Raw genomic sequence first — 144,179 nt, 5'->3', positions numbered from 1 at the left:
GGGTGTATGGAGTGCTCAAAAGGTGTGGGGATTTTGATTTAAGCACTCGTTTTCACTTCCTTGTAGTGAGGTGGTGGATAGTATTCTGCACGAGGTTTGGAAAATAAGGGAAATGGAGAGGGGACGGATGGATGCTGCGAGCTGGTGTAGACTTTGGCGGGGGCTGAGACCTCCCTAAGCGGTAGATAACACCTGCAATCTCTCCATTCTTGGCTATCTATCCTGTTTTATCACTATTAGATTTTGTGGAAACACTTTTTTTTTTTTAGTAAGGTTTACATACATTTAAAGTTTGCTTTCATTACCTGACAGTAAAGGATGTGTGGGTGGTACTATAGATTGGTGGCGGGGTTGTGGTAATGAAAAGTATTGTGCAAGGGTTAGCATGTTTCTCTCGTGGAAGTTTTTGATTTGTTTTGTGTTTTTTGTCTTTTTTATATTTGTGAAGTGGTGTATTAGTTGTTTTGTGATGGGATTGTAGTAGAATTGGGTGTGTAAAGTTTTTGTTCATAGTGGTCCTTTTTACCCTTTAGATAATGTACTTAATCTATTTTATCTTGGACAAAGTGATATTGGATTTATTTTTGTTGCAATTTTTTAATAAAAACATCAACCCTTGAAAATCTGCAGCTACTTATTCAAAATGCTATCTGTGCCCACTTTGCCACCTGATTGCATGCCCAAAACAGCATTGGGCCAGGCAAAAGACAGATGTTTTATATGTAACTGACCACCCTGTGTCGATTCCCACTGTCAAATTGCTGGCCCAACGGCATTTAACCCTTGCAAATCTGCAGATACTTATTCAAAATGCTATCTGTGCCCACTTTGCCACCTGATTGCATACCCAAAACAGCGTTGGGCCAGGCAAAAGGCAGATGTTTTATATGTAACTGACCACCCTGTGTTGATTCCCACTGTCAAATTGCTGGCCCAACGGCATTTAACCCTTGCAAATCTGCAGATACTTATTCAAAATGATAAAATATGGTGACTTTGCCCACTTTGCCCCCTGATTTAATGCCCATAACCTTGTTGGGTGAGGCGATATACTAATACATTTTGTATAAGGGACCCCCCTGTAGTGTTAATTTGATGTGAAATCAGTGATCCAAATTGATTTAATCCTTTAAAAATAAGCTTTTCTGAACAAGAAGCTGGAGCATGAATTAGAAACGAATAAGAAGCTGGCCGAATAAGAAGCTAACTTCAGCCTCGTTTTTAAAAGATTCATTTTAAAATCTTGAGACTGTTCCTGAAATCACTGACACTTAAAAACCATTAAAGAACTAAGATTTTACTTACAAATGAAAAACAATTGGTTATTACTTTAAAGTTAATTGTTACTTGCTTACTGCACTATTTTCCATTGCTCCATGTGACATAATTCTGTATGTTCTACAGATAAACATGACATGAATAAAACAAACTGCACTCCATCTATATAGACACCTGCAAGTGATCAGCTGCCTGTGTCAGGCGCATTTCCTATGAACCAGCCCCGCCGCACACACCCCTGTAAACTGACGGCTCTGTGACCATCTTTGGTAACAGACTGAAAGGCACTAGCTATGATATGTCATCCTGCTGCCAACGTCACGGCTTGATCTTCGGGTTCCCCATGACAACGCAGTCCACGTCCAGTTGTTCTAAGGCGGACCCATCCGCCATATTTAATGTGGTCAACATAGACATTATTTCTGAGAGTTGGGCTAGGGGTTCCTCCTTGTCCAAATTATGTGTTGTGAGTAAGATTATCTGTCCGGAATATGACCAATCATTTACATAACCAATAAATAGTAACTGTTTCTCGTAGTATTTATCAGAATGACACAGTGGGAAAGACGGTGAGTGACATGTTCAGTATTAGCCCTATCACAGGGCCACGGCCAATAGCTAATGCATTCTAACAGTTTTAAAATCATAGGAGCAGCATTGTGAATTTCCGTGGCACGCCCGTCTAAAGCCCCACCCTCTGGCTATTTCGCGGAAGTGATTTCCCGCGGCGCATGCTGGGAGGTGACTGCCGGAAGTGGGGCAGAGAGATAGTAGCAGCAGCAGCAGTAGCGGAGGTGAGCAGGGTGGGGCAGGTGTGGTAACCGGTAAGGGAGCGGGCTCGGAGTGCACAGCGTGTACGTAGGGGACATGGCAAGTGTATGGCTTCATGTGGTGCAAATGCACGACTGTGACTTGAATGTAATGAGGCTGGTGTCACCTGTCCATGTCACCTGTATGTCTTATGAGTTTAACTCCTCACCCAGGGGCTGGCTTGGGTAACCGGCGGTGAAGAATCCCACCCCCTCTCTCCCCCGGGCTGGTTGCATAGTAGACCTTTGTCAGTTCACTTGGCTACCTGCGGTTTTTTCCCTTTAAAATATTCCTTATAGGCTTCAGAGTCTCGCCCCACCTGGGCTAAAATTCATACCCCATAGATTCGCATTGCAAACTCGTTTTCTATTTATTTGGGTGGGGGACATGTGCAGAATTGTCACGTATTGTGCAGACTTTATGATATTGGGGGACAGGAAGCATATTGCATATAGATGGCATAAATGCAGTGTAACAGTGCATACTGCTTAGGTGTCCTGTTGCAGTTGTATGATCATATGACTTACAATTGGCTAAATCCCTGATTGTATTTTATTTTGAGGGTTATAAGAATTAAGTGATTCTTGCAGTCATGGAATGTGTCTGTATCTGCTCAGACATGTTTAGTTCCTGTTGATGTAAGGCTGCCTGCAATACTTCAGTCTTGAGGGAGACAACTCTTCCTCATTCTTGTGGTGGCTGTTAGGAGGCCACACTTCTATTTGTGTAATATAAATATATATTATTATACTAAAGAAACTATAATCATTGTCCTTATGAAAACGAGCGGGTTTTTTTTGGTTTTGGTTTTTTAATTTACCAATGTATTTAATGAATGTGTTACATTTTTATTTACAATTGATTGTTATGGATTCACTAGTGTCCTAGCTTTTCACTATCCATTTCTCTATTGTTTCTCAAAGTTGTAAAATTATGGCTGACCTCCAGAGTCTAGTTGATCGCCTGGAGAAAGCTGTTGGAAAGCTGGAGGGTTTTGCAGGAGGCTCAGGGGCTGGTGCATGCTCTGAAGGTGAGAAGAATCTTTTAACTTTTCAGGCATAGTGTGCATCTGTAGGTAACTGCATAAATTGCATCTGTTTAATGAAATAATTTTTTAAATTTGTTTTTATAGGCACAGCACAGTTTGTGCAGACCTATGACTCGCTCATCGGCGGACCTGTAGGAGAATTTCTGAAAAGTAGTAAAGCAATTGGTGGAGATCTTGAGAAGCAGGTGAGTAACAGGTTGTCAGCTGTCACTTTAATTTCTTGATATGCAAACTGTAATGGCATATATTTGACTAAATTACATGGTTTCATACATCAGAGCGGACCATCAACATTTTTGTGATCTATTTGACACATTTGTGTATCAAAAGGAAATGTATAGCAGTTGCATTGCAGATAACAAACTAAGGGCTTCATGTCTCTGCTCTATTTTGTTCTCAAAACATTGAATGGCATTCAAGTGCAAGCTGCACTTTTATTGGGGATCATTGAAGCATACAGAGACTGACCCCAAATTTCTAATAACAGACCATGGATGGCAGTAAATGCATGTTGTATACATGGTTAATGATCTTGCGTGTGTATTCTAACCCTGTTCTTCATAGGAATCTGATCCCTATTGAAAATGCAGTTTTAGCTCCATTTATGCATAGTAAAAAATAATAGCTCAGGCTCATTCAGCTTTTTGAAGTTGAGTAATCTGAAAAATAACCAGTAGGTAAAAATGGCTTCCGATCGGTACACAAGCTGATTCAAACCACCCACAATTCTGCCCATTAGTCCTCTGCATTGCTTTCAGATGAATATGAAAGCTGGGCTCTCACTAGCGTATTACCCATTACACGCAGAAACCTCTGGAAGGGGGAGCCATCCAATGTGGAATACCAGATGTGGAGATGAAGTAGTTACTTTGAGAAAAAAATAATTAGCTAGGAAAATAAAGTACAGAAGCTACCTCTTATTTTCTGTCAAGGTATTGGATCTATTCCAATAAGTTCAAACTGTATGTTCGCTTGTAGGATAAGCTGGGAGGTGGTTTTTGTGGAGATATGTTCAAACTAGAAAAATACTTTTCTTGGCTGTGGATTAACACTTCTGTGTTTTTTTTCCCAGGCTGAGCTGCTGCTTGTTGGCATAAACTTGCAGCGTGACATTTTGGTTAAAGCATCACAGTTTCAGCAGCCAGGAGAGGTGGGTTAATTTGACGTATTGTTACCTTGTCACACACACACACACACACACACACACACACACACACACACACACACACACACACACACTATTCCTTCCAAAACCTGTGTTCTCCACTCTTGCAAATATTGTCCTTACTTTCCATTCACTACCTGTCTTGTGATATACAATTTGTGTCAATGTAAGGGGCAAGTATTAAAACAGGAAAATTTGAATCTGTTTTATGCTCCATACAGAAAGAGCTCACTGCTCTCCTTGCACCTCTGTCTGGCCAAATTCAGACTGTCCAACAATTTAGAGAGCAGAATCGAGGAAGCAAACTGTTCAATCATCTTTCAGCACTAAGCGAGAGTGTTCCTGCCCTTGGATGGGTAGCAGTGGTAAGTTATGTTGGTGGTTCTTTGTTTTATTCTGAGATTGTGCACTGATCGAGTATTTTGTAGTTGGGGTAAGTTCAGAGCTGCCAACAGTTAATTGTAGAGAGGAAAAATGTGTGTATGTGACATTAGTGATGGTATTGTACTACTTCAAGCATTAAAATCAGGGATTGCAAATTCCATCTATTGCAATACATGTTAAGCTGACCAACTAACGCCAAAGTCTTCCCATTGTGGAAAGTCTTACACTAAATATAAGCCTGAATTCAATCAGAAAAAACATACCTATTTTAGTGTGTCATACAAATAATTAAGGATGACTGGTAGCTGAATGAGATTGTGCTGTTCTGAGCATGCAAATAGATGAGTTTATCACCATTAAACCTCTTTCATACATGGTTTTTGTAGGCACCCAAACCTGGTCCCTTTGTGAAGGACTTCACTGATGCAGCAATGTTTTATACCAACAGGGTGCTGAAGGAATATAAAGATGTGTAAGTTGTTAAAGGCAATGTTTACATCTAACAGATACAAAGGGTCACACTTGTTGATACTGCCCCCTGCTTATCATTTTTTCCTGCATTGTCTACCTGACACTGACATGATTGAAATACACAAACAAAAAGCTTTGTTAATCTTGCTACATTTTGTAGCAAGCTGTAGCTAAATGTCTCAAAATTTGCTATGACGTGGTGAATGTATTTATCAGATTAGGCTGAATGCAGATTGGCAGTTTGGATTCACCCATAGTATGTTTGTTTTTTGTTGGAGGGGGGGAGGTGGGTACTGCTTACCTTTTCCATGTGACACCCATGTACTATTATCGATTGTTATGAAGCCTGTGTGTATCAGCTGACCTCTCTTCTTGGGAGACTTTGATCCTTTTCTGTGTAACTATCCAGCACTGTACAAAACACCACCAGCAAATTGAAGCCATCTGTATGCAATTTACCTTTAAGTAAGACTACATATGGTGTCAGGCTGTTAGTGATTCCTATGGTGGGTACATCTGATGTCTATCATGTCTTTCATGGCAGAGATAAAAAACACGTAGACTGGGTCCGTGCATATCTGAACATCTGGACAGAGCTGCAGGCCTATATAAAGGAGCATCATACAACAGGCCTGAGTTGGAGAAAGACTGTAAGTTTACTGGTTACTATCCTTTACTTTGTCAAAGAACAGGGAGCTGAGCAGACCCTCTCATGGGTTATGTTTTGTAAAAAATTTTCTGTTTGACATTTAGGGTCCAAAGGCTGGAGGTTCCATTTCTGCACCATGTGCTCCTCCTGTCCCCAAGGCAGGACCACCCCCACCTCCTCCTGGTGGACCACCTCCACCGTCAGCTCCTGCATCTAATGCAGGTGATGACTCTGTGTCTCGTTCCCAGCTGTTTGCACAACTCAACCAGGGAGCGAATATCACCAAAGGTAAGACAAGCAGGGAATAATTGTTCAGGGTGAAGTAAGGCAACAACAAGGAAATGTTTAACAGAGTGCAGACATAGAATGATGGCTCCAGAAATAATTGTACGACATGGGTGTACATAAGTAGGAAAAGTCTCCAGTTGTCACTATTTATTTTTTTAGCCCTTTAAATAAACTTTCACTAATAAGTAAGCTGCACATGAATAACCCCCAGCAACTTAAATAGTATTTAATGTAAAATTAAAAGCCTTCACAGTGGTAAATTTGTAGGAAGGAGCAAATTAATCTTTCCTAATGCATAAAAAGCCTGCATGAAGTTTTTTTTTTTTTTATTGTTATTGCATTTGGTGCTACTTGAGAGTCGAAGGACAAAGTTTGCTCTGTATTTTATGATCAGCCTTATTGGTCATAAAGAATACTTGCATGCTTGCACACAGCTTGTTGAAATTGAGTGATATGAAATATAGCAGTCATAAATATTTGTTGTACTTTTTCAATTGTGATCTAGCACTGAAACATGTCTCTGATGATATGAAGACTCATAAAAATCCTGTTCTGAAAGCCCCAAGTGGTCCGATCCGAAGTGGACCTAAACCTTTCACTAGCCCAAAACCAACTAGTTCTTCTGCACCTAAACCCGCTCCCAAGAAGGAACCAGCAGTTCTAGAATTGGAGGGCAAGAAATGGAGAGTGGTAAGTGTGCACTGTCAGGGTTAATCAAGGGTAGTTTACTGGTAGTACACATAATAAATCCTAGCATTATTTGTGACTCTGTAGGGGCTATTGATGGAACTTAGCTGAGGGCCAAATAACAGTATGGCTCTCCAGCTTAGTCACGTGGGTGGGCAATTGCACAATATTGCAGCATGTGTGGCGAGATTTAGGGTGATGACATACAGAGATAGTCATCCAATCTGAAAGGCTTTAAGCGGCTATATAAAAATAGTTTTTCAGTGTTGGTGAAAAACAATAAATTACAAGGTTTTGCTTAACCGAATCATTTGGAAAAGTGATTGGCTTGTAAAACTTTGAAGTTTTATGTATGTTGCAATTTAGTTGAATATTGTTCAATTCCCCAAATCTAAATAGTGTTAACTGGTTGAGTGTCCATATAATATGTTCTGTATGTCCTATGACAAAACTGTTCGATCACTGACCAAATTGTTCACCCAGAAATAGAAATCTGTGTGTAAAGCAAGTTAAACACCTTATTTTCTGCAACAGGAGAACTATGAGAATGCATCCAGTCTGGAGATCAGTGACACTGAACTCAAGCAAGTGGTTTATATTTACAAGTGTGTGAACAGCACCTTGCAGATCAAGGGCAAGATCAATTCCATCACTGTAGGTGAGCAAGCAAAGGGTGTAAGCAAGATACTATTAACCAATATAACTTGGAGATCTACAAGTGGTATAATATTGCACAATAGTGCTGGTTATGACAAATCATATTGCGATCATATCTCTGCAGATAACTGCAAGAAACTTGGCTTGGTGTTTGAAGATGCTGTAGGCATTGTGGAAATCATTAATTCTCGTGATGTTAAAGTGCAGGTGGGTTACTTGATATTTTCTGCCTTGTCCACTCTGTTATGCTGACTATCTTCACCTATTCTCCTCTGCTGCTCTCTGACCAGACTGTTGACCAACCTTTTTTGCCAACCTTTTTTGCTTTATAAACTCTCCTATTCATTGATCACCCACCCCATCCTAAGTTAACTTCAACTCATGTTTCACCTGCCCCATCCACCCACTTCATCTGTTTGTTCCATGGCCTCTTGTATGTGGGCTCTCTTCCTCCTGTCCTCGTGGAAAGGTTTCTGTACATTCTGCTGTCTTCTGCTGTAACTACTATTGTCTCATTGATGTAGTTGTTCTCTTGCTTTTCTAAGTATTTGTATGATGTAACTGGTCTACTTGTTTTATGTGTTGCTGACTCTACAGTGCTGTGAAATCTCTGGCACCTTATAAAGATTATTTAAATGGCATGTAAACTGTAAATGTTATCACTTAAAGTGGGGCTAATTACAACAGATTGCCCTATTGGCTTTATGAAGATTGTCATGGAATGCCTTCATTTCTAAATAATTTTCTGTGTAAACTGCTGTTGAGTCTGTGAATGATGACATATTTCAAGTATTTAGTTTTAGTTCCACTCTACAGTAAACAATATCCGAGTTAAAAGAAGAGCTTAACTATTTTGCATTGATATGGGTGAAGTTGGGTTTTCCACATAGAGAATAGATCTGCATATAAAATGTCCATATTTTCCATAACTGTATAACTGCTCAAGTATGTTCCATTGCATGCTTTTAGTGTAAGGTGTTTCTACAACTTTATTTTTATGGAATTACAAACTATTTTACCATTCTCTCCTGATTTTAGGTGTTGGGTAAAGTGCCAACAATATCTATTAATAAGACTGATGGTTGCCATGTTTACTTAAGCAAGGACAGCATTAAGTGTGAGATCATCAGTGCCAAATCCTCAGAGATGAATATTTTGGTCCCAGGTAGCGGAGGAGAATTTGTAAGTATAGGAGGTTTTTTGTTTTGTGGGGTTTTTTTTACACTCTTCTTTGCTATTTTTTGTTTGAAATTTATTCCTTATTCTGTATAGTTAAAAACTAAATGAAACAAAATTAAAGTTTGTTTTAAAACATTTGTTTTTAAATTCTGACTCACTGAGAAATTACCCGTTCTGTTAATACTGTTTTTGTTTTCTACTTCCTATATGTTCCTCCTAATGGAGTAGCTGCTTGGGAATCTCTGAATTTGTAATATCTGTCTCATTGCAGAGTGAGTTTCCAGTGCCAGAGCAGTTCAAGACTGTTTGGAATGGCCAGAAGTTGGTGACCACTGTGACTGAGATTGCTGGGTAGATGCAATGATCTGCCTACGGTGACATGGGCTGGACACCATGTCCTCTACAGCCCTCTGTGTTCTCTCTGCTGCTTCTCTCTTGAGGATTGCTCTAGCTGTAGAGTAGAGACCTGATCCTCACAGCTCTATGCTGATACATGTCCGACTGTACCACACCTAATTAGTGCCAGAAGTTAACTGAGAGTTGCTTATGCTAATCTGTTTTCCCACCCTTCCTATGCCAATTGAAAAGGGGGAGCGCAGACTGTTTCCTAAACACAATCTGGGGTAGTGGCTGTATGATTAGTAAAATGTTAATTGGACCAAAGTATAACTGGGTAGTGAGCACTTTCTTTAATTCCATGCACACAGGGAATAGCACAGCTCTCATCCATTGAATATTGGCTTTTTCTTTTCAGCACTTCCAGGGTTTACTTTTTATATCTTCAGAAATATGCAATTGTTTTCCTAATCTCTAAATTACTCTTCCTGCCTTGTCACTCCTGTACTGATCCATAAACTAATAATGCCAATGTGTACCGAACATTTCTAATGTGTTGTCAGCAGGTTCTGTTCTAATAAGGGAACAGGAGCAGTCCCTGCATAGACTGTGGAAAGAGTTTACAAATCAAGCATTTTATTAAAAATTCAAAGTTAAGTAAAACAAACGGTGTCTAATTTTTGTAAAGTTATCACAATGTATCAATAAAATGCATAAGATATCATGATCTGTACCATGGAGGTTGGTTTACTCCTTTTATATGGTATATTACTGGTTTACTTGGAAGCTGTAGTTATAAAGGCTTGTACTCATGGCCTGTTGTAGAGATGACCCAAACTGCTGTGAAATAAGGCAGTGTGTTTCCTAGTCCCCACCCACACAGCTCACAACATTGAATTTGGTCACCCCAGTTCTCTTCATAGACTAAATGCAGAATGGCAAAATTAAATCCAAATGTGAGGCATTGCCATAACTCTGGAAAATTACTTGTTCCACCACAAAATTTTATTTGTTCAAAAGTTGGCTCTTTAGTAGGATGCATCGCCTTGTGCTCTATTCACTGGTTCTCAGAACAGTCTTTTAAATATGCAGAAAACTTGTCTATACTAACTGCATGCACCCAGATTTGTTCTGGTTTTCAATCATGCAGTGAGTATAGAGTCATAGTGCTCCATCTATCTATTGAGTTCCAGAGAACACTGCAAGCTAATGTACAGGTACCTGAGTACATAAAAGTGGATGGCCAAAAAGGGACATTTTGATTATATTTTCTCCTATTACAATTGGGTCTTAAAAGAGAAACCATATGGCCAATCTTCTTAGTAATTTTAACTCTAGCATTCTGGATACAAAGATTATATATATATATATATATATAATTAATCTCACAATAATAAAGTAGGGGTGTCACTAAGGGAAAGAGAACCTGTTTTACAGTAACTTCATTTATTAGAAGCAGTCCATTGTTGCAAGAGCAGTTGCCATTACTAGTGGCTAGTCATAGTACATATCAGTGCAATTTGCAGGAGTGCCTTTTTCCAAGAAACTAGCATCAGCAAGATTAACTTTAATGGAGGAAGGGGAGGATGTTATCATTGAACCACTGCTCTGAAAACTGCAGGTGATCACCATCTGCAGCCAAGAACACCAGCTTGCCAGACTTGTCCATTTCTCTCAAACCCAAGCGATCCTAAGGATGAGATGGAATACTATCTTCAATAAAGCACAAGCAGTTCCTTTATCCTTATTTAAATATTTACAAGAGGATGCCTTTTAGAGTTAGGAGTTCTTAATCGGAGACACAACTCAACCTTATATATTTAGTAAAAGTAAATGGCTCACACTTGAAAGCAGTAATCCCAAATAGCAAGTACTGTAAGGATGCATGACTAGTAATTTTTCATTTTTGTAGCAGTTTTACAAATTCTCCTTTAAGGGCAGACAAGTATGACTTCTAGTCATGGCAGTGGATTTTACAGTGCTCAGAAGCATTCAAAAGCCTCAGCATGATGTATTTGGCAATGCAACTGGTTGCTATAGTAGTAACATTACTGCAGAATTCTATATCAATAGCTTGAAGAAATAAAGGAAAAATAGTAATTACTAGAATTCTTATAGCTTGCTACAGTTATTGGTTAAAGATAAATCAATTTTTTTCATGAAATTGCTGCTTGAACTAACATGTTGTGATGCTGATTAAGACATTTTCTTGCCCTATATAAAATGTATAATGTCTGCCCACAATTTATCACCATGCTGCCTTATGTAAAGGGAAGTATGACAACTGCAGACTGAAGCCCATGATATCTGAAGATTCATGGGAAAGATTGGCAACAATAAAATGCTTAAAAAAAAAAAAGTTGTTTCAAATACACCTACACAAAGTTGCTGCTGCGACAAATGAGGGTTAAAACAAAGTGAGTAGGTCAAGGCTTCCTCTGTTAGTCAATGATGTAAAAACTAGTGCGAAACTGACAATTGTACCCACCCCCCTTTTTTTTTTTTGTTTAATTACCTCGGCATACAAAACACTTTCTTGCAATGTGACAGTCTCTTTGCTTTGTCCAGGTCTGTAGAAACCAAACCACTAAAGGAAGGAAATAGATGTGAAAATCCTAAATGTGTGCTTGAGAACAAACTTTGCTAAGAAAGTTGAAAATGTACTAACTTCTGAGTCAGCAGGATCCACCATGGAGTCTTTGAGAAATTTCACCATAACAAACTTATTCAGGGCTTGAAGATTGCGTTTATAAGTCTCATTTACACTCTAAAGCCAAGACAAAAGTAAAGTAGTTGAGGAAAGAGTAGCTGACAGAGTAAAACCAGATTTGGTTAAAGGATCACCAGCTTCCAAAAATGTTTGTTTAAAGGGAAATAACACTTTATAAGAAGATTTTGTACTCGAGTCAATTTCTCTGTAGCCATTTAAAGAACACTGCTCTATACTGGTTATAGATGATGCTGGAGTGAGAACTGTAACTTGTTTCACCTCTAGTTCTTTCCCCCCTCAATAATATTATTTATGAACAAAGCCCACAGAATAGGACTGAAATAACCAGTTAAGACACTCAACTTTATAACGGAGTCGTGGTAACAAAAAAATAGTCTGACCGCAATGTCCCCCAAATGGATTGAGAGAAACTGATTTTGTTAGAGTGCAAAAATCCTCTAGTCTCATTCATCCTATTAGTGGGACACTGCTTAACCATGGAAGCGTGCCAAAGCAGGCCCTAGGGGAGAGTATGTTCAGAAACAGGTGTGCGCAAATCTTTTTCAGCCAAAGCCAGCAATGAAACATTGCAATGTTACAAATGTAAAAAATAATTGAGCTGCTGCTCAGCAGCTTGACTGAAAGGTGCTCTACTCCATATGTCTTAAAGTCAAAATTGAAGGATGGGGGAAGAGCTAAAAGTAAAACACGTTTTAGTGCCTACTCCAGCACCCTTTGTCCCCCATGATTAAGCAGTGTCCAACAAATAGGATGAACAAAAAAAAATATTTATAAAAAGAACATACCCACCTCTAATACCCGATTCAGGACCAGGTTACATTAGTAAACCAACTCAGCAGAATTATGTAACAGAATGTGAGCCAACAGTAATGGCACTAGGAATTTCAGGTTATGATGCCAGCTTACTGACTGAAGTAGTTAATGATCATGGGGGAGGGGGGATTGCCGAACATAGTGCTCCATTGTGGCCTGCACTGCAGTTCCTCCAGATTAAGCAAGTCTTAAGGGAAGAACAAACACTAACCGGATGCAGGACATTGGCAAGAATTTATTGAAAGTGAAATCCATAACATCTTATATAGTTACTTTTTGTTTTCAAGATGCACCATCTATGTGTTGCTGCAATTTAAAACTTTAGGTTACATTTTAAACACTTTTCACACTGCATACTGAACACGCCTATGGTCCTACAAACATAATATGTTTCAAATTTGCTGTATGTATTGGCTAGTCGGTGTCTCAAGTCCCCAGTGTAGAAATGTTAAATAAGTAAACTCCACAAGAGGTGGTGCCATCTATTAAAGCTGCACTACCATGTAGTATAGGGATCATTCAAAAAGTAGTCGTTTTTAACCAGGATTCTGGCCTCCCCCACTACCACTTGAAAATTGTGAGAAACTCGATATTCACTCAGTGCAGTGGGTCAAAGGAAAATGCTGTCAATACTAAAATCCAGAGGCACTAAATAATGGTTGCAAATGTATCACTATCCACTGTAAAAAATAAAAAAAGGTTTACAAAACAAGAAAAACAAGGCAACTGGAAAGAAGTCATTGGAAAATTCCTATTTTCGCACCAAGAAAGGAAGGTCTTCTAGGTCCTCTTTGATAATTCTTTCCCAAAACAGGTTTCCAGGCTCTAATCACCCAGTCGCCACACCATTAAAGCCAGTTGCCAAATCCTTCTGAGAATGACTTACCCCAAAAGTCTTGGCCAGTCTGGTGCTACCACAGTATCTGGACTCCTTTTTTTTTATATTGTTGAGAATTTACAGCAGCATTGATACTGGGGGAAACTGATAAATCAGCTGAAAATCCCACGGGACCGTCTTGGAGACTACAAACAATGCCTGCGGGTCCCTGGTCTCGAGCAGTACAGCAACAGCTTGTGGGTCAACCGGGACATCATCATGTTGATGTGCCTCTGTCCAAAATCTACTGGAATATGTCTGGGTTGAGGGTTCACTCTCCTGGATGCAGGTTGTGTCAGAGTGAATTTATTTCCCCCCCAAGTGCAGTTGTCACTGAATTAGAGCATTTAGCACCGCCCCTTTGACACTGATCTACAGCTTAGCCTCGGCCAGGTAGCACAGACCCTAAAAAGGGCAATGAAGAATTACAGTCCCACAGGCTGGCATTTATCCTCACAATAGTTCATATCTATAAGGCAAAATGACAGCCCCTGTTGAGATTGTCAACCCTCAACAAGTAGAGGAGCGAGTAACGCATTCTCGGAGACAGAGAGAAATGTTGCGTGGACAGATGATAGTAAGATATATCCAATTTCAAGAGTGGGACAAGTCTTACAAAGCTTGAGAATCTCTTTTAACTCCTCTACATAGTACACAGTGTATCCAGTGAATGCTGGTATATTTTGCACCTCTGCACTATACATAGGATTGCATTTAAAAGCAAATTTAATTCACTCAATTTAACATACTACTGATTTATACAGCACTGATACAAATACACAGTCAGCCTACAAACCTTGGGACACTCACATATGACAATTGTATTAAAAAATTACTCTCCCTAATCTTGGACAATACAAGCTATTGAGGACTTAAACACCACATTATGGAGATTCAGTAACCCTCTATCAAAATCTTCTCAGCGAGGGATCATATAAACATTATTTCGACACATATAAATAGCCAAATCGCACTAACTGGGTATGCAGATGCAAGGCTGAACAACTCCAGTCACATTGATGCCCCCAGGCAAATGGATTTTTTTTTGTACAAATTTGCTTTAGTATATCAACTTGAGAAACCATGATTACCTTTAAGCACAACATACATGGTGTTGTTACAGTTGGTCAGTTTGAGAATTTAGGGCCAAATTGCATGATCATTGTACCCTATGTGGATATAACAGTCATAATTGCATCTCAATATGTCAGATAAATAGCTCAAAGATGACTCAGACGTGCGTGTATCATTCAACCCAGAAGTACAGATGCCATTAATAATCTTATTGCAGATTTGTAAGTCACCACAGTGCTCTGCAATGCCGTACAGTAGGGAAAACAGACATACAAGGTACACAAAGTAAACGCACGCAGACATGAAAACAAAGGGAATATAGGACCCTGCTCATTAGAGAGCTTACATTCTAAGTGGAAGAGGGCATAGCTGAAAAGAGGAGCAAATGTGGCTCAGAGTGGAGATTGGGACAGTTGTGAGGGTGCATTAGTGTGACTAATATCATTCAAAGTAATAAAATGTAAATGTCTGGAAACATCTAGACCACTTTAACATGACCAATTATTTGTGTGGTAAAATCTGATCACTGATCTGTTTTATTGGCAGTCAACTTGAATAGCTGGATCACAATTTTCTTGCAACCTATAAGCTTATTTATTTTTTAATTATATTGTTGTTTTGAAAGTAAAGAGAATTTTGAGCAATCACAACAAATAAAAAATAAAAACCAATCTCCAAGTGGACTGTTAGCGAAATTAAGTTTTTACAGATAAGAAATTGCCAACTCAGGAGAAGCTCCACCCACAATACTTTGTCCCACATATGCTGCCTGAACTTGAGTGTAAGTCGTTCGTATTACTGCCACACAGCGCTGGACCATGGCCCTATATGTGTGGAGATTGTATGTTCTCCCTGTGATTGCATGGTATCCTGGTTTCCTCCCACACAGCAGAAAAACATACTGAAAGGGTTAATTGGCTTACAATAAAAAATTACCCATGTGTTTTAGTGTGAGAGACTATAGTAGGGAATTTAGTCTAAGCTCCAATGAGGCAGGGACACAGATGGGAAGGATTCCATAAAATAGTAGGTGAGCACATCCAACATGGCTGCCTCACACGCTACAAAATATAAAGTGCTTTGTGACCTATAGTTGACACTCTTAAGAATCACCTTTTATTCCAGATTCAGTCCACATGCCTGGCCCAGGAAATAGTCAGCATTCCTACCAGGAATGACATTTGTTTATTAAAGTGCCACTCCTAATTCTTCTTTCAGTGCAGTCTCTGCATACAGGATACTTAAAGTGTTTGAAGATTGTTTTGTTCACTCACCCGCTCCTGGTTGAGGTCTGCCAGGAATATGCTGCAATTTCTGTATTGTTCCTCATTGAGTGGGTCATGCCAGTACTCTGCCTGCACCAAGCTAAAGAGGACACAGAAGACTTCAAGACAAGTGCATTTAGCATGACATATATTAGGTTGTCAAATAAAAAAAGGACAAATATTTACTTTGAAGTAAATTTCTATATATTTTTTTCTTCCGGCACAAGCTTTCATATCAAAATAGTAACTAGCTGTGGAATATTATCATTAGTTCTATTATTTTCTTCACTAATATTACAGGGCCCATTAAATTGCAATTTTGTTCACTTTACTACAGTATTCCACCCTCTGTTTGTACTTACTGTTCCTGCACAGCTTTGGTGTAAGCCCCAACATTCAATGTTTCTCTAATCCAGTCACAAATGTGTGAGCTTTCTCCAGGACACCGAGGCAAACCATATACACCTAAACATAAGATACAGCCACAAGGAAAAATGATAAGCTTCCTCGCAAGACTAGAACGGATTATAAAGTTTCACTCCGAAGATACAGAATCCTGAATATTTGTAATTTTCAACAGTAACAAATGCGGTCTAAGGGATCATTGATCAGTATAGCATGCAAAGAAAGTATGTGTGGTCCACACACATAAGGTCCATGTACAAAACAAAACCGTTCCATTTTTGGGGGTATATTTACTAAACTGCGGGTTTGAAAAAGTGGGGATGTTGCCTATAGCAACCAATCGGATTCTAGCTTTCATTTATTTAGTACTTTCTACAAAATGACAGCTAGAATCTGATTGGTTGCTATAGGCAACATCTCCACTTTTTCAAACCCGCTGTTTGTTAATACCAAGGGCTAGATTTACTAATCTGAGAGCGTGTAATATTGGGATCAAACATCCCAGTGATTACAACCATTTTTGATGCAAATTACCTGCATCACCTAATTTAAATGCACTGAATCAAGATGGATTCACTGAAATAGGTATTAAGTTACACAGCTATCAAAGCTTAATCTGTAGGGTACTTCATGGTTTCTTTTGATAATATAATATAGTTACCACCATTTTTTGGTGAAGGTCTTGTCCTACGTAGGCCAGAGAGAATCTAAACATATGAAATTAGGACATCCGCACCATGGGCCTGATGCAGGGCTGAACTTGTGCCAGTTTGAATAGTGTAAATTACATAAATTTGTACTGCGCATGCCCACAAGGAGCACACATATATGCGTCAGTGCACTTGCTAGCATCTAACACTTGCGCTTCCTTCTGACTGGAAAGGCGGAACGGGCAAATGTGGTCCAATGCAGACCCGCAGGTGTGTAGGTGTGTGTAGGTGTGTGTGTGTGTGTGTGTGTGTGTGTGTGTTGAAGGCTAGTGCAAAGATCCATGCTGATAATGATGATTATCGGCACAAACCTTTGAAATCAGCAAAACAAAAAAAAGTGTTAAATATTAAAAAAAAAAAACAGCCCCACTAAAAAATGTTGCCAGTACCAGCGCTAACAGCCTAGGCTGGTAGAAGCAAAATCAGGGAAACAAACAGTGCGAGCTCTCTGAAAAAGCCACTATCAGCACTAGACTATGACATGCTGGGCTTACTACACTATAACAGGAAAACCCACAGCATGGGGTCCCACATCATAATGTCAACCAGTCCCAACCGTTCAGCATGGTGGTCAATTGCTTCTAGGGATTTCCCTCCTCTAGAAGAAAACAGCCCTGTGCTAAAAGTAGTAGGGCTCCTCCCAAACACTCCCAGGGCAATGGGTGTGAGGCAATAAAGTATAACTGGTTAAATAAGCATTTTTTTGTATGCTGGTGCACTACAGGTCCTAGCAATTCCTGGCATGCCTTAACTGTTTGGGTATGCTGGAGTATGCAGAACTACAATCACCAGCATGGTCTGGTACAAACACACAAACAAACACCATGACAAAAGTTAAAACTCCCTCACACACACCCTCGTTTACCCTCTTTATTTCTTACCTAACTAGTTTGGGCTTTTTCCATATGAATTGCCAGTCCTACCAAACATCTGCAGCAACGATATGCTCAGCAAAACGATAGGCCTGCTGCTGTCAAAGCAGCTTCGCTTTGATTGGTGAAAGAATGGGAAAGCCTCTCCCACATGAGGACCAGCCACTGCTAACCAATACAGAGAGGCTTTTCCATGCTCTGACCAATCAGTGAGAAGCAGCTCTGTATTTATTAGAGTCTGACAGGCAGTGGGTGTGTCATTATCCTTGAGAGCAGGTCATCATTGCTCAGGATGATTGTTTGTTTTACCATATGGATTGCCAAGCTTCAAGAAGGAAGAAGATCCTCATGAAGGATTTAGGTAAGAAATAAAGTGGTGAGCAAGGGAGTTTTTATTTTTAATAAAGTACCTGTGTCACGATGTCTGTGTGTTTATTTAACAATATTTTACTACATTATATTACCATATTTTCAAAGATTTGTAATTGGCACTAAATAAGTCACATCTTACGGCTGTAGGCCAAAAAATCCCATGCAAATTAATTCTGTAAATTGTGAATCATAGTTTTGTAATTTACATGTTACAAAACATTTTTCTATAGATTTTGTGTATGCCATTTTAGGAGTAACTCAGCAGTTGGGTACCTGCAAAGGACTACTGACAAACTGTTATTTATTTTATATATATATATATATATATATGGGAGTGGACACACTACCTTGGTGTTGTCCTCCAATTGAGATGAGATTCTTCATGGGTGGGGAGGGACATTTCTGAGCAACAGCTCTCCTATAAGTAAACATGAAAGTGGTTTGGTCATCACAGGGCAATTTAGAAGTAACATATTATCTACAAAATTGGCTACATATGCTCACATCCTTTGTTTGCCCTTATTGCCTAACGAGTGGATTTGTGTCACATTAATCTATACACAGGATGGCTAAATTGCATAGATAAGTAGGGAGTCCCATCACACACATATAAAGATTACAGTCAATATGTAATTGTGCTTGTATCAATCTGTCTAGAAAAGACAATCAGATGTTTATTGCTTTAGCGAAATGCTGGTGGAAGCAAAGGCAGATGTTTTGGTTTGATGCACTTTAGCCTAAAAGAAACCACTAAAAAAAAAAAAAAAAAAAAGTTTTTTCCATCTTTAGATATTACTTACAAGAACTGCCCGCCCTGGGAGAAGCCCATGCTATTGTAGCCCTGCTGGAGATTGGGATCTTTCGCTAGCTGCTCACAAACAAGATCCACTTGCTTATTCACATTGAGGAAAAAGCTGTTCTCCATGTCCTGAGGAGAAACAAGAAAGCATGTTTTTTTGGAGTATACATAAACTTTTTGTAAAGTGATAATCAAACCTTTGTGGAACAAACCATTTAGTCCACAGCCAGATTGGTTATATAAATGCATTGTATATATAGTGCGCATTAAAAGAATTTTGATTTATGTATTTAATGTAAAATAAAAATAGATTTTTATTAATGATTATACTGCTAAAAGTTGTTCATAATTTATAATTTAGTGTGTGTGTGTGTGTGTGTCTGATCTTTACGGAACAGACACTTGGGCATATACTACAGTTTATTGTGTGTATCTACATACAGCAATTAACAGTTAGGCAGAGTGTACTTATACCCAGATTCAAACTGAAATGGTATCTCGAGATACATTTGGATTTGAATACGGTTGGTACTGCACACTAGTTCTGTGCCTTTTTTTTTATTTATTTTTTTAAAAACACTGTTTATGAGTACATCGCATACAAAAGATGGCAACAACAAAATGTGAACATCGCAGATATGGTTATATACAGACAGATAAAGGGCAAGTCATTTCATGTGTCAGGTAGAGTCTTTGATGGTTGCGCCCTAAGAGCGCATGTACAGAGAATTAGATCAGGTATCTGATGGTCACTAGCAGCGATGTATGTTTTATCACGTATCAGGGGGAGAGAGATAAGGGGAGGGATAGAAGGAAAGAGGGGGACAAGAGGGTTGGGATACAAAGAGGGGGAGTTAGACAGAAAGCAAGTTAAGGATAGAAAAGGCTAAAGAGTGAGGATTCGTGCTTGGGATGAGGAGGTATAAGATTGCATTGTGTCAGTGGGTTATATTGGCCTCGAGTAAGTGCCCATCTAGTAGCAGAATGGTGGATGGTTATGGCAAGAGGCCCACAGGGTCCAAACTTTGTAAAAGGAGACGGAGGAGCCCATTAGTACGATACTGATTTGTTCCATCTGGTAAATGTGCTACATCCGGTTGCAAACCAAATGGAGGGTCGGTGGTGACAGGTTCTTCCAAGATGCGGCTAACTGGCAGGTCGCCGCACTTATGATGTGTCTGAACAATCTATGAGTGTGAGATGGAAGGTCAGGAACAGGTAGTAGGAGGCGCACATGCTTGGGGTCAGTGGGAATGTAGACACCTAGTACAGCGGAGGCAAAGGAGAAAACAGCGAACCAGAATGGTCATAACTTGGGGCAGCCCCACCATACATGCAGAAAACTGCCAGTGTGGTCAAAGTTCCTACAGCGGGCAGTGCTAACCTGTGGATAGATGCTGTGCAGCCTAGAGGGGGAAGTAGGACTACCTATGGAGTAGTTTACACACATTTTATTTAATGCGGACATTGATAGAGCAGTGCGCCATCCATTCAAACATGTCTGACCAGTCTTCCTGGTATAAGGACTCTCCAAGGTCTGTTGGAAATGGTCTTTTATGTCGGACATGAGTGGGAATAGTGCATTGTAGAGTGTGGATCTAAGGCCTTTCGAGGACAGACCGGAGAGTAAGAGATTTTCAAATACAGCGGTCAGTCTAGCTAGTATTCCCTGCTCCTTTCTAAAACACAAGTTGCGTCTGAAAATGAATAAGGCCCTCAGAACGTGCATACCAGGGAAGAGTAGTAATATTGTATTCAAGAAGTGAAACAAGGGATCAACAGAAAAGGAAATGACAGTAAGATTTTTGTTTCAACTTTCCTTTATATGGTGTCGGTTATGATCATTTCCCTGATGAAGCATTGAAGCAAAACGCGTTGGTCTGGATACTGGACCTCAGCCCACCACTTGTTCTTTACATAAGAACTTACTGAGGACCGTTTCCTTACACACCGCCGCATGCGCAGAACCGACCCAGCCGCGACTGTGGCACACACCGAGGATCCCAGCTGCAGCTATACGCAACAAGACAGCCTCCGGGAAGAGCACACCAGCCCTGGATAGGGTAAGTGAGTGTCCACAGCGTCCTGACCCACTGGCTGAACCTTTGGACTTATCTCCCTGCCACGATTTCAGTGGATGTTATCGGAAACCCGCAGCAAGTATCGGGACAGTAGCCACACTGCTCATATCAGCTTTTAGTCTTTGGACTATCAATACCGATATTTGGACCTACACTCTTGGACTATAACATACCATTGAGATCCGCTGGAATTGCCTTTATACTCTTTAGCACCCGTTTAACCCTGGACTCCATTTGGAGCTACATTTATTTGTTTTTACCATTGGGACATTGATATTTGGTGCCCAAGAGTGTTTATCCCTACCATTGGGACTTATACTGAACTTTTATTATGCAGTTATGTATGTGTGTGTGAAGGCTACTAGCCTAGCTCACTGTAACTTGCTTTACATTTTACTTATCCATGTACACCTTACTGCAATTGTATTCATGTAATCAGTGATACTTTGTGTCTACAAGGTTGCAACCTTTTCTGAAATTTGTTTCAACTATTTCAAACGTTTGATATATTGAGCAATAAAAGGCATTTACTTAGTAATAAGTTTATACACTGTGCGCCAAGGGGACATTGCTTTGTTCTATCATCATCACTATTTATTTATATAGAGCCACAAATTTCCACAGCACTGTACAGAAAATTGCCAATATTGGGTGTCAACTTAACATGGTCTCGAACCCTAAGCATTTTACTTATAAACATCATATTACTTACAAAAGAAAAGCCAAGCACTCATGACTGTGAGGGGAAATTAATGTGACATGCTCGGTTGAACACTCCAGTGGTAAGGACTTTGGCATAGTCAAAATTGGTCTTAAACAGAACTCCAGCCCAATAAATGTACAGCTTAAGGATATGCTAAGGCTATGAACGCATTGGAGAATTTTCCGACGATGTGTTAGCTACAACGATCGCACCTACGACTGAAGGTCTGTTCGGTCGGGAGATTCATGCCTACACACTAGACACGTTTTAAACGACTTTTGGAAGACCAACCTTCCAGCTAGCGACTTCTGACAGCCATATTGTCATCTTGCTTTAGTACTCACCGATATGACATATGGGGTCCCTGCAGTGATATTATAAAGAAATTTAAATAAAGGGCAGAACATTACTGGCAAAAACCTCCCACAAACTCATATTCCGGAAAAGGAAACAAAAACACATCTTTAGTATTTCACATCCATTTGTCTTTCTTCCAGACTGGACGGACAAAGGTATATAATTATGCAAGCAGAAATTTGCTATAGACACATATACACAGTTTTCCGTTAGAAGCACCTAGTTGCCATTTAACTGGCATGCAGATGCCACACCATGTGGGAGAGGTAAAGACATCAGAAGTTTACATACACATGCCCCGAAAGGAGTCGCAGTTTGAGGAATTGGTCCTGAATTCATACACACTACATGATTGTACCAAAATTATTAAACAATACAATCAACCAAGTGAAGTGGTGATCGGCACTTTGGAATGGCCGTCGTTAATCGTGTAAGTATACACACCAACGCAATCTCTGACCAAACGGTCATATGTCAGCTGATTGACAGAAAAACATCCAGTGTGTACCTAGCCTAACCTCACAATCAAATCCCTATGTGAATTATTTTCAGATCTAATAGACTCATGAAACTTTTAAAATTCATATATTAAGGTAACCAAACTCTGCATTATATGCGGCAATGTGTATTTTAGCTATGGAGATCTGCACAGCTGCTTATTTGTACTTATGTTTATAATAAACAGCTCAGTGACACCTACATCCTCTTACACATCACATCATAGAATTCCCCTAAACGCCTCACCCACCTCAAAGATGGTGTTTCCTATCTTCAGAGACAGCACATAGATTCCAGGGATTTGCTGCTCCACCATTTTCTTTATGCCCCCCATGCTGATCGGATTGCAGCAGGAATCACCTGCCATGGATTAAAACAAAAATCACTTGACCAGAGGGTTTGGATGGCATTTGAATGGTGAAGCTAGAGGGTTATATAATTATACATTCCTTACCCATCCCATGCCATATGACGAGCGGCACCGGCCCCCCTCCTCTCTGCGGAGGATTCCCGCACACTTCCAGCAGCCACAGCGCGGACACAACCAAACTGAGCCCCTTCATGTTCCACCGACCTGCTGACAAGTGCCACTTCCGTGCTCGGTCATATGACATTGTTATTCCCATGTGACAAGCGGCGCAGGAGCAGTCTACATATATGGGCAGCAATGTTGATTGAATACAGTATGTTGTATTGTCATCTAACTGTATCATTATGTACTGGTATACAGATATATGATGATGTACCTATAGTATATGTGTGACACGTGGTGCTGACTAGAACTAACAAAACTGCTCTTTGATGGAAAAGGTTTTCTTGGCATACAGCATAGTCAAGAACAAAATGAATGAGAACGAAGTATGAATCTGCACACCTAAAGGATAAGCTGTGTAACAACATAACAATATAATATTGGCACCTGTGATCGCTGTGAATATGATTATGGAGACCTGACAGCTTTTTGAATATTCAAATACCTCTGAATTAAGTAAGGGGCTTTTACCTCTGGGAGTTCGGGGTGAAGTGGTTTAAGTACTTATATTGATATTTCTATACAACAATATACACTTCGTTTTTTTCAATCCAAGTGGTGATTATATTATTTCAGGGTAGCTATGCTGTTTGCCGGTTCTAGGGGGTATATTTTTTGAACGGAGAAAAGCCACTTCTCTGATGAAAATGGCTATTTTCGCCAGAGATAGGGTATCTTCCTATTTATTAAAGGATACTATCGGCAGTAAAAGCATTTTATCATATTAAAATAATTATTGTATTTTATTTTTAATAATTTTTTAACAAAAGTTGAACAAGATGTTCAAGTTGGCTTCCAATTCCACTGTGCATGTGTGATCCAACACTGTCCACACTCTGCAAGTGGCCTGTTGAGAATTAAGAGTTACCACCCTTTTGGACTGGTGTTAGCTGCCTTACCAGTGACTGCATCTTGTTTATACCTGTGTGACCTGTGTTAAAATAAAGACACTCCGTTTCATTTACAATACTCTCCATCATCTTCCTACCGGGAATGCTGACACATGGTTTGTGACAGTTGAGTATATCCTCTATCTCTACCGGAGAACACAAGCTATGTTCAAATGTCAGTGAAAGCCTTCAACGTGGTTTAATTTGTAAATCCTCACCTGCAGTTTCCAGCATTTTATCTGTAAAAAGGAAAGATTGAGCTCTTAGACCATCCATTCATTAATTGTGACCTAAATGTAATTACTGTGAAAGATTGATATTCCCTTCTTTTAATCACAGAGTTGTTTGATCATGTTAAAGGTGCCTCCATTTATACCAAATTGGATCTTAAAGGTGCATACAACCTGATATGAGAAAGTGACAAGTGGATACCCATAATGGTCACTATGAGTACCTAGTGATGCCATTTGGTTCTGTAGTTCCCCTGTCATTTCCAAATCTTAGTTAATGAAATCTTACAGAATCTCACCTGGAGTTCTCACCTGTCTCCGGAACCAACAACTAAACTACAAATTGGAGTAGTGCATATTTGAACAGAACCACATTCCTTTTCTTGGTTACATCATATCGGACTCCAGATGGCTCCAGAGAAGGTTCAGGCCATCCTCAACTGGCCATGTCCTCTAGTGTAAAGGCAATTCATCGATTCCTTATTTTCGCAAACTGTTACTGTCAGTTCATCCTAATAACCCATATTACTGACCTCATGTGAAAAAATGCCAACACTAAGGAATGGTCCTCTGGGGCTTCAGAAGCTTTTGTATCCATGAAACCAGCTTTTATAATATTTTATGTCCTCAAATAGCCTGATTCTACACAGCCTTGGTGTCATAGTCCTCCAACGTTCCTCCACTGAAAAACGTCACCATTGTGTGTTACATTGTACAACGACCATAAAAATCTATTATACCTCCACACAGCTCAATGTTTGAACCGTTGTCAAGCCAGGTGGTCTCTATTCTTTTCTTTATTCTTTTCTCGATATGACCTCTGGAAACCCTTTCGGCGTGGCATCAGGAATCGTAAAGCAGATGCCCTGTCGAGGTCCGTAAAGGCTATAACTACATAACAATTTTACAAAGCAGCAGACTTTATTCTCCTCTCGAGTGTACCTTCAGCTCCTGTCCAGGTAGCACTGTATATCAAAGTTATTTTGCTTACATGGATCCCCCTGATTGTCTCTGACTATGGTGTTCAGTTTCTTTAGTTTTGAAGATTTTTGTGCAAAAAGTTAAATATCCAAGTGAATCTTTGTACAGCCTACTACCCTCAGTCAAAAGGACATAATGAAAGGGTAAACCAGGACTAAGACCTTTTCCCCACCAGGACGATTGGGTGGGTCATCTAACCTGGGCTGAGTTTGCACACAATGGTCTTGATTCATTACTGATCTTATCTTGTGCTTAAGTTGGGATGAGTATTTTAAGAAAAAACGGGGAGATAAGAAATTCACAATTCAAAAAGCGAAAAAGTTCGAAGACACGCCCACCTTAAGTCTCTTACGCAACTGAAAATAAGATGGAACAGATCTAAAGCAATTAGTTAATCTTAAGATCTGCGCCTAAAGAGCCGCTTCTTATTTAAAGATAAGAAAGTGTTCCGTAAAGGCAAATGTGGGAGGTGCAAGGGTTTGTTTAAATATGTAAAAACACAATCGGAGTGTATTATGCAGGACTATTGTAATCTAATTATTCGTTTTAACACTCACATGTTTTTATAACCTGGGACAAATGATTTTGAAGTGTTTTTAATGAGCTAAATCAACACACCGTCAAGGCCATCTCTTCCATTGGGCACGATGGGCAGGTGCCCGGGGGCCCTGCATGCAAGGGGGGCCCATCGGAATCCTAAAAAAAAAATAAAAAAATTATTATTATTATTTTTTTTTAAATACATACCTTGCGGTCACATCAGCGGTGATCCGGCTCCCTCCCTGGTCCCCTCTTCCGTGCTGTGCTCGCAGTGAATGCAACCACAGCACGGAAGAGGGCAGAAGAGACTCAGCGGCGCGGAAAAAAGAAGAGGATCGGACTTAAGGTAAGTTAAGGGGGCCCCTATATATATATATATATATATATATATTAATTTTTTTTAGGGGCCCGGTACACTGCATTGCCCGGGGGCCCATAAAGTTGTTAAGGTGGCCCTGCACACTGTCTTATATTCACCTACATGAGAGGTTGTGTAATGAGTTTGATTTGAACTAAGAATGTGGGGCCTAATTCATCAAGGTACGCAAACGCATACGCATCTGCTAATTTATTCTGCGCATGCGCGAAACGAGACTTTAGATGCGGAAAATGCCACTTGAGAGGTGCAAAACGACACTTGCGCTACGCAATCACGGCAGATACTACTCGCAAAGTCAACGCAATCTAAAAGTCCAACGCAAATAGATTTGAGATGGCTGCTGACCACTTGAGAACAAAGGGGTGGGAATGGGCGGAGAGTAGGCGCGGACTGGGCGGAGATGAGACACCATTTGAGTAAAGTAGGCGTTATGCATTTTCCCTTGAGAACAGTAGGCGTTCTCTCTTTCCAGTTGAGTGAAACTGACGTCACTCCTGTCTCAAATCTTTCACAAAAGTTAATAACGGCCAGGGTCATGTTTAAATCCAAAATACCTAGCGCAAACAACTGTTAAAAGCCTTTAGAAGCATACTCTGCGTATGAAAAATAAAAAACAAAATATGCTAAACAAACACACACATTGATATTTGGTTTTTTATAAAAAAATAAATAAAACATTGTTATATAGCGCACTATGCTGCTTGCTGGCTTTTATGGGCCTCTACACTGCAGTTTGGTATGCTAGGCAGATATATTTTCTATTATCACTCCCTATCCATTGTGACTTCCAAAATGGAGTGCACACTCCATTCCCCATTCATGACAGTTTCCGGAATGGAGTGCACACTCCATTCCCCATTCATGACAGTTTCCGGAATGGAGTGCACACTCCATTCCCCATTCATGACAGTTTCCAAAATGGAGTGCACACTCCATTCCCCATTCATGACAGTTTCCAAAATGGAGTGCACACTCCATTCCCCATTCATGACAGTTTCCAAAATGGAGTGCACACTCCATTCCCCATTCATGATGGCTGCTGGAATCGAGTGCACAGTGCATGGCTAATTTTATAAATTGTGTTAAAGTGTTGGCCAAACATTCGGCTTCATCATAGACTTGACCATTTTAATAATTATTAAAAAATAAAAACATGTGGCGTATCTTGTGCCATGTTACAAGCATTTGTGTTTTTTTATTTGTATTATACTTTACTGAGTATGCTTAATGGAGGCTCGTAAATCGCTTTGTACTTATTATTATTATTATTATTAATTTTTATTTATAGGGCGCCACTAGGTGTCCGTAGCGCCGTACAGGGACAAACGAGATTACAATACGAGGTGAGACAGCACAGTACAGTAAACAATAATCACAGTAACTCAGTGAGCTCAAAGCACCGCTAGAGGGGCGGAGGAGGGGAGAGGGGAAGGTCCGCCAACGACGGAGTCCAAGAGGGAAGGCACGGATGACAGGGAGACCCCTAGAGGGGAGAGGAGGGAGCGAGAGGGGACGCGGGAAAGAGGGTCCTCAAGGAGGAGGGCTAAGTAGCTGGAGAGCAGGGTTAACAGTGGTGAAGACAGGAGGAGAGAATACCCTGCTCAAATGAGCGTACAATCTAAGGGGTGGGGTAGACAGACAGAGAGACACGGGGGAGAGATGGAGGAATGGAGGATAAGGGGGGAGGAAGAGGCAGAAGAAAAGGTAGGAAGTTAAGTGGGAGACTGGAAGGCTTTAAGAAAAAGGTGGGTTTTTAAAGCTGTTTGAAACTGGACAGATTAGGGGAAGTTCTGATGGAGGGAGGGAGCTTGTTCCAGTGAAGGGGGCAGCACGGGCGAAGTTTTGGATATGCGCGTGGGAGGAGGTGATCAGGGGGGAAGAGAGGCAACGGTCATTGGCAGAACAGAGAGGGCGGGATGGAGCATGAATAGAGAGGAGGGTGGAGATGTAGGGTGCAGTGGAGTTGGCGAGGGACTTGTATGTAAGAGTGAGGAGCTTGAACAGGATTCTGTAGGGGAAGGGGAGCCAGTGAAGGGATTGGTAGAGGGGGGGAGACAGAAGAGGAGCAGTGAGAAAGGAGTTGACCTGCTTATGGTTGACCTGTGATCTCGAACTCCTGCACTTAGTATTGGTGGGTGTAATACATAACCACTACACTATATTGTCACACATTAAGTTTGCACATGTAAATTTGATACATGTAAATGTTTTTTAGGGAATATAATTATAGTCCAAACTATTTTATCCTTAATATTGGCGCAGCAGTAAAAGCTAAGCTTATTATTTACATCTGTAATAATAGTTTAAATATCGACTTACCGTACATTGAATAACCTTAGGTAACATGCCAGGATGACTTTTTGTCAAAAACAAACTTGTTTAATTGGTACGCACCTGTGTGCTCTTAATGACTTCTGTTCGGCATACTCTCCGGCGTTCGCACCAGCATTTAATTACCTAATTAGAGTGATAGTTAAAAAATACCTTGCTTGCACTTCTGTGTTGTTGTGAGTTTCACAATTCTGGGTAAGTAGACTGTAGATGGGCAAATGTTTTTTTAATCTGATGTTTACTGCTGTACCTTGCTCAGTACTCAGTATGTTTAAAGATGTAACTATATGTTGGTGAGCAAGAAATCTCTATTGCTGCAGAAAGGGCTTAATGTACTGTGCTAGTGGTTTTTATGTTGAAGGTTAGTGCAAAAGTGTTTGGTTAGCTGTGGAGTTTTAATATTTAGTCCACTGTGAAATTAATAAATATTATCTCTTTTAATTGCTTAATTTTTTATCTGTTGACCCTCCCCCACAGATATCGGATCTGTCTGTGTTATTTTGGCCTGTGATCTTTGTTTTGGATCTGTGTCACTTCAAGACAATCTTGTCTGTGTGCGTGGTAAGTAGAAACCAGATATTGTTTCTTACATACCCCTTGTTAAAACACCTTGCAGTAAGATTGGCCATGGTTTTTACGATTTATTTGATTGTGCTATAATCACTTTAATTAGAGTGGTGTTTTGTGGCCCTACCTTAAAAACACATTAGCACTCTGTATTTAGTGTTTCACTCCCTTCACATTTGTACGGCACATAAAGTTCAATCTAACTAATCTGATTTGTGAAAGGGTCTATGGCGATGGTAAGTATAACGTTTGCAAGCACTTTGGCGGTGGTTCTATATGACTATATGGTGTTTGGACAATGAATAGGGTTTGTTTATGTAATTATGTAATTATGTTTAAAAATGTTTTTTTTTTATTTATTTTTTTTATACAAACTCGCCTTCCACATTACTTTCATCTACTTATGGACTGTCCTTTTACACCATTAAGCGAAAGCATGAATAACGACATCATTGTAAGTATTGGTTGTGTAATTTGTGCCAAAGTCACACAATGCAAAGTCTAAACGTTTCACCTAAGTGCTGGTTTGTGACCTCTTCCTTTTCACACATATACAGGCACTCCTGGAGTTTGAGTACATTATGCGTCACGAGGGGCGTGCTCCTGTGGCCCGTCCTAACCAGGAACTACGCCGACGTCGACGTCCGAGGGAGCGCATCTTCAGGACGCGTGTCAGCCTCTTTGGGATGTCAGATGCGGAGGTTGTCCGTCGCTATCGGCTTCCTCCATATCTGATCTTGGACACCCTGCGCATTGTGGAGCGTGACCTTGAGCCAATGCGCGTCATCCCGACAGCAGTACCGCCTTTGACCAAACTTGTGGCGGTACTGCACTTCTGTGCAACTGGATCCTTACAGTTCACAGTCGGGGTCGCGGCAGGAATGGGTCACGACTCCGGCAGTTTATACATCTGCCACTCGAAGAGGAGTCTCTTGTGCGGATCAAGCAGCAGTTTGTCACCATAGCTGGCTTTCCAAACGTGATAGGGGCTGTAGATGGGACTCATGTGGCACTGGTGCCCTTGAGTGGAGATGCTTCCGTTTACATTAACCGGAAGCATTTCCACTCAATAAACGTCCAGGCCATATGTGACCCGTCTCTCCTGTTTCGAAACCTGGTTGCGAAATGGCCTGGGAGTACCCATGACTCCTATGCATTTCGTAACTCATGGTTGTGGCCTAGATTGCAACAGAGGCAAGGGGGTGTGACACCACACGGAGATGCGTGGCTTCTTGGTAATTATGTGCAAATAATGGTTCCCTCAACTATAAATGTTTAGTCATATTGTATGGCAGACATAGATTGTTAAAGTTTAATATAGTAATTGATATTTTACTGTTACACATGTGCCTTGTATTTATCAATTTCCCTACTATAGAGTGATTGTATCAATCTTTTGACTATTAAGAGATATAATGCTCATGTAGCCATATAACTGAAAGTCACCTATTAATAATAGGTATGTGTCTTGAGAATAGTGGACTCTGGCAGGTGTAAAAATATTAGTTAGGTGCACTTTGCCAATCTGTAATGTTGATTTACCTTTGTTGTTGAGGCATTAATGGATATGGCTAGTTTTGTTTGGAGGCTAATTATACAGTATTAAGACGTAGTAACCTTACTATTTGGCCTAGATTGTAGTTTGCCCTCATATATTAGAATGTTAGCATTAAATTTATATCACGTATAGTTGTAGTCTTTAAAAGTTTTCATTTTTTATTTTTTTTCTTTCCTCTCTTCCTACATAGGAGACAATGCGTATCCCTCCTGCCCTTGGCTCCTCACTCCTATATTGAACCCACACACAGAGCAGGAGGAGGCCTATAACTCGGCTCATAGGGCCACCAGATCGGTCATAGAAAGGGCTTTTGGAGTTCTCAAGGCTCGATTTAGATGCCTGGACCGGTCTGGTGGCGCCCTGATGTATGAGCCGAGGAAGGTTTGTAGGATCATCGCTCTGTGTGTGGTGTTCCATAATATTGCCATCAGGAGTGGGGCACCCGGGGTCATGGACGAGGTTGCTGGGGTGGACGAGGCGGAGGAGGAGGAGGAAGATCAAGTCCCCCCCTCGTGAAGCAGTGCGTGGCTCAAACTTCAGGAGCTATGTTGTCGATCGTTATTTTTGAGGTAATCATTTTTAATGCACTTGTTCAACCTTAACATTTCAAAGCTGTGTGTTAAAATCATTGGCAAGCTTATTCAAGGTTAGATGATCTAAGGTATGTTAAGTTCAAATGTTAATATGAATCTACATGGACTGGTGTGATAGTGAAATGTCTAATATGTGTATTAATTTGTATTTCAAATATTTGCTACCTGTTTTTAACCTTTACAATGTGTGTAGAAAGTATATATTCATGTCTGTAGGTTTTGCTTCAATGTCTTTTGCTAAATGCACCTTAGTGTGTTAGATTTAATCTACAGGCTAATGTCGTTTTTGTTTTGTTTTTTTGTTTTTTTAATGTTTGCTACACTTTGGCCAGTCCAGACTTTGCACACTCGATGCTTGTATTTGCTAAGTCACAAAAGGCATTAATGGTGTAGTATGTAGATGTCCCCTAGTGTCATAATGTGGTAGCTAAATTGTGACCATGTAAATGTGGCCTAACTCTGGTTATTTATCCATGCAAGGTTTATAGGTAATTGTTTGGCACATATAGTGAGTTGTAGTGGTAATTTTTCTAACTGTGTTTTTATTTTCTTATATCTACAGCCTGTATATAACACCTGGCCTGGAGTGGTGGTCTTTGTGGCATTAAACTTTTGATTTTGTTTGCTTTTTGGAGTGGTGCAATTAGTGTCTCACTACATGTTGAAGTATTTCTCCAGAGCTCCAAGGCTGCTTATGTCTCTCTTCAGTCTGGCCACATTGTCATCTCTTCATCCAAGGATCTTTGCCACACACAGACCGTTAACTTCTTTGCTATGTTTGTGTTAGCCCGTTTGGATTCATATATGTAATAAATATATCTTATCCTGCAAATGACTCTGCAATCTGTTGTCATGCCATTTTGTATCATTACTATAGTGCAGTGATTTCTCTTTGAATACACATAAATCCTTGTGATTTGCTTTCCTAACTATTGTGTAACAGGTATACTTTGAAAATATAATATTATTATGTGTGGTTCTTTTGTCCTTTGCCACATACACACCATAGCCTACAAACACACTCTATGGTGTTTATGTTCAGTTATAGGAAATGAGTTTAGTTTGGAGGTGTGTATGTGTGTTTGGTTGCTTTGTAGTTAATGTCTTGTACACTTTACAGCTTTTAGAGGGAACATGGTAGGTGCATAGCGATATAGGCATTATAAAATGTGTAACGCATACAAATCATACAAAAATGTTACCGGTGTTACGTCCAACACTATAAACTTTTGGCCCTTGCACAAACAGGATAACTATCTTTCAGCTGTGCTAGTGGCACTTTGTTTTAAAGTGGCCCAACACCCACATGGCACACACAAAACCAACACTAACAATGATGGTAAATGCGTTAGTGTCCTAAGCTAGTGTAGTGTTGCTACAAGGGCAGATTAACATTATGTGTAACCCACCTTTGGAACAGCAAATAATACAGTATACACCCTTTTCATGGTGTCTTTACAAAGTTTCATTGTTGTGATACGTAATACTTCACCTAGTTTGGTAATAGCTCCAGTCTAAAAAATGTCAGATTAAGGCCAACACACTTATTCTAAATTAGCACTAGTTACATTTGTCTGATTACACACATTGTTTGCCAGCTGTCACATGACATGTTTGGTGCCCCTGTCAATGTTTTTGGTATTTTTATTGTGGTGTATAAATGTGTAATTTTTAGACTATCCAAATATCTGTTACATTTCCATCTGTAAATATAACATATCGACAAAAGCCACATTCCAGCTTGGTTTGACTACAAATCCTATGTCAGTGTGTGTGTCACTAGTAAATTATGTTAGTTTAGGCCAGATTAGAAGCTATGACTGTTTAAACATGCTAGTACATGTGAAGACTCTTTTGCGCCTCTTGCATTGTAACATGGTTTTGTCCAGGACAGTGAAAGAAGGATACAAATCTTTGAACATCCTTATTCATTCTGGGCCAGTGATCATGTGCAATGGGTACCTGTGTCTGTCTATACACGAAATCTCCACCTACCAAACGACTCATCATAATAATTTGCACGTGATGTCAACTAGCTTGCCCTTGCTTAAATAAAATCCACCACTGGAAGGGAGCAAAAACGTATTGGCATGGCCAGTATAGCAATGAATGAATGAGTGTTCATAAGTAAATAAACGATAAGGTCTGTTTAGCAAAAAAAGGTATTAAGGCTTCAAAATTGTTTTTCACTTTAATGCAATTGGGGAATCAGACCATAGAGTTTAGTTAAAGAATGACTGTAAGCAGCAATTTGGTGGACAAACTACCTCTTGGATATCCATCACTAGGTGATGTAGATAATGTGATGTATACTTAATTGGATTAGAGGGTGTGTTTATTTGCCAGAGTAACACATAATCAAACTCATGTTTTTATTGTCCTTCTTACATGAATAGCCAGGCACACAGCTCACACAAGACTATATACACCCTTATGTACTGTAAAAATGTCTGGGTAATCTGTATTTCTCGATCCCATTATGGACCCTTGGGACTAGCTGGAGCAGGACTGAATAAGAACCTAGCACACTGGATCATCTTCCTGCTCATATTTTTGATGATTGTCGAATATAGCAGGGGAATGACCAGTCTGCAAATGTTGTAAAAAACTCTGGTTTTGTAATGCAGGCCAGAACACTGGAGCCAAGACCTATCCTCTGGAGAGAAGTGTGTTGTTCGGTCAATGAACAGATCACAGCAGCAGATTTATATAGGGTGTCCAAAACAACTATTGGCTGATCAGTTAATGTTATCTGAGCTGGTGATTCTGCTTGGTCTGGAATGATCACCTGACTGCATCCAAGCTGGGCACGCCCATGCAGCAGAACAAACAGTGTGTGTTTTCAAATGGAGGTGTGGAGGACGGGAATGTTGCAGACTAACAGAAGGGGCCAGGGTAGCCGTGATATGACAGCGGTGGATGGGGTAAGTGCGCCTAAGATCCCAATTTGAGTCACTAACTATATGTGCTTACTGCAATAAGGACATTAAGTAACATTTAAACCATCGTTATAGTAAAGGGTGATTGGTGTACCATACACTGTGCATTAGTACTATTCTTAAAGGCAAATGCCTTATTAGATCTGTTTAAAAATTCTACAGTCAGAACGGTTCTGAATAGTAGTTAACAATACTTGACCTGTGGCATTATGTGAAAAATTCTTAGGAGTATTTTGGTGCCATTTACACCTGGTTTTTGCCGCTACTTCGTGTCAGCTTACAGTTTACAAAAACAATACTTCCTTTACAGGATGTTTTTGGCATCCTATAAAGGGCCACTGTAGTAGTGGCACGCTTGTTTTAAAAACATTTACTCACACAAAGAAATAAACACTGTGGCAAAATCATTCTGAAGCTTACCTTCATAAACTTCTTGTTTAAGTCTTCTTGACCAAACCATGGGCCTGATTCATTCTAGAAAGTTAAGGCAAAGTAACTAAGTCAGGGCAAACCATGTGGCATTGGTGGGGTATGTTTTAAAAATGGAGCTTGCTGTTTCTTATGGGGGAGTAGGAGAGGTCCTAGATGAACTTAAAATTACCGTGTTCAAATAAGCTAACAAGTATTTGTGCACTATATTAGGATACAGACTGTATGTAAGTTTATAAAAATAACGGTTGATATTTTACTACCCTTGCATTATTTCATGGTTTCCAGCAGATTATTGTAATAAGGATCCTTTGCATTTATGAGCCTGAATCAATCTGGCACTTCCTTTTGGACACCACACTGAAATTAGATACCTATTCCTTAAAGAACCTTAATGATTCCGGGCGTGTGTTCCGAGTTAATTTTTTGCTTAGACTTCATAACAAGTATTGCGTAAAAGAAACCATAATAGATTATGTAATAGTAAATAAAGAAACACATACGTATATTAATTGTATACAATTTAATTGTCAAACAAGATTACATATTTTGGACACAATATATGTCATAAGGTTTCTTCACCCAAAAAAAATATTATTTACGTTTTGGTTTCTTGTATGGAGTTTGAAATGAATGAGTCCGAGTCCTACTTCTTGTCACCCGTGATGTAGAGGAGTCAGAGGAACCAGCCAAACCTGCATGGGAAACGGATTGTGTCCGACGAGGTGAAGGTGCAGCCTCATAGACAGGGGATTGGGAAGGGACCACGACAGGGGATTGGGAAGGGACCACAACAGGGGATTGGCCAAAGCCACGGGCAAAAGCAAAACACATAAGACGACAGAGGGTTGGGTCAAGGAGGGAGGACGCAACAGAACCAACAGGGAGGGAGGACGCAACAGAACCAACAGGTAGGGAGGACGCAACAGAACCAACAGGGAGGGAGTACGCAACAGAACCAACAGGGAGGGGGGACGCAACAGAACCAACAGGGAGGGGGGACGCAACAGAACCAACAGGGAGGGGGGATGCAACAGAACCAACAGGGAGGGGGGACGCAACAGAAACAACAGGGAGGGAGGAGTCAGACACAACAGGGAGGTTGGAGGCACCGGCCAACTGGGTATGGGGGCTGGTGAACAAAAAATCTGAGCTGGGTGAAGGGAATGTGGCGAGGTGCGTTGGGAGTGGGCATGCAAGAGATCACCCAGGAGTGTTTCGATATGTGACATTGTTTGATTTAAATTTGCCATTTGGGTGTTGTGTGTGGTCATTAAAGAGTTGTGTGTGGTCATTAAAGAGGTGTGTGTGCTCATGAAAGTGGAGAGTGTGCTTATGAGACTTGTAAGTTGCTGATCCGTGTGTTGGACAGTGCTCGCTATAAGTGCCAGGTGATCATTCTGTGATTCTGTGGCGCAGTTAAGTCTTTGTGATGCGTCCGAGAGTGCCCGCTCCCATGCATCTTGAGCTGGATTCACCTGATCCCCCTCCACATCACGGGCAACTTCTGGAATGGCTGCAGTGGGCTGCTGCTCGGAATCTGTAGAGAGAATAAAAACAAACACTAAGATATTAGATAAAAACATTTGGGAACAATAATGTTTTTTTGGAACATATTGAGGTACGCCTGATGTAGCATTGGTCAAGTCTGAAATTAAATTTAATGCCCTTGCAGCCCTTTACAGTCACCAAAATCAGACTTTACCACTTTTTGTGTATTTTAATTATGCACAAAACTGTATATATAGAGGATTTTTTTCTTCACTGTCTACATTACATTTCCTCCAATCTGATAGGCTAAGATATTGTGCAATCAAAGTTATCCTTCAGACACATCCAGAGAGTATACACATTTGCTCAGACATATAGAAACATTTACAGACATTAACTAAGCACATTCATCATTGTACCTAGTGGAGCGGAATCTCATGTTCGGGGTGGGCTATAGCCAGTGTCTATGTCGCCCACCCCAACAATCTCCACAAGAGAAATTACTGCCCTTGCCCGCTCCTCATGGGGGTTCAATGAAATGTCCATTGGCGGGCCACCCCCAGTTCCTTGTGCATGCTGGTGTTGCCGTGCCAGTTTGTTTTTCAGTCTAGCTTTATAGTCTGCCCAGCTGCGGAATAGACAAACATTATGGTGTCAAATATCTGCCTTTTGTAAAGGTTAAAAACATTATACAAATTACACCACATTTATTAATGGCACATTGTACACTAATGACTTGGGATTTACAATCGTGGTTAATGTGCACAACTGATTATGTAAATGTGGCCAAGGGCCATGCTGCTTTGAACCATCACCTAAGGCCCTGATAGAAAAAAAAAATTATACACACAAGGCTGGTTTTACATCACAGTTGCCTAAGTAATACTAACACACAATCTACATACATATCTATAGATATATATATATCTATATCTATAGATATATCTATATAGAGAGAGAAACAAAAGCAAATAAATACTACTCAACACAGTCAGTCACATTCTATAGCCCTTTTTAACAAACATTGGCTTTGTACCGTTTCTGGACCTCATGCACTTTTCCCATGGGGCAATATGTCATTAATAGCTTGCGTTATTAGCTCCCAATGGCGGTGACACTCCGGCCCAGTAATCTGCCGCTCCTCCGAATGGAATCTCTATAAAACCTCAGAGACTAAAACCTCTAATTCTTCATTTGAATATTTTTCTTGCGCATACTTGGACGCCCGGGTGCCTGCTCGCCACTGGGGCCTGGGTCACACATATTCCTATTGGAATGATAAATAAATTAGGTTTTGGCAATGCAAACAATCAGGTGCCAATACAGATTGTATGGCCATCCACCCCCTTAAAAGGTTTAATTTGGAAAACTACTACCTAGGTATAAAACACATGGCCCTTATTCTAATCAACATTGTTGCTTCTATATTGAACCAACATTGACTTTGTCCACTGTATTTTTACATTAATGGTCGACAAATACTACTTAAACATTCAGCTACTACTACCAGTTGCCACTTTTAAAAGCCTAACCTTGGTTAACAGGTTAGCCACATACCTAACTTAATGATATCACATTAAGTTTGTCGGAGTAGCAAGCCCTATATGGTGCTTGCAATATTACTTTTGAAAATCACATCAGCCGGACACACACTTAAATGCGTACTACAAATGCAATTTGTTATGTAAGCGTCCCAATACATTTAAACATTTGGATGCATGTGTCCCTCAATGCAATAAGTCAGTTATTAGTGTGTGGGATATGGATAATCTAACAGTACTTAGCATAGTGTAAGCTACTAATGCATTATTTTACAGTTAAATGTGAGGCCAAGGCCACTTCTGGTCGCACTCTCATTACAGCTATGAAACACATATTTGTGCATACACAGATGGCTAAATGAGCAGATACAAACTATTGGTATATAATACAATATATCTGACCTATTTATACTTACTTTTATATATTTGCACACAAAGAAAAAAAACAAAAACTTTTGAGTGTGTAATGTTTGTGGTGGCCTGCAAAACAAAAAATTAAGTTGATTAAAATGCAAGGTAAGGTTATGTTATGTTATGAACAATGCTAACATCCAAATATTATTGAGTGCAAGATTGATAAGGTCAAATAACTTAGCTTATTGTAGGCGATTATACCATTATTGCCACGTTAAAATGTGATGTCAATGCCCCTTTTTATAGCAGTTTTAAGACAGCTAGGACACACATATTTTATACAAAACAGAAGGCTACATTAGAAGAGACAAACACATTGCATATATTACAATCTCTGGCTTACTATTGTTCTTACTGTTTGTTGTTTGCTTATTAGGCAAAGCATGTAAATGTTTTCACTGTTCAATGTATCCTGTCCAGTCAATTCAGCTAATGAACAGGCATTAAGGCTAAGCACAGGTGGGTTTAAATGGAGGTTTGGATTAATAAACCAGGTGTACACTCTTCTTCCTAATTGCAACGCATCGTAGGGGGGGCCGCCATGTTCTTGGTGGGAGAGGCACCCATTACACACGCAGGTGTGTGACAGATCCGCGTGTGACGTGAGTTACGCCCATACGTGCTCTGAGAACCAATCGGAGCGCAGAATACTGGAGGGTTGGTTTCTGTTTGCAAAAATGAGGGCCAACATTTTCGCGAGGCGTGAGCTCCGTGTCCTCACAGAGGCCATGGACAACGTGCCCTCAGGGCGCTATATGTCAAATGAGGTGAAGCTGGAGGCCTATAAAAGGGTCCGCAGACACCTCCGCCTTCGGTATGGGATACGGAGGAGCTGGAGCGATCTCCGGCGCCGTCAACCAAGGCTCCTTGCTGAACTCCGGCAGGAGATTATAAGAAGTGAGTTCTCTATTAATCGCAAAAACCATGTGTACACATATATATTTGCAATATGTTTGTAAATATGTTCACCCTAATCACCTGACATGGCCTACATAACAATGTGCAAGCACACTCTAAAGGACATGCCCCTTCCAGTGCACCCAAAATGCTTTGCCTCCTGTCTGCTGACAATTTACTGTCCTAAATGTTTTATTGTGAAAAATCTGACCATTAAGGGTGGGTTTTGGAATCAGCCATTCTAACTCTTGACCCGTGTGCTGTAACTTGCTGGTCTAACCTTATAAACATTTTGTAGTGGCAGATGTGTTGTCATTCGGCAAAGATTTAAAAGGCAGAGGTTTCAAATTCCAAACACCTTGGTGTATAGACTCATTTTTAAAAACTCCCATAAGATGCAAACAGATTACAGAGTGTACTAGATATAGCAAAACAATCTTTATTTACCTGCCTATTTAGAGATTTTTAGACTGTGAGGTAGTCCCAACAAATGGTGATTTCCAAAGTATACTCAACGTTCAAATATTTTGAGATCCATACACTAATTCAGTGGTCCTGTAAAGAGATAACTAATTGACATCATTACCAGCCCCATGGGAGTTTGCTGACATAAATTTACCAACATTAAGAAAAATACTACTGGCAATTTGTCAAAAAAACCAATTACCCGGCCAGTAGTATATTTGGGGAGTGTGGTAGACAAGACATGCAAATATGGAGCAAGCCGGCAAACTACACACATATTAAACAATAATCAGGGACTTGAACTCATGACCCCAGTGCTGTGAGAGCAAAGTGCTGACCACGAGGCCACTGCGAATTTCCACATCTCTATGGAAAAGTTAAAAATTTGTGACAGGTCATGTGAAATGGTTTGTGTTCATCATGTTTATCTCCTTGCTTTGTTAGTAGCTGGCAATGCAAAGTTTATTAAACATGTATGATCACCTCATTGTGAGAATACTATCAGTTTTTTAAGCTGGTGATTGTGTTAACATGTCCTTTTTGTTTAATTTCCTTTTTTCCAACAGACCGGGCACGCTGGAGGAGGCGGTGGGGGTGCCAGTGGCAGCAGAGGAGGAGCAGGAGGTGGCGGTGGGGGTGCCAGTGGCAGCAGAGGAGGAGGTGGGCAACCAGCAGCGCCAGCCGCAGCGCAGGAAGAGGAGGCGGTGGGAGTGCCAGTGGCAGCAGAGGAGGAGGTGGGCAATCAGCAGCGCCAGCCGCAGCCGCAGGAGGAGGAGGCGGTGCGAGTGCCAGTGGCAGCGGTGCAAGAGGAGGAGCTGGCTGACCCGGAGGGGCAGCAATTGTCTAACTCCACATCGGGCAGCCAAGAGTCAGTGGAGTTTGATGATAGTAAGTATTTGCAATAAGTGATGGACATAATTTGATAATATTGAGATGTGCATTATACTTGTACATAATCCCTGCTGTGACATGTTGATTAAATGGTGCCTTAAATGCCACAGGTTGAACACTTATATCTGCCTTTAAATTTTAGGCCCATTAAACACTCAAACCACAGCCATAGCCATCTTAACACATGGCCACGCAGGGCATTGGCCAAAAAAATGTGGCCGCTAGCCTGGTCAACTCGTCAGTATATTAATGACTTGTTTAGAAATTCAAATTTCCACCAAATTCTTTGGAATTCCTGTGAGTGATTGTATAGGTAGTGGCCCATGGTAGTGCTTTGACCTGGGGCCAATAATGCTGGATAAGACAACCCCGTCCATGGCCCTCTCCCCGTGGCTCACCAGAATTTAGTACATTGATTCAAATGCCTTCTCAACGTCTAATGTGCGTGCAAATGGTTTTGTTGCCAGAGGCCTAACATTTGAAAGTAATGTAACAGTAAACATCTCTAGTAAATCCTGTCTGTTTGATGAAATATGTATACATGTATGTAATCTTTATTTTATGATTTCTTTCAGCACCCACGGAGGAAGCTGCCAATTGGCCTCCACCACCACCCACCGCAGCAGAACTTATGGCCCACATGGGTCAAATTGTGGAGGACCTGGAAGGCCTCCACCAACATATTGGCACTATTATCGCCAATATTCGGTTCAAATTGGCCTACTGGGCCTCATTTCACCCTTAATTTTTTTTTTATTTTTTTTTTTAGTGTACATATTTGTATGTAAATAGTTTCCAAACATTGTTCCATTTGAAAACTCTAATATACGTTTATAAAAAAACAAACCTTGGAGTGTGTGTCTTTATTCATCTCATTACACAACATGTGGGTATATATAATAATCCGAAAAGAGTAATGAAGAAAGATGATTTGCTTATAACATCATTTCTATAGCACACAAGGATTTCTTTAGCTGTTGCATGTAATCCAAAAGTAACATGTGCCCTCCACGAACAAGCCACCCCTATAAGAGGTATTGCATCTGTAGGCCCTGTGTGCAAGATAAATTCCCCAAAGTCAAATGCCCTAGCTAGTTACCAATTCCCCCAAATACATATGTCATTGTAATGATAGTCCAAGGTTACATTCAAGTAACAGAGCAAAGCCAGTCACACATTGAAGAGAGCCTCGAAAGTGTACCCAGAAGTGGCGTCAGTGGTGTAAGGCAGAAGTGCAAGCGAGGCAAAGGACCATGGTACTGGAGTGTGGAGAGCGGCCTGTTTGGATAAAGCTGAGTACATGACATAACATGTACGCCATGGATCCAGATGAAAGTCTATTTGCTGACAATGTTGCATTTACCTCCAAGGAAGCTGTCACCTACAACACCCCCCCCCCCCCTCTTAGTCCATTTAGAATACTCAATGTCAGCATGCACCTAATACTGTGCATGTGAAGTATAGGCCGTGAGGCTTCTGGGATTTTCCCTCCAAATAAATATTTACTTTCAATACAGTATAAATCAGAGGGCATATTTTACAATATGGTTGAGCTTGTATAACAAATCCAAAATAAAAAAAGAAAGCATTGTGTCCCATTTCTTGTTAGGATAATGATTCCAGTCCACACAATAGTTATGGGTATGCTCGGTATTTGAACTCATGTCTGCTGTGCTGTGAGTCCAAAGAGCTAACCAGTGAGCTACCTGTGAGATAGGTATTTTGTGAGTAATTTGTGTGAATAATGAAGAGTAGTATTAAGTGTGAGGTGTCTGTGTAGCACGCATGCTGTATTGTTGGTGTTGTCTGCATTTTATTACATCTGAGGTTGGGATAGTGGGTAGCTGTCCCACTTTGCATACAGTCATTCCTGAGTTCTAATCCAGACAGAAACCCTTCCTCTGTGTGGCGGTTGTATACACTCTTGTGTGTGTCCTTTATTGAAGCTTATGCTATGCATTTTGCTGAAAGATGTATTTACACCACATACATTTTGATACATTTGTTTTTCATGTGTTTTTAATGTAATGTAATGTTTAATTGTCCATGCATTTTGTGCACTATACGGCAACTTGAAATCCTAAACAGTGAAAGATCGTGAAGAATGTGTTTGTTGTTAACAGTGTGTATTACGCTAATTAGTAGCAAAGGAAAAACTAGGTTGAGAGTGTTCCAGATTATTTTTAATTGACAGTGATTAATGAGTAAAGAACTATCTCGTAAAAATAAGCCTCAAGCATGTTTGTTGTGTTGTATATAAATAAACTGTTGACCCCTCCCACAGTGGGCGTGAAGTATGCATTGTTTAGCTTGCCGTCAATCAGTTGAGAGCCGTCGCTTATGCGTGTAGCATGTTTAAAGATCCGCAGGTGGGTGTGTTTTCTAACGTTTGCACTGCTTATTTGCGTCACTTAGTTGTAATGGACCACAAGGGGGTGTGTTTTTGCTGTTTGAGGTGCTTATTCCACTCGCAAATCGGTTTCCGTCACTCAAAGTATGCAACGCAGATGCGTGTGCGTTTGCGTACCTTGATGAATCAGGCCCGTGGATGCAGAATCATCACATAATAATTCGCTAACATAAATAAACATGCATATTAAAATAAACATAAAACATAAATATTGATATCATTAATGTTACATAATGCGTAGCGTACTCTTCCATAATCGATACATTGTAGCGTACATACAACCTCCACACAGATAAAGGTCATGAGTCAGGGATTGAATTTATGACTCCATTGTTGGAAGGTGGTAGTATTAGGATAGCAGTTACCTAATAAGGAAAGTAATGGTTTGTTTTCATGTAACACACAAACATGCTAGCTTGATTTTTCCCGTTCTACCACAATCATAAATCTGCCCTCATATTTTAGATGTATCTCCCCCTCAAATGCAATTTTATAAGGCCAAGGTGTATTTATAAATATTAATGTTTTTGGATCCAAAATGAATGGCCAACAGGGCACATTATTCACATTATCTGCATGTTGCCATTTATTACTACGAATGTCGTTAGATGGTGGGGGGGAGGGGGTTGATTTTGCAGGGACATGCTCCTTTGAGGTTAATGCAAATATTGTCTGCAAACCTTTTATTTTTCATTCATCTAACGATTGTATGTTATGTACTCAGCTTCCCTTCAAATCATTGCAGATAACACCTCAGCAGCACAGTGGGTTAGTGGTTAGCACTTCTGCCTTACAGCCATACTTGCCAACTTTATTAAGTTGGCTTCCGTGAGCCTGCCGGGGGAGGTGGGCGTGATGGGGGCGGAGCTACAAAATTCGCATAATTTTGGCCAAACGTGTCATTTTACAGTCGGGACGGGGCCAAACGCCGTAATTCACGATGAATCGCGGTGTTTTGGACCTAATTCTGCCCACTTCACTAGAAAGTGGGCAGAATTCTGCCACATGCGGGAGATTGCCACACTCTCCTGGGAGTCCGTGAGACTCTCGCAAAATGCGGGAGTCTCCTGGACACTCCGGGAGAGTTGGCAAGTATGCTTACAGCCCTGGGGTCATGAGTTTGTTTCCCAAACATGGCCTTAGCTTTGTGGACTTTGTGGGCCATTAAGATAAGTAGAGTCAAAATTAGAGGAACTTTGAACTCTGTAAAAGTGACTAAAAGTGTTTGTATTTGCACCAAAGCAAAGTAATGGCTCTTTATTCAGGTACCACACTGATACATTGAAAGTTGATCTAGGACATGCCTTACCCCAATTATAAATATACCAACTTTTTCAATATACATGCAAACAAACATGCTTTGACCAAGTTACTCTTTTTATTGTCTAACTTTTCTTAACGAATCTTGCCCTGTATGTTCTCCCTGAGCTTCATCAATCAAAATGTGTGTGTGTGTTGTTATAATGTAAGCTCTATTGGGCCAGGGACTGTGTTCTCTGTATAGCACCTCACAATTGCTGGCGCCATCATAAATAAATAAATGATGAAAGAAATTATGATGTAGTGCAAAGGGACCAATGTAAATTAAATATTAAGGTATGTTCTAAATGTCCATCCATTATTGGCTAAACTTAAACAGATTTCTTATAATTAAATTACAACAGACACACACAATTTTTTTTTATTGATTTTGGTTTTTTTATAAAAATTTTGTTAGCATTAAAATTTGAAAAACCAACAATATAAAACTTTTTTAAAAGTGATAATTTTGTTGCAATAGTAGAATTATTATTATGGCCATCATGATAGAAAACTGTGGAATGGTTAACTAGCTATTTGTAAAATGGCATGTGGTTAATCATGGTTTTTGCTCAACTACTATGTGTCTCAAAAGGAATACAATTAGGAAAAGGGTTCAATTTCGATACTTCCATTCACCCATCGCCACCTCCAACACCATTTGTGTGGCAGCCACCTCCTCCTCCAGGACCACCTCCTGCAGTGCCTCCTTCACCTCCTCTGGCTCCTCCTCCACTTCCTCTGAAGCCTCCTCCACCTCCTCTGGTGCCTCCTCCACCTCCTGCTCCTCCTCCTCCTCAACCCTGGCCTCTGGGTTGCCACGTCTCTGAAGGCCTGTTGGAATAAGTATAACACATAAGTTTCTTTATAAATTTGCTCCCTGTTTCACAGTTACCTGCATGTAGTAATATAATAATGTGAGCTGACATTGTGAAACATGCATTTAGCAACTAAGATAATTGAGTGTCTTTACACAAAATCCTCAAAAATTTGAGACACACAACTCTTTCAGAAGGCCTGTAACAAATCTTGGGTTTGGCTTAGGTGACATTTTTAAATGTAAAAACAAGTACTACATTACTATTGTATTTTTCCTGTGAAATAATTATAGAATCTAAATAGTGACATATTCTCACAGCACTGGAGTCATGAGTTTAATTCCCGAACATGGCCTTATCTTTGTGGAGTTTGTATGTTCTTCCCGTGTTTGCGTGGTTTTCCTCCGGGTGCTCCAGTTTCCTCCTACACTCCAAAAAACATACTAGTAGGTTAATTGGCTGCTATCAAAATTGAACCTAGTCTCTCTCTCTGTCTGTGTGTGTATGTTTGGGAATTTAGACTGTAAGCCCCAATAGGGCAGGGACTGCTGTGAATGAGTTCTCTGTACAGCGCTGCAGAAGCTGTATAAATAAATGGTGATGATGATGATATTATAGTGGCATATTACAGGAGGTATTTGGGTAAGGGCTTGTAATATGCTTTAATCAGCTATGGGCAACTGTGAGCGCTGTCCCCAAAAATCACCTGCACAAAAATTTGCAATATACCTCATCTGCCACAGTTAGATTAGAAATGTCTGGAAGTGAATATCACCATGTTGCCTTAGTGGTTAGCACTTCTTTCTCACAGCACTGGGGTCATGAATTTGAATCTCAAACATGCCTTATCGGTTTGGAGATTGGGCCTCCATCACTAATGGAACTAATGGAACTAAAAGTGCGGTTAAATCGCCTCCAAATGAAGTGGCGCACCCGCTGGAATTCCCGCAATTTTATCTCATTGGAGATATACCTGCCTGTGGGCACACTGTCCATTCCTTGGGCAAGGACACGCAACTCGCGTCTAGCAAAAGTGCTAGCCCTCATTTTGTGTCTGTACTCTGCTCAGTACTTTGCTCATGTGGGTGAGCTCACATCACTCTCCGATCTTTTCTACATCTGTGTGCAAAATGTCTGCCTGTCATTCATTCATCGTATCCTAGCAAAGAGGGGGCAGATAGATGGAAAATGTATTCGCTATTCGCAAATACTGGCACTTTATAAAACAGGAACCTGTAATTGCAAGCATCTGATAACAGGCACTAGATTTATAAGTGTGATAGTTTTTGTCTTAGCTGAGTTGTAAACAGGGCCATCTTAACAACATTATGGGCCCCCGGGCAAAGCAGTGCACCGGGGCCCCTACATATATATATATATATATATATATATATATATATATATAGATATATATATATAGATATAGATGTATAGAGATACAGATAAAGATAAAGATATAGATAGATAGAGATAGATAGATGTACTTGCTCAGTGACCCTTGAAGGTTTTTTTTGCAGGTTTTTTCTTTTGCAGGATTATTTATTCTAATTAAGAGCCCTGCCTATGGGGCCCCCTTGCCCGTGGGGCCCCCGGGCACCTGCCCATCGTGCCCAATAGAAAAGATGGCCCTGGTTGTAAATGTAAGCGTATAAATAAAGTGTAAAACTGAGATGTAACTACCAGAAAAAGCAGACAGTAATTTACTTATGGTTTAAAATATGTGTCTGTAATTTAAAACATAACTTTGTGATATGGTTTTGATAACGATCAAAGTAAAACATTTTTGGACCCTAATTTACCTCATGAATCTGATCCTCCTATCCTCCTCACAAACTTACTGAGGAATGAAATTTTAAGCAACACAGAGGGTATAGTGGTGTTATTGACAGTGAGTGAGATTGGAGGCCAGTTGGTGACTCTGGCATGAGGGCCAAGAATGAGCTCTGGATAGAACATGATTTGCTTTAGCTATCATTGTGACATCCAAGGGGGAATGCAGAAAGACAGTGGTTTTCCACAGTGCTGAAAGAAATAGGTCAGGAAAAGCAATGTACATTTGGGTGTCCTTGGCGTAGAGGTGATATTGGAAGGCAAATGAGCAAATTAATACCCCAAGACAAAAGATATAAAATATTAAGGTACAACATTTAGAAAAAAAGGAGCCTTGTGAGACCTCAATAGAGAGTAAGAGTGGAAGGGAGAATATGCCAGAGGTGGGCACACTACAGGAGTGGTTAGAGAGGTAGGAAGTGACCCAGGAGAGAACTGTGTCTAAATGGACAATGGAGTCAAGGATGTGTAGGAGAAGAGGGTATTAAACAGTGTCCAAAGCAGCAGAGAATTACAGGAGAATGAGTATTGCAATAAAAAAGATTAATATTTATTTATAAACACAATTTCAGTAATCAAATGAAACACAAAATAAAAACAAACTGAAAATACATACTCCTTTGTAAAATAAAAAATTATACATATCAAATACAAACACATGCATGTTGGTTTTATCTCATTGGTTAGAGGTGTTGCAAAGATCATCATGCTGGAACCCATAATGGCTGTCTTCTTTATCTGTTTAAAATATTAGAGAAAAAGCGATCAACCTTAGGCCATTTTGAAACAAAATATTACTGGATTGTGTGTACACATCTGTACTTTCAAGCTGAAAAATCTACAATTTGTTGCCTTAACTGTAATGCAGGTCCCCCAATAATCTAAAAGGAATAACATTGTTAACTATAAAGACTTACATGCTGCAAAAGGCATCTCCTTCATGCTTTTGATCTTCCTCCATGAAATTATCCTTGCCTCACCTCTTTTGTGCTTTAGCTGACAGCTGGGTCATAAGGTCTGTTGGAAGAAATTACAAACATTTAGCCATTTACTAAAATGGTGTCTGTTTCTCACTTATACTCAAAATGAAAGAGAATGCAAGATATCTCCATTAGAAAACATTGACAAATCAATGCCCTAAAATCAATAAACACACAACACTTATTTTATGTACTTTACCTGGGCAGAAAAGAAACTTGACATAGTGAGTCAGATATATGATTAACACAGACTATGCTTAATTACTGAATAATGTTCCAGATAAGTCATCTTAGTACATCAATGAAAGCCTTTAGTTTGGACTATTTTAACCTAAACTCTAACAATAAAGCTTCATCATTATTATTCTAATTGCTATGGCTATAAAAGTCACATCTGATAATCTCAGAAGGGGTAGAGGCAGCCCTTACAGCACGATTTCAAAATTGTAGATTTCAAATGCAAACATTTCTTTAAGTCCAAACTATCTGGTGCACGCATTAGTATTTCTACAAAAAAAGATTGAACCTTTGATATGGTGCCTGAAAATAATATATGCAAACACTATATAGCTAAATGGTCAAGCAGCTGCAATAATCAAGGTGGTTGCAAACCACCTATAGACAATCTAATATACTAAAAACAAACTACAGTGCTAAAAACCTAGCCGGCTAATGATAGCTACATATAAACCATAAGACGTGGTCATGACTCACCATACAAAAATATATTTAATAATAACATACATCATATTAGAAAAAATAATAAAAACAAAGATAACACATAGAAATAACCAGCTAAATATTGTTATAAGTAATTTCGTAAATGTGACAATAAGTGTAACCACCCTCATAAAATGTCTCACTTTACAATATGATCGAAAAGTATATAAAACATACTCCTATATAGACCAGCTCTTAGTGCTATTGAGCTCAATTATGGTATGACAGCTGTACAATATAAGAAATGAGATTGGCCAATCTAAAAAACTAAAAAGTCTATTGAAAATTTTACTCTGTCACTCATTAAATTGTGAAAAGAAATCCGATCTTAATCCACAAATGTCCTAGGTGATAGTATAATCAGCCGTATCCAAGTCTGTGTCCATAGATCATAGACTAGAAATCATTCTGTTCCTCTTGATATAATGTACACATCGATATGTATGCGTGTGTTCAAGCTCAAATCATATGTCAGAGAGATAATACCTCCATCCGTAATCTGTGTGGGCTTCCTCGTATGATTCGTACTCGAGACGCCTCGTTCTCCTGGTAATATGACACTCTTTAGCTATATATAGTGTATATAGCATATATCATATGGAAATGCCGCTATCCGTAGCCCAAATTGTAAATGTAACTCCAAACCGGCACTCTCAACTTGACTGCCACTGAGATGGTAACTCGCACAGTAAGTTAAGTGATGAGCTTCTCAATGCAAAAAGGAACACCGTCAATATCAAGTAACAAGAGTACACAGCAGTATAGCCACTCCTGTGACCATTACCGGAGGGTGGAAAACTTAGAATAATGAGCACATAGTCCACATGCCCTATGGATAAGTAATTAGGAAATAGCTGGACAAAATGTAGCAGCTTCTAAAGTAACACTATAGCACTCCTAACGCGTTTCATTACAGAAGTAACTTCATCAGAGGGAAATAGCATATTCACACAGAGCTCATGAGAGCCTTATATACACCTGAATACTTAATTAACAAATAAACCACTAATTTGAATTAAAACAGCTGATGGTGCGTGGCCTCATCCAATGAACAGAAAAAAAGAAAGAAAGAAGAAAGAGGTGAATCCTGCAGGATTCACCTTTTTTTTTTCTGTTCAGTGGATGATGTTGCTACATTTTGTTGCTACATTTTGTCCAGCTATTTCCTAATTACTTATCCATAGGGCATGTGGACTATGTGCTCATTATTCTAAGTTTTAAGTGGACAATACTTGTTGGCAAAGGTAGATTGTTGCAAAAGGCAGTAACTTTATGACTGCCTCCTCATGTGCAATTTTGAATGCCTTTGCAGCTGTTGACATCCAAAATTATGACAGATCTGCTTTTTTTTTTTTTTTTTTTAACTATTTATGCAAAAAAAAACAAACAGAAGTTCCATATAGCAGATAATGACAGGGAAGAAAAACATTTGAACATAAGGGCCAGAACATGACAATTGAGAAACGGGAAGAAAGTCAGGCAAATGACATATTGTTAAACAAATTCTTAAACATAAAAGGAAGCAGTAAATTAACCCATAGAGAGGAAATAGGCTGGCCCAATCAAAGATTATGGAAGACTCAGCTGCCTTGGAACTCTAAATCGATGCTGCTTTTATTTTTCATTTTTTAGAGAGAGAAGTAGAGGAGAAAAAGAGGGGGAAGGGGGGGATGGGTGGGGGAGGGAAGGACCTGGTAAGAGCTTCTGAAGAAACAGCCTTTTAAGTAGCGGGCTTGATGAAAAGAATACCAGAAATTCCATACCTTTTTGAAATTTATAATTTTGTCGTGGAGAAGGCTGGTGATGTATTCCATAGAGGCCATGTACCACACACGAGAGACTACACTTTGGAGGCTGGGTGGATGAAGGGACTTCCATTCCTTCGCTATCTGTAGGCGAGTAGCGGCACAAATGTGTTGAACAAGTCTATCTGCCTGTTTAGTTAGGCCTTCAACCCGGGAGCATAACAGCATAACCATTGGGTCAGGTGAAACCTCAACCTCTAGGATTCTTGTCATTAGGTCAGCCACCTGGGACCACAAATTTGAAACTCTAGGGCATGTCCACCAGATGTGGTAGAATGAGCCCACCTCCCCACACCCTCTCCAGCATGAGTCAGAAGTGCCTGGATATATTATGTGGAGCTTTGAAGGCACTAGATACCATCTTGTATATACTTTAAATGTGTTTTCTCGTATTGAGGTATTAATGGAGATTTTGGAGATTCTCATCCGTAGCCGGGACCATCCCTTCTGATCCAGAGCTCTACCAGTGTCCTGAAGCCATGCCACCTCAAACGATTCCGCAGTGTCAGTTTTTGGTTCCAGGAAATTATGATATATCAGAGATATTAGTCCTTAATCTCCTGGCCTATACACACAGCTCCTCTCAAAAGGAGTGAGGGTACGTAGCTTGGAAGATCTACAGAGTGATTGAATAAAGCTTCGGATTTGAGTGTAAGCAAAATGTAAGGACGAAGGAAGGCCCTTTTTTTCTCTTAGATCCGGGAAAGTGCGGGGAACAAAATCTCCCATAATGTGAGTAAACTGAGTGATACCAGCCTTTTGCCAGGGGCGCGAGAATGACCGCATATTTCCTGCTGGAAAATCCGGGTGATGCCACAGTGGAGTAAGAGGAGAAGGAAATGAGGTGAGCTCCCACTTTCTATGGAGCTTGTCCCATAGGTTGAGTGTGAACTGTATGGAGAGGTGCGAATACACTGAGGCCGGCCTTTGAGCTCTAGGGAGCCAGGGGAGCGAATTCAGATTGTGATCTGGTGTATGTGCGTTCTCTAGATCGACCCATCTCTTGATCCCCGGAGCAGACTGCCAGGAAATGATATGACTGAGGTTAACTGCATGATAGTAGCGCTCAAAGAGCGGAAGTCCATATCCCCCTGACTGGGTGGGCTTAGCTAGGCAGGACCTTTTGAGTCTTGATTTTTTCCCTTGCCAGATAAATGTACCGCATGAAGATTGCAGATTCGTTAGAAAGGTGCCTGGAATTGGTAAGGTCTGGAAAAGATATAAGACTCTAGGCAGAACTTTCATTTTTATCACACTAATCCTACCAAACCAGGAGACAAAAAGCGAGTCCCATCTGGCCAGGTCTCTTTTTATTGAGTCAAATAAGGGGGTGTAGTTGGCGTGGAATAGCTGTTTGTATTCTTTCGTGATCTGAACCCCTAAATATCGTAGCGCCTTTGGGCGCCATTGAAAATCGAACGAAGATTCGAGAATATTTTTGGTGACGATAGGCACTTGGAGTGAAAGGGCTTCCGATTTAGAATTATTTATTTTATAGTTTGATAAGGATCCATATCCTTTAAGTTCTTTAAGAAGATTTGGGAGTGAAATGAGGGGGTTTGCGAGTGTTAATAGTACGTCATCAGCGAATAGGGAGATTTTGAAATGACGAGGACCAATTTGAATCCCTGATATGTCCGGGTTTCTTCTAATGGCGGCAGCTAAAGGTTCTATGCATAAAGCATATAAGAGGGGGGACAAGGGACACCCCTGTCTAGTGCCATTACCTAGTGAAAAAGCCTGGGATAGGAGCCCATTGGTCAATACCGATGAGGTGGGGCGGGGATATAGGGCCTGGATGGCCGAAAGAAAGGCCCCGTTTAAACCAAAATGACTTAACGTGCTGAACATGAAAGGCCACGAGAGTCTGTCAAAGGCCTTTTCGGCGTCTAATGCCAAAACCACTGACGGGATCTTATTCTGGTTAATATGGGCGATGATGTCTATAGTACGCCTAGTGTTGTCTAAAGCCTGCCTGGTGGGGACAAAACCTACTTGGTCTGGGAAGACCAGTGTTGGTAGATAGGCATTTAAACGATTTGCCAGAATTTTGGCAAAAAGTTTAACGTCAGAGTTGATTAGTGAAATAGGACGGTAGCTGGGGCAACAGGTCGGGTCCTTGTTAGGTTTAGGAATCACCACTATAGTGGAGCGCGTGGATTCCGTATGGAATTTACCCCCCGTCATAATGGAATTAAACAAATGCGTCAAATGAGGGACTAATTCTTTGGAGAATGTTTTATAATAAAGCATCATAAAGCCATCAGGGCCGGGGGCTTTGGAGTTCTTCTGTGACTTTAGTGCAAGGATTACTTCTTCGTTGGAGATAGCCAAGAGTAGAAGCCTGGCGGGAGGATAGGAAAGGAAGAGAACAATTATCTAAGTAGGTATTGATGGCTTGAGGGGGGGCTTTAAATGAGGTTTGGTCCTTATGAAGGTTATACAGATTTTCATAATATTTGTGGAATGTGTCATTTATGGTCCTAGGATCGTAAGATAGGTCCCCTTTTTTGTTTCTGATAGAATTGATTATTTAGGAGCCCCGTTTGGCTCTCAGTCTCCTGGCCAAAAGAGAATCGGCCTTGTTGCCTTTTTCAAAAAATGTTTGATTAAGCCATCTAAGCTGGCGTTCTGTTCTCTCTGCGAGAATTGACTGAATTTCACCCCTAGTCTTTTGGATTTTTTTCAAAACTAAATGGGAGTTAGACTCCTTATGTGTTGTTTCTAAATTTTTAAGTTGAAGAGTAAGTTTATCAAGTGTTGCGTTACGTTCTTTTTTCCTACGGGAGGCAAACTGAATGATGTCCCCCCGAATGACTGCCTTGTGGGCTTCCCATATAGTGGAGATCTGAATCTCTGGGTCTGAATTGATCTCAAAGTATTTCGTGATAGAATCAGATATGAGATCTTTAAACTCGGGGAGTTTAAGAAGAGTCTCGTTCAATTTCCAGGAAGTTCTGCCCCGAGGGTTCTGGAAAAGGTCAACCGTTAACGATAATATAGAGTGGTCGGACCACGTATTGGGAACTATATCAGCCCTAGTTATATGTTGGAAGATGTTTGAGCAGCCCATAAACATGTCAATCCGGGAGTAGGTTTGGTGGGGAAAGGAGTAGAATGTGTAGTCCCTTGAAGAGGGATATAACGCTCGCCAGATATCAAATAGGCCGGCCTCAGTCACTTGTTTCTGCAGATGTTTTGTATGTGAAGATGGGGGGGAGGTGTGCCTAGAAGCGGATCTGTCTAGGAGGGGGGACATAACAGTGTTAAAGTCACCCCCGAGTAAAAGCAAACCCTTACGGAAATGGTGTAGTTCCGAGAAAAAGTGTGTGAAAAAAGCTGTCTGACCTGTATTTGGCGCGTAAACGTTGGCAAAGGTTATATCTAGATGACCAATTTTTCCCGACAGGAAGAGAAACCGGCCTTCAGGGTCGTCCTTAACTGCTGACACGACAAACGGAACTGAACTGCAGAGAAGAATGGCAACACCATTCCTCTTTGTTGAATGAGAGGAATAGTAGGCATCAGGATAACCTCTTGAGGACAGGGAGGGATGGCCACCCACTTTGAAATGAGTCTCCTGCAAAAAAATTATATCATCTTTAAGTTTTCGTAACGTATGGAATAGCATAGAGCGCTTTTGAGGTGTGTTTAACCCTTTAACATTGAGGGAGAGTGTTGTAAGAGTCATGGTATTCTTAGGAGAAACACAAAGAATAAAGATGTTATCCCTCGAACTGGAGTACCAGGGGGGAGGGGTTGGGGGGAGGGGAGCAGGGAGTGGGAAGGGAAGGAAAAGAAGAGTAAAGGAAGGAGGAGTTATGAAAGAAGAAAGGCAAGGGTGTAGGTTCAGACCTCAATAGCAGAGGAGACACCTACTAGGACAGTGCCTAAAAAAGCTATATTAACTTAAAGAACAAGGCAAAGTTTGCCTATTCAATTATCAGAACCAAGGCACAGAGTACAGGAGTGCGTGTAAAATATAAACTATCAGATAGACTGCTAAGAAAATCCCAAGGTATGTGGGTGCGTGGCTAGGAGGACAGGACACGTCCCCCACCCGTACATAAATAACATAATAAGGTTAAACCGAAGCTAAACTTGTAACCAGAGACAACAATATCTACGGTAATTATAAGAGCAACATGAAAATATTGACATTTGTTAGAAGAATAAAAGAAGATACAAACAGAGCTAAGTTAAGTTAAGGCACAATATTACTTCACATCTCCTCTAACAGAGACATAGATTTACAAATCAAGGAGGTTGTTGCGAGGAGCTCTGGGCATCGCCACCCACGATCCTGTCAAGACGGAAGAGATGGAGCTTGCGGAGTAAGTATTTTCCTTCGTTCGGTGTTCGGATTGACTCTTGACGGCCCTCAACTTCAATAATCAAACGAAAAGGGAAACCCCAGCGGTATTTGTATCCATTTTCTCTAAGGATGCTGGTAACCTCCCTGAGGTCGCATCTCTTGGCTATCGTTGAAGGGGCAAGATCTTGAAAAACTTGGATACGGGACCTTTCGTAAAGAGTATATGAAGAATTCCAAACCGCTTTGGTAATAAGTTCCTTGGTCTTAAAGGATAGTAGTCTCAATATCACATCACGAGGGGGTTCGGAATCTTTCGGGCGTGGTCTCAAGGCCCAATGAACCCGTTCGATCTGTATTGGGTGATTGGATAAGGCAGAGTCCAGAGAAGAGAAGAACCTACTCACATAGTCCTCCAGATCCATAGGTTCCACTGATTCGGGGATGTTGTGTTATCTGAGGTTATTGCGACGTTCCCTGTTCTCAACATCTTCCAGCTTGTCCCTCATGAAATCGTTGTCCTTTAGCAGGAAGTCTATATCTTTTGAGGCTACATTTTGGAATGAAAGTGACGACTCCATCTTGTTTTCCAGAACCGAGGTTCTTTTGGAGATTGCGACCATTTCTGTTTTGAGATCGCCTATAGCCTTCTGAAGATCAACGGAAAAGGCGTTAGTGCGCTCCACGATTAAATTTCGTAATTCAGCAAAGTCCGCCTTGGTTGAGGGAGAAGCAGTGGTAGGAGGGTCTCGGTCGCTCTGGGACTCCGAGGGTGAGTTAGGAGAAGATGAAGTATGTGCTTTGTCCTGACGGGAGAAGTGCTGAGTTATCTCAACTGGTGCGCCTTTGCGGCCTTTACCCGTAGATTTATTCATGTTAAGAATCTCTGGGAAACCGTTTGCTAATGTTGAGTATGAGGCAGACGGGCGGGGAACAAACCCATGTGGGTTAAGTGGACATGGTAAGTTGTGGGACAGTTAAGTAGAGGGGTAGACTCTACCCTAGTGTCCCGCTGTTAGTTATTATTACTTATTCGCTGTCAGATGCAGGAGATCAGGGTATCTCTGGTCAGGTGGGATACATCTGCGTCAATTTCTTTTATTTCTGTTTTTTGTGTGAGGTTAACTCAACTCTTGGGAGTAGTTGGGCCAAGTTGAAAGAGTTGATATATTGGTGTCCTGTAGTAATATCAAACGGCCACTAGATGGCAGCCAAACAGCATACAGCAGTGGTTCCCAAACTTTCTCAGTTCGAGGCACCCTTAGGGTCACCATAATTTTTCCAAGGCACCCCTAAGCCAACATAATTACCGGGTAGTCCCGTTTTTTAAGTAGAAGGGTCAAAATGACGTACGATGTATTTAGACCCCTTCACCATCACATTGTGCCCTTTCAACATATTAGTACTCCATATTACGCCCCTTCACTATATCACTCTGTATCCCCTGCCATCTCAGTCTGTGTCCCCCCTCTTTGCCAGCTCACTCTGTTTCCCCCCTCTTTGCCAGCTCACTCTGTGTCCCCCCTCTTTGCCAGCTCACTCTGTGTCCCCCCTCTTTGCCAGCTCACTCTGTGTCCCCCTCCCCTCCTTCAGCGTCTCTCTCTCTGTGTCCCCCTCCCCTACTTCAGCGTCTCTCTCTCTCTGTGTCCCCCTCCCCTCCTTCAGCGTCTCTCTCTCTGTGTCCCCCTCCCCTCCTTCAGCATCTCTCTCCCTGTGTCCCCCTCCCCTCCTTCAGCGTCTCTCTCCCTGTGTCCCCCTCCCCTCCTTCAGCGTCTCTCTTCATGTGTCCCCCTCCCCCTCCTTCAGCGTCTCTCTCTGTGTCCCCCTCCCCTCCTTCAGGGTCTCTCTCTCTGTGTCCCCCTCCCCTCCTTCAGCGTCTTTCTTCATGTGTCCCCCTCCCCTCCTTCAGAATCTCTCTCCCTGTGTCCCCCTCCCCTCCTTCAGCGTCTCTCTCCCTGTGTCCCCCTCCCTTCCTTCAGCGTCTTTCTTCATGTGTCCCCCTCCCCTCCTTCAGAATCTCTCTCCCTGTGTCCCCCTCCCCTCCTTCAGCGTCTCTCTCCCTGTGTCCCCCTCCCCTCCTTCAGCGTCTCTCTTCCTGTGTCCCCCTCCCCTCCTTCAGAATCTCTCTCCCTGTGTCCCCCTCCCCTCCTTCAGCATCTCTCTCCCTGTGTCCCCCTCCCTTCCTTCAGCGTCTTTCTTCATGTGTCCCCCTCCCCTCCTTCAGAATCTCTCTCCCTGTGTCCCCCTCCCCTCCTTCAGCGTCTCTCTCCCTGTGTCCCCCTCCCCTCCTTCAGCGTCTCTCTCCCTGTGTCCCCCTCCCCTCCTTCAGCATCTTTCTTCATGTGTCCCCCTTCCCTCCTTCAGCGTCTCTCTCCCTGTGTCCCCCTCCCCTCCTTCAGAATCTCTCTCTCTGTTCTCCCTCTCCTCCTTCAGTGTCTCTCTCACTGTATCCCCCTCCCCTCCTACAGCGTCTCTGTCTCTGTGTCCCCCTCCCCTCCTTCAGCGTCTCTCTCCCTGTGTCCCCCTTCCCTCCTTCAGCGTCTCTCTCCCTGTGTCCGCCTCCACTCCTTTAACATCTCTCTCTCTGTGTCCCCCTCCCCTCCTTCAGTGTCTCTCTCACTGTATCCCCCTCCCCTCCTTCAGCGTCTCTCTCTGTGTCCCCCTCCCCTCCTTCAGTGTCTCTCTCTCTCTCTCTGTGCCCCCTTCACTCTCCGTTCCTTTACTTACCTTCTTCCTAATTTTCTGCTGTCTTCTCTCTGCTGCTCCTGCTCCTCACTGAAACTGTCAGGTCATGAGGTCATGAGGTCACGCCCGGCAGTTAGTGAGAACAGTTAGGAGGATCCGGCGCTGGATAGGTAAGTTCTTCTCTTTTTTTATTTTTCTTCTGAGGGCGATCGCGGCACCCCTGCGACAGCGCCGCAGCACCCCAGGGAGCCGCGGCGTACACTTTGGGAACCGCTGGCATACAGTGAGACCACACCATAGAACACAACATAGATCAGTGCAATAAGATTGTGCAGATATGCTTGTGTTGTGCAGGCCGGGTATGTTGGCGTGGAGCCAGATTTTAGTACTCACTGTGGAAGGCTCATAGATAGACGCAGCCAGCCATCTGGGGCGCAGGACACCGAGATCTCAAGCCGAAAGCCCGCTAGCCTCTCAGCTGAATGAAGGATCGCTGAGGGGGTGCAGGTAGGAGCCGCGCAGCGTGTCCGAGGCTGGAGATGAGGGAGTGGTGGAGAGGCAGCCGTTAGATAGGGCTCTGGTTCAGCGCTCCGCGCCTTAAATTATCTAGCCAGCAGGCTTCTTTGGGGCACTCACAGCCACAGTCCCGGTCAGATGCACCGCGCCATGCGCCGGTGAGGGAGGTAGTAGATGCGTCCGCCGGGTGCAGGCAGGGATGCCTCAGTTGCCCTGTCGAACCAGGGGATATGGAGCGGGCACACTGTGCGGCCTAGGCAAGCGCTCTCACTGTATTTATTTATACTCCCAAGGGAGCCAGTCAGGGTAACAGGACGCCCGTATACTTCTTTGTTGGTCGGGCCGGTATCTCGGGGTCAGCAGGGATCAAAAATCAGGTGTGACCCTAGAGCGGCGGCTAGATTAGGAGAGCCAGCCAAGTTTTATTTAAGGCCACGGGGCTGAGGGAGGAGATGTAGGCCTCACCTCAATTGTGGCGCCGCAGGGAGTGGAAGCTTCTTCCGGGTTCCGAGAAGAGGGGCACCAGTGACTCAGAAGCCTCGATGGGTATTCTCAGAGTGTTTTGAGTGTAAAATACCCACAGATTCAGGTAGATTGAGCGAGTGATAGTCAGAGCAGCTCTAAAGTACGTCCGCCATCATGAGCTCACAGGCCACGCCCCCAGATCTGCTTTGTTTTTAAATGCAATACCTGCTTCATTATTGCATCGAAGATCAAGAAGTGACTCTGCCAACCCTTGAAGCTCTTCTAGTACAACAGCAATTTCACATTTAAAGGGGTCTACAATCCAACTGACAGCATGTGAATCGGCAGCATTGCCCCCAGGAATTTCATTTTTACCCCATTTGGGGTAATTTACCCCAGTTCCCTGACCACTGTTCTAATGTTTGCAACATAATTGTTAGTTGCTCTATTTTTCACATTTGTGCTGAAAGTTGCTTAGGAGTTGAGGTGGGTTCTGGTATTTGTCAGGATCTGGATGTTTTTCGTGTTGCAACTGAGATTAGTGCTGTTGGTAGCCAGATCCACTATCAGAACTCTTCTTGTGTGAGTATATTTACTATACTTTATTGCCAATATAAGTGATTAGGGGGCCTATTTAACAAGCTCCTAATATCCTGAAAATTACCACCACAAATTTAAGTGTACCCTCTATTTATAACTATGGGATCACCACAGATATTGACGATATCTGCTGCGATCCCACTGTTATCGTAAGCAATTGCAGTCCCCATAGGTTTCTATGGAGAGTTGGAGACTACTATTTTTCGTGATTTAAAAAGGTATATATAGGTCCTCGCTCGCCGGGGTCTTGCACACATTGTCTTACAACCAGCACCTGTAAAATAAGGGAGACAAAGCCACAAAGAACACTCCCTTCCTCAACACCCCAGATACTCACTGAATCCCGAGGGACTGATATGAAACGCACCGTACCCTTTGCCTCCGGGACCGGGATTATCCTACTCACCCGTTTTCGGTCATCCAGGTCCACTGACATTCTGTCGCCACGCAGGCCTCCCAAGCCCCGGCTGTTAAGCCGACCCTGTCATGGGACTCAGGACTTTAGGTGCCCTTATGGACGGATGGAGGGGTTCTGTAAACCACTCCAGTACTTTACCACTTACCTACCAAGGAACCAATTGTCCCCTACACTACTTCGGGACCTAGCGTCCTGCTATACCTGGGCCGAACGGCCACTACCAACTATAGAGGCCTACTGCCCCGCTAACCATCAGGGACCTTCTGTCCCTCTAGCGGCAAGGGCCCAATGTCCTTCTACACTACAGGGCAGCCGCCCTGCTACACTGGCAGGAGCCTATCGCTCCCCTCACCCAGAGGCCTGTGCCTATCTACACTCTAAGGGCCTTACGCCCTGCTACGCTGAAAGGGCCTTGCACCCTACTACGCTCAAAGGGCCTAGTGCCCTCCTAAAACTCCAGGGCCTTGCGCCCTCCTAAAACTCCAGGGCCTTGCATCCTCCTAAGCTCCAAGGACCTTGTGTTCTCCTAATTAACTATGGGGCCTTGTGCCCTCCCTAAGCCTCTACCTATGGGGCCTGATCCCCTCCTGGCTAGCTATGGGGCCTCATGCCCCTCTACTTCTACCTATGGGGTCTGGTACCCCTCCTGGCTAACTATGGGGCCTTGTGCCCCCTCTAGCCTAACTATGGGGCCTTGTGCCCAATAAACACCTACAGTGTCCACCCCTAACTGTGTCACAGGCCTAGTGCCTGAAATGTGCCCCCGGGCCTTGTGCCCTACCTAAGTGAGGATAATATACTTACTTGCTCCGTGCAGGAAACTCTGCTTGCCGCGCCGTCTTCGGATCTTCCAGACCCTCCAGCCAAAAGTTCGTATGGCCGGAGGCGAGCCAGGAATGGTTCGCCGATCTGGCCACTGATTGGCCAGCAGCAGAAAGCAAGCCCTGATTGGCTCGCTTGCCCACTGCCACTGTGACCTGTGGAAAAAGAGAGCGGATACTCACCGCTGGAAAGGTGGCATGTTGAGTAGCGTCCTCCTTCTTCTATCTTCGCCCTCTTCTCGGGCACAGCCGTGACAGCGCCCCTCTCCACATATGCACTACAGGGCAGGTGTGCAATGCCAACTGATAGTGATGACTGAAACAAAATTACACATATGCATGCCAGTAGTTATCACAGAACAACTGTATGCAACTAATATATATTATTAAAATGTATGTAGAGTACATTGTATGTACAGTACGCATTGAAATCGCCTTTATGTGTGTAAATAATGTAAAAAAATATAATAAAAAAGATTATATTTGGAAAATTTTATATAAATGATTATACTCTTAAGAGTCGTTATTTTTAATTAAATAAAATTTGTATGTGTTCTGACCTTTTATTGTACTTATGCATGTGCATATACTGCAGTCTGTTCTGTGTGTCTACAAACAGCAAGTACTTTGTAGGCTGAGCATACTTACACCCATGTTCAAATAGAAACCTATCTTGAGATGCGCTTGGATTTGAATACAGAACTATGCTCAAGTTTCATGCACATTTTAGAAACGCACCTTACGTTCAAGTTGCGTTTGTTCATGAATCAGTCTCAATATGTTCATAGTGAATCATTTCATTAAACTGTGTGATCATTTCACAGTGAATTTGTAATGATGGTGGTACACTGCCATGGTGTGGAAAATATTGTTATTCATGTGTAATTAAATCATCCCTTAAAAAATGCTAATAAAGTTCCCTGCATTCTTCTACATGTAAAAAGATAGTTAAGGTGCTGAGTCAGTATTGTGGCACTATTCAATGAGCCACAAAGAAACAAATTGTTAATTACGTTAAACAAAACTGCCTAGAGCTGTGCATATTAAGGTCATTGTCTTGATAAAAATTGCATTTGCATACAGAGTATTGATTCTTCAGCTTTGTTTTAGACAACAGCACATTCATTGTTTGCTAAACAAAATTCTATTATACTGAGCACTAAAATAAAAGATGTATGTGATCATTTCTCTCCATCTTGTCATTTGTAAAGTATTCTTTTTCATTATATCCTGCATGGAGGTGTATACACATACACACTGTACATATTTACATACAATTGCTATGATTTTCTCACAAACTATGTGAAGCAAGTAATTCCAGCTGACCTGCATAGATGAACTGAACGAATTCAGAAGTATAGAAAAACTAAAAGATGAACAGATTAATGAACGAAAATCAACAAACAAATAAGTAAGCTGTAATAAGTAAGCATCTTCAGATGGCGTTAGCCATCTGGGTCAAGTTCAGAAAAACTAAGCTTTTCAGAGCTTGATAAATTTGTGGACACCACAGTCCCCATTTAGTATTATGGGGACTGCGGTATTGTGCAGTAATTTGTCTACTGCAGGAGATATCTCCAATATCTCCTGCTTTAGGCTTTTGTTAAATAGCCACTTAACTTAAATATGCCTAAACCATGCGGAAAAAGTAATTTCTGCATGTTTTAGGGCTTGATAAATAGGCCCCCTAGTATGAGGAAAGATGTACATGTTAAGTTGGGTAAATGGATTGTTTTTAAGAAAAAAGAGTTGCAATATTAGATCCTAGGGGCCTATTTATGAAGCCCTACACCATACAAAAATTGCTTTTTCCGCATGGAATAGGCATTTTAAAGCAAATTTTTAATTTAAGAAAAGCGTAATGCAGGAGATATTTCCTGCATTAGGCAAATTACCGACTTAACCACAGTACCCATAATAGTAAACGGCGATCTGGGCAATTTTATCAGGCTTAGCTTTTCAGAACTTGTCTGCAATAGCTAACATCATCTGAAGATGGCATTAGCTATTGAATGCTATGGGAAGAACACTGCGATAGAAAGATCTTCAGATCACTTACTGAAGCTTATCTGCTCTCCCTTCTGGGTTACTATTGCAAAATATTTGTACGCATACGCGAAGCTGCTTTGCAATAGCGACCGGAGGGTAGAGACAGACAACGGGAGTTTTAAGGTAAGTGAAGTCATCACAGGGACAGCAAACTATTACATGCATTGTCTGGGATGAATTTTTAATAAATCCCTACCAAAAGTCAAAAAAAGCTTACCAAAAAATTAATGGAGCAAAACCATATTAATTAATAAAAGGGCCCCTTAGCCACCAAGCTAAGATGCTATGTTTTTTTCTTGGAAGAGTAAGACAGGACAGAAAAGGACTGATGTATTCGCAAACAGTGTGCACACCACTAGCTTTTTGTTATTCCATACCCTTTTAGGCTCAAAACGTTCACACCTTAATCTTTTGTAGCCCACAAAACCATGTGTGAATTCAGCAGAAAATGTTTATTAGCTAATTTTTGGTGGGCAACTTTTTATCCCGGGACATCAGCTGATCTCTAGTAATATTAAATGCTAGTGTTAGGATCTTTGTTAGATTACGTTTTATTAAATATGTTCCAATTATGTGGCATGTACAAACTAGTAAAAGTGCATTTACATATCTGTCAGCTGTACCTAATCTTTATGGACAGACCCAGGTTTTAAAAATTTGTCCCTGGAAATGTTTCCGTTTTTCTCAATATTGACCAAAGTACACAATAAAATTACACTTTTAAAAATGTTAAATGCAATTGTTAACATCCATTCTAATTTTCTGTGCTTTAGAGGTTAGTGATTAATCAAACTAAATTAATTAGTATTAAATTATTAAGGTTATAATGAAATTTAGTAAATCTGCTGCAACATCCACAGAGACATAATTGTATGTGATGTGCTTAGAGGCTCGACAGCAAAGTTACAAAGTGACCATGGAAACTATTTTAAAATGTTGGAGAAATCTGTAATAACAAAACTGTACACTTTTTTACAATCCCTGTTAGTCATGCACACACCTATCTATGTACCTATTTATCATTCCTCCCTGCATGCTGAACACAGTAAACACATCAGGTGCAGGGGCAAATGTAGGATTTGTAGAGGGGGGTTTCCAAACCACGCCGCCAGTGGGCATAATCAGCATGCATGGGGGCATGGCTATAATATTAGACAGTGCTTGGCTGCTCTCCAACTCTTCATATTCCTACAATATACATGGGCAATGCTGTGTGCACTACTGTTAGGTCTCACTTTGCAAGCAGAGCCGTGTGAAGCGGATGCAGGGTCCAGCCACCTCAATTATACAGTGTTCCTTGCTTGGAGGGGGTTTCCAGGCACTAGGAAACCCTGCCTCGGTTTGCCTATGAGGTGGGATGATACATATCATGACTGCAAGAAATGACACCTACTACATTCATAATCTGTGTTTTATGAAGCTAGTAATATGTTTATATGCATTAAAAAGTAAGTAAAGCACATAATCCAAATGCTTGTGGCCTAGGTCTTCATAGATATCAGTTATTCCTAGTATACATTCATACTTACACACTAATTTCCAGGGTCAATCCCAGATTTTAAAAATTTCTCAGTGCATATGTCCCTGTTTTCCAGTATTGATCAACTGCACAATACAAATCCTATTTTTCTGATTGTTAGATGCTATGCATAACTCTATACTCATTCTCTAAACTATTATGAAACTTAGCATTTATTGAAAGTACTAATTAAAATAAAAAAGTACACTATTATATAATTTGGTAAACATGACATGATAAGTATTGTAGTGCTCTAAGGTCTGCTGAGACAGTATCATGCATAACCTGTGTAGATGCATTGGCTTAGATGCAAACTGTCGCTGACAATGGATTGAAACATAGTACCTATGCATGTGATATGTAGTCTGTCTTCATCATATGACAGAACAGGACAGATAGAAAGTGCTATATGTATACAGCATTAGGGTTCATACCCATGTACAGGTAATGAGCAATAAAGTACAAATGACAATATAAAGTCACTTGATAGTAGATTCTGTATGTACAGTGGAATTACAGCTACCAGTCTGCAATTTTGCAAAAGGGATACAGTGCTCTTTTTCCACAAGATCACTTAACTGAAGCCTGGTTGATGGCATTAGAAAACACTATTCCAGCCTTCATTCCAAAATATCCCAACTGAATTCAGATCTGGTGACTGAGAGGCCGTGACACACGGATAACATCAGTGTTATACAAATAAAACCATTCAGTAACCTCACATGTTCTGTGGATGAGGCACTGTGATCCTGAAGAGTACCCCTCCCATCAGAAATATAAATGCTGTAACATGGGAGGAGGGATAACCACTAAGCATCATTATGTAGTAACAAGCATTGACTGTGCCTTCTAAGGGTATTACAGCATTCAAACCAATATACCCCACAACATTAAGGACAACCAAAGGTGGCCCAACAATCACTGTTCCTTCAGTCATTGAGGTCCTCTCTTGCAACATGACTAGCCATAATTATAGGCAACCACCACATTCCAGAATGTGTCTACAGGAACCTTAAGTAACATATTATTTGCTTAATTAACACGAAACACAACCTTGCTTTCAATATGCTTGGTATTCCTCATTTACCCAGTATTTCGGTCATTGTCCTCTGAAAATGAGTTTACATATGTTTTCTGTAATGCATTGAAACATGGGCAGTGCATATATACATTAAGGCAGGGGCGGGCTGGGCCAGGGGGCATCGGTCCCCCGGGCCACTCAGTCTCACCGCTGTTAGGGCCCCCCGGATGCAATATCGACCTGATTTTTACCGGCAGCCACATCTCATAACACGGGACGCGGCCGCCTGTGCGCCCCCCGGGCTGAAATCTGCCAGCCCGCGCCTGCATTAAGGGGCCTATTTATGACGCCCTAAACCATACGGAAACTACTTTTCCGCATGGTTTAGGAATTTTAATCTGAAGATGGCGTTAGCCACTGAATCCTATGGGGAGAGCATTGTTGTAGAGAGATCTTCGGAACCCTCACTGCATCTTACCTACTCTCTCCTCCGATCACATTAGCAAAGTCACTTTGCACATGCTGACCAAAACCACTTTGCTATTGTTAACGGAGTTTTAAGGTAAGTAGAGTCAGGACAGCCTGCCATCGAATGCGCTGTCCTGGGATGATTTTTAAGAAATGCTCACTATTTTTGGAGCTAACATTCATTTGCGTATCTTGCGTGCACCATGCGCAAAAAACATGCAATTTTTTTTTATAGGTGGATATGGACCCTTACTGGATCAATTTAAACAAAATCCAATTTCACTGAGTTTCAGTTAACGTGCTATCCTTATGGCTGCCAGACCAGTCATTTAAAACATGAAATACTCGCTGCATAGTTCACACGTTCTTCATCTGCATTACATCAATTCAATACATGCATGAGTCCGGTCTGGAAACTGTACCTTGCAAATACGCCCGGTTATAAATGGACGGATATAGCAGTCCTCTTTGCACCATAGCAATAAATTACGTGACAATTATTTACAAGTATCAAGGACTGATGTGTTAAGTTCTGAAAGTGCTGCACTAATCTGCGAAATAACTGTAGAGCAAGTTGGAGGCTAATCTATGAACCGCATTGTCAATTTACATTTGCTTCAAAGTAAAGTTTAACCAAACACACTTCATGAAATACAAAATAAAATCACTTCTAAGATATATTATGCCAAAAATAAAAATTATAACCAAAATAATTTCTATCCAATACGACACAACTAGAGAGATCACTTCCTACATGGGACTACAGGCAGTAACACGTGCATCTCCTCCACGTGTAATTACAAACATTAGTAACGCCTCTCCAAACAATCCATTGTCCAATCACAACGCTGCATTTTACCGGCAAGCGTCTGTGATTGGTCACTCTTTGCTCCCCGCCTTTTCTAAGCCCTTTAAATGCCAGATGCCTCGGTCCTACAGTTACCGTTTCTGCAGCTTTGATTTGCGTATTGCAGTTTGTGGCTACCATGGGCAAAGAGAAGATTCACATTAACATCGTGGTCATCGGCCATGTGGACTCCGGGAAATCCACCACCACCGGGCATCTGATCTACAAGTGCGGGGGCATCGACAAGCGAACCATTGAGAAGTTCGAGAAGGAGGCTGCGGAGGTAAGTGAGGGGCTCGGGTTGGGAGTGTACAGGTGAATAACAACGTGGTTTACATGCTGCTATGTGTACTCCGGGTAAGCTAACCTATGTGCTGTATTACTCACAGATGGGCAAAGGCTCCTTCAAATATGCCTGGGTCCTGGACAAACTGAAGGCCGAGCGGGAACGCGGCATCACTATCGACATCTCCTTGTGGAAGTTTGAGACTGGAAAATTCTACATTACTATTATTGATGCTCCCGGGCATCGTGACTTCATCAAGAACATGATCACTGGCACCTCCCAGGTAACTATTGTACAGCACGAGTTCTCCTCTGTTTACAACTGATGTCCTATATCCGCTATAGACCCACGCCTTTCCAAACGGTGTCATTTAAAACAAAACCCCTTACTGTGCGGCAGAGAACACTGGTGAGGTTAGACTGATGTGCCCCATGCTTTCTGCGGCTTTTAGGTATTGGGAGACTAAAGCTTCCTTCTACAACACTAAATGGGATTTCTAACTAGCACGGCAAGAGTTGATGGTAATTTCAGAGTTGCGGCTCCTAAACATTTAGTCTAATGTGTTAAGATAAAAACTATACACTTCCTGTTGTAACTTGCATACAGTGTTATGGGGATGTAGTTAAAGGGCTAGTGTTTTTCTGGCCTAATGGTGAATGCAGCAGAAGGTAACTGACCATGTAAATGTGCTCCCCTACCTGTGTCTGTACCTAGTTTGCCTACAGCACTCTACCTTAACTATATTTTGCAGTGCTATTGCTCTGTGTACAACTCAGATTGCTCCTCTGTACTTGATGGATCAGAAGTAGTTTCTGGATGCATGTTAATTTGGCATAACTGGCTTTTTCTGGTCATGTAAGCTTGCTTTCATATCGAACAATTGTACATTCCCAATCTCCCTCATCTGCAGCTGAAAATGTTAGTATTTGCTGCATATCCTGTGTAGTACATTAAAATTGACTAACCTTAATTAAAATAGCTCTACTCCTTAGACCATAGTAACTTAATGTATATCATGGCTCATCTAGTGGAGGTGCAGTTGGTATGGGACAGCTTTTGGCTGGGTGTTTGTTTAGTTTGTCTCTAATTGTTTAAACTAAATATACAGGGCAGACCTACTTCAATGTTGGAATGTTCTGCACCCCCTATTTCTGCAAGTAGTGCTTTGCATGCTTATGCCTGTTAGTGGTCATAAGAGTTATTTTAAAAAGCTTCTTTTGCATTGGTCTGAACTTTCTTTTTTCTCCCACATACAGGCAGACTGTGCTGTCCTTATTGTAGCTGCTGGTGTAGGGGAGTTTGAGGCTGGCATCTCAAAGAATGGACAGACTCGTGAACATGCTCTACTGGCCTTTACACTGGGAGTCAAACAGCTAATTATTGGGGTCAACAAGATGGACTCCACAGAACCTCCATACAGCCAAAAGAGGTTTGAAGAAATTTCAAAAGAAGTCAGCACATACATTAAGAAAATTGGGTATAACCCAGCAACCGTCTCATTTGTGCCAATATCTGGCTGGCATGGAGATAACATGCTGGAGCCAAGCAGTAAAGTAAGTGGTTTGTTTTGTATTTTTATTTCTGGAATGTCTACATGTATAATGTTGCTCTGACACATATATTCACTCTAGCTTCAGTTTGCTAAACTATTTGCTATGGCAGTGTTTGCCTGTAAATATAATGTCTCTGCAGTACTAATCCATGTTTACCTATTTAGATGCCCTGGTTCAAGGGCTGGAAGATTGAAAGGAAAGAGGGGAACGCCAATGGTACCACCCTACTAGAATCGCTGGATTCAATCATTCCACCTGCCCGTCCTGTAAACAAACCACTGCGTCTTCCTTTGCAAGATGTGTACAAGATTGGAGGTAAATTTTCAGTACACTGCATAGTACAGGCTAATATACTATTGCCTCCTGGAATTGTCCTAACCAATTATCATTGTAGGTATTGGTACAGTGCCAGTAGGAAGAGTGGAGACTGGTGTCTTGAAGCCAGGCATGGTGGTGACATTTGCTCCTGGAAGTATAACCACTGAAGTGAAATCTGTAGAAATGCACCATGAGGCATTGCTAGAGGCCTCACCTGGGGACAATGTTGGCTTCAATGTCAAGAATATCTCTGTAAAGGATGTTAAGAGAGGCAATGTGGCTGGAGACAGCAAGAATGACCCACCAATGGAGGCTGGCAGCTTCACAGCACAGGTAAGTTCCCTCTTCCATATGTTGAGACCATCTGGTAACTTCACAGCTCAATACATAGAGTGGGTTTTCTCTGCATTTGTTTAAATTTATTTTTCTTACTAGTGTAAATGTCTTCACAAATGTATTTTAATCCTACAGGTAATAATCCTCAATCATCCAGGCCAGATAAATGCTGGCTATGCTCCAGTTCTGGACTGTCACACTGCTCACATAGCCTGTAAGTTTGCAGAGTTAAAAGAGAAAATTGATCGTCGATCTGGTAAGAAGCTAGAAGACAACCCTAAACATCTAAAATCTGGTGATGCTGCTATTGTGGAGATGATTCCTGGGAAGCCAATGTGTGTGGAAACTTTCTCCAACTACCCTCCCCTAGGTAAGTAACTGTCAGGCTTGGCTTATCTGATAACACAGTGAAGTGACCTCTCTTTATAAATGCTGAAATACAAAACTGGTGGCACAGTGTTCAATAAGTATTCATCTATTTGCAATTGAGCTTCAGACACTTAACACTGTCATTTGACTGACTTCTAAAATGCTTGTGTAGGAAATTGGGACTAACATCAGTGACACTTTTAATCTGACATGTCAAATTATGTAAGGACATGATCACCTCCTCATGACATCCTTAAGCTAGTCTTGAAAACCTGTCTTGTAGTTCGGACAGACCACAGTCTCAATGTGTTGGGATGTCAATGGGCTCAAAAGAAAACTGACCTGCTAAACAGACTTCAAAAGCAATTTTTGTCTTGGATGGGAGATTTGATATAAGTAATATAGAAACCTAGGATTTGACAGCAGATAAGACCCATTTGGCCCATCTATTCTGCCCACTTTTAATAATCTATGGTAACCTCAAACCCTACCTGATCCTTGGGATACACATAACATCCTTATATTTCTATACTGTACTAGCCTCTACCACCTTTGGGAGGCTATTCCACTACCCTTCCTGTGAAGTAGTTGGTTTGTGTTTTGTGTTTTTTTTTCCCCTCAAACTTACTCTGAACCTCCCTCCAGTTTCAGTGCATATCATGTTCTAATTTTCCTTTGAAGAATCTTCCCCCTCATACACTGTTTTAAAACCCTTGATATATTTGAACTCGTTGCACCCCCCCCCCCCCCCCCCCTCCCTCATTTGTTTTCCTACGTTATTGGATTGTCACTTTTGTAATATCAAGTTAAAAGCATCTTGTGATGCGTGTTTTACAAGCCTGGTTATGTCTATTTTGCTCTCTCCTTTGAATCACTGGCACTCAAAGCCATGTCAGTTTTGATATTTAACAAATTACTCCACCTAATGGGGAGGCATTGACTTGGTACAATAGCTTACATGCTGTTAAGATGTGAGGTTTAACTTGACTATTGGTTGTAACTGATATATTCTATTTGTAGGTCGATTTGCTGTGCGTGACATGAGGCAGACGGTAGCTGTCGGTGTAATTAAAGCTGTGGACAAGAAGGCAGCATCTACTGGCAAAGTAACAAAATCTGCCCTTAAAGCTGGCAAGAAGTGATTTGTTTCCTTGTGTGGGAGAATTATTGTATAACTTATTCTATGCTCTAAACTGGCTATTTAATAAACATGCAAAGGCTAAACAGTGGTTTTGTCATCTGTCTGATATGTTCACGTTAATATTGGTTATTACTTTAGCTTGCCAAACTCAGTGGATGATGTCTGACCACTGCTGAAAAACAATAAGGATGAATGACGAATTTAACAATCTGACTAAAATTATTTGCCTTAAGTTATGGTTGTCTTAATATTGTGGTGTTGCAGAAAATGCTTCATCCTGTAATTGTCAACAGAGCATCCCCTCCAATCATAAACTGATGCCACATAGAACAAATTCTTGTATCTAGATAAGATTTCTACTAAATATTATGTAGTACCCTTTTGATGGAGTTCATCTGGGAGAGACTTGTGTTTGCTTTCAGCACGGCTTGTGTCTTATGGCAGGAGATGAGGCAGCCATTCTAAATGCAAGTTGCTTGGGGCCAGGTAGTGCTGAAGGTGATCATCAGAGGTTGCAGGGCCTTTCTTTAAAACAAAAAATGTTGGGATTGCATGGCAGAACTGTTCTAGAATTTGGTATTGACATGGTCCCTCTTCTGGTGCTACACTCCAAAAACATACAAGTAGGTTAATTCGCTATAAAAATTGACCCTAGTCTCTCTGAGGGAATTTAGATTGTAAGCTCCAATGGGGCAGGGACTGGTTCTTTGTACAGCACTGCAGAATTGGTGTCGCTATACAAACGACGCCTACTTTCAGGAGACGACTCATTCTGACAAGGTAACTTGGCATGATAAATTATTTTTTTTGTTTTTTTTAAACTTGTAACATCTGTGTAACTGGCCACTTAAACAGTGTAACCTACATCTGCTTGATCCTAATCTACTGACCAACATGGTACCACACGAATCTTCTGTCCCATTACAAATCTGACTGCTACTTTTGTGGAGCTATATGACAAAGGAAAGAGGTTGGCTATGCACCAGGTTATGACCTTCCTCACTAGTAATGTTAGTATTGCTGTATTGAGGGGGTGCTTCATTCAACATAGTTAACATGTGTGGAGAAAAAAAAAGAAAAAGGCAATAGTTGAATATTGAATCACTCCAGTGAAATAGTCTCTGGGTCTTTTAGGTTCTAAAAATTAAATACATAAATATAATAGCAAACTGAATCAGTTTGCAAGATATGTATGATGTCAACAAGGGGAAACAAATAGCCCTGAATGCATCAGGAATATTATGTCTATGTATTAAATTTGAAATATGTAGAACATAAACAGACCCAAATAAGAGATGAATACCAAAGACACAACATCCAGTATTTAACAGCTGCTCCTGAACTGGGACATCCTTGTGGCTCCGGTTTACCCTTGTATAAATAGGAGTACCACATACGAGTTATATTTTAGACAATATCCATATACCCCTAATATGTACAAGGGCCCTAAGATGTAGTAATATGATGACTCAAACATGTCCATATATGAGATCTAAATATTGGAGTATATAACATTTGTGATCAGTCCCAACCTAGGGGCTATATATTTTAATCATACTCTTTTCCTAGTGTATTACTTGTTATATATTTACCTACACTCTTCCAGTCAACTAAATTTTAATACCTAAAATTTCTTGGTTTGTGTACATCCTCTCAATTGAGAGGATGTACACATTGTGTTACTAGATTGCTCCTTGTATTGTGTTTGGGTCACTGGCATAGTCTCCATTGAATAAAACTTGTAATGTAATTGTCAATAGCTGTATAAAATAATGGCCACATGTTTGGGCACATTGGGTCTGTTGGCACTGCTGAATACAATGTGTGAAGTTAATGCTTCATGTACAGTATTGAGGAAAGTTTTAGAGGGAATATAAAGAGTGCTTGAAACTGGTGGACCTGACACTAGTTTCATTTTTAACCTAGTCATTTTATGATCACTAGTCTAAAACAAATCAGGTAAGCAACCATCACACAAAATCAGATGGGTCAAAGCACAAGAGGGCATGCAAGAATATCAAGGATGGGTTTCTGCAATAACAAATGATGAAGATTCCCAAATTATTTGTTAGAACATAATCTCATTCATTTTTTTTAATTTGAATTCCTTCAGTAACATTCCATTTTTATAGCTAGTTTTCTTATGTATTTTTGGACATCAATAAATACATCACAGGAGTTAATTCATAACGTAGGGGTAAACTTTAACCACTTTGAGGGAAAATTCCTCTTTAGGAATGGTCTGGAACTTTCATTTTCTGTTTTCTCTTAGGCAGCTATAAAACCAAAGATAAGCATACATCCATTCTTTCCTGCCCCCACACACTGTCTGTTGCCAACATTCTTTTCTACCTCACTGGATTGCAAGATCTCTTATGGATCTAAATCAATTCGGTGTAGATACTTTGTTACTGTGATTGTCTTTTCTATGATTCTTCCAGGTTACTTTAAATTTTCATTAGTATACTTTTCCACCTCTCCCTGTTGAACCATTAATAACCTTTAATTTTTTTGAGATGTATTCCCTCCATTAACATAACTTTTCATAGGGCAGTGTCTCATTATTACCACTTTATTTTTTTTTATTTTTTTTAATCTTTCCTAGCTTATACTATGTGTAAATTGTAACAATATATATATTTAAAAAAGGAGATATGCCAAAAACTGGTGGGGTGATTTGTTTATAAAACCTCAACTCCATATTCCCAAAAAAGTTACACAATGTATCACTTTGAGCCAATAAGGATCAACATACACATTTCAACAATTTTATCAGAGGCGCTATGCAGCCTGTGATGATAGTGGCATATCTGACAGAAATAATAAAGGTTAATCCTACTTATGACCTGCTCTCAAGAATGCCAGTGGCACCGCTCCATAGTTTTATAGTTGATGTATATTTTGTAAAATAGTATATTCTTCCCTGAAAGACCATAATCATACCCCTATATACTATTATGTAAAAGAAAGAGGGCTGAGGGGTAGATTTAATAAAGCTTCTAAATGGGAAAAGTGTGGGTGTTGTCCATAGCAACCAATCAGATTCTAGGCATCCTTTAGTGCATTCTTGAAAAGGATGACTAGATCCTGATTGTTTGCTATGGGCAACACCTCCAATATTCCTTTTTAAAAGCTTTAGTAAATCTACCTCAAGTGTGAAAGTGGTGCACAAACATAAAAAAAATAATCTTGATCATGGTTTCTACAAGATGTAGTATAAATTTCTAATAAAAAAAAAACCACTTTAGAATCCATTAAAATATTTTATTGCAGTCCGAATAAAAAAAAAATCGGCAAAATGTGTAAAGTGTAGCGCGTTAAAAATTGTATGCGGGGAGTTAAATTATTTTATATAGCCTGTTTTAGAGTATCCTCAAAATATAGAATTAAGTTATCAAAGTGATATGTGAGTGAAATAGAGATTGTCAATTAGTTTTGTTTAAAAGCAGTCACTGAATAAAGAACTGTTGATATTCAGATGTTGGTAGGTGGTTTTTTTAATATGTCTTATTGGAGTTCTTGTGCACAAATTCTTACACACACTCTTTAAATTACCTGATATTTTGATCAGTTACAGAACTAGGATATCTCCTTGTGGGTATAAACCGATCAGCCACAACATTAAAACAACCTGCCTAATGTGTAGGTCCCCCCTTCGTGCCGCCAAAACATCTCAGGCCTGTCGAGACATGGACTCAACAAGAGCTCTAAAGCTGTCCTGTGGTATCTGGCATCAAGATGTTGGCAGCAGATCCTGTAAGTTGTGAAGTGGGCCCTCCATGGCTTGGTCTTATCTAGCACATCCCACAGAGGATCGATCAGATTGAGATCTGGGGAACTTGGAGGCAAAGTCAACACCTTGAACTCTGTCATGGTTCTTAAACAATTTTGGAACAATTTTTGAAGTGTGGCAGGGTGCATTATCCTGCTGAAAGAGGCCCCTGCAATCAGGGAATACCATTGCCATTAATGGGTGTACTTGGTCTGCAACAATGTTTGGGTAGGCAGTATGTGTCAAAGTAACATCCACGCGAATGGCAGGAACCAAGGTTTCCCAGAAGAACATTGCCCAGAGCATCACTTTGTCTCCACCAGTTTGCCTTATTCCCATAGTGCATCATTGTGCCATCTCTTCCCCAGGTAAATGATGCCGCATGCAAAAGAAAATGTGAATCATCAGACTAGGTCACCTTCCATTGCGCCGCGGTCCAGTTCTGGTGTGCATGTGCCCCTTGTAGGTATTTTCATGGTGGACAGTGGTCAACATGGGCGGTCTGCGGATACGTAGCCCCATACACAGCAAGCTGCAATGCACTGTGTGTTCTGGCACTTTTTTTTTTTTTAATCATAGCATTAACTTTTTCAGTGTTTGCACTACTGTAAGCTCTTCTGTGGGATTGCAGACGGGCCAGCCTTCGTTTGCCATGCGCATCAATGAGCCTTGGGCGCCCATGACCCTGTCACTGCTTAACCAGTTAACCTTCCTTGGACCACTTTTGGTGGGTACTAACCACTGCATACCAGGAACACCCCACAAATCCTGTAGTTTTGGAGGTGCTCTGACTGTCATCTAGCCATCACAATTTGTTCCTTGTCAAAGTCACTCAGATCATTACGCTTGCCCGTTTTTCCTGCTTCCAACACATCATCTTCAAGAACTGACTGTTCACTTGCTGCCTAATATATCCCACTCATTGACAGATGTCATTGTAATGATATAATCAGTTTTATTCAGTTCTCTTATCAGTGATTTTAATGTGATAGGTGTTTATTGATCTACTCAAAGAATTGGTCTATGTTCTTATAGATATCCCTCTCGGACACAGTACTGCATTCTAATCCTACACTGTCTTGTCCTGGTTCACCTCGTACCTTGCTGACCGATCCTTCTCCGTCACCACATCTGGTTCTCTCTCCCCCCCGTCCTCCCTTCTAGTCGGGGTCCCTCAGGGCTCCGTCCTGGGACCCTTACTCTTCTCTCTATACACCTCTTCCCTGGGTGAACTCATCAGCTCCTATGGCCTCAACTACCACCTCTATGCTGACGACACTCAACTTTACCTCTCCTCTCCTGATCTCTCTTCCTCCCTCCTCTCTAGGGTGTCCGCCTGCCTCTCTGCCATCTCCTCCTGGATGTCCTCTCGATTCCTCAAACTCAACCTCGCCAAAACAGAACTCATAGTCTTTCCTCCCTCTCATGCCTCGCCCCCTGCTGACCTCGCTATCACTGTCGACAACACCTCTATCTCCCCTGTCCCCCAACTTCGCTGCCTCGGTGTCATCCTCGACTCCTCTCTCTCCTTCGGCCCCCACATTCTCTCTCTTGCGAAATCCTGCCGCTTCCAGCTGCGTAACATCGCTTGCATCCGGCCCTTTCTCTCCCAAGATGCCACCAAATGTCTTATCCACTCTCTGATCATCTCCCGCTTGGACTACTGCAACCTCCTCCTTACTGGCCTGCCCCAATCTCATCTCGCTCCCCTTCGATCTGTTCTTAACGCAGCCGCTAGGCTTATCTTCCTTTCTCGCCGCTCCTCTTCTGTCTCCCCCCTCTACCTAGCCCTTCACTGGCTCCCCTTCCCCTACAGAATCCTCTTCAAGCTTCTCACTCTCACATACAAGGCCCTCGCCAACTCCACTGCTCCCTACATCTCCAACCTCATCTCTATTCACGCTCCATCCCGCCCTCTCCGATCTGCCAATGACCGTCGCCTCTCCTCCCCTCTGATCACCTCCTCCCATGCGCGTGTCCAAGACTTCTCCCGCGCTGCCCCCCTCCACTGGAACAAACTCCCTCCCTCTATCAGAACCTGCCCTAATCTGTCCAGTTTCAAACGGGCTCTAAAAACCCACCTTTTTCTTAAAGCCTTCCAGTCTCCCACTTAACTCCCTACCTGATCTTCTGCCTCTTCCCCTTCACTCCCCTTCCCTTATCCTCCTTCTCTCCCTCCCTCGTGTCTCTCTGTCTGTATACCCCACCCCTTAGATTGTACGCTCCTTTGAGCAGGGTCATCTCTCCTCCTGTCTTCACCACTTTTAACTCTGCTCTCCAGCTACCTTGCCATCCTCCTCCCCGTTCCCTCTTGCTCCCTCCTCTCCACTCTAGGGGTTTCCCTGCCCTCCGTGCCCTCTTGGGCTCCGCCGTATGCGGGACCTTCCCCTCGCCCCTCTAGCTGTGCTTTGAGACCTCGGAGTTACTGTGCATTTTGTTTACTGTATCGTGCTGTCTCACCTTTGTATTGTAACTTTGTTTGTCCCTGTACGGCGCTACGGATACCTAGTGGCGCCCTATAAATAAAAATTAATAATAATAAAAAAATACACTCATTTTAGTATCAGTTGATTCACTTTTTTTTTTTTTTTTTTTTTTATACCAAGGGGTATCAAACGAGTGTCACATAATTTAATAGTGTACAGAAAAGAAGCATTTCAGTACAAAGACATTAGAAATAATATCTTATATTCAACAGAAATTGAATAATGCTTTAGAATCTCATAAATTCTGCAGTGTTGGAGCTGCTCTCCAGGGGAACGGGTTACATGAGAATAATGGAGCATAAAAAGGGTCTATATATGGTGCAGGCAGTACTCTTTATCAGGAACAGTCCAGTCCTCGCAATTCCTCAGTAACAAATGCCATAGATTCCAGATCTTCTCATATTTATCTAACTTGTTGCGACTCGTATACATGAATCTTTTGTGCCCGATTGTGTCATTGACCAGATTGATCCAACCCTTAAGGAATGGGTGTTGTGGTACCAGGTACCATCCATTTTCTGACAATAGTGACTGGCCACTATAAACTGGTCAATAACTGTTGAATCAGCTTATGCATCCTGCCCACCAGACCCAGGCCAAATAGGCACATCCCTGGACTAATAGAGGGAATCCCCAAATCAGGTTGCATTATACAGTCTATGACTTCACTCCAGAACAGTCAGCCGGGAGAAATCCCACAATACATGCCAAAAACTGCCCCGCCGGCTCCCACGTTTAGGACAGGCCTCCACCTGACTCCTGCTTAATTTGGAAAGACGAACAGGGGTGAGGTAAGCCCTATGTAAGAGAAAAACCTGGATCTGCCTAAATCTAGCAGACACAGTGATTTTTATAAGCCCCCTCAAGGGCTCTACCCCAGTGCCAATCATCCATTGCCCTCAGATCCATCTCCCAGTCAGCCCTCAACCTGTGCAGACATCCAGCACCCAACCCTTCCAGTAGGTACGAGTAAATCAAGGTGGCGTGGTATGAGGCACAACAGCAGAAGTCGAGGCATTAACAGTTGTGGAGCAGAATCTCTGAATTGAAAAGTAAGGGCATGTCAAATTTCTATGTACCTGTAAACATAGGTCCTACAGATGCCATGCGCAAGTCGGAGTTGGTCAAAGGATCGGTGAGTCCCCCCTGCGCCAGGCAGCCGCACCATCAATATGCATAAGTTCACACATGTTAATATTGAACCAAAAGGGGGCCTCTGGATCATATCTGGGGTAATCAATAAGCTTCATCGTGAGGCGCCATATTCTCACTGCCTGGGACAGCAAAGGGGAACTCCATCTAGAGCACCTATCCATCAAAAGGAAATGGATCCGTGAGTGACGGGAGTCAGTCTAAGCAACTAAACAGTTATGTAAGTCAGTATGAGCTCTAGATGTCACCCATTGTGTAATGTGTGTCAACTGCGAGGCATAGTAGTATAATTGTGCAGATCCAGCAGAACGGGCGGACTTGCCCTGTCGGATCTCCAAAGTGGTGAACTTAACAGAAGCCCTCCTGTCCGCCTACACCAGGGACATGAGATAATGATCTATCTTCTGAAAAACGGCTTTGGGGACATAAACAGATGACTGCTAGAGGGCATACAAGAACTTTGGCTGCACAATGAGGTTAATACTCCCTGTGACCGTCAGCGGAAACTGCTTCCAGGCATGCATCCTACCCTTTAAATAATCAATTTGAGGCTGAATATTATATTCCATATAACGGTACATATCATTTGAGATCCAAACACCCAAGTACTTAAATTTAGAAGTCCACTGCAGGGATGATTGGGAACAGGGTCAGTCAGGCAGGGTCCACGGAGCGAAGATATATTAGACTTATCCCAATTAACCCGAAGTCCCGAGAATGACCCAAACATATTCACCACTGACAGGAGGGTCGGCAAGGAGTGTCATATGTCAGACAGGAACAATAACATATCCGCATATAGCCCTATGGTATCTGCCCTATCTCTAGCGCGGAGATTATGTATATGGGGGTGTGCGTTTATCATACGCTCCAATGGCCATGAGCAAATAGGGCAAGTGAGAGGGGGCACCCCTGCCTCGTGTCCCTGCCAAGAGCAAAGTTTCGAGAGACAAAGCCAATTACAGGACCAAAACCGAATTTAGACAAAACCACTTATAGTTATCTCCATTCAACTGAGTCAAAACTTTAGCGGCATCTAACGACACCACCACTGCCTCGCCAACACCTTCACGTCATAGCTGATGATGGTAAAACAGGCGACGCAAGTTAGTAGCGGTCGACTTCCCCGGCATGAAGCCAATTTGATCAGGGTGTCCCAGCTCAGAGATAGCCCCATTAAGTCACCTTGCCATAATCTTCGCCAAGATTTGAATGTCAGTAGTCAGCAAGTATATGGGTTTATAGAACTCCGGACACAAACGGTCCTTACCTGTTTTAGGGATCATCACTATAAGCAACTCAGACATAGTTGGGGACACCAAACCATGTTTAAAGTAGATTCGTCTAGGTTTCCAAGAATTTAGAGGCAAAGCCCAGACGTTTCTTATAGAGCTCAATAGGTATCTTGTCTATGCCCGGGGTCTTCCCATTTGGAAAAGAGGAAACAGCTGTACCAACCTCTTCAAGTGTGATGGGGGAGTCAAGGAAGTCCATAATAGCCAAGCTCAGTCTTGACAGTTGAATCGATCCAAGAAATGTCATTGACTCAGAATCAAAGTAGGTCGCCTTGGAAGCATACGTGCTTTTGAAATAATCATATAAAACGTAAGTTATTTCCGGAGCCAAGGTTCTAATACATCCTGCAGCATCTTTGATACCCTCAACCACAACAGCCGCCTATTCAGATCTAGCCAAATATGGCAACAACTTGCCAGCCTCAAAGTATTGTGCGTGCTTAGTAAAAAGAAGCCTGCTTCTAGACTTGTCCAGGAGATAATTCGACCACTCCCTCTGGGTAGCAAGCCACCGAATTCTATCAGCATTTCTATGGGAGGAAACATAAGTAGCTTTAAAGCGCTGAGACTCCCTCCCCAGCTCCTCACTCCTTAGACTAGAACTATGTTTATAGGAGTTGATAGCAGTGATGAAGGATCCTCTCAGAAATGCCTTGAAGGCATCCCATAAAGTGGGGGGTCCCACAGTGTTTATTGTTGGCGGAGTACCCCTCCCACTGGGTCTCCAACTCAGAACCACCATTCAGTAATGTTAGCCAAAAGGAGTTAAATTTGCAGGATTTTTGTCCTCTTGGGCAATGAGCATTAATAGAACCAATGGGGAGTGGTCCGATATCCCCCTAGGCAAGTAACTGGAATGCTCTCTGTATGGTATGAAGGTCACAGGAATGCTCTCTGTATAGTATGGCGGTCACAGGAATGCTCTATGTATGGTATGAAGGTCACAGGAATGCTCTCTGTATAGTATGGCGGTCACAGGAATGCTCTCTGTATAGTATGGCGGTCACAGGAATGCTCTCTGTATAGTATGGCGGTCACAGGAATGCTCTCTGTATGGTCTGAAGGTCACAGGAATGCTCTCTGTATAGTATGGCGGTCACAGGAATGCTCTCTGTATAGTATGAAGGTCACAGGAATGCTCTCTGTATGGTCTGAAGGTCACAGGAATGCTCTCTGTATAGTATGGCGGTCACAGGAATGCTCTCTGTATGGTATGGCGGACACTAGGAGGCTCTTTATATTGTATGTGTGTGTATATATATATATATATATATATAAAATTTATTTAGTGTGATGGTGATAAGGGGGCACAGTGTGGAGGGCACAGTGTGATGAAGGGGCAGTGTGATACAGATGGTACTGTTACAATTATGTTTTAATTTGTTTCAGTGAGTTTTAATTCAAAAACCAATTCATTTTTTATACAGCTAGCGTGTGATAGCTGCATTTAAAGTACTTTGATTCTATGGAGGCTTATTACATAAAGATCCTTACAAAGCCAGACCGTGAAGAATGGGGAGGGAGGTTTCAGTGCGGTCTAGAACTTGTAAAGTGCTAGTCACGCCCCCACAGTAGGTTGACCACGCCCACTCGACTATTGACACTCCCACTTAGATGGGGGGCGCCGGTGCCCTGTCTCGCCCAGGGCACTAAAATGTCTAGTTAGGGCACTGGCCATCGGGGTACCCTGGCAGGAACAAAGGGTGTTACACAAGCATGTAACTTAAAATATAATTGTAGTCTGATCATGTCCATACGAGTGTGAGAACATTCTGCTTTTGTTTTCCACTCTTATTTTCCAACTTCAACAATCTAACCTCCTAAATTAATGCATTAAATCGCATTTTACATTGACTACATAATGTAATCTAGGTTACTGATAATGAAACATAAGTGGGGAAAGCAGTATAAACTATACATATTACCGGTGGCAACTATGCCCCTAGACTACACTATGTAACATTCATTGATGTACTGCCAAGTGTCAACAAGCTTGTCATGTGATCGTCAATACATTTCTGGTACACAAGCCGATCCGAACGTCAGCATCTAGGTAAGCCTAGAATCGTACGACCTCATCTACCACCCGCCCCATTCATCAATTGTCCACCGACGACCGCATCTGTCTGGCTCCCAACCAGATGTAACGCTGGATTGGTGATCACTGCTGTCCTAGACACGCGGCGGTCATTCAGTAAACAGTGTAACTGTCCTCCGTATCACAGCAGCCTGTACAGGAAGCCGGCTGTAGTTCCCATCGGCCCCACGGTGTGACGTCACAGCGCCCGGTATAAAAGGCAGAAGCGGAAATCTCGCGATCTCTTCACATCTCCCAACATGGCGGTGAGTGGAAATGTCTGAAGCACAAGTACCTGGGTGGTTTAATCCGCTGCAATCCTTTACTGCTTCTTAGTCCTGTTGTTCCGGAGCTCAGCGACTGCCGACTCGCTGCTTGCCGGCTCCGACGGCCTCAGTATTTGGTGGCTGGGGGACAGAGAGAGGGTGCTGGGCGGTAGCCGGGCCTAGCCGGGGTCTCTAGCTGTATAAATGTGTCTATTCTGGAACTGTATACACATGGCCTGGTTGTGTGCAGCTATCTGCTTGTCTATAGGCAGAAGGACTATCACTCTGTATAGTTTATGTTTAACATTGTTGGTAAAAGCGGAAGCTGAATGTTGGTATTGTGCAGTAGTGTATTTGTTCATTTCTGAGCCGGTATATACTAGTAGGTTATTGTGCACGACTTGCTGTTAGTTGCTGTATGTTTCTTGTGTGCAGGGATTAATTTAAAGGTCTTGTAATGTTTAACATGTATTTATCCCCCTTGGGAGAATTTTTTTTTCCCCACCAGTGACATATGCATGCTTAGTTTGAACTGCTCTAGAGCTAGTGATGCTCCATATAACAGATACCGTGATGAGAACATGACCAGACTTGCCGGAGATGTACAGCCTGCATCCACTGTCTTTTTATCTTGCATGTATTATCAGTAGTGGCTCACAAGCTTCCGTCTACTTGGCTGGCCACTTGAGGCTTCATTTGGGTCTGCTTGTGGCATACAAATAGAAGTGTAGTTTTTTTTTTTTTGTTTGCTGTTCAGTTTCTGTGATATTTTATTAATACAGATTGTTTCCCTTCTCCAGGAAAAATCAGAGAAGGAAAATCCAATGCGTGAGCTGAGAATCCGCAAGCTCTGCCTCAATATCTGTGTTGGTGAGAGTGGTGACAGACTGACCCGGGCAGCCAAAGTGTTGGAGCAGCTCACTGGGCAGACACCTGTCTTTTCTAAAGGTTGGTTGGTGTTGGCATAGATGCCAATGTATGACTTTGCCACATACTAATTTCCAGAAACCCAGCAAAATAGTTCAAAATTTACCTGATGACTTTATTTACTACACCTTGATGTATTATGCCAGTTAATTACCGAAGTTGCTTAATTGCACTTAGTCGATCACATGATGGGCATCAATCTTTAGCTTTTGTGCTTATCTTTAGTTACCAGGTTCATGATAAGCCCCCCCACACCTGCTATTTTCTGAATTGCTATTTAGCGTTCACCTGCTTTCTCTGCAGCTCGTTACACCGTGAGATCTTTTGGAATCAGGCGCAATGAGAAGATTGCCGTTCACTGTACAGTTCGGGGAGCCAAAGCAGAGGAGATCCTAGAAAAAGGTCTTAAGGTAGATTAGTATATATTTTTTGTTTGTTTTTTTTATAAAGTGTTCATTTTTTTCAGTTGGCAAACTCCTTGTCTCTTATGGCATAGACTTTCTGTTTCACAGCGCTGGGTTCAATTTCAACCACTGCTCTAACTAGTTTATGTATATTCTTCCTGTGTTTCCTTCTAAAGCCCTGAAACACAATGGTAGATTAATTGGCTTTGACAAATATACTCTAGTTTCATATTTAGACTAGTCTCCAACAGTGTAGGGACTTGGTGAATAATTTTGCTGGAAAGAGCTTCATTAAATGGTGGTGCTATACCCATGAAAATAAGTGGGTATACCCCTTTCAAGCATAACTTTTCCATTGTAGGTTTTTAACATACACTTAATGCCCCTATCTTTAGATTTCATTTGGCCCTCATTCTGATGAGGACAGGCACCACAGATGGTTGGCTTCTGCCATGAAATCTTGCAAAAACTCACTAATATGCTATACCAGTTTAACTGGATGTTTAATGAGCAGCCAATGGCAGTGAAGAATCTTCTACCAATCACATCTTCAGAGCACTGAAGTTTGAATTGTAGGTGTTTGAATTAGGCCAGTGCTGCTCAAACCCAGTCAAGAGCTTCAGGCCATGTTTTGGTGATTTCTAACTGTAGAAACAGGTGGTATTGCTGACCCAGGAAAAGATAACTCACCTGTGCATGATTAAAGAAATCCTGAAAACATGAAATGTTGGTAGCTTTTGAGGACTGAGTTTAAGCTTTTTTGAATTGGGGTCTCTGAGAATGATTTGAAGGCCAGGTTTTCTAGAGTTCATAATTCTGCATAATTCCTGTTATGAATTGTATGGATGGCTTTTTATTTATTTATTAATGTACTTTATTTTGTCAATCCCCCTCCCCCCTAAAGGTCAGAGAATATGAGCTGAGGAAGAACAACTTTTCAGACACCGGAAACTTTGGATTTGGCATCCAGGAGCACATTGATCTGGGCATTAAATATGACCCAAGCATTGGAATTTATGGCCTGGATTTCTACGTGGTATGTGTAGCTTGACTTGCATATGGAAGGGTATGGTCTCCTGCTTACAACTAAAGCTTTCATAATAGAAATGAAGGCTGACTTTGTTCATCAGATGAGATTCAAAAAGTCATATTTTACTAAAGAGAAACTACTGGCTCTAAGGGTTTTACAATAACAAAAATGTCCTTTAATTCCAATCAATCCTCTGCATGTCCAGTTGTGGAGTAGATGGCTACAGGTGGTTCAACCAATTGGTTGATTAAAATGCTATAACTGTTTCACAAGGAGTACTGATCTTATGGAATTAAGAGGAGGGCTTCCTGTAACATAAGGGTGGGGTGGCAGTGTCATGAAGTGGCTTGAGGTTGGCTGAAATTTAGCCAGTGGAAAGTGCAAGGGTCCCAAACTGTGCTCTTCTTCTGCTAAACCAATGCAGAAAAGCTGGTGAAATAAAATTGCATATGCAGGTATCATGTTTTTAACTAAGATGCAATCACATTTGTTGTCTCTTGAACAGAAAGTTTAAAGGCTAAACAAGTGACAAGTTCTTGGGTTGCTTAGTGCTTTGCAGAGCTTTAAAAAGTTAATCTAATGGAAATAACACTACTGGGCTTCACTTGCAGCTTATATTTCCCCTAACTTAAACTAGTGTTACCGCATCTACTTGCTTCTGTATCCAGTGCTACAGAATCTGTGGCGTCTTATAAATTGTTTCTGGTCGCATAAAGAAATTTATCTTCTGGTGAAAAATCCCCTGCCAGACATAGAATCCTCGCAGTCTGCAGTCCAGGTCTTCACAGGTGCATGAGCTGTGAAATGACTCCTGCTCTTTGGACCACCTCAAAGTGCTTAATGAGTGTCAATTTGGGCCTTTGGATCCAATTTGCTAGCTTTATTAACCTTTAAGTGCTGCAAGATAGTACAGATGCTGCTTGTAAATTAACTGCCCAACTTGTCACTTTGTGCGGTCCCTTGTAACTGGAGGGACCAGTCTCTCCCTTACTCCCCATGTGCAGTATTTTGTATGACCACCTACTTGCTTGCAATCATTGAACCCCCAGGCTAGTCCTTACTTACAACATAAGAGCCTTGGGATCCACATCCAGAATTGGTGATGTAAGCCTTCTGTTCCTGTACATCTTAAAGTGGGGTTCTCTCCCTCGATGTGTTTTTTTTTTTCTTCAGGTGTACCAAAATCCATTTTGACTGAAAATGTAGGGCTATGGTGCCTCTTTGGCCAATCTGTTGGATTTTGATGTAATCCTACTTGCTCCAAGTATTCTGGGCATATGGCACTCAACCAGGGTGTTTGACTCCTTTAGTGTCATTGAACTCTTGCAGACAAGGTCTCAAGAGTGGCTAGCTGTTAGAAGTTTCAAGGCTCTAATTGAGCTATGAAAAAGTGTAGAGGGTACAAAGTCACCTGTATAACAGCTGTCTTTGGCAGGAATGTCTTCTAGTTTACATTCATTCCCTCCTGAGAGACTTTAGCATATAATGCTGAAGGAGAAAAGGTGACTTTTATATATGCCATTACAACTCTGCTGTAGGGGAGCACAGAACAGCCTATCAAGGAATGCTTGCTCAATCAGCCACTGCTCTCGGGTTTTGTCTATGCATGGCTAATGGCAAACCTTAAGAGAGGGTTTGGTTATAAGAGAAGTCATGTTTGTGGATTTTTTGTCAACCCTGTGCCCTGCCTCCTAGGAGATGTAACAAAACTGTTTTCCCATTACAGCATTGGAGAAGGACTTTAAGCATTTAAATTTTTTTTTTTGTAATATAACATTAATCATGTGCTCTTCATGTAATCCATTCTGTCAAGTCACTAAAAATAATAATGACCTGTATGCATACATTTACCTGCAGCTGTCAGACCTTGTGTAAATTAAACACTTGGTATACATGGCAAAACTAGATGCTTCTTTTTTTGGAAAAATATTGCCTTATTGTATCAATGAATATTTCACTAAATGCTGGTTTAAAAAAATGTCAAGTTGAAGCCCCTTCCTTTTAGTTTCAGAGATAAATGCTACCTGTGTTCTGAGTAATGACTAATATTCACATAATAATCCCTTTGTTATTGGAATTCCTACCACTGAGTACTAGGCAAGGCCTGTCCCTGTTAACATCAGCTGTACTGGTTTAGATACTTTGAGACCCCATGTGTTGGCATAGACTATTGTGGTTCTTGCACCCTGTTTGTCATATTGCAGTCTTCTCAGTTTTCTTTGAACTATATAAATATTCTGGCAGGTTCTTGGTCGACCAGGCTTCTGCATTGCTGACAAAAAACGCAAAACTGGTAGCATTGGAGCTAAGCATCGAATTGGCAAAGAAGAAGCCATGCGTTGGTTCCAGCAGAAGGTAAAAAAAAAATATCTGATAGGGAAAAATGTGACTTCTGTACTCCTTTCTAATTTGTGAGACTTCTCAGAACAGTCTTTCTTGCTGATTGGCTGTAACACTGGACACTTCATTAGCTACATAAACTTGATAAATTGGCCCAGATACTGTAACATTTTAGCTATTTTCCCAATTAAATATACTAAATATTTATAAAAAAAAAATTAAATATAAAGTCTTGCATATTGAATATAATGGATGAGATATGCACAACAACCTTTTTTTTTATTGTTTAAAAATGAAGAACCTGCCAATGAGGATGAAAATGGATGTACTTTGGAGATTGGTTCTTCTGTGTTTGAAAAATGCTGCCACTACAGTTTTTAGCTTTGCCTAGGCTTGTCATTGATCTCTAGTCTCTTATGAAAGTGATACTTAATGCTAGTTGTGAATATGCAGTAAATAGGCAAATGAGTTACTGGCTAGGTGTTCCTTTATATATTCACTTACTGTTTTTGGAAGTCTTGCAAATGATTAGGTTCTAAGGAACCTACATTAACCCAGGGTCATGGGAATAAGCAGATATTTATTGTCTTATTTACAAAGTGCCACTAATGCTGCAGTACAGAGAACTTGCTGATATCAATCCCTGCACCATTGGTGCTTGGTCTAAATTACCTAACATATACACACAAATACTTGGGTCACTTTTAATAGCCAGTAAACTACTAGTATGTCTTTGGAGTGTGGGTGGAGATCCTTTTAAATTAAAGCCTATCTTGCAAGTCAGATTGCTGAAAATTAATAAAAATAGAGCATTCTGTCTTTACTTGCTAAATACAATTTATAAACTGAATTAGTATACATTTTCTAGTAAAACTAATGTAGGCAGCTGGTATTGAATCTGGTTTACATCTGTTCTAAAAGTGCTTGCAATTAGGGAAAGTAACTTGAATTTTTTTGGGACTTTGTAAACAGTTAGGTCTCAAAAAATAAACCCCTTTTTATAAAATTGATTAATGCTAAGGGATACAATAATAGCATTGGTCAGTCTGGGATGGTAACTTGTAAAACTGTCAGCATTTCCCTTTACATTTAAAATGTATTCCAGTATGCCACCATAAGGACCCCATTTTCCCTAAAAATATATTTTACTTTTCCTGGTGAAATGGGTACATATATAAAATTGGATCATATTGAGGTTGTCATTTTGGGGTTAACTTGGGCATTATGGGATGTAGATGTTTCAGGTACATGTGGCATACAGTTTGCATATGTAGGCTTGGAAAGATTGTTTGTGCTGTCAAGTGTCTGACAGGAAGTATATCTGACAAGATGTCTGTTCTTGGTAACATTGTTGCAAAAGTCATTTCAAATTTTTGCTACTTTGAGATCTGCTTGTTACCTTATACAGAAAATGGTGTGTACATGCCTCAAATTTGAAACAATGATTTTGATTCTCAATGGACATGAATTGTTCTAATCGCTAATTTTTCTTTTTCTTTTGTTCTAGTACGATGGAATCATACTCCCTGGAAAATAAGCTGCTTCAATTTATAAATAAAATCAATAAAACTTGTCACAACTATCTTGTTTGTAATCTTATTTTTAACATGCACAATACTGTCTACAGTAAGCACTAGCATTCCAATGGAAATACAATGTTTATACTTATTTGCATAGCTGTATTGTTGCTGGTGTGGTGTAAGGATCAATGCTAGAAAACAATGGTGCTCTGCAGAAGATGGTTAATGAACAAACTTCAGCTCATGCTAGACTAGTGTTTACAGTCCCCCCCATGTTTTCTGTGATAAGGGAAATTGTACTACTTGTGGGTCAGTCCATAATGAATACACCTGTGCTAAAGCAAGGAGATATGAAAAACATGCACTTGGTGTTTTTTAAACCTGGTCCTAAGGACCCCTGTGTTAGACTGCCATTTGTAGCATGTTATGCCTTGTGTGTCCTGTGGGTGAACTAGTGCACAAATAAAAGGGTGCTTAATACACAACAGACTTGTACTATCAATTTTCACACAATTTAAAAAAAAAAAAGTACAATTGTTAGACTATGGTGCAGATATAATTAGGCTACATTATTTTAGGTTTAACCCAGCACTAGTACAATGACCTTTAATACAGTAATTTTAATGGATTTTTACTTGCAGCCCCAAGAGGTGTGAGCAAAAAGCTTTAAAATTACCATACTAAAGTAATGTTACAGTACTAACAGTAATTGTGTGCAGGCCCCATTATTCCTAGAATAAGTCAATTTAATTCAGTTGCTTTATTTGCCATCTTTTCTTTGTTTGGTCTGCAATGCTGTCATCGCTGAATAACAAATCCCTTTCTGCTATGTCTGGGGAATGCAACATAATTATAAGTTGCTCATTCCATAGCAACACTTTCCCAATAGGGGCTTTGGGAACTAGTAATTGTGGGTCTTTAAACGTATGCTTGTTGCTATTTCGGTCTGTTTGCAGGGTAGCCACAGAGCCCTTCGGGGCCTGAGAGCCTACAGCTATAGTGAGATCATATAGAAGCTGTATAGCTGTTATTTCACAGCCGCCGTAGAATACTGGTGTATGCTGCTCTGTTTCCGAACAATAAATACAGCAAGAATGATGTACACTGCTTCAAAATAAAAACACTTTTATAGTCGGCTGGGGTTTGCCAGCAATAAACATGGCTGCGGCCGTTCTCCACATCGGGTTTCAGTATTGTCCACGTCATAATTGAACATCCGGTTCCGTTAGCCAGGAGCCATTATGGCGTCTACCACTAGAAATAAACTGACTTAAGAGATCTTCCGCTTCCTCTCATGCCAGTGTTAAAGATGGCTGAGTCCGTGGTGGAAGTTGTGGAGAAGCTGAAGGCAAGACTGTCGCCTAATGTTGAGTCCAAGAAGGTAGAAATAGTTATTAACAAGTAGAGACAGTGCTATGAGGGATTGGAGACGGCTATGTATGCGTGATGTGTAATTGTGAGTGAGCTATTGGAAGACATGCTGATGTATCGCTGACCGTGCGTTACGGGGGTATGTAAATGATTGCTGCATATTATACTCCTGGCTCTCTTCCCTCTCGGTCTTGGCAAAAGTATGTTTGACTACCATATGTTGAGTCTGAGGGGAGCACATCATTTTTATTCTCTCTGGTACTGATTTGATAGAGTATTGCCATCCCTGGTTTGCACTTAGGAGGGGGGTATATAGCAATATCCATCATAGTTCATGTCTTACACAATCGGATTCTTCGGGGAAAAATGCAGAATACTTGTATTCGGTGATTACTTTGTATATTTAAGGACTTAAAAAGCTCAGTTAAGAATTTCTGTAGTGTTGGCTACTGTTCAGCCATGAAAAAGCCAGTATAACATGCCAGTATAAACTGCAAATCAATAGGCTTGTGCTTAATGGTTACTAATTTCAGGTTTTATTTACTCCCCTATATAACTTAATGAAAAGTTTTGCAGGTAAGAGGGGAAAATTTTTTTTTTTTGCATCTTTCTACAGTAACTTGTAAGTTTTTATGTATGGTGGTGTTTGTAGGAGGACCAGTTTTCCTTGGCACATTCAGTTTATTGAACGTGTAGTTGATATGCATACAGTTCAGATATCTTGAATTATTCTTAAACAATAAATAAAAAAAATGCATCCCAGACTTTGTTTTGCATTCCTATAATGTAATTAAAAGACCCAGAATGAAACAATTGATTGAACTTTTGTCTAATAAGTTAACAATTTTTTTTATGTCCTAGAAAAATACAAATTAAAAACAAATCTGAATAAGGCCAAATTCGCCTCTGAATAAGGCCAAATTCACCTTTCTTCTTATGGCACCGAAATGATTGGCATGAACAGGGGTTAATGAAGATAATTTTTGTGAATGCCACAGCAGTTCAAATGGCTAGTCTGAGATTTTTTTTTTTTCCCTGTGTCACACTATTAAGACACTGTTCTAAATATGTGGAAGGGCCTTCAGCTGTTTGCAATAGAGTGGTGAGTAATACCTTAGGTCAGTGGTTCCCAAACTGTGCGCCTAGGCTCCCTGGAGTGCCTCGGCCAGGGCCAGTGGTAAGCAAGGCGGGGGACTACTTGCTAATTATATTGGCTTAGGGGTGACTTGAAAAATGATGGAAACCATAAGGGAGCCTTGAACTGAAAAAGTTTGGGATCCACTGCCTTAGGTTAACACTGAACAATGTAATTTACCTTCATGGTTTATATCTTTCAAAAACTCCCCTGATTTTTCATATTTTTTTTTGTCCCCCTAATTATAAACTTTTTTGTTTAAATGTTAATGATCGGACAAGTCTTTTATATATTTTTTTCCCCATAGCTAGATCCCTTACTGCGTTCACAAAGTTAATTGTGGCAGTCACTGAATTTTGGCAGGACAAAAAATAAGCTGGGGCCTACAGGGCATAAACTATTTTTTTTTCTAGTAGGTTTCAGAAAATGAAAGCAAACTTGGTTGCAATGAGTTTGCATTTAGACCAGATAACCTGTTGTGTTTCATTTGTGTGTTTAAAAAGTGCAAACAATGTGAAAATGTATAGGCTAAACACTGTGTTCATGCATGTGTCCAATATGTGGTATACCCATAGTTTAATATGAGTTGCATGAGTTTGTGAATGGATTCAGAATGCTTGTGCCACAAAACTTTTTTTCATACAGTTCAGTAGTCTATTCATTTCAGTGAGGTTTTCAGTTTGTAACCCATCTCTTTTTTTATTTTTTAGAGGTGACCTTATCCTTGATAACACTATTCACACTAATGCACCCTCACAACTGTCCCAATTCCCACTCTGAAACACATTTGCTCTTTCTGTTTCAGCTGTGCCCTCTTCCACTTAGAATGTAAGCTCTCTAATTAGCAGGGTCCTTCATACTCTGTTTTCATGTGTGCATTTATTTTGTCTACCTTGTATGCCCCTGTTTTATATATGTACTGTTTTCCATACTGTACAGTGCGGCGGAGCTCTGTTGCGCCTTACAAATATACGATAATAATAGTTTGTACAAATCCCATTGGAATAAATTGGAGAAACTCCTCTAGTAAGTAAATAAATAAAATAATGTGCAGTATCTTCCCTCCCAAATTTCTTAACCCGACGGCCCTTTTTTGGTTCCCACTCAAGCAGAGTAACATTGAGCATCCAGTCCCTTGCTAGACAGACTGGGCTCCTTCCCACTATTAACAGGGAAACTTGCATTGAGGGGCTTACTGGTACCAGGCACAGGCTTGTTGGAGCAGTACTGGAACTAATATGTCGCAGGGAGTTGTCTAGGGTGCAAAATCAAAGCCCATTCTCCCTGAAGACCCCCTACACATTTATATAAATATAGCAGAAAAAGCTAAATAAACACTTCTAAAAAAAAATATTGACACAAGCTCCCAATCACCATAGATTACCACTTATTAAAAAGTACAAACTTTTCTTCTTGTCAGGTGTAATTCAATGAAAATCTTAATTGTGATCCAAAGGGAAATCCAAGCCACCTCTTCTTTTAATACAAATGTAAAAAAAATGTTTTTCAATGGGAAATCCAAGCAAGATCACATTCTTGAAATCCAAGACAAATCATCTTGTAATCCACTGGAAAGAAAAATATAAAATCATTAAAACAATGTTATTTGCTTCCATCAGAGCCATGCTGCAGATTTAGAGTAGAATCATTTGACTAGCACTTCCCTTAGCCGAACAGGAAGTTGTTTGTCCCTGCTAGCCATTATGGGATTGACAGGTGGTGAATGGGAATGGAAATTCCAGTGACTCCTTGCTTGATTACACACCAATACAGATTAATTGAATTTCTCTTGATGTGGGGTAATAAAATAATAAGTACTGTGTAGCTCCATTCATGTCTATGGCCTGTCCATTTCAGTCCCCTATTAATTTCATGTTTATTTACTGTCTACGTCAAGTGCTTGGCTCCCTTGAGATGAATATGCCATAGAAATCAAAAGTTAAAATCCTGTAGAATGCTCCTTGTGTTAACAATGGTGGGTATGTGAACAATGCATTGTAAAAGAGAGTAATGGATTTTTTCCAATGCATTGATATCCTTTGAACATACTGAAATGGGACATGCAGCATCCCAAAAAAAACCTCACATCTTTGGCGCTACCAGCACCCATAGACTACTGTATGAATGCACATAGGTGTGGACACAGGATAAACTGAGATTTTTATTTTTCATGCATTTGTATACTTGTGTTTAAAACAAAAAGTCAGATGCAGTGATTGAACACAAGTTAAGGCCAGTTACCCACAAATTTCATAATGGCCACCATATCTATCTCTTTTTGTGTGTTTTTTTTATCTTTACTAATATTTGTGGTTATCACCTTTTAGTGCTTGCATGTAAAGGAGGTCTTTCAGCAGTAGTACTGTAGCACTGGATTGAATAGGATAACTTTTAAATGATGTTTAAATTCGGAACTTTGGTGTACATGGATAGTTTGTCCAAAAGATAGGTATGGAGTGGTACCTTAAGAGTGTCAAGAGAAATATCTGTTTCAAGTGTCCCCCTGCACCTGTGTGTGATCCGACAAGATTATCTGTGTTTAATTATTTCAGATCTTGAGGTCAAGGATTTATCTGACATTCCATATGTAACATAGTTGATGAGGTTAAAAAAAAAACACCATGTCCATCAAGTTCAACCTATTTTGGATCTCCTGCGATCCCTCGCTTATATTTGAAATTGATCCAGAGTAAGCTACCGCCAATTTGTTTCAATTGTGAAAATCCCCCCAGACCCAATATTGCAGTCCTATTTTTACCCTATATCCATTTCTATCCTTCATTTTAATTAACTGTCGTATCCCTGGATACACTTTTCCGCAAAAACTTCTACATAAGACATTTAGGGGCATATTCAATTGTCCGCATTACTCGGAAAAGTAATGCGGCTTGCGCACTATTACAGTTATTACGGTAATAGTGCATGTAATTACCGTTATTACGGTACCTTTAACGCCGGCTCTCAGCTCAGGGAGCTGCGAGCTTAAATCCGGCTTAGAATTACCGTAATAACGGTAATAGTTTTAACGCCGTGTTACTTTTGCAAGTAACACGGACAATTGAATATGCCCCTTAGAGCCACCTGACATCAGGTCCAAGCTAAGCATAATGTTACTGCACAGTGGATGCTGAAACAGTACAATGTGTGTCCAGCCTTGAATATAAAAGCTATTATTCGTAACTTTTTTTCTAGAAAACATCTCGTTGTTTTAGTTTAGTCACTAAAAACTTTCGTGGATATCCTAATCCAAGTGTTTAATGATTACAACAGACTAACATTTTTGACTAGACAATTTTTTTAATAATTTGGTTGGACAGATTTAATCAGTATTCACACACAGCTGATATAAAATTTAGACAACCGCATTTTTTGCAGCTGGTAGAATGCAAAGCAACAAAAAAAAAAGCCAAATGTATGGTAACATTAGAAATTATTTTAGTATCAGACCCGTTTCCATGTGTTCTTACAAAAGTTAAAAGCATTGAGAACTTTTTGTTATCTTATCCATATGATTTTACATAGGCATCATTAATTTTTTAAGAAATTAGGATACTACCCAGTGCAGCTTAGCTTTGGGCCGGACAACTCTAGGGTCCCCAACACCTCCCTTAGAAAAGCAGACCCGAGTAACATGAGCTGTTACAGAAGGGCAGGCAGGTGGGTTTTTACTAAACATTTCTTTAATTTATTTTTTAACATAAAGACTGGCAACATGCTCAAACAGCATGAGGGTTGAGCTATCTCTCCTCTCACAACTGCCTCTTTTCTGCCTGGTTGTCTAAACGCAGTTTCATAAATCCCATGCTTTGTATTGTTGGCATTTAAAGAATCAGTGTGGCGATTTGTAATGTGGCATTTTGTAAAACTGCATTTTCTGGAGCATTTGCCTTAAGTAAATTTCCCCCTTAGTCTGTAGCTCCCTGCTTACTTCTATCACCGCACCCCCACATCATGATAATGGTCCTGTCGCATGCAGCCCTGTCCTCACTCACAGAAGTGTCCTACAGAGGGGAGTGGGCATGTCGCGTAAAATCAGCACAATCTCCTGAGGCTATCATCATCATCGTGTTGAAGATTCTTTTTAAACACACAGTTGCATGGCTAATATATATAATGAGGTTCAGATTTGCACAGGATAGATACATAGTACTTTGTGAACATACCTGGAGATGAGAAGAGAAGAATGATGGTGAGTTGCTGTGTTGTTTAGCTGTGCATATTCAACCAGTTTTCCAGAAAACCCACTTAGTGTAGAAAAAACACATGCACACGTCTCCTCTAAGGCTGAAAGCTAAGATGTAGTGAGGCTGATTACAGAATACACTACATCTGTGCTAATTGGTCAACTTATCAGAGAGGAAAAAAATACTTTTAGGCTAGTGGATCTATCATAAATTAGACATCAATAAAACACTCAGCCAACATAGGTTAAAACAATAGAAAACAAATCCCTGTTACCATCTTTTGAAACACAGTTGCATGGCTGAGACGTACAAATGTGGTTCAGATTAGCAGAGGATGAGAGAAGTAGTACTTGATGATCATCCTTTTTAAACGTGAGGCTATATGTTCTTCTGTGTCACAACTGGGCACACATTGATGGGCTGAAGATCAAGTCTGAATATTAAAAGGTCCTATGACCATAGTCAAAAGAACCATAAAAAGTGATTGGCTTTAACAACCCGAAATGTTGAAATATGTTTTATTTTAAAAAAAATGTTACCTAGTCTAGTACATTGTTGCTAATTATAAGAAATGAAGAACCACTATTCTATATAAATTAAGTAACTTAATTTTGTCAAGTACTACCTTCCAAGGAGCAGAGGTCTGGCTGTTATATAAAATATCTTCAGTTTTGTCATTGGATGAGCACATATTTTAGTGTGTTTTGGTTTTTATGAGACCTGTCACCTACACACAAAATTAGACCTGTATCTTAACAGACATTATATTACTAAACTGGTTACAACCATATAGTTTCTTTTATATTTTCTTTTTACATGTTGTTGTGAAGTGAGCCCAGGTATGAAATATCCATGGATTTTACTTGGTGTATGCACATGTATTGCTAGGAGACACTTTGTGATGTCATCAAACTTTAGGAAGTAGCCAAACTTTCAACAGTTTAGCTCAGAATGCTCGTATGATCCCAGTGTCACAGAAAAACCCACACCAACAGCAGTCAATTGAAATAATTACTACTTCATAGTAGTAAACAATACCTGATGTTTTTATCTGTCACTTTAACTGTGATTGTCTGTATACTTGGTTTTGTTATCTCTGAAAAACTCAATAAAAACATGTTGTTAAAAAAGAAAATACTAGACTAAGGGGAGGTGGTAATGTTGTATACCTGATTTTTTTTCAAAAATGATAATGGGTTTAATACTGACTTGGGCATACGCTGTTTGCATTTAATAAATTAAGAAAGTTTGCACTGTGTATGGTCACAAAGAGAGCACATGTATATGCAGGTATGCAGACTTGCGTTCCTCTGACACAGACAGGTATAACTTAAGTTGAGTACAATAAGGGTGTGTTCACACAAATCAATGTGATCAAAAGTTTTTTTTCTAGTTCTTTAAGCTCTCAAAAGTTTCTTGGTTGAAACTTGGTTGAGTTCTGTAGCCTTTTCTCCAGTTTTGGATACAATGTAAAATGACTTTAGGTTTCCTTTCTGCTGCTACATTTTATATATGTAACAAACAGTGTCAACATCTCCATGTGCTTAATGCAACTGTTACAATTACCTCTATGTTTTCTGCTGCAGCTTCTGAAGACTTTGAAGAGATTAGCCGAATTGCCAATTACTTTTGATATTTTGGTGGTAAGTTTATTATGAGTATTTATTTGTATGGTATCCTATATATTGCACATTGCTTAAGAACATGTAAATACCTAATTAGTGGTAGGTTAATTAATCTGCTGTAAGCTCTGATTAATTTTCCACAGCAAATGTTAAACCCTGAAAGCTTAATTTTAGAGAAGGCTCTTTATGTTTCTTTGTAGAAATTAAAAGTCTGGGTATAGTTGGCATTTTAACCTGAGTCTTGTCTGTTACTTTATTTAGGAGACTGGAGTTGGCAAAACAGTTAATGGTCTGCGAAAACATGAACTGGTAGGAGACCTAGCAAAGAACTTGGTTGCTCAGTGGAAAAAACTAGTGCCACAGGAAATTCCTAGGTAAGAAGGCGGTGTAGTGAAGTAAATGCTGTTAATTTAATAAGCAAGATGTATCTTCACATGCATGGTTAATTATATTTTGTTTCCTCTAATTATGCTTTTGTAGAACTGCAGAACCTGAGGAGCGTGAGCATAGTAAAAGCAGATTCCGGAACAAGCCAAGATCTCCATCACCCGTAGAAGATGATGAAGAATATGAAGATGAAAGGGATGAAAGGTACAGACAACATAGTGAATCAGGTAAAGAAGAAGACACTTGGCAGCAGTATTCAGATCATGAGGATTCAGAAGATGGTAGGGGGTATTCCCCTGAACTCACGTACAGTCCACCAACTATATCCAGAGACAGAAATCTTCACAAACTAAACAAAGAAGAAAAATCTTCTCACAAGGAAAAGCATCGATCAGAGATGAAGAGTTTTAACCCAGAAAAGAAGAAGGAGAAATTGACTTCAAGGACAACAGAAGATTTTACATCACATGCAGGAAGCAGCAGGGAGAAATTACCATCTCCAGAGAGCAAGGAGCACACACACAAAAAGGAAAAGAATAGGCACAATGTTTCCAAGAGTCAAACAGATGATGTTTTGGGTACTAAAAAACAAAAATATCAGGAAAAACTGAAATCTGATAAACATAGAATGGGATTGGATATGCAGCTTGCGGAAAAAGGAAAAATATCAGAAAAAGATCAGGAGTCGGTGACCAAGGAAAAATCAGATAAACACAAGTCCAAAACACAAACTACTGAACCAGGAGCACATGAAAAGAAATCCATCAAGCTCTCTCTTCCACCTGCGGAATCTGACTTGGATGATGAATTTGAGAGGCCAACTAGGTCTTTTGAATCATATCTGAGCTATGATCAACCCCAGAAAAAAAAGAAAAAACCATCTGTAAAGCCAACAGCAACTACACCTGAAAAGAGCAACAAGAAGCACAGTGAGAGCAGAACAGAAAGCAGAGAGACCTCCAAACATAAATCAAAGCAAGCACCCGATAAAAAAAGCAAGAAGGAATCCAGTTCGGCCGTTTACAGCAAGGTTAGACATACACATTATCACACTAAATATTGTGTTACTGCTGACAACTAGCACATATCCGTAATGTACCAAAAAACTATTATGGATCCAGAAAAGTTTGGGTGATTATCATAAGTGTTAAAATAATTATTTGTATATTCTTCTGCAATTATTGACCAAGGTGACTTTAAGTATAGTCTCATCTGGGAAATTTATAGCTGAATGTGCTACCACGGATTTTCAGACTGGGGAGACAAGCAAAATATTTATTAGAAATGATTCTTGGGTTTTTATCTCTGTCAGCTCTGAAGTTTGGGATTGTGCACTGCAGTTGTGCTTTCTATCTTCCCTCACTTTTCTAATCCTGGAGGAGAGACAGTTGCAAAAGTTGTTGCCTGTTTCAGATGCCAATCCAAAGTGCCCTATGTATGGCATGTGAATCAGAGGACCAGCGGCCACACACACTGGCCGCTGGTCCTCTGATTCACATGCTGGGAGCACACACTGAAATGGCAGAGCCAGCCTAGGTAAAATTTTTGGGCAAGGCTATTGCAGACCTCATGCAGCTCGCCCCTCATTCTAGGAAGCCAAGCAGAGATCCTCCTTCCTCTGCCCCTCACATGGTAACCTAGGGAAGTCTCTTTTCTACCCCTGGGGCTCTCAACCTGGGCCCTTCATGCTTCTCCCCTGCAGCACTTGACAAGCTGGCTAGGGCTCAAGGCCCGGTGAATTTGGTGCAGGGTCTGGTCAGGTTTACTCCTCCTTAGAAAGAATTATGGAATCGGCCACCAAATCTAGATCACAGAAGGACCACCTTCCAGACCCTTCGGTCTTGGGAAAGATCAGACTCTTCCTTCCAAAAGGAAGACAAGGTGACTGAAGTCTCTGACCCTGATGTTTCCTCATGTAAGGACAAGGACTCTATCAGGAAGCAAGGAGTAGAGGATTTAGTGCAAGCTGTTTGGCAGAAGGCCTTTGAGGTGGATATAGATTCCAAAAGGACTCTATAGAGTACCTGCCTTTCTCTGGTGTTATCTTGTTCAGTCCTGGAATGGATAAGATTATTTTCCGGGCTACATGATAATCTTAATAATGCCATGATAATTCCCCCAGACCAAGGGGCCCTAGGTTTTGCTCCTTTCCTCCCTCTGGGAAGGCAAAAAATAAAACCTCCAGAGGACAGACCCTCTGCTCCTTGTGGTGGTCAACAGAGGGAAAACAGACTTGGGCAGCTAAGCATCCAGCTCACAAGCCTTCAAACATACAGCATTCTTTTCTTCTAGGACCAGTGGTTCGATTCCACCACAGATGTCTAAGTAAGAGGAATAGTTTCTCAGGGATACATCATAGATCTCCTGAAGTCCCCACACAGATAATTTTTGATCACCCGCCTTCCTGAATACAAAACAATGAGTTTGCTTAATTTCCTCAGGAGTAGTTGTTACAGTCCCAGAAAAGTAGATGTGATTAGTGTTTTACTCAAATCTTTTCTTGTTTCATAAACTCATTGGGTCCTTTTTGACCCCTTTTAAACCTGAAATACCTGAACATCCAGCTGCGAATTGACAGAAGGTCAAGTTTATAGTGTCCATTGACATCAAGGATGCGTACTTGCATGTTCCGATTTTGGAGGGATACCAGTGTCTCCTCAGATTCGCTGTATAGACCCACCATTTTCAGTTTCAGGCAATAACCTTTGGCCTGTTGGCTGTGCCGAGTGTGTTCACCAAGATCCAGGGGGGTGACTGTCATTCCTTACCTTGTCGATCTGCTTTTCAAGGCGGGCTTCCCAACCTTACTGCAAGCACATGTTCCATGTGTTGAGATCTCAGACCAGTTTTCAATGCTCTAGTCGGAGCACTCCCATTCTTGCAAGCATTCAGTCAGACAGTGTCACAGCAGTGGCATACCTCAAGCATCAGGGAGGCACCAAGAGTGCCCTGACCATGAGAAAAACCAGTAGAATCCTGTGATGGGCAGAGCAAAAAGTTCCACCCAGTGTTCATCACAGGAGGAGAATTGAGAAGCAGATTTTCTCAGCAGGTAGGCCCTTCACCTTGGGGAATAGTCTCCTCACCTGGTAGCCTTCCAGAAGATAGTGTACAGATGGGGTCAGCAAGATGTTGTTATTATGGCATCTTGGTTGAACCACAAGGAGGACCGCTTCAGGTTAAGAGATTAAAAGGCATTATTGGTAGACACCATGTTGATATCTTGGGACATTCATTTTATTTACTTGTTCTTTCTGGTAGCAATGATTTTATGAGTGCTAAAGAAGGTAAAAAGTAAGGGTGTTCGGGTGATTCTCGCGGGCATCAGATTGGCCAAAAAGGCCGTAATATGCAGACATTCTCAGTATGGCGGAAGACACGCCATGGCGTCTAGCTCTAAGCCCAGACCTAATAAGTCAGGCATCCTTGCATCATCAAAGTTTACCTCTGCTGGCTTTAACAATGTGGTTCTTGAAGCCATAATCCCTAGAGCTAAGGGCTTCCTGGACAGCAGGATTCAGACAATGCTAAGGTCCAGAAAGCTGTTTTTTGCCAGAAGTTATCACAGGGTCTAGAAGACCTACATCTCCTGGTGTGAAAGGAAGGGGTTTCCTTCCACTTTTTTTTTGTTTGCCCTGTTTACTACTATTTTTTGAACAAGGGTTTGGACAGAGGCTTGAAAGTTAACTTCTTGGAGGTTTAGGTTCCAACCCTATCCGTTTTCTCTTAGAGAATACTGCCACTTTTTTCAGTAGTATAGATTTTCTTGCAGAGAGTAATGCATGTGCAGCCTCCTTCCAACCCCCAATAGCACCTTGAGATCTCAACCTGGTGGTAGTAGTCTTGCAGCACCCTCCTTTCCTTGGATTTTTTGAAGTTGACATTTCTTACCTGGGAGACTACTTTTCTCTTGACCATCTCCACGGCCAGGAGAGTTTCTCAGCTGGGGGCTCTGTCTTGTACATCACTGTTTATCATATTTCATAAAGACAATGCTGTTCTTCTAACTTACTTTTAGGGCTAGATTTACTAAGCTGCGGGTTTGAAAAAGTGGGGATGTTGCCTGTAGCAACCAATCAGATTCTAGCTTTCATTTATTTAGTGCCTTCTACAAAATGACAGCTAGAATCTGATTGGTTGCTATAGGCAACATCCCCACTTTTTCAAACCCGCAGCTTAGTAAATCTAGCCCTTAGACTTTCTATCAGTCCAAGGTGGTCTCCAAGTTCCATTTTGGGACTTCTGCTATAGTAGGGTAGGCTTCCAGAGGAAACGTGCCCTCTTCACTCTTTGGACATGGTCAGGGGGTTGAGGACCTATGTTAATAAAATCTGTGAGGTGCTTTTCTATGATCCCAGAAGAAGGGTTAGCTGGCATTTAAATTGACCATTACTGGGTCACGTTTCTTGATTTAGGACTTTTTGCCACTTTTAATTTGAAGCAACTGTGGTGTAAGGAACAACACATATCTATAGGACCAACTCCTAGATTTCATCTGTTTTGGATATATATTTAACATTTTCTAAGATTAGCATTTAAAATTTGTGTTTCTTTTAATGTTTTTTTTAATTTTTTAAAATCAGTTGTGGTCACTGTTTGTTATTTTAAATAGAACTGGACATGCCACTTCTTCAGCTGCCCAATGGCGTTATATACCTGATTCCCTAATAGCTTCATATTGTCCTATGTATACATATATTCATTAATGTGTATATATGTATTGTGTATCACTGCTGGCTTTCAGAGCATGCTGAGAGTTACAGTTCAACCACCAGTTGCCAATCCTTGCACAAATTACTATTTTTCATCAAGCACCAAAATATTATGTAGCGCTGTACATTGAGGGGATCATGATACATATAAATAGCATACTGTGACATGAAACCATAGATAAATATGGCCCTTTCCTCTGGTTCTGAAGAAAGTCAGCTTTTGTGCTGAATTAGTTCTCTGCCAGCTGTGTGCCTGGGATTTTTCTTTTGGCATTTTGCTGACTGCGGAGCACAACTCCAGGAAGCTTGTTAACCATGTTTATAGTGCAGCTGTGGCTGCTGCTGCCACCAAGGAGGTCTGGAAGAATGGAAAGCATATTCTTGTTACATATTAATATTTGTAAATGTGATCTTAACAGCTAATATTTCATGGATCACTAAATCAGTTGATTCATCTGAATTGGAGATTATTCCAAATAACTCGTATTTAACTTGTATAACTACACAGATAGACCAGGTTCCTGTTCTACCTGACATACCACTGCCAATGATCCAGCCAATTTATCGTCCTCTTCCTTCCATCGAAGCTGTTCCATTCTCGTCTCAAAAAAGGAAAGGTAAAAGAACATGAGTATGTAAATAGGGGTGTTGTGTGATGGCTCTGAGTGTTTAAGAAACTGATCTTGATTTTACCCTAGCTCCACTGTTGTCATCTCAAGAAGAGGATGAAGGAACTGGATTTACAGGGCGTAGATTAAACTCCAAGATGCAGGTCTATTCCGGATCTAAAACTGCCTACTTGCCTAAGATGATGTCCCTCTATGAACAGTGCATCCGTGTCCTGGCTAATAACATAGACTGTGAGTACCATATTTTGTGTAGTTATCCTTTTAAAGAGAGATTGCGGAGGACTGTTCTGGTGTTAGTTTACATAGATTGAAAGGCACCTGCATCTTGTTTTTGGAATTTACAAGATTTATATTTTGGAAGTTCAAGAAGAGAAAGAGTAATGACCTAAGTAGCACTCCAGGTACATATGAATAACGAATAAATGCATTAATACATAAGATTTTTATTGGTATGCATTAAAATTGGTAAATATGAGTATACTCCCAATTAAAACAAGCAAAATATTAAAAAAATAGTGTTGAAAGAAATAGAGATTAAAAATAATTGACCCTGTGGTGGAGCCGATTGGAGCCAATGTAATACTTCCAAAAGAAAGTTTACTAATAGAGGACCTAGATGTGGGTATGTAAACAAGAGTTGGTAATTTTAAGCTATTGAGATCTGTGATTTAGTCCATATTAAACATACATGATAATTGTTTTAAGTTACATAGTATCTCTATTAAAACAATGTATCATTTAGAATAGAACTGGTTATGTATGTTTGACAGTATGAACTCTAGATGGCAGTAGTGCCTTGTCTATTCTTCCACAACATTGATCCTTTACAAAATCTTCTTTCAAAAGCCATATGTCATAATAAACAATGAAGACAAACAGTTGCCAGTATATGACAAAGATCCGTGTACCTGGAGTCTTATATGCTATATAGAGGAAATGCCAAGCATATAGTTGTATCTAATTGTCACATATGTGCTGGATTGCACTAGTAAGTTATGACTTCAAATATTATACCATAATGCATATTTATAATGAATAAAGATATCTGCAATTATTAATTTGCATCTCATTGATATTTGTTTACACTGGTAGTTGCACCTCATTGGTATTTGTTTGCACTAGTAGTTAGCGTGGCATTTGGGGTATAAGATATCACAGGAATTGTCATGTATAATGGGTGATCCCTTTAGGCAGCATTGGTCTCTTTACATAGCGCTAAGATCGCTTACAATATACCTCCATACCGTCTATTAGTAAGACATTAAAGTCGGGTGGTAAGCGTTAAAGCGCTAATGTATATTAGTAGAAAGATTTTTACTATCGGTAAGTTTGTTTGCTACAGCGGCTAAACGCCGCGTTCGGCCCCGCCCACTTCCGGGTCTGACGCCACTCAGCGTGATGTCGGCCCGACGTACGTTTCGCTATGATGCTTAATCATCCATGATTAAGCATCATAGCGAAACGTACGTTGGGCCGACGTCATTATTCTTTCTCTTCTTGAACTTCCATATTTATATGTGTGACCTAGCACCCCCTCACTTACACTCTATTAATATAAAATATCAGTGAGGTAGGGTACTATCCTGTGCGGAGCGGTTTTCCCCTTGTCCCTTTCCCCCTCTTTCCCATGTTTTGCACAAGATTTATATTTTCCCAGATATTCTAGTGCAGTGCTGTCCAACTTTTTCAGCATGGGGACATATTTATTCTGACCCACAGAGTGGGAGACCAGACCTAAAAATATTTCTTTATAAAATTGAGTCTTAAAATTTCGTGCTGCGTCTTTCCCCATTTATAAATTTTTTTATCTCCCTTTTGTATGTATTTTGTTTTTTGTCCCTATATTTTTGTACAATTTGTTTCCCCCCTTTCTCCTGATTTGATTTCCTTATTATGGGTGCTCTGTTTTCCCATTTTGCCCCTGTTTTGTCTTCCTCATTTGTACCTGCTTCATTTTCCACTTTGTGCCTTTCTGTTTTCCGTCTCTGTGTCTGTTTTATCCCTCTATTTAATGCATGTTCCCCTTTTTATTGACTTTTTTGCACTAGTGTTCAGTGGTTTCTCCATGCTAGCAAGAATAAGGAATGCCTTTTCAGTCACCAGACCCATATTAAAGATGAATCTCTGGGGTTTCAATCCATTAAATCACATGAGTTTTAAATCAATTAAATGCCTTTGATTCCAGGAAGTAAATTTTAAGTCGTTTCTTAATTAAAGCGTACTTCTTGTGCAGACAACTGCTGTGTCTGTTGAAGCGAGAAAGGTCAGAAAAAATGTTTGGGGTTTTTTTTTTTTACAGCAAAAATGGTTTCAATGTTAAAACCACTGGTTGTTGTCTGCATTGTGGCATGGAATGAGGCAGCCTGGAGGGCTATCAGTCGGACAGCCCTGTTCTAATAAAATACTTTGCAAGAAAACGCTGGATAAGCTTATATACTTTCTTGGTCAGTGGGATTAATCTGGTCACAAAATTGTTGATGTGACTTTTCTTTTTTTTTCCAGCTATCTATGAAGTAGGAGGAGTACCTTATTCTGTGTTAGAGCCAGTTTTGGAGAAGTGCACTCCAGAACAGTTGTACCGAATTGAGGAGTGTAACCATGTGAGTTTAACATTCTGATTAATATTCTTGTAGTCCCAATTTCATTTTCTTGGATCATGGGTGATGATAGTTTATTTCTTCCTGTATGTTTGCATTGGCTACTATGACATAATTATTTATGGTTTTAACAAAGTGTATTTATAATGTTTTTTAAGAAGTTACTAGTAATAGCACACATGAAAGATTACTGAGTAATATGGTTCATATAGAGAAATGTGCTGTAATCCATATAAAATTTTAACTTTCATCAGCTTTGCGTTCCAAAAAGCTTTTTATTTTACTGCCATTTAAAGTAAATGCACTAAAACTGAAATGTAGATTTGCACAGAGTTCACTAAAATGTGATAAACTATAGAGTTCTACTTTAGCGCAGCAATCCTCCAGTCCGGTGGTTGCACCAAAGACTCCATTAGTCCTGCGCTGGCCCCCTCTCTTTTATTATGACGGGCCTGTTTCTAACACACAGTGATATTGTTGATGCTCTTTCTCCATGAACCACCCATGCGTAAAATGTATTGTGGTGTGGAATTCTACTTTAGCCTTTTCTTACCATAGTCGTAGGATTAACATTGGAGCAACCACTTTTTCCACACTTAATAGACCATCAGAATAAAGCCTGTGTCTCATGATACTCACTGCCAAATAGTGATCAGATATCCAAGGGTCACTAATTAGACACAAAAGGATAACTGCTGATTTTTTTAATTTTTAATTTTGGGGGGTGGGGGGTAGGGGTGGGTTTGCTTATATAAAATGCTGGTTGTGTGTTTATTTGGCTGTTGTTTATTTTTTTATGAACCTATAAAAGACTTACATATAATGGGCAACATAAAATAACACCATACCTAGCAATGACCACCATTCTCCTGTCTTGCAAAAATCCATCATCATCATATAAATGGTCACTGTTCTCATACATAACAAACAGCCCACTTCACAAGCTCAGTAAGTCTTGCCCTCTACACACATTAATTAGCCGATGATGATACCTATCTTCCAATTTATTTGTGCAGATGACATTCCCCGATCCAGCATTGACAGAAATATATTGCACAAATGCCCATATTTGCTAGCCAAACATTGCATAAAGAATTTTTTTATTGTCAGTGATTTGTGCACACACAACCCCAAACTATCAACTCTATTCTATAGATATCCCAATTACCTGGCATATGCAGGAGAGATACCCCTGATTACCAGCCAAATACTGCAGACATTCTCCAAATTAATCCATCCCTATCCTGCAGAGATACAGCGGGTGAAATAAGTATTGAACACATCAAGATTTTTCTCACTAAATATATATTTATCGTGGCTATTGTAATGAAATTTACACCAAATGTCAGCAACAACCCTTGCAATCCATACATGCCAAGAAATCAAACCATAGATGTCCATAATATAAGTTTTGTGTAATAATGTGAAATGAAAGGGAAAATGTATTGAACACATGAAGAAAGGGAAGTGCAAAAAGGCATGGAAAGCCAAGACACCAGCTGAAATCTATGAGTAATTAGAAAGCAATCCTGCCAGCTGGTCCAGACACAACTGATGGCCTATAAAAAAGGTGTCTCATTACGAAGGTGTCACACAAGAAACATCTCATGATGGGTAAAAGCAAAGAGCTCTCTCAAGACCTTATTGTTGCAAAACATACTGATAGCATTGGTTACAGAAGGATCTCTAAACTGCTGAATGTTCCAGTGAGCACTGTTGCGGCCATAATCCGGAAGTGGAAAGAACATCATTTCACCATAAACCAGCCACGACCAGGTGCACCTCGCAAGATTTCTGACAGAGGGGTGAAAAAAATTATCAGAAGAGTTGTCCAAGGACCACTTGTAGAGAGCTTCAGAAAGACCTGGGGGTATATTTACTAAACTGGGTTTGAAAAAGTGGAGATGTTGCTTATAGCAACCAGTCAGATTCTAGCTGTCATTTTGTAGAATGTATTACAAAAATGATGGCTAGAATCTGATTGGTTGATATAGGCAACATCTCCACTTTTTCAAAGCCACAGTTTAGTAAATATACCCCCTGAAAGTAGCAGGTACAATTGTTTCAAACAAAATAATAAATAATGCACTCAACCGCCATGGCCTGTATGCACGCTCACCCTGAAAGACTCCTTTGCTGAAGAAAAAACATGTTGAAGCTCGTTTAAGGTTTGCTGCACAACATTTGGACAAGCCTGTGAAATACTGGGAGAATATAGTGTGGTCAGATGAGAGCAAAATTAAACTCTTTGGATGCCATAATACACACCATGTTTGGAGGAGAAATGGCACTGCACATCACCCCAAAAACACTATATCAACAGTGAAGTTTGGAGGTGGGAACATCATGGTGTGGGGCTGTTTTTCTGCACACGATACTGGCATACTGCATATAACTGAAGGAAGGATGAATGGAAAAATGTACCGAGACATTTTTGATAAAAATCTGCTGCCATCTACCAGGATGCTGAAGATGAAACAAGGGTGGACATTTCAGCAAGACAATGATTCCAAACACACAGCCAAGGACATTCTCAATTGGTTTCAGAGAGAGAAAATAAGTCTACTAGAATGGCCCAGCCAATCAGCTGACTTGAATCCAATTGAAAATCTGTGGAAAGAACTAAAGATTGCGAGGGTTGTTGCTGACATTTGGTGTAAATTTCACTACAATAGCCACATTAAATATATATTTATTGAGAAAAATGTTAATACTTATTTCACCCACTGTATGCCCTCAATAATTGCAGAGACACCTTAACACAATAGCACTTATACCCCCCAACTGATCACTATATGAAAATAAATTGTTAAAGCTAAAAAAGCTGGAGTAAACACAAACCCATTCTTCGTATACATTTTTATTGTTGCCCTAAACATACACAAACCCTCCAATAAAACACACACAGTTAGTTCCCTTGTTTGCAGAAAAAGTATGGGTTATATTTTGTGGGTTGGATCAATTTGGTAAAAGTAGCTAGGAAAAGAATCCCAAAAAGTATATTTAAACATTTCTCCCTTTTTTCCCAGTATAATGGCCATACATTTAAAAGATATCTACTCGACTACAGTACCAAGAGAAATCCCTATTGGCCATAAGAACACAGTATAAAGTACCCTACTGACTAGAATATAAAATTAAGTTATTCCCAGTGAACATCACAAGGGCGAAAAAGCAAAAATTGGATTGACCTTGGAGGTACAGTTTTGGAACTGACCCCAAAGGCTATATTTTGCAAGTATAAGCTTTATCCTATCTCAAACATTTGGTTAGCTACTGTCTCTAGCAGAGTGTATCTAGTTAGTGTCTTGATTTTCCCTGGGCTACCAGTATGCAGTCCTCTGCATGTGCCTGATCCTCATCGCCACATCACATACTTGACAACATTGGGCTTTAACAGTGCAGATCATTCTGTACATTGAAGTAATACCCCTGTGTTTATAACTGCCTGCCAGTCAGGACTTGCCTTACTCCCATAAACTGAACAATTGGATTATTTCACAGGTTTTAGTTGAAGACACAGATCAGCTGTGGAAGAATCACTGTCTAAGAGATTTCAAAAAACAGAATCCAGGGGAGTACGAGTCTTGGAGAGAGCTGTACCTCCGCCTACATGAAGCCCGAGAACAGAGGCTGCTAATGCTGACTGAGAACATCCGCTCAGCTCATGCAAACAAACCCAAAGGTGGGAAAGGAGAATCAATACACATATAGAAGCAGAGAGCAATAAGAGGGCTATATTTGTGTCATATTTATAGACAAGCCACTTGTCACTTGAGATATTTGGCCATTTCACAGTCCAAACATATTGTTACTTATGCACAAATCAAACTCTTTAGGCATAAAACTGTATTTCACTTTCATCTTGATGATTGAGTCATTTATCAAAGATGATAAAAAGCTTTATCAAATACATGCTGCTATAGTAATATGTAAAAGATGATATTGAAACCTGTGTGAGTAATGATATGTATAGAATGCTACTTTACTAGGAAATTAAGACTAACCTGTGTTAATAACAGTCTTTATTACCTTATTAAAATAAAAACAAAGTACATTTAATAAACCAAAGTTGTTTGTGATTAGTAGTTAAGTAACTATAATATCCCTGAATTTGAACTCATGCTAAAAGATTCTAACGTATTAAAAATCTAAAAAAGGTCCTTAGCTTAAAGGGAACAATTAATAGAAAGAGATTTTATATTCCCTAAAGTTACTTTTTTTTATTTTTATAGTTTGTTCAGACGAACCTTCGGACATTTGCTCGTGCAGCATTCCTACAGTATACAATAAGCGCAAACCTCCAAATACTGCAGGCATAGGAATCATTGATCATGGTGCCAGCACACCTCTGCTGTTCTCATGGGCAGTGATATAAACCTCATACAAGATATTCTGACTCATGCTATATACATACTGTTCAAAAATATATATATATATTTTGAATAGTTAAGATTTGTGTGACCTCACTCTGTTTTATAGCATATGTAAAATGTATTATTTGTTATTGTGCTTAGTTCACTTTAAAATACAGTAATAAGTATTATGTTTTATTTTTTAGAGTATGCTGGTTTTAGAGAATGTTTTCCTTTCCAGTGAATTTAAGGGAGGAATTCAATTAAAATATCATTTGAACTAGTCTAATATGTATTCATGTGTAAACACAGTTTAAAAGAGTGCATTATTGTTTTCTATTTATACATGTTTTCTCCCTCAGTCTGCTCTCTTCTCTTCTGTACAGCAAATAGGGTGAAATGTCCCAAAAGGGGATCTGTTGTAGAGACTGCTCACTGCATTGTGTGCTCCTTTCCCTGCAGTGAGCACACTGCATGCCACCTATAGCAGTTTGATAGGGCTCTGTTTTTAGAAAATGTCTGCATACAATAAAATACATCATCATTCCTCCATGTATTGCCACAACGTTCCATTCTGTACTCTTCTCGCAACTTAAACTGCCTTTTTGTTTGGACAGTTCGACAAGCCAAGATGGCTTTTGTGAATACAGAAGTGAAACCCCCACGAGACGTGCGCAGAAGACAAGAAAAATTTGGAACAGGCGCCGCAGTTGTCAATGAGAAGATAAGGTAATGGAGGGAAAAGATTTCATCAGGGAACCTTTAATGAAATGTGTGAGATTTGTATTCACTGTTCAAGGTAGAATTTCTTACACTGCTGATTTCCCTCTTTTAACAGGATTAAACCCTTCATGCCGGTTATTAGCAGCAGTAATAATGTGTCTTCTGAAGAGCCACGCGTATTTGACGGACCAAGCACCAGCTGTACAGTGTCCGCACCAAGTAGTGTTCAACCTGGACACGATCCTCGTAAACCACAAGTCAAGAGTAAGCTGGGATACCTGATATTTTGTGCTATGTCTTTTGATTTAAACCTGTAGATTATACGTAATATGATTTCTAAATGGTAAGAGCCTGGATTAAGGAATATGAAGTCACTCTATCTGCACGCAGTCTGCATAGAAAACCATATAATAGGGCTGCAAACCCACGAATCCTATATAGCTTTCCTGTTACGCTGTAATATGCCATATGTGATAGTATAGTATAACCTAAGGCTATAATATGCTATTACACATAGAGATGTGAGAGCTGCATGTCCCATCAAATGATTTCCATACAGGCTGGGACCAGGTAATGGGAGGTGTGCACACTTCTTAATCAGCGATGATATCATGATTAGTTATGTATAAATAAAAATTATATATTATTCTGTGTTATCGTACATGGGTGGATTCATAATTATTTTTAACTGGTTATTCAATATGAATTACCTATATGTCATGATTTTACCTTACCCTGTTCACAGCTGCCAGCAATGTTTGTGATCATAATTCACACTGCAAAACAAATGTCTCTTTGGCAGACATATTCTTACAAATCTCTTGACAGAATCACTATGTTCTGGCTTCAACAAGCTGCTCACTCATTGGCTGTGCAGTGTTCCCCCCCAGCACCCATTTCCCGGGTGCTCCACCCGACTGTTTTTACTTGCCACCTGGTACTTGGAGCCTAACAGAGTCCTATTATAATAGAATAAACCATTGTTTCTCCTACTAGAACAGGCACAATGTGAGCACTACAGCCAGCAGTGTGTGTTAGACCACTGACCACCAGTCTGACCAGTCCTGGCAGGTGTGGGAAATAAACTCCCAACATTTTTTTCTTCAATAATATAGCATATTAATCAATATTACAACTGCCTCCACCCAACTACTTCTTACTGGTACCCAGCTGGCAACATTTTCTGGTGAGAACACTGCTGTACTATTTAATACTCAAATAGTCAATGATTAATACTACATATTACAAAGCGTTCCCTATATGTACATTGGTAGGATATTAACTAGTTTAGTCTAGTTTACTGATGCTTTGCCAGAGATAGGCATGCTATTAAATTAAACATATCTTGCCACCCAAGAATCTGACACTTTTCATCAAATGACTTTATCTATTATTTGGGCACTTGCAATACTTCTAATACTATGCATGCACACTATCTTGTTTTTGCCTGTCATCCTTATGTTCTTTATGTTGTGTTAGCATATCTTCTCTCAACAAACCTTTTCTTCCTGCTCTTCTCATTTTTATTTAGTTTGTTGCTTTGAAAGAAGCAGTGAATTTGTTAATTGCTGTTGTCTACAAGTAAATAATGTTTTATCTGACTATTTTTCTCTTTCTTTGTTTCAGAAGTTGCTCCAATGATGGCCAAAACTATAAAAGCTTTTAAGAACAGATTTTCTCGGCGATAAACCACTGGAAGAAAATGAACTTTGTTTTTATGGTGGGGGGAGGGATCTTTCAGCTGGGGAGCATTAAAGATATTGTCAAATGAACTCATCCAGGAACAGTGCTTCCCTTCACCCAAACCATTCTTGGTCCCCAACTGTTGAACATTTAATGTGTTACTGACACTTTCATGTTTTAATACATGTTTCCATCATCCTATTTATAGATCTGTGGCATTCCAGTCTTATATTATCTACTGGTGAATTTCCACTCCTTGCAGTGGCCTTAGAGTCACTATGCCCTTTTCTCTTACAGCAATGGATCACATCTGTGCTAGACCTATATTTCCACCTTAATGGTAGCAAGCCACAACACTGAGTTTGGAAAATACCTGTGTGCCGGACAAGAGTGACAAGAATCCATATTTGCATAAATGTCAGTGGGATCGAGTTCATGCCCCAGCAGAGACATCTAGTTTAAAGATTTGAAGTCTTTGAACTGATTAAAAAAACATTTCAAAATTTGAAAATGCTACATCTATTAGAAATGTCAAGTACCAGCCTTGCTTACTACTTGACAATTTTCTTTGGGATCCATCTTGCGGTTTTGGTACAAGTTGAAATACTGTACTTTGGATGCCATAGTAATATCTGTGTACCTAGCAGTCATGTTTCAATGTTGCAGTGTCATGTAATTTTTGTTGTGGATTATTTTGCAGAGATGTTCAGTGACATAGGATTTTATACAATGGTGTCCTAACATATATGTGCACCCTTTTCCTATCTGGGGGTCTGCAGTTAGACTAGATTTCAATGTGTCTTTGAACTTGTAATGTAGACTCACGGAATCCATTTAGGGTCACCATATTTCACTGTAATTTATTTTTTCATTGCAAACTATTTTCAAAACAATTTGCACTTAGTACCATTGTAAAGTGCAGGCATATCCTTGCATGATAGTCTCATACATTTGAGTTTTAAAACAATATTTTATTGAATATTGGACTATTATGCATCCTAAACATACTATTCCCATGGGGAAGCTCTCAGTATTTCTTCGACTATTGCAGATGGTATTTCTACTCTTGAATTATTAAATGGCAGTGTCAAACGCTTCACTGCACCCGTAGTGTAGGTCATTTGTGAAATGAGTCTATTGTGGATTCTGTAGATCCCACTCTACATTATCCTGTAGTTAGTGGGCAGGGGCTATGGACTCTGGGATTTTATGTACTTTCGCTTTATGTAAATAAAATCCTTTTTTTTTTTGTGGTTTCAAGGAAATTAAATATTTTAACTAGACTTATATATGCAAATGATTTTATCTGGCTCTTAATAAAATGTGAATATTGAAGATTTTGTCTAAAGTGTTTGGAAGGAGCAGTAGTTATACACAGTCAATGTTTTCCACAGCAACGTGCTAGTGCTACATAAAACCGGAACTAGAATGGTGCGGCCTGTGAGAGAACAGAACGACTGCCATCTACTGGCTGAACATAATTCTCTCCTTTTGCACACAATTCATTTGTCAGCGTTAGTGATTTTATAGTATGAAACTAGAAACTTTTGCTCAAAAGAGTTGCAATATGGCATAATCGTAATAGATGGGATATGTAAACGATTGGTTTGATGCTATTAACCATGATCATATGATGGTGTTACTGTGAGTACCAAGATGGCGGCATGGCAGATGGTTTAGAAAAACCAACCCGTACTGCGAGTACCAAGATGGCGGCGGTGCTGCAGTTGACAGGGAAGTGGTTATGTCGCACGGGCACAGTCATGGTGGAGGTTGCGCTTGTAGCGCAGAGCATTCGGAGGCACCGGAGCGCGGTCTGGAGTACGGGCTTTACCGAAAGATTGACTTGTATAAACTGCAGTGTCTGAACGAGAGCCAGGAGGGCAGCGGGAAGTGTGTGTTCAAGGCTTGGGAAGAACGTGGAGACCGGAGCCGGGTGACTACATTTCATGCGTATAATCTGTACAGTGTATTTAGTACTAATTTCGTGTACCTAGGGGTTCAGTTTCACCAATTATTTTTTCATGGGGCGTCAGTATAAATTCTGAAAACACGGTGTCCTACTTTGTGCAGCAATTGACATTTATATATTGGAACCAGTGAGTGTACATGTTGTGCAGAAAACTACAGATGGTTTAATGCAAATATGTATGTTAAGAATTGGAAAATTCCTGTTTCTGACTGCTCACGGTAAATGACTTTTGTGACGAAGATAAAGTCTCTGCATCCCAACTTAACTGAATTTCTCAGACATGTTTAAGATGATAGTTGCTGTTGATCATGGCTGCCAACCTTTCAAAGTTGTTTTTACCGACAGCCACGAGTTTTAAGAAACACATTTTGTCATTTGAAAATATATTACAGGTTAAACTAGAGGCAAAGTGGATTGAGGGATCAGAAACAAATAATATCTTGCCCACACAACATATGGGTGTCTATTATTTGTAGTTTGTTGTCCTCAGCAGCATGTTATATGTTTACTGGTTTGACTTAATTTGTATTTGCCGTAAATTTACTGTGTACAAATGGTTGCCCTTTATATAATGGGGACTTTTATACGTTAAGTATGTGCATTAAATTAAATAGTTTTAAGGTGTGAATGCCATGTCCAAGTTCCAACATAAAACCATGACAAAATATTTTGGCAAAAGTGGTGGAAGCTACAATTTATTAAAAACTCAATATTCATTAACCTTAAAGAAATTGAACTTTTAAAAACTGCCCTCAGTTCATTGACTACTTGAAGCTTGTCTGCGCAGAGCTACTTACCAGTGGGCTGTGGCATGAAAGAGTGGAAATACTTAGCCGCTTAACTTGCCATCAGACAGCAAATGCCAGCTGGTCTTCATTTACACTTGGTTACTTATTAGAGAAAAGTCTAAACCCCATTGCAACCTTGTTAGACTGTTTCACTGAAGGGTCATTCCACATCAACTCAACACAATTTTCGAAAAATTTTTACATTACATTCTCTAATTTCAATTCAATTGTGTATAATAAATGCTGCTATGGGTGTAAAGAAAACCCCCAAATCTTAGGATGATATGTATACACTGGTTTTGAAGTTATATGCCTTTAAAGCTGCAATTATTTAACAAAAAATTTGCTTTCAACATTTTTTAAATTGCATTTGTAGCTCACTGTAAAAGATCTTATGGCTATTCCTCAATTGCACACGCTATCCTTTTATTATTTTTTCACATACACTTGCACTTCTATACACTGTTCCTTGTTCAGTCCTTTCACCACACCAAATAACACTAAGGGGCACATTTATCATTCATCGGCAAAAATGAGAAATAGTTATCAATCCTTATCGCATGGATAAGGATTGAACTATTTCTCAAATTTATGAAAAATGGATCACAGAAACAGCAGTTCCGAAAAACTGCTGTTTCTGTGATAAAAAAAAATCATACTTACCCCCCTCTTCGGAAGCGCTGGCTCAGGATCTCCTCCTTGTCCTCTTGGTTCCTCTTCATTCTTCAATTGCGCATGTGCAGTTCGAAGAACCGCACAAAGATCCCTGCTCTGTCTCTGCAACTATCATTGCAGAGAGAGAGCGGTGAGTGACAGGGAGGGATCATGTGATCCCTCCACACATGCGCTGTCCAGCTCTGCTCTTCGGAGCAGAAATGACAGCATTGGATTTTTTCAATTTTGATAATGTACGGCAGCTTCAGCTGACGTACATTATCAAGACAAGTTTCCGAAAAAAATGTTTTTTAGGAACTTGTTAGATAGCGGCCAGGACCAGTCACCATACAGTTGAATGGTGACTGGTCCCAAAAACGAAGAGGAGTGCAAAGCAGCAGATATCCATGATGCACCTTTATTAAATATGCGGAGGACACATCGGGACCTGATTTCCACGGTGAGTGCACTACCGTGCTTTCTTAAATATGCCCCTAAAGCCTTACAAAGTTACTTATCCAATAGCTACCGTATCTTGACGTTACTTCATGATATATATCCGTTCTAAATAACCAATACTCACCATATATATATATATATATATATATATATATATATATATATATATATATATATATATATATATATACACATACATAAATACACACAAATTAAAGTTACTGTTGACACAGAAAGCCTTTCATTCACAGTTCATACATTTATTATAATATGGTTCAATCAACCTAGCTTCACCACCTTTTATTCCCTGTGCTATTTACCTTTTCACTATCCATACATTATTTTCTTTACACATGTACCTCTAATAAGGTTATAAGATTATTTATAACATTGATTTAATTATTCCAGAGAATATATATATCGAGTAATAGTAAAGTAAGATAAAGCGTTAAATCAGTATTATAAGTAGTTGATGCAATAGTATTCTTTTTCTGTAATATAGGGAACGTTTCTGTAGTGTAGTGGAATGTCTTTTCCCTTTTCCATAGTGTATACCTTTTCCACTTCTTTTCTATAGTGTAGTGTATGCTCGTTGTCCAGGGGAAGGCAGGCAGCAGAGAGAGAGAGCGTGGGTCTGGCTTTTATAGTCCAGACCCAGAAACTCCCAGCCTTCCCAGTGGCCAGGTGTGTGTGGTGATTCACCACACACTCGTGTACACTGTGTGTGTGTGTGTGTGTGTGTGTGTGTGGGCCAGGAGTGATTATGTCATCACCCCTTGTGCCTCTCCCCACTTTGTAAATGTTGACTTGAGTTTGCACGCACAGTGGGGTTCCTTCATGTAGTCGGCGCATGCAATGTATGTTCTGCACGTGTGCAGGCCACGCATACGTAGTGTGTCCATGTAGGTGCACCTGTCCTGTTGCGCCCCCTTCACACTCACCTAATTGAGCTAGAGAGCTGGGCAAAGTGTCATTTTATATCTTTTTATGGGCTTTCATATGTAGCTCAGCAGTATGTTTCAATAAAAATTGTAAAATTTTCAAAATCAAAATTTTGATTTTTCTCAGTCGTCATTTTTTCTTTTTTGAAAAACATCTCAAATTGTTTAATGTTATTAAATCCCCAAAGTATTAGTTTGGGCTCATCTGCTACAAAAGCTTTTCATTTTTGAGTGATTCATGGAAATTGTATATATTGAGGCACTACACCTCTGAGAAAATCAACGGAACAATTTTTTTTCCCAGTTTACTTCATTAGAGGAATGTACGTTTGTTTTCAGGTGTGTTTGGGGATGAGATTCTACATACTCCACGTGGATCGACGCTGCAATTTAAGAACAAGAAAAACTTTGCAAACTTATAAAGATGATTTTGGTATAGGAGCAGAGTGGCATTTTTCAGTGATTGCACCTGGCAAAGGGCCTTGCGATGGTGTAGGGTGGCACAGTCAAGAGGATAGCATCCCGTGGAAGCCTGCAATGTCCATATGATAAACAGATTCTTATACCACAACAACTTTTTGATTGGACAGAGGAAAACATTACAGGAATGCATTTTACTTACTCAAAACAAGAAAAACATAGAGACAGCAATATTTCTAGATGATCACTTAAAAAAGCACAATAACAGTTCCTGGAAGCCTGAAATTCCATGCTTACATACCTGCAGCATTCTCAACAAAAATCTTTGGGAAAACGTTCTCTTTCTCACAAAATTGGAACAGATAGTAACAACATTCCAAGAAAAGCTCCCACTTGCTGACAGAGGGTATGTAACTGCTCTGGGGGAAAAAAAAATTCATTGATTAAGTGAAAGTGACATTCCTCCATCCAGTTGGTCCATATGTTTTATGGATTACTATGGTAAATGTTTTAAATATTTCAGCATTTCCTCTGACTTCCAAATATGGTGAGCTCTTGTAAAAGATGTTATGAGCTATGAAGTTGAATGATTGGATGAAGCTGTTTTAAATGAATAAATATTGATTGTAATTGTTTTCGGTGCGATTAGTACGCTATGTCAGAACAGGGTTAATTACGCAATCGCACAGGAAAACAAAGTAAATACACTTACATTCACAACTACATTTGTAAATGGTTCACTTTTAATAAAGTTCCAACTCACATTCTTCTATTATTAAGACTTAGAGATTATTTATACAAAGATAAATAATACCTTAAAGATATTTATGGTTCGGTTCTTAAGATTGTATGTTGTTTGGTCTTATATTAATTTACATTTCACCAGCAGGAATTCGGTATCATCAGAGAAGCGATCGCACATAGCAATCACTAGTTAGGATTAGAATAATTAATATATGAGAGGGGATGTCTGGTCCAGCTATGTGTAATATAGCAAATGGTCGGTCCATTCAGGACAACAGTCGTCAACAGTGTGGTAATAGAATCAGCTAGGGAGCAGTCCCATGGTAGGAAAGTCAAGGGCTCCTAAATGCACGAAATTGTTAGGGCGGTCATTGATGATACTCGTGATATAATCATATCTGTATGTTTGCCAAATCCTATAAATCACCGCAGGGAGAGCAGGAGGTTCCAGTTTCCAGGCTTCTGCAATTGCGCATTTAGCAGCATTAAGTATATGGCCCGTTAGTGCCATTGTGCATTTGTCAACGTCCGTCACAGGTCTATGTAGGAGGGATTAAGATGGGCAAGGTGCTAACGTCATGGTGGTAACATTATGACTCTGCGTATGAACACTTTGCCAGAATCTCATGATCTTGAAGCAAGACCACCAAATATGCTGGAGACTCTGTGGACATGACAGTTTGTTTCACCATCACTTTGAGGAAGCAGGACATATAGCGTGCAGGTGGGTAGGGACCATGTACCATCTATATAGTAGTTTGTATAAATTCTCCTTTGTACGCACACACAGAGCTCTTAGCAACCCTAAGCCTGATCTTAGACCATTAATTGAAGATATTGATAGAAATGGCCATTGAGAATATCATATTATCATTGAAGACACTCAATTTTCATGAAAATTCGCATGGGCGATATGTCTGACAAGAACTTGAGATCATGTCTGGATCCATTTTTGAGATGTTTTTCAAAAATGAAAAAAAGAGGATTTATATACTTACGTTAAATCCGTTTCTCTGATTCCGTCTGGGGGACACTGCTTACCATGGGGTTGTGGAGGGGAGCATGGGAGTTGGCAGCTAGCTAACTTTAGCACTGCTGACAGACCTCTCCCCTCTACAATCCCCCTGCCTCTTCCTCTTCCTGTCAGTTAATTAAAAAGCCCCAAGGAGAAAGGTCAATCAACCAAGTGCATACAGAGGAAAAGCAGAAGGGAGGGATCGCAGTGTCCCCCAGACGGAATCGGAGAAATGGATTTAATGTAAGTATATAAATCCTCTTTTCTCTTTCATCCAGTTTGGGGGACACTGCTTACCATGGGGATGTTCTAAAGCAGCCCCCTAAGGGTGGGACCGCTCTGAAAGCCTCGCTCGTAGAGCACTACGAGTGAAATTTGCATCCGCAGATGCAAATACATTAAACTGGTAAAACTTTGTAAAGGTGTGGACAGAGGACCAGGTGGCTGCCCTGCAAAGCTGGTCTGCAGAAGCCCCATTTTTCGCTGCCCATGACGCCCCTACCGATCTGGTGGAATGGGCCGTAAGTCTCTCTGGCACCGGACGGTTAGCCTTTATGTAAGCTTGCTTAATGGTTGCCGTAATACATCTTGCAATGGACTGTTTTGAGGCTGGTCAGCCTCTCTTATTAGAATCATAAAGAACAAACAGAGAATCTGTATGTCTAATCTGAGAATTTCTTTTGACATAAATGCGGAGAGTAAACATAGACAAAGAACAAGTATGTGTTTTAGGGGCACTCAAAGGATGATATGGATATTATAAAATTTAAATTTTATTAGATATACATTAAAATAATCTCACATAGTAAAACGATGATAGGAGTAGTGAAATAGTAAAAACTTGAAATGGAAAAAATGACCAAAATACACTATATCTGGTAAAACTAGCAGACGTACTGCCAGAGCGCGCTAACTCTCCTAGAATAATATATAAGTTCTCAACGAGTGCTGGGTTGGGGATCTACCTAAACACCTAACATTCATAATACAATGTAAGGATTAATAAACTCTAAAGGTTGATTCCATCAAAATAAAGTAAAACACTTTATAGGAATTCTCAAATCTTATAGCAGCAGAACTATATAATCAAAAAGTGATAGCAAAATCGAGCAGACTGGACCAATAATGGATTGAGAGTATCGTGGTATAAGGCAAAATACTCTCCAATCTCCCTCTAATGGAATGAGACGGCAGGGTGCTTTGACCAGCTGTAACATTAACAATTTACAGAGGCTGCCCTGCCTCCTATTCTAGGAGAGTTGGCGCGCTCTGGCAGTACGTCTGCTAGTTTTACCAGATATAGTGTATTTTGGTCATTTTTTCCCTTTCAAGTTTTTACTATTTCACTGCTCCTATCATCATTTTACTATGTGAGATTATTTTAATGTATATCTAATAAAATTTAAATTTTATAATATCCCTATCATCCTTTGAGTGCCCCTAAAACACATACTTGTTCTTTGTCTATGTTTACATTCAGTTTTATGTGTGGGTGCACCTTTTCCAGAGAGATAGACATGTTATTAAGAGTTTATCATTAAGTCCACCTCCTGGATAATATAGGATTGTCCTAGTGCGATATAACTGTTCTGCTAATAAATGCGGAGAGCCCTAACCACATCTAACTTTTCCATAGACTGTTGATCCGAACGGGAAGTAGATGAAAAGACCGGAACTACAATTTCCTGGTTCAGATGGAAGCCGAAACTACTTTTTGAACAAACGAAGGAAGGGAGGGTTCTTAACACCGCTCTGTCCTCGTGGAAAACCAGATATGGTTCCCGGCAAGACAGAGCTACTAATTCTGAAACCCTACGTGCAGATGCAATAGCTAAAAGAAAGACGACCTTCCAGGTAAGACACCTAAAATCTGCCGTAGGTAATGGCTCAAAAGGAGGCCCTTTAAGCATATCCAGTACCAGGTTAAGATCCCATGGTGCTGTGGGCGGAACGTAAGGAGGATGAATATGTAAGATTCCCTGAAGAAAAGTCTTGACGTCTCCGTTAGGTCCGCTAACTTCAGGTGAAAAAACTGAAAGCGCTGAAACCTGAACTCTTAATGAACCTAAACGGAGCCCTGCTTCCAGCCCATCCTAAAGAAAAGCCAATAAGCGAGGGAGACGAAAGGAAGACGTGTGACAGGACTTATTTTCGCACCATCTAATATAGGCTCGCCAAATACGATGATAGATGCGAGCCGAAACCGGTTTTCGAGCTTGCAGCATAGTATTCACTACACTGGGGAAAAAACCCCTAGCTCTCCAGAAGCTGTGTTCAACAGCCATGCCGTTAAACTGAGCTGAGGTAAATTCTGGTGACTAAAGGGACCTTGGAGAAGGTCGTCTCATGACGGAAGACGATATCCTTGTCCTATCGCCATGGATATTATGTCGGCGTACCACACTCGACGCGGCCATGAGGGAGCTATTAGAATCACCAGCCGACCACCTTGCCTCGTCTGAGTACACGAGGAAGCATGGGAATCGGGGGAAACAAATAACCCAACCTGAATTCCCATGACATGGACATCACGTCCACCGCTACCGCTAAGGGGTCTCTTGCCCTTGCGCAAAACCTGTGAACCTTTTTGTTGTGTCTGGAGGCCATGAGATCTATATCCGGAAGACCCCACCTCTGAACTAGAGACTGAAATACTTCTGGGTGGAGGGACCATTCCCCTGGCATCATCGCATTGCGACTGAGGTAATCGGCCTCCCAATTTTTTATTCCTGGAATGAACACCGCCGAGATTGCTGGAACATACTGTTCTGCCCAAAGGAATATCTGAGCTGCCACTCGCATTGCAGCTGCACTCCTTGTTCCTCCCTGTCTGTTGACATATGCCACAGCCGTGGCATTTTCGGACTGAACTCTGACTGGGTGGCCCTGAAGAAGAGTCTGGGCCCCCCGGAGAGCTAAAAGAATTGCCTTCAACTCTGTGTTGATTTATGAGGCTGATTCCTGAACTGACCTGAGGTGCAGGACTACCGCCCCCCAACATCTCAGGCTGGCGTCTGTTGTGGCTATGATCCATGACCATGGAGCAAAAGACCTGCCCACCGCCATGTGATCCTGATTCAGCCACCACTGGAGCGATTCTCTCGCCCTCAGAGACAGCGAGATCCTCTGGAGATCCAAGCATAGGTGGGATCCTGATAATTTTGTCAACAGATCCCACTGGAAGCATCCTTGGAGAATGAGCTCGACCGAAGGGGATGGTCTCGAAGGAGGCCACCATCTTTCCCAGCAGCCGCATGCACAAGTGAATTGAGGGGCTGGGAGAAGATAAGACCTGAGATGTTATACTCCGAATTGAACTGATCTTCTCGGCAGGCATGAACACCTTTTGCTGACTGGTGGCCATGATGAGCCCTAGGAAAACCATGCGTTGACACGGAACCATCTGGGATTTCTTTAAGTTTATCAGCCACCCATGGATCTCGAGAACCGCCAAGGTGAGGGATAAGTGCTGACGTAAGCAAATCTCTGATGAGGATTTGATGAGCAGATCGTCCAAATAAGGCACGACCTGAACTCCCTTTAAGTGAAGACACGCTGCCATCACTGACATGATCATAAACTGATCCTTCTCTAAGCCGTTTATTACTGACCTCAGGGATTCCATCCGAAATTTGTCCACCCCTAAGTGCACATTGAGGTTCTTTAGGTTTAAAATGGGTCGAAAGGATCCGTCCGGCTTCTTGACCAGAAACAGATTTGAATAAAACCCCTGTACCTTCTGGTTGTCTGGGACCCTGCAGGTGACTCTTTGCAAAAGAAGAGGGGCAACACAGGCCTGTATTGCCTGTCTTCTTGTTGGATCTCGGGGTAACGGGGTTACAAAGAAACGATGTGGTACCGGACCCAGCAGGTCTATCATGTACCCCCTTGATATAATGCCCCGAATCCAAGGGTCTTGGGATGACGCTGCCCATTGTTCCTGAAACAAATCCAGACGTTCCGGTTCTCCTGTGTCTTGGAGTTCTGGTGCCTAGCTGCAAACGAGGATCTACCTCTGACAGAGGAGCCTCGTGCATTTGGTTGTCTACCTCTAAATGACTGTCCTCTAGGCAAGGAGGTCCCCCTAAAGGGCTGACGAAAGGAGCTGACCCGAGGGGTCTGGCCCCTACTTGAGAATACCGGCAAAGTGCTTTTGCCCCCTGTTTTCTGGGAAATCATAGTATCCAATTCCGGGCCGAACAAACCTGCTGCTGGAAAAGGAATGGTTTCAACTGACTTTTTTTGATTCCGAATCTCCTTTCCAGGATTTCAGCCATAACGTTCTTCTTGCTGAAATAGATGCAGCCTGAATAGAGGAGGACACAGACGCTGTGTTCTGAGCCGCCTCATAAAGGTACCCCGATGCCTCTTTCAAATGTAAAGCCAGGGGAAGTAAATGAGAGTCCTGTAAGGCCTCTGCCAGTTGGTCTGCCCATGCTTCCATGGCTCTAGCAACCCTAGCTGAAGCAAATGTGGGCCTAAAGGAAGAACCCGCTGCCACAAATATAGATTTCAGTCGGGATTCCACTCTGCGATCAGTGGCATCCTGCAGAGTTGCTGAACCTGGGACTGGTAGTAAAGTATGTTTGGCCAAACGGGCTACTGGAATATCTACCTTCGGAATACTCTCCCAGCGAGCCACGTCTTCCTCCTGCAATGGATACAGGGAAGAGAATCTCCTGGGAACAGAGAACCTTCTATCAGGCTATTTCCAGGCTCCCTCTGCAATATCTCTGAGTTATACAGAAGGGGAAAACGGATAGCCTTCCTTTTGGCCTTCTTAAACAGACTTCTGTCTCTAGGAGTAGGATCCTCCGGTTCTGGGAGGTCCAACGCCTGTCTCACCGCTAAAACCAAATCATCAATAAATTGGCTTTTAGTGTTCTCTTCCTGTTCCAAAGGTTGAACCTGGTCAGGATCAGAATTTATTTCCCCCTCCTCCTCTGAAAACTCCTCAGAGTCTGAAAGGACCATAAGGGGATTAGCAGATCTAGGCCGCTTCCTTTTAGCAGGCAGGATGTTTGGGGATTCAAGTAACTGGTTTAGTTTGTCCAAACCCTTTATAAATGCTGCGGACCATGCCGGTTCTGTGGGAAAAGGGGCCTGGTCCGTAAGCAATGAGGAAGGTCCTGGTATAGACGTTCCAATAGAACCTGTGGTAGCAGGGAGGTCCAATGAACTAGCATTATTAGCCGCCAAGGCTGCCACACTAGATAGCAACTGAGTAGATTGTGAGATCATCTGTGCTAAAGAGGAAACCGACTGTGTCAGGGAGGCCACCCAGGCCGGTTCCTCCGTCAGTGGGGCTGTAATATGCTGGGTTTGCGCAGGGGGGACCCCTGCTTCGCAGACAGAGCAGAGTGCCAACGGGTTTTTCTGTCCACATGGTAATTTAACCTTACATCTTGAACATGTAAAATACTTTGCCCTTTCCTTTATCTGTCATTTTTACAAAGGAAGGCACACCAAACACACAGCCTTAAATTGTTAGATTTTTTTAGCTGACAGAGAGAGAACAGTGTGAAAAAAGAACAAACAAGTAATCAACTAATCTAACAAAATACAAGTACAACTTTTATGTCAAACAACAATATAATATCTTGGGAAGTAGGAGAACTACAATATAACCCCTACTAGCCCACTTTGCAGTCAGCAAATACAGGAATATGTGTTTAAATAAGTCAGATACTTAGCCCATAGGCCAAACAGGGGAGAAGTTCAACAGCAGTGTCCTGGTGCCTGCTCCCTCTGATCTGTGTCCTTTTCCCGGGCTTCTCCTTGGCGCCAGAAGACCGGGCTAGTCCACTTTTCTCTGGAGGGCAGGGGAGCTCTATGTCTTAGCTCCCCCCCCCCCCACTCTGATAATGCTGTCTCTCTGTAGATCTTTAGAGGCCACCATTATAAAAAAAAAAAAAAAAGGTGGTATATGGCAGAGTAGTGGAGACCTCAAATTGAGGTCTCTGCAGCGGTTTTGCACCCCGATCCCCCCTCCTATGTATGAGGGGGGATCTTGGTATGGCCCCCTTCAGCTCCTCTCTCCTCCGCGGATTTCAAGATGGCAGCCGGCATTTTGTTCACTCCGATAACCGGCACTCCATGCCCGCAGTGGCAGCGCCGGTTATCGGGGAGGCCCCAAGAGTGACAGCGGTCCGGAGAGACCGCTTGTCACTCTGTATTCAGGCACCCTATTTACTCTGCTAGTGAGAGCCTCTGGCTCTCATCTGACAGAGCAGTGTCTGCGCTGCTGTTCTGGGAGTGTGTTCTCTATAGTAGAACACACTCCCAGGTCTGCCACCAAAAGGAAAAATTCCTATAAAAAAAAAAAAGAAGTTAAATTAATAAAATTTAAATGAAAAAACTTAGCAGAAACTAAAACACTGCCCAACTCCATGGGCACCTAAAAAAAACTGACAGGAAGAGAAAGAGGCGGGGGGATTGTAGAGGGGAGGGGTCTGTCAGAAGTGCTAAAGTTAACTAGCTAGGTGCCAACTCCCGTGCTCCCCTCCACAACCCCATGGTAAGCAGTGTCCCCCAGACTGGATGAAAGAGAAATACGGCTTTTTGAGAAAATCAAACTTTTGATTTTGAAAATGTTTCAATTTTATTTTTTATTGAAACATATTGCTTTGTTGTATATCATATGAAAACCCAAGTAAAGGTATAAGATGAGACCTTGGCCAACAAACTAGCTCAATGCAATTTAAAAAAAAATGTTGAAAGCAAATTTTTTGTTAAAAAATTGCAGCTTTAGAGGCATATAACTTCAAAATCAGTGTACATATCAGCCTACGATTTGGGGGTTTTCTTTACACCTATGGCAGCATTTATTATACCGAATTTCATTTCAATCTGAAATGGTCAGTTTGAAGCTCTGTGTTGATTTGATGTGGAATGGTCCTGCAACCCAATCGTTTAGCCAGTAATACATTCATTTTTAGGCATGAGATGCCACAATTCCACTGTGCGAGCTCCTCCAAACCCGATTGGTACTCTACTTTGCGGCAGTTACTAAGCTTGACCCATCATCCTGTGTCAGACATATGAACACTGGCTTCCCTAAGTACGCTTGGGAGTTTATTTACTAAACTGCGGGTTTGAAAAAGTGGAGATGTTGCCTATAGCAACCAATCAGATTCTAGATGTCATTTTGTAGAATGTAATAAATAAATAACTAGAATCTGATTGGGTGCTATAGGCAACATTTCCAATTTTTCAAACCCGCAGTTTAGTTAATATATCCTTTGAACTCTATTTTGCTATGGAGTAAAATAAGTCCCCAACTGAAGCTTCAAAAGTTTCTATTACTCTGATAATTTTGTTCATGTATATTTCAACTGCTGGTGATCACAGCATACAATCAGGACAGCATTGTAATAACAAATGTGTTTATATTTATAAATGAGCATACTTATTACATATAATTAGAATTATACACGGCAGCAATTATAAAACAATCATTTCTACACGTTCACTGACTCAATAAAAAACTCATATGAGTAAAGCGTATCCAGCATCCATTTTGCAACATGTATGCATGATTAATTTTAATCAACTTGCAATAAAGCTTCTAAACGTAAATAGAAACCTCCAACAGGGTCCTTAGCAACGTAGTGGCTCCTGCCCTTCGCAACATACATGCTGCTTCTTTTTATAGCAATGATAGGCAATCTAATACACTCCAGTGGCCACATATGCCATTCCACATCCTTTAAAAGGGCCACACATTACTTTTAATCTCTGTAATTAAGAAAACAACTCCACAATTATGTTTGCATTCCCACATTACACAATCCAGTACACCACTGAAGACCCCCACTTGCTCCAAAATCCCCCCATATGTCCTAAGTTCCCCACTTTACACAAAATGTTCCCACTTGCAATAAAATACCCCCCCCCCCCATGTCACTCAGACCTCCCACTTGCCATAAATCTCAACTTGCTCCAAAATGTCCTACACACCACTCAGACCTCTGACTTACCTGTTCACTTAGTCCAGAGGAAAAGTAGGGATTTAGATAAGCTGCGTGACCTCCCTGCGTTGTGAGGAGATCAAGTGATGTGGAAGCTGGCTGCTCTCATCAAGTTCAGTATAATTCTCTACTTTATGACCTAAAGGAGATAATAAACTAAAGTAGGGGCACAGGGCTGGAGGTCTAAAGGTAAAGCAACATGCTCTGGAGTGTGTTGCTAATATTGGGCTTTCCTGTACAAAGATGTATGAGACTGATATTAAGGAGTGTCTGGGTGCAAGACATCAGAGATGCCTACATGTGTTCAAACACTCTCTCATTATTAATCATTGGAACTAATGCATGGTTTCTTATTTGTTTGTTCAGTTTGTAGAAAGTGATGATGATGAGGAATTGCTGTTCAACATTCCGTAAGTATGTTTTATCAGCTATATGCAATGCATTATTTCTTCTCTTTCTTGTACCCTTAATCTCACTATGTGCTGTCACAATACATCTATTTTTTGTCTCATCTTTGCTAGGTTCACTGGGAATGTGAAATTAAAAGGGGTGATTCTTATTGGAGAGGACAGTGATGCACACCCTTCAGAGATGAGATTGTAAGTACTAGTAGTTAGTTTTGGGAATATTGCCCACCATAAGTAACACTGTCTTTTTTCGACTATACTTTGCATTAAATGAGTGGTCCTATATTGGTAATTTCTCTATATGTTTTAATATTTGTCAGTGGTATTTTACAAAATGCTAAATCCATTTACATATGTTGAAACTTATGGTTGTTTTGAATTGGTACCCTGCATTTCTAAATACAAAGGTTTGCCCCGTTTTTACATATCGGGACTTAATTGACAATCATCTGGTCTTCACCAAGTCCTACAATTTGATTAATCTAATCTCATGTGACAAATAGCACGGTTCAGATTTTTGTCCTTGTTTATTCAATAATAAAATAAGCCAACATGAAGTATTCATGTGTAAATACTGCTTCCATATCCATGAAGAACATCATTAATTTTACTTCAGGAAGTTATACAACCTCTATATAAAACCATTGGCAGTTTGCTTTGTAGCATGTAGCATTCAGTTTTGTGTTATCTTGCCAAGTAGAAAATACATGCAATGCTGCTCTTATGTCTATAAGGGTTGGAATGCCATTTCCAAATACTTTCAAGTTCATAACTCTACAGTGAAAAGTTTACGAATGGAGGACTTTGAAGAGTGGATATCCCAGACAATTCACACTAGACTAGACTGTGTGATGCTCCGAGAAATTACATGGAACCCAAAAGCCATATCCAAGTAACTTACAGACCCCTGTCAACACAGGGGCCTGTGTATTAAAAGGGTAGCCTGGAGAGAGCTCATTTTCTCCCAAAAATGTCAGTACAGTTTAGGTTTGCAAAGTTACTGAATGAAACAAGACTCCTGGAACAATGCCCTCTAGACAGAGACCAAAGTAGAGTTGCTTGATCTTAATGTACCATGATTGGAAAAACTAAACACAACATTTCTACTGTGTCCAATTGTGGGACAGTGGAGACATTGGGGTATAGAGTGCAGCCAGGAGCACGGCACTTTTAATATTTGAAATTTGTCTGTAGTTCCTCCCCTGCCTGAGGGATCTTCAGTTTTTAAAAGTGTAGGTGCCATGTTCATAGTGCTTCTTTGCAAGAGTTTAAGATTATTGCATTTATTTAGTTAACATTACTGGCCGCATCGGTGTACTCCCAGGCACAACTGCTGTGGTCTAAATGATTGCAGTGCATCGCACGGCACGGGAGGGTGGGGTGTGCTCATATTATGGGTACAGTCTTATAGCTTTGGGCCAGGCTAATTGGGGGTTACTGGTACAAAATACAATAAGCCCCCTCTAGGCACTGGGTTGGACTGATGAGAGGCCCTTACTTTGGGACAACAACTATCTTAATGCTGGGCCTTGGGGGAGGTGCATTTCCCTCAGAAGATGTATTATTTGCACTTTCTCTTTGGCATGCTCTCACTGTGAATGAAGCATGCCAGAAGCAACATACATTTCCAGTCCAGCTTTCACCTTCTATACCACTGGTGTCGTGAGTTATCGTTTTGGGGCTTGTTTTCTGAGTAACTTTAAACTTTTTTTCTAGGCCTGGGTCTGTATAGTAGGTTCACCTTGTTTTCTTATGATGTCCTGCTTTTTTTTATTCTAACTTTGCCTCTCTGCCGTGTCAGACTAGAGGGATTCTTCCAGAGCTAAGGCTGGAAAGGTGGCTTATGTAAACATCCTTTGCTGGCAGCGGATGGAGTACCACAGCAAGGGTCGCCTGTTTGCTGTTTGGAAGTGGACTCTGGTGACTACGGATGCTATCTTTCAGGTTTGGCGGGCTGTCACACTTCATACCCACTTTCATGGTATTTGGACCATAGAAGAGTCAAGACTCCTCATAACCGTGTTAGAAATGCTAGCAGTGTTCTATGCTTTATTGATTGTAGAAAATTTGTTGCAGAAAAGGGCAGTGAACGTACCGTCAAACAAAGGCATGGCTTTGGCATACCGCCTAGGGAGGCACATAAACCATGTGAGAAGATCTTGCGTTGGGCAGAACAGAATGTTCAGGGCATTATGATGTTGTTCATCCCAGGTGTAAAGAACTGGGAGGCAGACTTTTTGAGCAGGCACACTTTTTACCTATGGGAATGGTCTCTTCACCCAGATGTCTTACACCAGATTGTGGAATAGGTGGCGTTAATCAGACATCAGTATGATGGCATTTCAGTTGAAACATGAGGAGGAACTACTGTGTTCAAGGGCAAGAGACCCAAAGGCAGTCTTAGTAGTTCCCTGGCAGTTACATCTTGTTTACCAGTTCCCCCGTTAGAAATGATTCCACGGACCTTGAAGAAGTTTGAGAGAGAGGCGGTTTTTGCAGGGGGTACTGTATTTACATTCTCACCATTCACCATTTGAACCCTTGGATGCAGTAGACTTAAACTTTGACTTGGGAAACTGTTTTCCTTTTAACTATTTCGACTGCTAGAAGAGTTTCAGAGCTGACAGCTTTGTCTTGCAAGGCTTTTCTTATATTCCACGAAGATAGGTCAGTCCTTCCGCTCAAGGCTTCTTTTCAGCCTACAGTGGCCTCTAGATTTCACGTTAACCAAGACATTACGATTCTGACCTTGGACCAATAATCTCGTGAGGGAATAGGTCTCGTGAGGGAAAGGACTGTCTTCAGTCTCTAGATGTTGTCAGAACTTTGAGGACCTATCTTCATAGGACTCACGACATTTGCAAGAGAGAGACTCTTTTGGTCATTTATGAGACTCGTAAGAGAGGTCGGCCAGCATCCAAGGTATCCATTGCAAGATGGATGACGTTAGTAATCCATTAGGCCTACAGTGGAGCAGGTCAACTTGTTCCAGAAAATCTCTGGGCTCACTCCACCAGGTAAGTGGGTGCCTCAACTGAGCAATTGGATTGGGCTGCTACCTGGTCCTCCATTTCCACATTTACTAAAATGCTATCAGTTTAACGAGTTTGCATGCCAGTCACTTCTACTGAGCTTAACTGTCACCTTCTGGAATCCGTCAATGGACTTTCTGGGGGGCAAACGCACTCCTCCTCACACAGCACTGGGATCTCCTCCAGCTCTGGCGATAGTGCTGTAGATGGTGGCCACCATCTTTGTCTGTTTGAGCATACACAGTAGCTTGCATGCCTGTTCTATATATGAACTGCGCTCTTCTTCTATTAGCCTTTGCTGTGTGACTGGCTCATTTAGCCAACTAAGTAATTTTTATCTTTGAAATCTGGCCGGACCAATATGCACTATGTAACACTTAACCTCATGTATCAAACTCTCATTGTCCCATAGCTTGTGAGCTTGCGAGCAGGGCCTTGTGATCGCTCTGTCTGTATTGCACCATATTGTTTTTTTTTACTTTGTTTGTTCCCAATTGTAAATCACTACGGAATCTGCTGGTGCTATATAAATAAATGTTGATGATGATGATGAGGTCCTGCCTCCCCGCCCCCTACTTGCACCCACACTATATTGGGTACCTTAGACAGCAAGATTGTGTCATTAGATGAAGTCTCTTGTCCTGATAAGTTAGCTCCTGGCTCCTTGTGTGTTCCTGGGAATTCCGCTCCAATGTTCTACTGATATTTCTTTTCAGTTGCTGGTTATTTTCACCTGTGCCAGTGTGTTACTGGCTACTCGCTATACTGTGTATCCCTCAGAGTTCATGACTGATTCCGTCCACTAGTCAGTCACGTCTGATATCTGTATGGAGGGCCACGATCTATGGAGGGAAAGCAGCTAAGCCCATACCTTCTTGCCGGAGTCCCTGTTGGCTGCCTGTCTTCAATAGACTCTGCATCTCCACTACAGATAGAGTCAAATTGGTCTGGCAGTTTGAATCCAGAGATTTCAGTGTGATCCCTGACAGTACGCACCCTTAAGTGTAGCTTTGGGATGTCCCCACTGTCTCCAATGTCCCACAATTGGATGCAGGAGAAAAGAGAATTTTTGCACTTGTGTTAAATTCTTTTCGTAGTCCATTAGGGGACACTGGACACTTACCCTTTATGCTCTAGTTATCCCTGTCTGTATGTTTGTTTTTGGAGGAAATAGTAGTTCTCCTCTCCTTGTTCTTGTGTTTTTTCCTAGGCTGTCTTGTGGGGTTTGGTTCAAAAGTAAGTGAAGTTCCTCCAGGCGTGGGGTATAAAGCCAAGTCATATTCCAGACCTTAACCCCACTGAGATGTTGTAGCGGGACATTAAGAGAGCTGTACATAAACTAATGCCTGCAAACCTCAATGAACCGAAGCAGTGTTCTAAATGGATATGAGCCACAATTACTCAAGTATGGTGCAAAACATTTGTAATCTCATACAGAAGATGATTGCCATATTTATAAAAACTAAGTAATGACAAAATAACATCTTATATTTTGACACACAATTAAATTTATCAAATTTTAGGACTTGGTGAGGAGTAGAAGATTGTTAATTCTGTCCTGATATTCAAATTTTTAAAAGAGGGTATACTCACCCTTTACATGACTATATTGATATGTGTTACTCCTGAAGTTTTAAGTTATAATTTATTCCAACATCATGGGCAGTACAGACACCAAAACTACTATATAAATATTCCACACTGACCATTGTGTTGAAACAATACTTAACTCAAAACATCATAATTACTATTCAAGTTATAGGAGAACGAGAACAATAGAGAGAATAGTTGTGATGAGCAGCAGAACAAGGCAAATTAAGCCTAACGCTGGGTACCCATTATTGCATTTTACTTCAGATGTGATTTCTGTAACAATTTTACCAACAACTGAATGTCCCGATGAGCATGCAAATTCATGTGTACACACCTATACAATTTACCTTCAGATCTGTGATCTTTATCTCTCATAACCATCTGCTGAAAAGATTGTGACTCTGCACGTTCTATAGAGACCTACACTGCTGGTCGTGAGTGCATACACACTTCCACATTTGCCCGACATGGTTCCATCGTTGACCGTGATAGTTGGGAAGCTTATAAAACCAAATCAACAGATGCAATGTGTTTTGGTACAATAAAACCTGATCGTGAGAGCGTGCACACTTTTGCAATACCAAATGATGGTTTATCGCGTAATCAGCACGATAATTGCATCAGTGTGTACCCAGCTTTAGAGAAGAGCATATAGGACAGGCGAGAGAAAGAGACAGGCTCTGTATCTACAAAGTATGGAACTATATCCATCCTGGACATGGGCTCTCTCATTTATCATTGCAATTCGTTATTGTACTGTAATAAATGTGTAGCTTGAAATACCTATGCCATTATCTCTCTTAGGTTTAAAAACATTCCTCACATGGGATTTGATGATGTTGGAAGGGAAGCAGATCAGGTTTTCAGTCTAAATATTGACACCACTGGAGAATTGGAGTATCCTACAAAGTATGTATCTCCTCCCCCCCATACTTAATATTCTGTGCAGGGATATAAGCAGGATTAGTGATCAGGGCAATATTTATGCAACAAATCCAAAACATTTCTTGAGTTAAGAGATTGTTCAGATCACTGTCAAACTGTTTGCATGTGTATTATGTATATTTATATGTATAGAATTAGCAAGTCGGCACATTTCAGAGATGATAATCCTTTTTCAAGGGTGATTGAGGATGTGGTATTGTATCTTAGGCTGGGTAAACACTACAGGAAAATTCTAGCGAAGCTATAGTTTTAGCAATTTTACGAACAGCAGCGGAAAAAAGTTCAGATCAGCATGCATATACATGTGTACACACTATACCTATTGTACACAATGACCTTCAGATCTGTGCTCTTCATCTGTCCTAACCATCTGCTGAAAAGATCATGACTCTATTGAGATCGTGAGTGCATACATACTGCAGGATTGGAACAACATTGTTCCATCGTTGAACGAGATTTTTAGTTAAGTTTAATAATCTCGTTCAATGATAAAATGGTCTTTTGAACAATAATCGTTCATCGTTGCAGGGTACACTATGTTATTGGACCAACTGGTCGGTTATCGTCTGATTGGCCTGATAATCGGCTGAAGACACTGTAGTGTGAACCCAGCCTTACCCTGAAAGTTTCGCAATTCAAATACATACATAAACTGGTCTGTTTCATTCTATCTTCACAACGGGCAAGTGATTTGAACACTTCCTCCTCTAATGATAGTATAGTTTTTAAAGCCTGCATATGTGTACAATAAGGCGCTGAGGAATGGGTGAGGAACAGAAAAAGTAACATGTCATGACTACTATAGGGCCATTTATTAACCGACATTCTGTATAATCAAATAGCTATTAATAAACAGACACTTTTGCCTAATTTTTCCATGTATGTTGCGATTAAAATAAAAAGTTATTATCTAAATTATAGTTCAAAAAGCCCTATCTGCCACCTCCTCCCAATAAAGAAATTTAAATAAAGACATAGACAACCTAATAAAGTATGTATTAAACATGAAATACCAGAAGTGGATTGGGACATTATTTGTAGATTATTATAATAATATTAACACATACCACACTAGAAAAACATTCTTTTTGTGGAGTACAATGAGATAAAGACACACTTTTATTTCCCTTCCATGCTCCGAATTTGCCAGGGGTGCCTGCTTACTCGTCTCATGTACACCCCACTGTTTTCCTGACGCTCAGCCTGTTTGAAACAAGCTGGGCAGGTGTAAGTGCTTCTATGCTGTGTACTCCCTATTGTCAGTTTATTTGTAGAGAAATATATTTGTGTGCAGATAGGCGAGATAAAATATAAAAATGCATTTTACTTGCATTCAGGTTCTGTTCATCACATCTCTGAGGGTGAATGGGAAATTCACAGGGGAGGAGCATCGACACCCACTCAGACTGGTTGAGTGTGGAAAGATAAGTGAAGTGCGCCATGACTGACTGATCTTGGCAAATAGGAGCATTTGTTTTCACCCAAAACTACATTTTTAGTTTTGGGTGGAGTTATACTAAGATTTATATACTAAACAAAAAGACAGATGTTGACAGTGCTTATCCTTAACACTGCATATCTATGTGTATCTAGCAAAATGAAAACATGAGGTATTAGTTCATATTTTAATCAAAACATTTAAGCCTGCATCCCAACATCAAGGGCATATGCAGGTCCTACACTGACCTATATGCTTTAAACACCATTAAAATGTAGTTAAAATTAGATGCACTTGCCTCCCAGGTATAGGGGCTTACGTCTAACAAGGGCTGGCTTGTAAGCCACAGCCAAATGTGCCTTTAATAGGCTTGATGGACAGCTGTTAAGACAATAAGGCAATATTTTGAGACAAAACCAGAGAAAAATTAAGCTTGTGCTCTGTATATCCCATATTATATATGGTACCAGCTGCATTGCAATAAGCCCACGCTCGGTATATCCCATATTATATATGGTACCAGCTACATGGCAATATAAATGCCCATATATGTATACAAAACAAAAAGACATTCTTTGTCAGTGCTTATCCTTAACACTGCATTTCTGTGTGTATCTAGCAAAATGAAAACATGAGATATTAGTTCATATTTTAATCAAAACATTTAAGCCTGCATCCCAACATCAAGGGCATATGCAGGTCCTACACTGACCTATATGCTTTAAACACCATTAAAATACAGTTAAAAATCAGATGCACTCATTTCCCAGGTATAGGGGCTTACATCTAACAACAGTTATATACTGTTCTACAATACATCAATTATTCAGTAAAAATATTTTAAATTAAGTCACACTGACCCCTGAAAACTGGGATGACAGAACATACAGAATCTCACTTTCTTTTCATATCTGCTCAATCTTGAAATGAAACTTGATTTATATATATATATATATATATATATATATATATATATATATATATATATATATAATTGTTTTAAAAAACAGTTGAAAAAAGTTAAGACTACATAAAAAGATTCAAACAACAAAGAAGATAATGCTACAATACAATTCAAATAAAGATGTATATATAAAATAGAGGTAATAGAGAACGCAATAACGTCTAGGATGGAGCAAAACAAAAAATATAAAAGCAACAAAATATGCATAGAAAAAGAGGCTTGGCATATTTCCTACTAAGACCAAGGGAATGTCTTAAAGAGAACCTTTAGCCCCCCCACCCCTTGTATATTGTATGGCTCATTTTTAATTTTTGAAATTTAAATGCAGACTAATTGTTGTGTTTAGACAAGGTGAGATGCCATGACTTTATCAACTTAGCCCCAAATTCTCTGTTCGGCCCACTTAACCTTTACTGTATTATATATGACTGACGTCTCTTTTCTGAAACAAAACAAAATATGAGCTAAACATGGCATTGCTACCCTAAGGACAAGGTTTTACTATGGAATGTAAAAGTGTTTTGCCCCTCAGTACCAAAAATGCAGATAAATGAATGCATGTCTTTGCACAGCGTTTTTAACCTATGTTGAAATTTCAATAGGCACAATGGTTTAGTTCTGATTAAGTATGAGAATGGTTTGGGAGGTGATTGGGGGCCAAGAGCTGATTCACACAGTGTCAGTTTATGTGCCTGCAGCAACAATCACTAGAAGGTATGTATTTTACTGAAGGATCAGAGCAGTGTAATTTGTAGCCACTAAAAAAAAAAAGTTTGTCTGTATTACTGACTTTGACAGTGTGCTGTGCTATGGTGTATTTTAATGTATGCCCTATGTGTGATTTAGTAGTGTAGCCTCCATATTAGATTTTGTTAGTTCCTTTGTGATCTACACCATGCCCAAATTAAGAGTAAGAAATTATGAGTGCTCATAATTTGAAAACGGTTATGTCCACAAAGCTTGAAATTAGTGTCCTACAGAACAGAAATAAAATAATCAATATACAAAAGTCGGGGTAGGTGGCATTTCGAGTTTTCTCAGCCCAGTCAGCTGTTCTAAATATAAACTGCTTAGCTAACTATTGAGCATTTGTCAGAAAGCATTGTGCACCATGAAAAAGACTGGAATGTAGATGAGTGGATTTTAATCGGCCTCATCTTCATCCAGTTTTTGCCTCTGATAGAGAGAGGAGAGACACGGGACACCCAAGAACACTAGGGATCATTTATCCCAATGAGAATGTGGAGCTCTTGCACATGGGTATCTTAACACAACACAGAACGGATTTGGCTATAAAAACATAGTACATGTGTGCTAGCCCTAGTTGTATTACAACTATTTTAAGTAACAAATACAAAAATAAAATTATAACAAACCTCACACTATTTGCAAAAGTCACTGATCTGAGCCTGGCTCAGATTTTGACTTTCTATTACATAGTATAATGTAGATAGATATGTCCAAACTTATAAAAAATCATTAATAAGTAAAAAAAAATAGGGTTAGAAGATTATTGGTATCAGACTATGTGCAGTAATCTGCACCAAGTCCCAGAGACACCAGAAGTGATCTGGCCTATTTGTCAGGATTGTCAGGAATGTGTTCTGAAAGGATGCAGCATGTAAGGACAGCTTTAATCCTCTACAGTTGACACCTCGGACAAACTGCATTTTAAGTGTAGTATGAATCCTCATCTTCCATTGCGTGTGCTTACTGTGTTCTTTTATCTTATTAGCGCTAATCTAGATCTAGTAGCATAAACATTTTCAAGTCTTTAGAGTCCAGTTTGGGTTTGTTTTTTTTATTGGATTTAATATAGAGATGACAAGTTTGCACCTAACATTTTGATGCTTGTGAGCCAGTGTGCTGATCTGAACCTTATTTTTAACTGTCCCATAACTGATATTTAGGTTTCTATTCTTTCAGAATATCTCGTTTTTCAAATGTATCTCATCTCTCGATACATATCTCTAAGAATTTCGGAGCAGAGAACAGCAGGATTTACTACATTGGTTTAAGGGGAGAATGGACAGAGGTAAAAAAAAAAAAAGAAATCGTAAAATGCAATTTTATTTTTCTGCTGGAAACTTTGGCCATGCTCCATGAACTTTGTGAACCCTCTTAAGATTGGTGTCACATGGCTAATTTTTACACTGCAGTTAAAGTGCAGCTAGTAATTGCTACAAAAGCTCTGCATAGACGGCAATGAATTTTAAACACAGTGCCATGTGAGCAACATAAGATCATTAGCAAGCTTTTCTAAATTGCTGCCTGCACTGTTTTTTGGGAAATGTTTAAAAGGCGCTCCTGTTATATACAGTTCCATAGGAATTTATTGTGGCAGACTTTCAAAAAAGTATAGTGCTTTTTCAGCAGATATTAAATGCTTATAGCATAGGGTTCTGATGTTTAGCTGGCTCCCGGGCTTTAGGTATTGCTGAGGAGTCTTTATAATGTAATCATTTTGTTTCTTTTAGGAGGGCTGTCCAACATGCCCCTAAGAGCGTGTGCAGGAGTTAATCTTTATATACTTGTATGTACATTTCAGGCTCAAAGACATGAAGTGACCATCTGCAACTATGAATCTGCAGCAAATCCGGCTGATCACAAAATAACACAGATTGCCCCTCAGTCCCATTTCATCTCCTAGAGCCACAGTAATCTCTTCTGGGCAGGTTCAACCAGTTGGTAGTTCACACATTCTGTTAAATATTGTTTATTCTTTAAATACCTTGCTTAAATAAAGTTAGTTTTACCTTGCTGCTGTGTGATGTGCACAATCTTGTAACAAATATATTGTAATAGCGCAACCCACCCTCTCTGTTTTTCTATCTGTTGACGTTTGGAGCAGCCAAAAAACGAACCTGAAGGTGTATGGGAGGGAATCCCTACCCTCCCGGAAGGGGGACTGGTTGTAGAAATATGTCAGGTTCAAGGCGCTGGTAAATGATATATGTTGCAGGGTAAGATTAATTGCATTTAATGAACCATAATGAGCACAATGTACTTTCCAGCCGGAAAGGAGAAATATACTGGTATGGATGCAATCATATACAATGTATAAACATGTAAACATCAATCAGAGCCAAATTTTATAGGATGGATCAGTCCATCCATATCGGCGTATCACTGAATGATATGATGAGTGCACTGTGCAAAATGAAGAAAAAATGAAATATGAAAAATAAAAATATAAATATGCAAACGGTATTGCAATATCCAGGTAGCAATGTCCAAACAACAGATGAAAAACAAGTAAGATACAGCTGTAATGCCAAAAACAAATGTCCCATACAAAGTCCTGGTGCATCGATGGGCTCACTGCAAAGGCACAACTGCCCAAACAGAGTAGAAAATAGAGGGCAAAGTGTAGCCCGTGGTGAATGTCCAAAAAGTCTATATGAACCAAGTATAACTTACATAACTGCTGGATGAGTTGAAGATATCCACGAAGCAGAGGTTCCTCCTGTGGTGCGGCAGCGTCTCTGTCCTGTCAGCCTTATAGTGGTGAAGATCGTAAGCCCGCAGCTCTTGTATATTGGAGGTGGCGTATGCACGCTCTCTGTAATCCTCGTAAGCAGTGGATGTCTGGTAAGCGTATTATAGATGAAAGTCTAGCATGCTAGAAGGGTTCTTATTTTCTTGATCGGTACTGAAATCTGTAAAGTATTGGTAGTTTAACAAACGCGTTTCGCTCGTGGTCAAGGAGAACGATGAGCTTCCTCAGGGATTGTGGTGATAGGACTGGTGCTCCTTCTAGTCCTTTTTTGGAGCCCAGATGTCTGTAATTGGGCGGCTAAACCTTTCATTCAATTATCCGTAGGCTCCGATGCATAGTGCCTTTGATCCGGCGGCAAGCCTTTCACTTGATTGTCCTAAAGCTCATTTGGTGGTAGTAAACAAATAGACCAATAAATGGTAATGTGTAACTAGCACAGTGGTGTTAGGAGTGCACAAAAAACGATATATCCCGGATTAAAAACAGTGACAGTGACAATCCTATCAGATGTCATTAGTAACAGTATGTAAAGTGTATATGTATACACACTAAATAAACTGATAAGGACTGTTGGTCTCACGAACCCGTGTGAGAGAGTGAATAGATGAAATCTCAGTGTTTTATTTTTACCTAAAATGACACAATAAATTGTACATGGTAAATGTAATGATAGCGGGATGAGAGGTTGTTACGCTCATAAACAAAATGATTATGACATAGACAGAAAGGGATATGTCCGGACATAAGTCCTGGTGGAACCGTACAGAATGAAGAGGTGGGGGGGGGGGAAAGGAGGCGGTGGGAGAGAGAGTTGTGTAAACTAGTCACAATGAGTGCTAAATGGCAGAGTAGGAACAATGGATAGGATAACGATCTTATGATTTTAGAAAGTGTCCCAAATCAAAATTTACATTGAGTCCCTTCGGAGACAGGGTTTTAAGATTAAAAATCCACCTGGCTTCTTCTTTTGAAATTAGTGATATATAATCGCCCCCTCTCCAAGGTTTTGTGAATTTGTAAATCCCAACAAACCGGAGGGTGGTGTGATCGTGATTGTGATGTTGAAGGAAATGAGCAGATACAGTGTGGTTCTCGGACTTGTTTATAATGTTCCGTAAATGTTCAGAGATATGTATATGTAGTTTTTCGGATAGTGCGTCCAACATACTGAAGGCCACAGGGGCACTCCAGCAGGTATACCACACCCATGGTATCACAAGAGATCTTCGTCTGGATTTTGTATGACTCTCCCGTGATGTTGGATCTGAAAGTGGTGGTGGGTTTCAGTCCCTTGTGGTTGGTTGTTGTACAAGCCTGGCATCTATGACAGAAATAGAAACCCCCACTGTTCTCTTTAAACCAGCTTTGTTTCTGTTCCCCCTTTGTTGTGGGGATACAGCATTTCACTAACTTAGTATTTAGAGAGTCTGATTTTCTATAGATGATCTTGGGGTGCTCTGGAAGGATGTCCTTCAATTGGTCATCCATCTGCAAAATGTGCCAGTGTCTCCATACAATTTTTTCAAGTTCCCTATGATTGGAACTATATTTAGTGATGAGGGCAGGTGGCAGTGAGTCATCGCTATTTGTGATAGCAGTTTTTGATTGGAGAAGAGTCTCCCTATCTACCTCTTTCAGCTCTTCAAAAGCCATGTTGACAGTGTCCTTATTATAATTCCGTTCTAGGAATCTCTTTCAAAGTTTCAGATTGGTCTTCATATAGTGCCACCGTCGAACAGTTTCGTCTGATGCGGGTAAACTGTCCTTTGGGTATGTTGGTAAGCCATCTTTTGAGGTGGCCACTTGTTGCTGGAATGAAAGAGTTGCAATCCACTTGTTTTAAAAAGGTCTTAGTCTGGATGTGGTTGTCTATGATTGCTATATCTAAATCTAGGAACTCCACCCTAGTATCACTAATCTGAGCAGTGAACCGGAGGTTGATGTCATTCCTATTGAGATAGCCAATGAACTCTTGGAGCATGTCCCTGGTTCTCGTCCATAAACACAGGACATCGTCTATGTATCTATGCCACCCCAATATGTATGAACTGTATGGGTTGTTGTGTCAGATGTTAGTATTTTCCCAATGTGCCATGAACAGGTTCGCGTAACTGGGCGCGAATTTCGCGCCCATAGCAGTTCCGCGAACCTGTTCATAGAAGCCTCCACTGAACCAAAAATAGTTGTGATGTAAAGTGAAGTCAATGGCCTGCATGATGAATTGAATCTGTTCTGAAGGGATGTCGGTCTCAGTAGAAAGAATGTGCTGTACAGACTCGCAACCCGTTTTGTGATCTATGATGGTATACAGAGAACAGACATCGCACGTCATGATTGTAAGGAAAGAGAAAGAAAGATTGTGTCCAAACAGAGAGGCACTCTAATGGTCAAGAATTAAAACTTAAATTTTATTAATATACTTTAAAAAAAGTTATATCTTCTCAATATCATGAGTTCCATAAGGACCTATAGCGAAATATTTAAAATAAGAGAATTGGAATGAGTGTATAGAAAATTAATATTCTGTTAAAATAGGTAGTAACACGAGACTACCAAGCCGCCCCGCTGCTGAAATAACTATGTATTTATATAATTTTTATGGTATAAATAGTACTGGTATAAAATTGTCTGACCAAAAAACATCAATAGTATAGGTGAACAGAGATCTCCCAATATATATGATGAGGAGAATCCCTTTATGACTGTAGGGATTTTATATTCCCTGTATAAATCCTTCTTTCCCACTGTATTTTTGTTATGTTTGTCATGTATCAAAGGGAAATATACTAGCTCATAGTTTGATTAGTCATACACACATAGACTGAAACACTTGCAACAAGATCATGTGTAAGTACCCAGTTTTCCAGCCTACATTCTGTAAAATCTGTAGAACCTGTCTGGTGTCTTTAAGGTAACTTCTTTGATGAGTGACAACCGGTTGTAGGAACGAATCAATGTAGCTGGAGAGATGTGTGGTGAGTGACTCTATACCAGAAATGATAGGTCCATACCAGTATATGTCTCCTTTCCGGCTGGAAAGTACATTGTGCTCATTATGGTTCATTAAATGCAATTAATCTTACCCTGCAACATATATCATATTTACCAGCGCCTTGAACCTGACATATTTCTACAAATATATTGTAATGATTGTAAGTTTCAGTCATAAGTGTGCAATTATCATGCTTTGTTTTCTGTATGATCATAATCCTTGTAGTTTCCTGTGAGACAATATTTGCAAATCAGAGTGTCGGTATCTGTTGGCTCCATTGTCTCACTGCTTCTGGCAAAACAGGGAGGATGCACACTGTGAGGGAATGGGGTCTACCTGTACATGGTTCCCCTGTACATGGGTAAATACTTACACCCAGGCAGATATCAATGATAGCTTTTATTAATGGAACAACAACAGGCAGAAAACCATTATATGTACAGGAGTAATAATTACAGGTATGCACAATGGACACGAGAGTAGTACATGCAATACGATATCGGTCCTATTATGTCCACCTTGAGAAATCAGACTATATGCTTACACTTTGCTACCAGCTCCTTCTACACTCCTTAGCACCATTCCTGGCAGTGTGAAACCCCAGTGACTGCCAGCAGCTCAGTGGTCCGGCTTCACTGTCGCCTCACATTTGGAGAGCACACAGATTCACAAGACCTGGGGTAACTTATCCAAGGGAAGGGGAACAAGGGTACTCGCAGTCCTTGTCCTGTCAGCTGGCAGGAACTATTACCTCCTACACCAGCCTGATCTTTTTCTTATTCTCCCTGACCCTCTACTGCTTTTTCTAATACCCACAGAATAGCCTCGGGCTGTAGGGGTGTATTTGGCTGTCTGCTGTGTTTTAGGTTATTAAAGCATAGGAGTACAATACAGATTTACTAATCAAGGTGATTACATTGGACACGGAAAGCCATCCTGTCTGGCTTGTTAATACACTACTAAACATTATCTAGTTTGCCTACAGATGAAGCTAAAAGCACAATCTTACAGTTTCTAACTTTTAGCCTGTAACTTGTGGTTAAATTCACTCTATTGTGCTTTAAACATAACACTTGCCTGACTAGATTTTGGAACAGAGGGGGAGGTGGGGGGGTGGGGTACTACCCCTAGCTAGATCTCCTGAGGTTTAGCAATACAGAAATAGCTTTGGTTAAATAATAGTCTGGTCTACTTGTTAATATAATTATTGATGTATAGTTTCTGCAGATCTAGAATACACATAGACTTAGCATAGGTACACACTGGCCCAATGATTGCACGAAAAACCTCCAATCAGCCGGCATCCAACCGTTTGGTCAGATATCATGTGCATGTGTATAGTGACACGATGATCTAAAGTCGTCCCAAAGTGGCGATCATCGTTTCATTTGGTTGGTCGTACTGTTTAATAATTTCCGACCAATCACCGACCCATCATGTGTGTATGCACTCCTGCTCACGATCTCCATAGAGTTTACAAAGCCGTGTTCTTTTCAGCCGATGCAAGCGATGACTGTCCCGGTGAATAAATGTAGAGAGTGCTGTCGAAGGAATAATTAATTTGTTCGTTCAGAGGCAGAAGCTAACGAAATTCGTTAGAACGTGTATAATTATAACCAGGTGTTTTAATCAGTGTGACAAGATTGAATGAATATTGTGCAGTTATTCTCTGAAGACTAGAGGATCAGATGAAGAGCACAGATCTGAAGATAAATTATGTCAGTGTGTATGCATGAATCGCCAGACTCATTGGACCTACAGTCGTAGGTAACGCGTCGGTCGGAAAATTCTTCAATGTGTACTTAGCCTTACTTTTTTGGGATAAGTAAACAATAGGAAGCCTTAGGACTAGCATGAATACCTCACCTACAGTATAATAGATAATGTAACACAGCCTCATATTAACAATCTTAAGGCTGATATCCAAACAGTATGGGGGTGAGCACAGACATTCTATGGGAATAAAAACACACATACTGAATACACAGTCTTAATATGTGCTATGGCATGAGGACAGCCCACGGGCTGATTTATTGGTCTTAAAGATCATATCAAAGAAGCATCAGAATTTCTGGGCCAGGCATCCTTTGCTGCTATATCAGTGACATCAAAGAGCATCAGAGCTAATTACAGCCAGGCGCTCCATATGGCTTTCCAAGTGGACCTTATAAGCACTGCCCTTTGATGGTGTAGCCCTCTTTGGAGCCCAGTTAGACCAGCTTATCCAGAAGGCAACGGGGAGAAAAAGCCTTTTTTTTTTTTTTTTGGTTAACCAAACCCAAGCATCCCAAGTTTGGGTCCTTTTGCCCCTTCAGAAGATCAGGGGGAGCTCCTGCACCAGGGCAGGGTTCCGTTTGGGCCGTGGGTCCACCAGAAGAGGGAACCCTAGTCTGCAAGAGTCTGTTTTCACATGGCGGTACTCCTGGCAACTGGAATGTGGTGGGAGCCCATTACATGCAGTTTCAGAAAAAATGGCTGGAATCATTCCCGTTGCATGGATTTGGGGGTTGTCACTCAGGTATATAGAATAGACCTGCTCCTTTTACCACACAGCCTGTTTTTCACCACAAGCCTCCCAGCCTGCTGTCTTCGGTACAGAACACTCAGAGTTTCAATTCAGAATCTCTTGGATTCCGGGGGAATTGTTCACTCCACTTGAAAGAGGTTTGGGGTTTTAACCTAACCTGTTCCTTGTTCCAAAGCCGAAAAGATCCTTCAGGCCTATCCTCAATTTAAAACCGCTATTCTCCCCATAATCTGCTGGAGCTTCGGGTGGTTTACAACGTGCTCGTCCGGGCACAGAGGTTTCTGGAGGACAAGCCACTGAGAGTCCAGGCAGACAATGCGACAGCGGTGGCCTAATTTAACCATCAAGGGGGCACCCATAGTGCCATGGCCATGAAAGAGACATCCAAGATAATATTGTGGGCGGAACATTACGTTCCTGTGATCTCTGCCATCTTCATCCCAGCGGTGAAAAACTGGGAAGCCGACTATCTCGGTTGCCACAAGGTCCATCCAGGTGAATCGTCTCTGCTCGGGGACGTGTTTGGCCTTCTAGTTCAGCATTGGGGTTGGCCAAACATAGATCTGATGGTGTCCTATCTGAACTTCAAGGTCCCTCTATTCTGCGCAAAATCCCGGCATCCTGACGCAGGATTCCTGAATGTCATGGTGATTCTGTGGCAGTTTTAGCTGGTCTATCTGTTTCCCCCACTCCCTATGCTTCCAAGGGTACTCAAAAAGTTGAAGCAGGAACAGATGGAGGCCATTCTACTGGCTCCAGATTGGCCCCGCAGAGCATTTTACTCTGATTTTTTTCAGGATTGCGGTAGGGCCTCTGTTCATATTGCTTCTCTGACCCGACCTGCTCATGCAAGGCTCTCTTCGCTGCAACTCGTTAGGTCAGCTGGCTTTGACGGCATGGCTATTGAGGCCTTGATCATTTGAGCTCATGGATTCTACAACTTGGTGGTGAAAATCATGATTAACGCCAGGAAACACCTGCCGCTGCAAATTATATCGGGTATGGGAGGCTTATGTTTTCTGGTGTGAAGAGCTCCATTTACACACTTCCCGACACAACCTGGCCGGTCGTCTACCAGCGCAGGATAATGGTTTTGCTAGAGTTCCATACTTTTTTTTGGGAGGCTTATGCGAGACCCTTTCTGAGGAAGAACCTGTAGCTGGTACTGCAGCTAACCCTACAACAGTAGGTTGGGAATCGAAAGACCGTATGTCTTTCTCCACTTATGAATGAGGTAAAAGAAGTGGCATACAAATGGCCAGGGTGGGCTTAAAAGACAAACTGGCATTTTCCTGTTTAAATCAGACTTGATGGACTATGGACTCTGAGTCTGAAATATTTGATTTGAAATCCAGTTTGTTTTTCTTGGTTTTCAAAATAAAATTA

The 144,179-nt window shown here is 40.7% G+C and overlaps 6 protein-coding genes across 8 annotated transcripts; 5 read left to right on the top strand and 1 right to left on the bottom strand.

Annotated features, from left to right (window-relative positions):
* Positions 1 to 2,015: 2,015 nt before the first annotated feature.
* On the top strand, positions 2,016 to 9,685 carry CAP1 (cyclase associated actin cytoskeleton regulatory protein 1). 3 transcript variants are annotated; one of them, XM_075195264.1, is made up of 13 exons: positions 2,016 to 2,072; positions 3,012 to 3,118; positions 3,221 to 3,321; positions 4,209 to 4,286; positions 4,523 to 4,666; positions 5,072 to 5,157; positions 5,701 to 5,806; positions 5,910 to 6,093; positions 6,599 to 6,783; positions 7,315 to 7,438; positions 7,562 to 7,644; positions 8,476 to 8,619; positions 8,888 to 9,685. In XM_075195264.1, exons 2-13 carry the CDS (start codon positions 3,022 to 3,024, stop codon positions 8,969 to 8,971), a joined length of 1,416 nt encoding a protein of 471 aa, XP_075051365.1. In that variant the 5' UTR covers positions 2,016 to 2,072; positions 3,012 to 3,021; the 3' UTR covers positions 8,972 to 9,685. The 3 variants fall into 3 exon arrangements, with proteins under 3 accessions (XP_075051365.1, XP_075051367.1, XP_075051368.1); XM_075195266.1 differs by lacking the exon at positions 2,016 to 2,072 and adding an exon at positions 2,080 to 2,102; XM_075195267.1 differs by lacking the exon at positions 2,016 to 2,072 and adding an exon at positions 2,110 to 2,132.
* A 696-nt stretch (positions 9,686 to 10,381) lies between these two features.
* PPT1 (palmitoyl-protein thioesterase 1) lies at positions 10,382 to 23,132 on the bottom strand. Its single transcript, XM_075195268.1, has 9 exons — positions 22,964 to 23,132; positions 22,760 to 22,869; positions 18,872 to 18,999; positions 18,419 to 18,489; positions 16,075 to 16,177; positions 15,722 to 15,812; positions 11,621 to 11,719; positions 11,468 to 11,539; positions 10,382 to 10,642 (listed from the first exon to the last, which is right to left on the bottom strand). The coding sequence occupies exons 1-9, from the start codon at positions 23,121 to 23,123 to the stop codon at positions 10,520 to 10,522; spliced, it is 957 nt and encodes a 318-aa protein (XP_075051369.1). The 5' UTR covers positions 23,124 to 23,132; the 3' UTR covers positions 10,382 to 10,519.
* A 42,706-nt stretch (positions 23,133 to 65,838) lies between these two features.
* LOC142140276 (elongation factor 1-alpha, oocyte form) lies at positions 65,839 to 69,846 on the top strand. The gene is made up of 7 exons (XM_075198092.1): positions 65,839 to 66,043; positions 66,150 to 66,329; positions 67,303 to 67,599; positions 67,764 to 67,914; positions 67,994 to 68,250; positions 68,389 to 68,623; positions 69,643 to 69,846. Exons 1-7 carry the CDS (start codon positions 65,900 to 65,902, stop codon positions 69,762 to 69,764), a joined length of 1,386 nt encoding a protein of 461 aa, XP_075054193.1. The 5' UTR covers positions 65,839 to 65,899; the 3' UTR covers positions 69,765 to 69,846.
* A 10,867-nt stretch (positions 69,847 to 80,713) lies between these two features.
* RPL11 (ribosomal protein L11) lies at positions 80,714 to 87,094 on the top strand. The gene is made up of 6 exons (XM_075195263.1): positions 80,714 to 80,811; positions 81,612 to 81,759; positions 82,042 to 82,148; positions 83,047 to 83,178; positions 85,417 to 85,527; positions 87,020 to 87,094. The coding sequence occupies exons 1-6, from the start codon at positions 80,806 to 80,808 to the stop codon at positions 87,047 to 87,049; spliced, it is 534 nt and encodes a 177-aa protein (XP_075051364.1). The 5' UTR covers positions 80,714 to 80,805; the 3' UTR covers positions 87,050 to 87,094.
* Positions 87,095 to 88,308: 1,214 nt separating this feature from the next.
* On the top strand, positions 88,309 to 111,768 carry ELOA (elongin A). The gene is made up of 11 exons (XM_075195261.1): positions 88,309 to 88,413; positions 95,309 to 95,365; positions 95,609 to 95,721; positions 95,828 to 96,764; positions 100,955 to 101,063; positions 101,145 to 101,306; positions 103,578 to 103,675; positions 107,177 to 107,357; positions 108,645 to 108,756; positions 108,866 to 109,014; positions 110,377 to 111,768. The coding sequence occupies exons 1-11, from the start codon at positions 88,327 to 88,329 to the stop codon at positions 110,436 to 110,438; spliced, it is 2,067 nt and encodes a 688-aa protein (XP_075051362.1). The 5' UTR covers positions 88,309 to 88,326; the 3' UTR covers positions 110,439 to 111,768.
* A 360-nt stretch (positions 111,769 to 112,128) lies between these two features.
* PITHD1 (PITH domain containing 1) lies at positions 112,129 to 136,535 on the top strand. The gene is made up of 6 exons (XM_075195262.1): positions 112,129 to 112,369; positions 125,763 to 125,806; positions 125,918 to 125,995; positions 131,233 to 131,337; positions 135,702 to 135,810; positions 136,324 to 136,535. The coding sequence occupies exons 1-6, from the start codon at positions 112,178 to 112,180 to the stop codon at positions 136,423 to 136,425; spliced, it is 630 nt and encodes a 209-aa protein (XP_075051363.1). The 5' UTR covers positions 112,129 to 112,177; the 3' UTR covers positions 136,426 to 136,535.
* Positions 136,536 to 144,179: the final 7,644 nt, after the last annotated feature.

Source organism: Mixophyes fleayi, chromosome 2 (assembly GCF_038048845.1).
Source record: "Mixophyes fleayi isolate aMixFle1 chromosome 2, aMixFle1.hap1, whole genome shotgun sequence".
NCBI lineage: Eukaryota > Metazoa > Chordata > Amphibia > Anura > Limnodynastidae > Mixophyes > Mixophyes fleayi.
This window is presented reverse-complemented; position numbering and strand designations above follow the sequence as displayed.

Coding starts and splice junctions, on each gene's coding strand:
- RPL11 (XM_075195263.1), top strand. Junction 82,149..83,046: donor TCCTAGAAAAAGGTCTTAAG/GTAGATTAGTAT, acceptor TCCCCCCTAAAG/GTCAGAGAATATGAGCTGAG. Junction 85,528..87,019: donor TGCGTTGGTTCCAGCAGAAG/GTAAAAAAAAAA, acceptor CTTTTGTTCTAG/TACGATGGAATCATACTCCC.
- PITHD1 (XM_075195262.1), top strand. CDS start 112,178: ATGTCGCACGGGCACAGTCATGGTGGAGGTTGCGCTTGTAGCGCAGAG. Junction 125,996..131,232: donor CACCCTTCAGAGATGAGATT/GTAAGTACTAGT, acceptor TATCTCTCTTAG/GTTTAAAAACATTCCTCACA. Junction 131,338..135,701: donor GAATTGGAGTATCCTACAAA/GTATGTATCTCC, acceptor CTATTCTTTCAG/AATATCTCGTTTTTCAAATG.
- PPT1 (XM_075195268.1), bottom strand. CDS start 23,123: ATGTCATATGACCGAGCACGGAAGTGGCACTTGTCAGCAGGTCGGTGG. Junction 18,490..18,871: donor TCCCAGGGCGGGCAGTTCTT/GTAAGTAATATC, acceptor GTTTACTTATAG/GAGAGCTGTTGCTCAGAAAT. Junction 15,813..16,074: donor ACCAAAGCTGTGCAGGAACA/GTAAGTACAAAC, acceptor TGTCCTCTTTAG/CTTGGTGCAGGCAGAGTACT.
- CAP1 (XM_075195264.1), top strand. CDS start 3,022: ATGGCTGACCTCCAGAGTCTAGTTGATCGCCTGGAGAAAGCTGTTGGA. Junction 3,119..3,220: donor GGCTGGTGCATGCTCTGAAG/GTGAGAAGAATC, acceptor TTGTTTTTATAG/GCACAGCACAGTTTGTGCAG. Junction 7,439..7,561: donor GATCAATTCCATCACTGTAG/GTGAGCAAGCAA, acceptor ATATCTCTGCAG/ATAACTGCAAGAAACTTGGC.
- ELOA (XM_075195261.1), top strand. CDS start 88,327: ATGCCAGTGTTAAAGATGGCTGAGTCCGTGGTGGAAGTTGTGGAGAAG. Junction 103,676..107,176: donor GAATTGAGGAGTGTAACCAT/GTGAGTTTAACA, acceptor ATTATTTCACAG/GTTTTAGTTGAAGACACAGA. Junction 107,358..108,644: donor TCATGCAAACAAACCCAAAG/GTGGGAAAGGAG, acceptor TTGTTTGGACAG/TTCGACAAGCCAAGATGGCT.
- LOC142140276 (XM_075198092.1), top strand. CDS start 65,900: ATGGGCAAAGAGAAGATTCACATTAACATCGTGGTCATCGGCCATGTG. Junction 68,251..68,388: donor CTGGCAGCTTCACAGCACAG/GTAAGTTCCCTC, acceptor TTAATCCTACAG/GTAATAATCCTCAATCATCC. Junction 68,624..69,642: donor CTCCAACTACCCTCCCCTAG/GTAAGTAACTGT, acceptor TTCTATTTGTAG/GTCGATTTGCTGTGCGTGAC.